The 129,449-nt window shown below is 43.6% G+C and overlaps 1 protein-coding gene and 1 long non-coding RNA gene across 6 annotated transcripts; one reads left to right on the plus strand and one right to left on the minus strand.

Annotated features, from left to right (window-relative positions):
- The first annotated feature begins 12,636 nt into the window (after window positions 1-12,636).
- Window positions 12,637-14,288, plus strand: LOC146337232 (uncharacterized). The gene is made up of 2 exons (XR_014785406.1): window positions 12,637-13,594; window positions 13,818-14,288. It is a non-coding gene; the product is annotated as an uncharacterized LOC146337232 (long non-coding RNA).
- Window positions 14,289-25,660: 11,372 nt separating this feature from the next.
- LRRC28 (leucine rich repeat containing 28) lies at window positions 25,661-95,908 on the minus strand. Of its 5 annotated transcripts, none has more exons than XM_084817392.1 (10): window positions 95,795-95,908; window positions 92,973-93,199; window positions 82,604-82,644; window positions 77,253-77,290; window positions 76,487-76,624; window positions 42,740-42,946; window positions 35,380-35,482; window positions 31,081-31,256; window positions 29,045-29,204; window positions 25,661-26,651 (listed from the first exon to the last, which is right to left on the minus strand). In XM_084817392.1, exons 2-10 carry the CDS (start codon window positions 93,162-93,164, stop codon window positions 26,573-26,575), a joined length of 1,134 nt encoding a protein of 377 aa, XP_084673518.1. In that variant the 5' UTR covers window positions 93,165-93,199; window positions 95,795-95,908; the 3' UTR covers window positions 25,661-26,572. The 5 variants fall into 5 exon arrangements, with proteins under 5 accessions (XP_084673518.1, XP_084673517.1, XP_084673520.1 ...); XM_084817391.1 differs by having other exon boundaries at window positions 25,747-26,651; window positions 42,740-42,944; window positions 76,482-76,624; XM_084817394.1 differs by lacking the exon at window positions 29,045-29,204 and having other exon boundaries at window positions 25,948-26,651.
- Between the last annotated feature and the right edge of the window lie 33,541 nt (window positions 95,909-129,449).

Here is a 129,449-nt window from a genome sequence, read left to right on the forward strand (position 1 = left end):
ATTTGTTTTAAAAATGAATGAAAAATGAAACAAGGGCCACCATTTGTTCCTTTTCATAGTTTAAATGAATACACATTTAACACATCAAAACAAATTCATTCATTCATCACTGCTTTGCACCAAAGGGCATTGTATTTCATTGACATAATAGGCTTGAATTCCATATGAAGTTTGCAGAAAGTTTATTTATTTATTTACAATATTGGTATACCACTCCATATCTAAAACAGATTTTGGAGTGGTGAACACAAAAGATAAAACAGTGAAAGAATAAGTTCGCAGGGAGGAAGGAGAGGAAGAGAGCAAATGAACAGGTGCTGTGAAACTTACACTGCGGAAATCTCTATTAGACAGCAGCTTGTCTAATAAAGGTTTGTGCACCTTTTAAAATTGTCCATAAAATGGGGCCTTTTGTCCTAACTATCTGAAATTTGGCAGATGTAATGCCCGGCAGTGGACGGTAGAAAGCCTGAAAATGTTACCAGGGCTCACCAACCTTTCTGGGGTGGTCATTCAGAACTGGATCGGTCATTGGCTCAACCTTTTTGGGGAGGTCATTCAGAATTTTGAATGTGTTGTGGGTGCTCTCACAAAATGGCTGCCAGGGCAGGGGGGGCTTGGCCATTCACAAAATGGCTGCCACGGTGCACATGGCCGTTCACAACATTCTCATTTCTCAGAAGGCAACCTGGGGAGACGATAAGAAAAGTAATTTGCCCAAGAACCAAAGTACAAGGCAGAGGTGGTGTCTGAGCTCCAAAACACAAAACTATGCTTTTGATCCAAATCAAGATGTTGCTGAAGATGTTGCAGCAAGCCAGTGACCCAGTTACAAAAATATTATTTTTAAAATCTTAAAAAAATAAAAATCAGGAAGGGTAGGGAGCCTGGCGGGCAACGAGAGAGTGTCTACAAGCACATAGGTGCCCATGGGCGCCATGTTGAAGATCCCAGCGTTATGACAGTAGGAACACACACTGAGAACTTGCGTGCAGGAAGAATGCAGCTGGGTCTGCCACTGAAAGCAGTGGGACCACTCTTTCATTTCATTTATTACATTTCTATACTGCTCAATAGCTGAAGCACTTTGGGCAGTTTACCAAGATTAAACACTACTAAAAATGCATTGTACAAAGCGTAAAAACCATTCACCAACAGACATATAAGCAGACAGTACAGACACAAATCTCCCTAAAACCATTTGAAGCGATCAACAATAAGAAAAGTGCAGGACCTGATTAAAACTTCATTAGGTCCAATAAGGGGTGCAATTATAGGATATACACCCCTTTTTAATTACCTATAAAATGGGGAATCTTTATTCTACCTAAAACTTGGCACAGCTGATGCCCTTGTGGGGGAATAGAACATGTGTAGATTTCATTCCATTTGGATGGAAAATACCAAATCTTTCCCCTCAAACCCATTCTCCCATTTCTCCTCCGCAATGCCTCATCTTCCACTTGATCATGCGGTTTGCTTCTCCAAACCCAGTACTGCCTCCAGGCCCTCATGAGATAAAAAAGGGGTGGCCAGAAGGTGGACTGGGATCTACTGGCAGTAGATCCGCAAGAGTTTCGGACTCCCAATGCTTTAAACAGCAGCAGCACCATGAAAAATTCCCCCTGCCTCAATTCAGCTGCTCAAATGGATAAAGTGTGGCTGGTTAGGGAAACCCAGAGGTGGACATTTATGTGAAAGGTTGTGTGTTCAGTTCAGTTCTAGTGCTGAAAAGCCAAGTTCCTAGGCTGAGAATGTGCACAGAGGCACCCTGATCTTTAATTTTAAAGATCAGGGTATGTATGTCTTTTCCTCTGGCAAAAGTAAATCCGACAAGCCTGAAGTCTGCCCACCCCTGAGAACACTCCCTCTCCCTGGCTCACACTGGAAGCTTTGGGTAGTGCTGAGAAAAGTTTGCCACCCATATAGTTTGTCCCACACAATGCAGGAACTACTGTGGTACTTTGGTATTGGAAAGCTGGGTAAACTCCTCATCACCCCATGGCTGCATCATTCTGACTAATGGTTGGGCTGGCCCTGGCTGGATGACCATCCAAAATCAATCCAAAGGAAGAGTTGTTAGTTCATTTATTGAGGAGGAAATAGAGGGAAAGTTTTGATTTAAGAACACAAGACTGTGGTGGGTGAAGAAAATGCCAAGGTCTATTGTTCTAGTATATGAAAGGGGCACTAATGAGCTCACAGCTCACAGGCTGACCTCTCTTCATTTCAAAATCTGGCCTGGCCTTTTGCGTGAAGGACACAGGATGACAGGCAGGCAAAAGAACAGACAGAAGGAACCGCCTCCCTTAAGCAGTTATTTTTAACATGAAAATCATTACGAAGCTCCAATATTCTGCCCTACTTTAAGCCCGGAATAAAATCAGGTGAAACGTTTCCTCCCCTCCATTGACGAAACTCAGTTGCAATGTTTATCCTCAAAAATCTCTTATTAGCCATTTGGAGCTTCTCTCCTTTTCATGTTCCTAGACACGCTTGGAGTAGGACTTTAAAAAAACCCTTTTTACATGTTTGAGCCTTCTCTCTCTGATCTATTAGGAGGAAACACTGGTCTTTTTCTGTCTTTAGCTCAAACATACAGGTATCTTTTAGGATTTTACCAAGTTTAATCCTGAACAAATAAAAAGAATTTCCAACACTACCACAACCAACGTTCTTATATCACAACATGGGTTCAACTCCTCCTCCATGCCCTGTCTGAACACCTCATTGGACACTAAGAAGAGTGTGTGTGCTTTCGTTGGCCAAAATAAGGGGGTTTCAAAACATTCTTCCCTGAGACATCATTTTCCATGTCAGTTTGTCGAATAAGAAACCCCCTGAATATCTGCATGCAATTCCTGTGCATTCCAGAGTATCCTGGGTAATCACTCCCTCTGTTAGTGAACTCAGGTGGTGAGTGACAGCAGAAATGAGCCAAAATGGGGCAATGAGCAAATGGGAGGGGGGTATCAGCATATTTGGGGAATCCTAAGGCTTGGAGAAGTAAAATGAAAAGGAAAAAAAACTATGACAGCAATCCTATATTCCCTGGGAGAGATTCCCAGGGACCATAGGATTGCTCGGAAAAATGCTTCCAAGGTCAGAGACAGTGCTGCAACCTCCAAAGGGTAAGCTGGAGATCCAACCCCCTGACCCTGACCTCTTGCAACTGGTGTAGAAAGAACTGTGCTGGTTGCCCTCCAAAGTCAAAAAAGCAACCTCAGAGGAGGAGGAAAGGGGTCATTCCAATTGGTGGGGAGGGTCAGGGGGAGATTGGACAGGCCAGGACATGATTTATCCTGAGACTCTTCCAATCTCCTTCTCGTAGTGATTGTGCAAGGAAGGAACCCTAAAATAAACAACTCATCTCCTACATTTTGTGTAGAATGATTACTTCCAAGGGTCCTTGGATACACCACTTCCCTCCCCCTCCAAAGCACCCTTGGTAGATGGGCTGAAAAGCCCACAGGGCAGGAGGAGTGACTGAAAAGCCCATCTAGCAAAAATGGCCAAAGACGGAGGACAGGGAGAGGAAGATCTCCTTCGCCACTCCTCCTGCCCTGTGGGCGTCAGCCCAGCAGGCCATAGGAATCTTGGAAGCCTCCTAGTTTGGAGGCTTCCAAGCAGCAAGGGTGCAATCAATAGTACTGCGCCCCAAGTAACCTCCCCCCACCCAAACCAGCCCAGTGAAGACTGAGAATGCTCAGTAGCCATCGAATGTTGTGTGCCGCTGGAAAAGAAAGAGCAGGAGTGGAGAGCGGAGTGAAATGACCGGGGAGGGAACGGCTGGCTGGAACCCTGAATGGGAGGCTGGAATCTCCATTAACAGCAGTGGTGCTGCTAGGGATGGACCTCCGGGCCGAAGTCCAGGGTCCCTCAGAGAGCAGCAAACAGGCCCAGCATCAGCAGCTGAGCCATCATGGAAATGTTGGAGGCTGTAAGTTGCTGCAGCTTCCTTCCTGCCTTCCTTCCTTCCTTCCTTCCTTCCAAAAGCCACATTTTTTAATGTCTACTACTTTTATACTGCGGAGGGAGCAATCCTATACAGCTCAACTGTTGCCTCCAACCCCAGGGGCGACTGCCTATCCAGTGCGGGATGGGAGGAGTGGTGAGGAGTGGATCTCCTCCTCACTCCCCCTGCCCGGCTTTCGCGGCTAGACAGCTGATTTCAGCTGTCTAGCTGCGGGACCTTGGAGCATGGGAAGGGGCAGCCGGACAACACATAGAATTTGTCGTACCTGCACTTCCAACCTCCCCACCCCGGCCTGCCCCCAGGAATGCCCCATTTCCCCTGCTCCGCGCTGCTCTTCCGAGCATGGAGCACAGGGCCGAGCCGCACTGCCTACAAGGTGGCGCGGGAGGGGGTGGAGGTTGGTTCTCCAGGAACCAACCTATCCTATGGCTGACTAGTGCCCATAGGATTGCGCCCTTAATATCCTAAGATCTCTAACTGGTCTACAACACATATATTATTTATTTTTATGTATTTAATAGATTTATATAGCATTAAAATGCATGCTATACATTAAAATACATAATTACTAAAACATTTATATAAAACATTTATTAAAAAAACATTAGAACTAATTTAAAACCATTACAACACATAATTACAAACAAATGGATTGGGCAGTAGAATTCAGTCAGGAAAGGCTTCAGTCAAGAAATGGCACCTAAAACATGTTACAGTTGGTGCCTCTGAGATACCAGGGGGGAGATCGTCCCATAAATTGGGTGCCACCACAGAGAAGGCCCGCTTCCCGATCACTGCGAGATGGTAGTCTGCAGGTCATGGTACAGCCAGCAAGACCTCCTCTGATGATCTTAACGATCGCACAGGTCTGTATCAGGAAGGCGATCTGCCATGTAACCAATATAGTCAAGGAGCGGCCAGCCAGGTATGTACATGGTTACAAATGCTCATTTCATTATTTTTACTTTAAATATATATTATCCTTTTCTACAATATGGTGCTTATTCCCAAACAAATTGGTTTTGCTGTCCTGATGCTAAACACAATTCCATTTTCTTCCTGGGCCGATCTACATTGTGCCCGCCATCACAATGAATTCAGTGTCCCGTCAGGTTAAATGCTCTCGCATTAAAACGTGGTTATTCACACTCACCCATTTTCCCTGTTGCAGTGCTTCATCGAATGTGCAAGCTCGGTTCACACTCGAGCGCTGTGCTGTTTTCCTGTGCGTGCTTGTCTGATCTCAGATGCTAAGCAGGGTCGGCCCTGGCCAGTAGTTGGATGGGCGACCGCCTGGGAATCAGGCTTCCTGCGTTGAGCAGGGGGTTGTTCTATCCCTTCAAATGAGACTAAGTTTTACCCACTCCTATCCCCCGCTCTGGATGTGTGTTTTTTTAATTAAGGCGTTATCCTCACAGAATCGGGGCTTCTCCGTGTTGTTGTTTTTTTCTAATTCAGGCATGATCTTTAAAGATTCAAAGTTGTGAAGCTTCACAACTCGGTCTTAACGGAAGCAGCAAACGTGCAAGTGGCACAGTATCACTTCAGGCTGCAGGTGTGGATTACTTGATAAATGCTCCGACATACGTGTGTGTGTGTGTGTGTGTGTGTGTGTATATGTAAGATTCCCTGCAAATAGAAAGCATGTAATGGAGAAGGCTACACTAGAATCCTTTCCCTGACATGCTAGATTTCCATATGCTAGATTTCCCCCCTCAAATGGAGGAACCTTCAGTTACGCAAGCCCTCACCTGCAGGCCAAAATATTACCATCTTGCATCAGTTTCCGGAGTTTTGCATCTCTCTTCCCTCTGACAAAACTGAGAGCAGCATCCAGCAGGGCTGCTGTGCACCTGCTGATTCCATTATGCCAGTGGGACCCATGGCCAGCGCAGCGGGAAGCCAGTGGTTTTAAAAACAACCCCGGAAAGGAGGGGAAAGGCTGGTTTCTGGATCGGGACACGTCAGCAGAGCTCCCTTCTGCAAACCACTCCGCTGATCTGCCTCATTTTGGAAATGAGCATTTCCGCTCGTTTCAGATTATCTTTGGAACCACCAGCTCCCCGTTGTGATAGGTTCATGGGCAGCACAAGATGATGCCCCCTGTTTACACACACACACACTCTAGCATCTGCCAGTTTGAGGTTAACACTTCATGCCCCTGATGCAGTAGACAGTCTACAAAAGCTTATGCCAAAATACACTGGCTGGTCTTTAAGGTGCCACCAGACTTCATGGCTTTGTCTATACACAGGTTACCAGCTCAGTCAGAACGGGGCATACTTTGGAGCGACTTCACAGATCAGTGTCACCGTTGCCGGGTTGTTTGTATGTTTATTACATTTCTATATTGCCCAGTGGCTGAAAGCTCTCTGGCCAGTTCACAAAACAAAACTTAAACCCATAAAGTGCAATAGCACAATAACACAAAACATAAAACATAAAACATTAAATCATTTAATCATTTAATACAGAATAAAACTAGAGTAAAAAAATTAAAAAGGTAAAAGCCAACAGGATCTTAACACATCCTAACACTTCTTTAAAACTAAAAAAGTTAGGTGGGCATTGACACGAGAGAGGGCCTTTTCTGCAGTGGCCCCACACCTCTGGAAGAAGTTGCCATTGGGGATCTGCCAGGCCCCACCATTGCAGGCTTTTTAAAAAGCCTTGAAAACTTACTACTTTACTCTGGCCTTCCCCTGATTATGCCTTATCTGGGCTGGGTTGTAGCTCTGGTTATCTGTCATAAGTTTTATTTTATGCTGGTGTTGGATGGTTTTTAGAATGTTTGCTCTGTTCCTGTTCTTATTGTATTTTTACTGTTTTATTGCATTTTACAGTTTTTATTACCAGATTGGGTTTTATTATGTATTTTATTTTGTACGCTGCCACGGGAGGGCTCCTACCCTGAAAGGTGGCCAATAAATAAATATAAAATATTTAAAAATTATGTGTGTGTGTGTGTGTGTGTGTATAGAGAAAGAGAGAGAGAGAGAGTGACTCAAAATCAAAGACTAAAATGGCTTGGAGAATAAAAAGGTCTTAACTTGGCACCAAAGAGACCACAGACCAGGCACCAGGCAAGCCTCTCTGGGGAGGACGTTCCGAAAGTGGGGTGCCACCACTGGAAAGGCCTTCTTCTTCGTGACAATTAGGCTCACATTTTGGCTGCTGCACTGAGACCATTTGGCTGCTCTTTGAAGCCAATCTTGATGTGGATCACATTTGCTCCCATGCTGGAGAGAGCTTCCCGCAAAGAAGGAGGGGTGGACTGAATTGGAGCTCCTGCCCACATCAGACCAGCTACCTGCTGTATCAGAGACAGGCCAGCTCCAGATGTTTTAGAGTACAGCTCCCATCAGCTCCAGCTAGCATGGCTCACAATCAGGAATGATGGGGTATTGTAGTCCAAGACATTTGGAGGGCACCAAGTCATCTGTCCCTGTGCTAGATGAACAAGCAGAGTTTTTGCTGGCTGGCTGGCGAAGCAAGGAAAACACTGAACATCCCCATCAGCTTCTAACCTGCCATGGCCACAAAGGGTACAGTCAGCTCCTTAAACTCCAGCTGGCAAATCATCCTGGGTGAGAGCAAGATCACAAAACACAGGCAGAACATGTTCCTTGCTGGAGGCAAGTGCTTCAGTGAGTGGGTGGCTGCAACACAGCTCTGCCAATGAAGCCCCAGGGCATGGGGTTTCGGGGGAGGGGGGGGGAGGACGCACACATGCTGGGCCTATTATTCAATTTGAGCCACAAAAGCAGCACAGGCACTCATAATAGCAGGAAGGCCTCACCCACTGACTTAGGAGCATTTAAAGATGCAGGCACATGGTCCAGGTAAGGATCTGGAAAAAGGGCCCTGGCTCAGTGGCAGGGCACCAATTTTGTATGTGGAAGGTCCCAGGTTCGATCCCCAGCATCTCCAAATAAGGCCAGGGAAAGCTCCTGCCTGAAACCCCAGAGAGCCACTACCAGACAGAGTACACCAGCCTTCTCCAACCTGGCAGCCTCCCGCCGTGGGAGTTGCAGTTCCAACACATCTGGAGGCCACTGGCTTGGGAAAGGCTTGTGTAGACAGTACTGAGTTAAATGGACCAATGGGTCTGCCTCGATAAGGTGGCTTCCTGCATCCTGATAAATCTACCAGCCCAGGGGGCGTTACTCAAAGTATTAGAAGCAGTAACAAATAGACTGAAGCACCAGCCATCTTGCTACTGTGGAGAAAAAAGGTAGCCGCACCAAAAGGAAATGCAGCAGTAGCAGGCCAAAGAAAGCTTTGACCTCGTGAATGGCTATCGATGGACAAACAACTGGAGATTCTACTCCAGGGAACAGTGAGTAATGTGAGAGAAATAAACACTGGGGCAATCAGTTGTTCCAGACCCCTTGGCTGTTCCTGAGTTAGTAGAACATTTCAGGAGGTTTGCTGTTCTCCAGTGTTAACAGAGTTTAAATCAAATAGAAGCACCTCCAAATTGCAGGGTGTCCTTCTGTGGTCATTGTTGGCAAGATGCGACCAGTTTCCTGTAAAAGCCTAGTTTTTAAGTCTCCGCAAAGTTGTAAATCTCACACAGGAGCACAAGCCAGCTGGTACCAAGGCACATAAACATGGACTCAGGCTCAGGAAAATCGAGCAGGAATAGAAGACAGATGAGGTGGGGAGAGGCAGGCTTGTAAAAGTTTACGCAAGATGGAGGCCATATGGTATTCATGCATTGGGATGGTCGCCAGATCTTTGCCTTCTTTATTTTCTGACTCTCCAAAAGGCTTCCGATGTCATTTCCAAATTTCTGTATGTCAGCTGCACATTTATGAAATAAAGGTAATGCTTCCTTTGGCATGATTTGGGGGTCTTTCATAATAATATTCCAAAGCCACTATTTCATAAGAACATAAGAAAAGCCCTGCTGGATCAAACCAAGGGTCCATCTAGTCCAGCATTCTGTTAACACAGTGGCCAACCAGCTGCCCAGGGGAAACCCACAAGCAGGACAAGAGTGCAACAGCACCCATGTTCCCCAGAAACTGGTGTACATAGGCATACTGCCTCTGGTACTGGAGGTAGCACATAGCCATCAGGACTAGTAGCCACTGATAGCCTTCTCCTCCAGGAATTTCTCCAACCCCCTTTTAAAGCCATCCAAATTAGTGGCCATCACTACATCCCGTGGTAGCGAATTCCATAGTTTAACTCTGCGCTGTGTGAAGAAGTCCTTTCTTCTCCTTCAGACGTTCTACCTCCAGGTAAGTCTGCATCTGTTCTGGTTAGCTGTGGAATCCCTAAGTGTTGCAGAGGACTGCAGGTGCACCTTCTCTGTTTAAGCAGGACATCCGCCAAGCATGCTGGGCCTCCCAATGAATTGAGAGTCTGTTCTAGAACATACCCCAAACTTCCCTGCAGCTGTTTGTCTCCAGTGCTAGCAAGTGTTGATTTGCCAATGCCCTGAACTGTATTCATTTGCTACGAGGAAAAGCAAGGTAAACTCCTCAAGAACTGAACTGCAATATCAAAGTAGAACACTTTGCATGAACGTAACTCCTTGGCAAAGTAATTTAGGTTGTGCTCCTTCCCGTGAGCAAACCCCACTGCGCTCAGCGGGGCTCACATCTGAGTGAACACGCTTAGGGCTGCACTGCAAGAGAAGCAAGTCTTGGCGAGAGAGCAGCTACAATTCAATTAAGGTTAGCATGTACACAAAAAAGGGAGAGAGGCATTAAGGCTGTAATCCTATGCCCATTTACCTGGGAGCCATTCCCATTGAACTCAACAGGGCTTCTTTCTGAGTAGACATATGTAAGATGGCACTCTCTGTCTACTTTTTCAAATCCCCCAATACACAAAAGCAGTAGAAGGGTTTTCTTTTATAAAGGTTGGTTTTAGGTTTATGAATTGAAGCCAGTGCAAATACTATAGCCAGAATAGCGTCAGATTTACTTTCCAGGATGGAACAGAGGATGGGGAATCTGGGCCCGGATGAGGGCGACGGCCCCTAAACCTTTACAAGTTGCACAGAATGAAATCTGCAGTCACGTGTGGCTTCTGGCACTGTGATGGGGAAGCTGTACCTAGCAAAATTCTTCCTCTTGTACAACTCAACGAAGGATAGGAATTCTTGCATAGTTGAGGACCTGAAAACACTAAGGAGAAATGGGTGGGAGGTACCCAGGTGGAGAGATGCCAATGAACAGAAAGAAGGCTGGACTCAAAAGAGAGGCAGGCAGACATCCATCCACTGACAAGCAGGGTAGGGACAAGCAGGTATTTCACTGCATAGGGGCATATTTCTTTGTGACACTGCCCAAACTGTGGGGCTTCCCATCCTGTGAAATTCATCTGGCCCTCTTCCATTTCCATCACCTTTTAATGATCTGTTTAGTTTATTATTGTATTATATTTAGGAAGGCGTTTCAGCTTGGTGAGATGAGTGTTTTCATTACTTGTCGGATTTTTGCTCTGTGAGCTGTCCCCTTTAAATTAATTATTTGATGCACTGTATTGTTTGCCTTATCTTTGCAAGTCACTTTGAGTGCTGTATATAGTGGAAAGGCAGTATATACATCGTCTTATAAATAATATACATAAATAAAATACAGTAAATGCAGAAAAGGAGATAATTGTTTACTCAGTGCATTTCTGAACTCTTTTCCTCCATGCATCTTAACAACACAGAAATGGTGGAATGTTTAACAAGGTTTATCCAATGCATGACAATGGTTTCTTCTCTAAACCCAGTCTGTCCTAACAAAACTGGGGTAGCTGGCAAGCGTACCTCTCACAGGTTCCAACTCTGATGCCGTTTCTTCTGAAAATAGTATCCCAATTGGTCATTCTCAAAGCTCAAGGGAGAGGGAAAAATAGAAGCTCAGCTGCCTAAAAAAAAATAGACATTTCTCTTTATGTCCTTTGGTCTCCTTTAATTGTGGTTATCAAGAATTAGCTCCTTGCACAGCAGGCTAGTTATGAAAAGCTGTTTTTTTTAATTAAAAAAAAAGCAGAAAGGTTGATGAGGAACAGAACCCAGCAGTATAATTCCCTTGTTTTGGCATGGCATCCATCCTTCAAAGCCATTTTCTGGGTGTGAATGCACCTCCAGCCTCTTCTGGAGGAGGCCTGGCCCCACCACTGCGATGTGCGCTCTCTCAACTAGAAAACTGGCGAGGGGCATGTCATGTGGTATCTCACCATCTCTGCGATTCTCATTAAGTTTTCCATCCACCCATCTACGGGAAGAAACAGACCCGGCTTGTTACCGCCTCGCCTTTTGGAGCCTGTCCTTCTGTGCTGAGTGCCAAGGTGCAAACACCCAGCTCGGCAGCCAAGCTCTCGGCTCAGCAAGAAGAACTGGTGGAAACCAGCACAGCCAGAAGTGTTGACAGCTCATGTGAAGTCAAAATGTCTAGAAACACACATTTTGCTCTTTGCTTGTTTAAAGAAGCCTGGAACGGGCAGGTTGCAAAACAAGGGCTTTTGGGTCTCTGGAGAATTTAATTCACTTACCTGAAACATTTATATGCTGCTTTCCGGTACGATCATAGAAGCGTAACAGTGGATAAAATACCATGCAAAACAACAAGATAAAAGTCGAAGAGAGGAATCCTATGCCCCCTAGACAGCATCTGGGGGACATAGGATTCTTCAGTTTCCTGGCTATGGGGTCGGAGACGGTGCTCCAGTCTTGAAGCCAGGAAACCGTGCTCCCCTCCCTCTCCCCACCAACACGGAAAGAACAGCGCTGGGTACCCTCTCTGTGCTAGGTAAACAGAGCATGGAGACAGGGGAAAGGGGGCATTCCTGGGGGCGGGGAGGGGAGGAGACAAGGGCAGCTGGCTTACACCTTTTCCTATCGCTGCCCCAGCCTTCTTCCTTCCTTCCCCCCTCCCCAAAGCCTCCACTAGTTGGCCGAAATCGCCTGTCTAGCTTAAACAAAGCCCAGGAGGAGCAAGGCACCTCTCACGCTGCATAGGATATTCGTAAGCCTCCATGTTTGGGGGCTTATGAGTACCCAGGGTGCAACCCATAGGATTCTGCCCTAAAGCAGGGGTGCCAGATTGGCTGAGGTCTGAATTTGTTTTGGCCCCTGCCCAAGCCTCTTCCCTCCCTGAGTTCATCCAGTCCTGCTCCCACCCATTTTGTGCAGAGCTCCGTGCCTCCCTGCATGGACAAAAGGATGTTGCTGAACACTGGGCGAATTGCTGGCTTCCCACACTGCTCGTTGTCCCAGTTGGGATGATGAGTGGTGCAAAGCTGAAATCCCACTGTGAATCCCTGTGGTGCGCTAAGGCCAATCTTCACTGTTATCTCCAATCAGTGGTTGGAGATAACGGGGGGGGGGGATTTCAGAGAGCAGTGCTTGGAGGCCACTCCAAAGGGCTCTGCAGGCCAGATGGGGAACCTCTGTGGGCCCGAGTTTCCCCATCCCTGGTTTAAGACAACAACAACACAAGACAAGACTACTTTGAAACAGACAAACAGCAACAGACTTCTGACTCTTGTCACCCCAAAGCCCTAACCAAACACACTAAAAGCCAGCCAGATTAGGAACATTTTTCTTGCAAACCTTTGTAAAGGTAGCTCAAGTATACTTTGATAGTGGGGGTAGTGGCCAACACTGTAAAGGCCTTGCCCACAGCATTTCTTCATTCCTTTTCTATTCTGCCCTTTGTTCTTGCCCCCCACCAAGGTTGGCTCCAGTTAATTTAAACACCGCCAAGGCAAACAATGCCAAATACCAGGTCACCTGACAAATTGTCTTCCCCAAAAAAGACCTGCAAGATCGTTAGCCTTGCTGGCTGTACCATGACCTGCAGACTGCCATCTTGCAGCAACCTGGAAGCCAGCCTTCTCTGTGGTGGCACCGAATTTATGGAATGAACTCCCCCTTGGTATTCGGGAGGTGCCAACTGTAGCAGGCTTGAGCCACCAATCAAAGGCCCATCTCTTCAATGCCTTTCCTGAGTATGCTGCTCAGTTTGTTAATTATGGTGTCGTATTGATTTGAATGTTTTTATCAATGTTTTCTATAAATGTTTCGGCAATTATTATATATTTTAATTGTACTTTAATGTATATTACAATGTATTTTAATGTATTTAAATACTCTAGTCAACCGTTTATAGATATATTTTTTAAAATACGGTAAGCAATATATAAATCTATTAAATAGCAATAATACATAAAAGTCAAACTCGTAATCAAGAATGTACCTTTTAAGTATCAGGCCTCCATAAGATGGGCACCCCGGGGAAAGAATTCATTATTGTTCTTTCTGTTCCTTGGATAATAACGTAATTTGCAATGATAAATGAGTCTAGAGCAGCCAGGGCCTCTCCAAAAGACCGCAGTGTATGGGGAAGTTTGTACAGGAAGATGCACTCGGGTATCCTGAAGCAATGCCATACCTGCCTGCAACATTTTACCACCTGAAGTGAAAAGCCAAAGAGCTACCCCTTTTCTGTTCATGTTTTTCAATGACACACAAAAGATGATATCCCTCCTGGAGCTTGCTACACAAAACAACAGCATGGTGATGCTTCACAGTAAGGTGAGGGCCTTGGCCAAGAACAGCAAGCCTGGATTTCTCTTTGCCTCAGTGCTAAAGGCCAGTGGAGGCTGGTGGTTCCGATGTCAGTGGGGTGGTGAATCCGCTCTGGGTTTCAGTCAGAACTCTAAAGGAGCTATCCAAGGTGCTGAAACCTAGACTGGATTCACCACCCCGCTGACCATGGAGCACCTTGGATAGCTGGTTTAGAGATCTGACTGGTTCTGACCGAAACCTGGAGTGGATTCACTGCCCCACTGACATTGGAGCCACCAGCCTCCACTGCTAAAGGCACAGGTAGAAAACTCTGCAACATTCCTATGAGACGGCTCGATGGGCAACTTGCCTCCTGAGATTGGGCAGGCCCATGCTTATGTGGCCGGAATTGCTGACTGGAGTCAGGAAGCTATTCTTGGACCGGCTGTCCTGGCCGGCATCACCAACGGCTGCTGCAGCCTGAGAGACAGACAGGCTCCCAGCACAGGCCTTGACCCAAGCCACAACTAAATCAAACAAACATGCAAGGGAGCCCGCAACTTTATCGGGACTTCAAGAGAACATGCAATAGGGAAATGCTATACAGCATCTTGTACTGCCCTCTTCCTTAATATGAGTATGGGTAAGCACGCTTGTCCCATGTTACATAACAGCACAAGTAGGCTAAAGTCAGGCCCACGGCCCACCTGTTTCCATGGATCTAGTACAGGAGTGAACTTCTTTCAGCCAAGGGCCAAATCCCACTTCAGAGAACCTCTTGGGGACTGCATTCCAGTGGTGCAAAAATGGTGGGCGGCACACCAAAAATACCAGCGTATTTTATCTTGAAGCTTTTAGTGCCAAAAACTAAGACATCGGAGAGGCATGTCAACTTTTTAGAATGGAAAAAACATCAGATGATCATTGGCTGGGGGAAAGAGGGTGAACCTCAGGGGGCAGAAAAGTATCCCAGCTGGGATAGATTCGGCCCACAGGGCCTGAAGTTCTACACCCCTAGTCTAGTGCCTAGTCTAGCCCACTAAAGAATGATGGAGACCTCCACTTCAACACGTACATCTTTCCTGTGGACCTTGCAACCAGCACCAGCAAGTTATCAAGAAAGCCAGCCTTTCCTATGACAAACCAACATCGCAAAGGAACTCCTGGCTAGCCTGGGACACATCTTGACCATCCCAATCATGTGGCAGATGAATCATAAGCGAGCCGGACGGACGTTCTTTGCTGATCATGCTCCTGTCCCTTACTCTACTCAAAGGGCAGGTCAATAGGCCCTTAAAAGTTCAAGAGAGCTTAGGCTCCGGTGCTTCTCCTATGACCCGCCAATTCAGCTCATTGTGGGATTGCTGCCAGACCGGTGCTTCATCCTCCCTCTACCACACCCATGGTTTGCTAAGCTACATACCTAAACAGCTTGGTCCAGAGGCAAGGCTGCATGCGGCTAGCCTGCCCTTCCAAACTGAACTCAAAGGGCCAACATATGCAAGCACATCATTCTTCGCTGCACAACATCAAGTGACCATCTGTATATGCGAATGCGGCATCATAGGCATTAACACCATGGGCAGAACTTTGAATATGTGATGTCGCATCAAATGCAGTGGAGTTAGCTCAGCTCACTCAGCAGCTGAAGTGCTGAGTAACCAAGTGGGGGGGGGGGACACGCATGGTGTGAATTCTCAGGAAGCACTTTGTTAACATGGCTGGCTATTCTTGGACCATCTTAACCTCGTCTAACTGCTTCCTGTCACTGACCTATTCGCTGCAAAATTCTTAATCTAACTCTCCTTCCCTGTTTTGTCATACATACATTGGGAGCCTTTTTGGGCAGCAAAGAAATACGTTTTCATACCACACCTAACACATGCCATCTTTGCTGGAGAAAGGTTAACAGCAGTTGCAGCATTTCTATAGGGCAGGGGCATACCTGGCAGGATCATGCCGTTCTGAAAAATGTAGGGAAGGTTTTATGACCACAAAGCAATGACTTAAATCGCAATTCATTTATTAATTTCTATACTGCCCAATAGCTGAAGCTCTCCTCTGCCCACCCACAGGAGGAGTGTTCTGCCCTTGCCTCTGCCTCAGCATTTTGCCAGAAGGGAAAATATTGGTGTGCGTGTGTGTGTGTGTGTGGGGGGGGGAAACAAAAACAAAAGGCAAGGCAAGGCAAGGCAAGAAAACTGAGAGCTCTCTTCAATATGTCCTGCAGCTTTAGTGTACCTGAAGGGCAAACCCAGCTTTGGGTCATTTGACCCCCCCTTTAAGCTGCTTAGGTCTTCCATTAGCACTGATTTGAACTTCCAAGAAAGTATTAAATGATAATGAGTTTGCTGCAGGCACTTCACATTGCTCACACCTTTGCCATGAAGATACCAGCATTTTAAGGTGTCATTACCTGGATTTGAAGGGGGCTCCTTTAAGGGATGCATAACAGTGAGGAGTCCAGGAGGAGTGGTTTTGCCTGTAATGGATTAAACCCATTGAATGCCTTTACACCATCTTATCAACGTCAGGTTTAGGTTAGCTGTGGATCAATGTCTCTTTACTATTCTTTTGTTTTTGACCTGGGAATTTTGACCTAGGTTAATTTGGAGGGTAAATTAAAGATCTGTAATTTACTAGAATCTCAAAAGAATCAAACAAAAAAGTATTGTTTTTTTAAAAACTACATATAGGCTAGAATTTTCAAGGCCCAACATCTGCAAAGAAAAATGGGCATTTATTTCTGCATTGACTTACCATTTAATGAGCTCTGTTGCAATTCAGCCTGTAACCAAAATGTAGTACTGTCCATTCCACCTACAGTATGTGCTTATTATAAATAGGAAACAGTAACACCCAGTGGCAACACTTAAAAGCCTCATGTCTTAATTCAGTCACAGCTGTGAGCAATGAGGAATCAAGTACATGGCATGTGAGTCAATCCTGAGGCTAAAACTTTAGGCTGGTATACTAACTATGCCCTTATCTGGACAGAGATAGCCTAGCTAGTTATCCATGCTCTGACAAATTCTTGTCTGGATTACTGCAATGTGTTATACATGGGGGTCCCTTTCAAAATGGTCCAGAAGCTTCAGCTAGTCCAAAATAGGGCAGCAAGATTGTTAACAGGGACTGGCCAACAAGATCACATTATGTCAGTACTTTTCCAGCTGCACTGGCTTCCAGTCCGTTCCTGGGCCCGGTTCAAAGTGCTGGTATTAACATTTAAAGCCCTTTAACGGCTTGGGGCCAAGTTATCTAAGGATCGCCTCCTTCCATATGTGCCTGCCCAGACCCTAAGATCATCCTCAGCAGTCCTACTCCATGAGCCCCTACTAAAGGAAGTGAGGTGGGTGGCTACCAGGAAGAGTGCCTTTTCTGCTGTGGCACCCCGGCTGTGGAATGAGCTCCCTAGAGAAATTCACCTGGCACCTATATTGTATTCCTTCCGGCACCAGCGAAGACCTTTTTATTCTCCCAAGCATTTTAGCTTCCTAGTCTTTTAGCTTGGTGTTTTAAATCTGTATTTCAGATTTCTGCATTGCTGCTAGGTTTTATTCTGGTTGTATTGTTATATTGTGGCTTTAATGCTTTTATATTTTGTATTGTTTTATCCTACACTTTTTGGTTTTAATTTTTGTGAACTGCCCAGAGAGCTTTGGTTGTTGGGTGGTATTGAAATGAAATAAATGTCTCACGTGATCTAGGATGAAATGAATTTGCATTGGTGTGGTCAGCAACAGCACTGAGTTGCTACAGGAATATTACACTCTAATGGAGCAAGCAGCATTTTATTAGTGCTTAATCTCTCATTAAAGGGAGTGATAGTTTTGCCATTTTGTTTAGGTGAATCTAATACAATTTGGCTAAACTCGATCTGTCTTGCAGGAGCAGTATCTATTGACTTTGTTGCCCACTTATTGGTTTGTTTTTTTTTAAGCAGCCTATTGAACAGGCTTGAAAGTACAGGGAGCAGAAATCAAACACGCAAGTTGCTTCTGTTTGGTTTTATTCTGGGGTGGGTGCATTTAGAAAGAATTGCAGTTAATGCCAAGCTTTGAATTTGGGCTTATTACCTTCCCTTTAAAAGTAGTAAAGCAGTTGCCTGTGGAGCTGAAGACAGGCTTCACATCACAGTTGCTCACAGAGGAAGTTGTGTATTTAGCAACGTGGAGGCCTCCCTCCCTCCCATTACTATCCCAACATGTTGATATGGCTGCAGTGGTCTGAAGGGCAGTGTCAGCCTTGTCTTTCTCTGCCCTCCCAAGGAGGAGAGCAAGCTATGGGCAAATCAAAATGCAGGAATAACTCCTTGCTTGCAGAAAAGAATTGCAGTTTGAGAATAAACTGCTCCTCTCCCACTAAACCCCAGAAGTTTAATAAAAAACAATCTTGCATGCTTAAAAAAATCAAGACGAGGGTGATTCCTTGCTTTGTACAAGAAGCTATTCCTCGCTCCTTTGGTTTGCCCAGAGCTCTCCCCTTCGTGTAAGAGCAGAAAGAGGCAAAGGATGAGCCAGAGATTCAAGCCACTATATCTTTCCCTGCCTGTTGGAATAGTTATGGATTCTCAACAGAAGTTCAGGTTTCTACAACAGCTTCCCAGGGGAGCAGCTGTGATGGGCAGCCTGGCTCTTAAAAGCTGACTGAGAGGGTAGAACTTTGCCCCCGTATAAACAAGCTATCCCCATGTACATCAGGGGAGAAGGTTCCATGCTTCTCTAATGTGCTAATTGACAGTGTTCAGGGATTTTCTTCACATTGGAGAAGCAAGAAAAAACGTGGAGCCCCAGCTACACTCAGAGAATTTCCCCACCTCATTCTTCATAATATGTAGAATAATTAAGACACTCTTAATTGAGTGTCTATGAATTGCCCTCTTTGTTTAAGGAAAGCATTCATGAAGAGTATCCATGATGGAAGGTATTATAGTAGAACTGTGTTAACCTTCTGTTCACAAATTCAAGGGTTAAGTGTAGCACACATACAGACTGTTCTAACTGTTCAGATATTTTAACATTAGCATGAGCTTTTATGGGTTACAACCCACTTCATCAGTGGGTGTTCCACTTAGTATCTGATGAAGTGGGTTGTAGCCCACAAAAGCTTATGATGGAAAAGGTATAGTTCTTTTGTTACTTCTAATACATTAGAGTTGCCCGAAATGGTGGCCATTCTGTTCATATCTGTTCTTGCCCATACCACTATTGTACAGTCAGGGCCAGAAATATTGGAGCAAGGATAACTGTTTTGGCAGTTGGCCTCTGTACACCACAACATTGAAGTTGAAAGGAAACACACCCAGATGGGAGCGAAGTCAGGACTTCCAGCTGTAATTCAAGGGGTGTGACAAAAGCAGGGCACTAACCATTCAGGAAGGACAGCCAGTGGCAGACACACACCCATCATTGGTGGCGCATAAGTAATGGAACAAACCAACATAATTTCAAACTTAAGGATCGCCTTTAATACATGGATGAAAATCCTTTGCAGTCAGTGACTGCCTGAAGTCTGGAACCCATGGACATGACCACATGCTGAGTTTCCTCCCTCGAGATGCTTTGCCAGGCCTGTACTGCAGCTGCCTTCAGCTGCTGCATGTTTGTGGGTCTTTCTGCCTTCAGTCTTGTCTTCAGTAAGAGAAAAGCATGCTCTATTGGGTTGAGATCAGGTGACTGACTTGGCCACAGAAGAACATCCCACTTCTTTGCCTGGAGAAACTCTTGGGTAGCTTTTGCTGTATGTTTTGGGTCATTATCCATCTGCAATATGAAGCGGCGTCCTATCAGTTTGGCAGCATTCGGCTGAATCTGAGCAGAAAGTAAAGCCCTATACGCTTCAGAATTCACTTTGTATTTGTGGAAATATAAAGCTGAGCTGGGGGCAAGTGGGGTGCTGACATGTGTAGGAGTAAGTTGCACTGAACTCAGTAAGACTTACTTCTGAGTAGACATGCACAGAGTTGGTTCTCCTCTCCATTTTAGCCTCACAATGTCACCAACAAGGCTGGATGTGGAAATAGAAACCCTAGCAGGGGGAATAATACTTGTGCAGGGCTCCAGACCAGCATGGTCACTTTAAAAGGTTTTTTCTTTCTTTCAAACAGCGTTGCTTTAAACAAAGAGTGCATCGCTCAGGCACACCTAGGGCAGCTTTGTTTTGGGAAGCCACAAGGAGGAAGTGTTTTGGCTGAAAGTAAACGGAAACGGAGGATTTCAATTGAAAAAGAACACCCACAAACAAGGCGGTGAGCACAACTCATTTTTTTTTAAAAAAACCCTTATTTGTCAAAATATACTACCTTGCATTTTTATTTACAAAAATTTCGCGACTCTGTGCGGATGACAAAAAAAAGCTGCATGACTGCAGGACCTCATGGTGCCGTTACTCAGAGGATTCCGTTGCACAGACTGAAGGGAATTCGATCCCATTTCAGTCCGTGGCGGAATTCTCTGACATCCCTAGTTCCTCTTCACCATGAGCAGCATTCTGCGGTCATCCACTTTAGTTGTCTTCTGTGGTCTGCCAGGCCTTTTGCTGTTGCTGAGCTTGCCAGTTGATTCCTTCTTTTTCAGGATGTTCCAGACTGTTGTATTGGCCACTCCCACTGTTTTTGCTATCTTACTGATGGGTTTATGTTGTTTCCTCAGCCTAATGATGGCCTCCTTCACTCGCATGGACACCTCTTTGGACCTCATGTTGGGAGTTCCACTGAACAGCTACCAGATGTACATGTAATACTCAGAACCACCTCCGGGTCTTTTATCTACTTGATTGGTCATGGGGTACCCGGGAAACAGGCCACACTTGGCCATGCAGCTGCTTGTCAGCCATTCATTCCATTACTTATGAGCCACCAACGATGGGTGTGTGTGTATGCCACTGGCTGTCCTTCCTGAATGGTTAGTGCCCCACTTCTGTCAAGCTCCTTGAATTACAGCTGACAGTCCTGACTTCGCTCCCATCTGGGTGTGTTTCCTTTCAACTTCAATGTGGTGGTGTGCAGAGGCCAACTGCCAAAACAGTTATCCTTGTTCCAATATCTCTGGCCCTGACTGTATTTGTCCCCCTAATACATCTGAAAGTGTTCTCCATCATGCCTTGTCTGTTTCCCGCCTCTGTTCTCTGTTTCCAGCCTTGTCTGTTTCCCGCCTCCCAGCTGAGCAGAGCAGAGCAGAGCAAGCTGCTCCAGGGACTACAGAGGCAGGCAAGCTCCCAGAGAGCGAGCGAACACAGCGAGCGGACAGGGGGAGCAAAAAGGAGTTGGCCAGGGGAGTTTGGCAGGGGAGGTCAAGGGGGAGGCCCCTAACACTTTTTTTATTTTTATTTTTTTAACTAACTTTTTTCCATTTCTTTGTCTTGTAACACACACTTTCACACCAGTGGGACTCTGCTTTTAACCTCTACTGAGTAGAGGAGCAGGCACAGGCTAGTCTAGAACAATCACAAAGCTAGACACAAAAAGGGAAAAGAGGCTATGGAAGGACAAGACTCTCCAGTGGTGGTGACCTGCAAGGTGTGTGCATTGTTTGTTTTCTTGCCTGAGAACAACGTGGCCTACACCTGCAACAAGTGCAAGTTGATCACGCTGCTGGAAGAAAAAGTAAGTGGACTGGAGCGGCGACTGTCGATCCTCCAGGGAATAAGAGGACACAAAGAGTTCTTGGACAGAATGGGGGAACTACAGCAGCAAAGGGAAGACCAGAAGCTTGAACAGCAACAGCAAGATGAGGCAGAAGTGGGAAATGCTGAGGTGAAGAAAAATGGAGTAGAGGATACTCCTTGGAAAAGGGTGACAGTTAGGAGAAGAAGAACTAGACGCCACTCTGCACCAGTGGAAGCAGTGGAGCTGTGGAACCGATTCCAGGGACTTGCGGATGAGACTGGAGGACAGCCTGCAGAGGAAGAATCACAGGGGAACCTGCATGAGAGTGAGCAAGAGGCTGAAGGTCAGTCAAACAGGGGCGATGAAACCCAGGCCTACAAGAAGAAGAAGAGTGGTAGTAGTGGGAGACTCCTTGCTGCGTGGGATCGAGACCCAAGTATGTCGCAAAGACCCATGGACTCGCCAGGTATGTTGTCTCCCAGGAGGACAGATTAGAGACGTGACTGAAAGGTTGCCTGCACTCATAAAGCCCACTTCCCTTTCTTCTCATCCATGCGGGAACAAATGATACCACCAAGCGGAGCTACGAAGAGATCACGTCAGACTTTGAAGCTTTGGGAAGGAAACTCGAGAACTTTGGGGCCCAGACAGTTTTCTCATCCATCCTTCCAGTAGTTAGAAGAGGGATAGAAAGGGAACGAAAAATACTCCGGGTGAATGACTGGCTACGAAGGTGGTGCCGACGAGAGAGATTTGGATTCTGGGACCATGGGCTATACTTCCTGGAAGATGGGCTGTTGGCTAGGGATGGGTTGCACCTCACAAAGGATGGGAAGAATGTGTTTGGCCACAGCATGAAGAACTTCATCAGGAGGGCTTTAAACTGAATCCTACGGGGAAGGGAGATGTAATGTTGGGGGTAACAATGGACGAAGGCGGATGCACTGCAACGGAGAGAACAGCTCTGATAGCACCCAATAATAGTCTTCAGACACATGTAGGAAGAAAGCCAGACTATGAAGCACATGGTCTTCGATGTCTATATACTAATGCCCAGAGTATGGGAAACAAACAGAACGAACTTGAACTCTTAATACAAGAGGGAAATTATGACCTGATAGGTATAACTGAGACTTGGTGGGATGACTCTCATGACTGGAATACAGCAACTGAAGGATATAACTTGTTCAAAAAGAACAGAAAGGGTTGCACTGTATGTGAAAAATACATATCTCTGCACAGAAATACAGGAGGAGGAGCTTGGTAGCCCCATCAAGAGCATCTGGGTTGAAAAGGAACCTGGTGGTCGGAGTCTACTACCAGCCACCCAATCAAGGAGAAGACAAGGATGAAACTTTTGAAAAGCAAATAGCCAATGTTTTAAGGAAGCATGATGTAGTAGTAATGGGGGACTTCAATTTCCCCGATATTTGTTGGGAGACAAATTCTGCAAAACATGGTCCCTCCAGGAAATTCCTGACTTGTGTGGCGGATAACTTCCTCCTACAGAAAGTAGAGGAAGGAACTAGAGGATCGGCTATCCTTGACTTGATCCTAACCAACAGAGATGACTTAGTGGATAAAGTAGCAGTTACAGGAACTCTGGGGGAAAGCAACCATGTTGTACTTGAGTTCTTGGTTCTAAGGGAAGCAAAAGCTGAGTGTAGTCAAACGCGTACCCTGGATTTTAGGAAAGCTGATTTTAATCAACTCAGAACAATGATCAGTAAGGTCCCATGGCAAGCGACGCTAATGAGAAAAGGAGTCCAAGATGGGTGGGAGCTTTTAAAAAAGGAAATTCTCAAGGCACAAACACAAACAAGTCCAACAAGAAGAAAAGGTGGAAGACAACAGAAGAAGCCAAGGTGGCTTCACAAAAAGCTTAGGGATGACCTGAAAACAAAAAAGGACACATATAGGAAGTGGAAAGAAGGCCAAGTAACAAAGGAAGAGTACAGGCAGATAGCACAGAATTGCAGGGATGGCATCAGGAAGGCTAAAGCTGAGAAGAGCTGAGGTTAGCAAGGGATGCTAAAAGCAACAAAAAGGCTTTCTTCAGATACATGCATAGTAAAAGACAGAGGAAAGAAATGGTGGTTCAGCTATTAAATAAGGATGGCAAAATGATAACAGATGACAAAGAAAAGGCAGAGGTGCTCAATTCCTACTTTGGCTCGGTCTTCTCCCAAGAGGGTCTATGACCCCCCTGGCAAAGATGAAGTACAGGCTGAAGGGGCAGGATTGCAGCTTGAGATCGATAGGCATATGGTCAAGGAACACCTAATGACTTTGAATGAGTTCAAATCTCCAGGGCCAGATGAACTGCACCTTGAGTAATAAAGGAACTGGCAGAAGAACTCTCAGAACCACTGTCTATTCTCTTTGAGAAATCATGGAGGAAGGGTGAAGTGCCAGATGGCTGGAGGAGGGCTAACGTTGTCCCTATCTTCAAAAAGGGTAAAAAGGAGGAACCTGGGAACTACAGACCAGTCAGTCTGACATCAATCTCTGGGAAAATTCTGGAGCAGATCATAAAGCAATCCATCTGGAAGCACCTTGACAACAATGCCGTGATTACTCGAAGCCAACATGGATTTGTCAAAAACAAGTCCTGCTAGACAAATCTGATCTCATTTTTTGATCAAGTAACCTCCCTTGTAGACCGTGGGAATGCTGTAGACATCATATACGACTTCAGCAAAGCTTTCGACAAAGTGCCCCATGATATCCTGATGAGCAAACTAGCTCAAAGTGGGCTAGATGAAACAACGATCCGGTGGATCCACAGTAAGGATGGACGAAAGTCCCTTACCTGGTCCCGCAGCTTGCTTCGCGGTGGGGGGGAGGCGCTTCGGTTCTCCCCCCGAAGTTCTTGGTGGGGGGGAGGCGCCCTGCCCCTCCCGGCCGAAATTCAGACCGGGGGGGAGGCGCCCCATCCCTCACCACCAAAATTCAGGCCGGGGGGGAGCGCCCCGTCTCCCCGGCTGCAAAATAAAAAAAGTAAAGTAAAAACAAACAAACATGTGATAGGCTACGTAACGATTTACGTAGCCTATCACGGCTAGATTTTCAAAGTCAGCCGTGATAGGCTACGTAAATCTTTACGTAGCCTATCACGGCTGACTTTGAAAAAAAAAAAGCGCGTAAGCAAATGGCGGTGCCCATGGGCGCCGCCATTTGCGTTCCTTATTTGGGCACGGGTAGTCTACATAAAGATTTACGTAGACTACGGCGAAAATAAGGGCAACGCAAAATACTTTGGAAGACAGAAACAAAATTCAAAGTGATCTGGATAGACTGGCGCACTGAGCAGAAAACAGAATGACATTTAATAGGGATAAATGCCAAGTTCTGCACCTAGGAAAAAGAAACCAAATGCACAGTTACAAGATGGGGAATACGTGGCTCAACCACACCACAAGCGAGAAGGATCTTGGAATTGTTGTCGATCACAAGCTGAATATGAGCCAACAATGTGATGTGGCTGCAAAAAAGGCAAATGCTCTTTTGGGCTGCATTAACAGAAGTATAGCTTCCAAATCCCGTGAAGTACTAGTTCCCCTCTACTCAGCACTGGTTAGGCCTCATCTGGAGTACTGTGTCCAGTTCTGGGCACCACACTTCAAGAAGGATGCAGACAAACTGGAGAGGGTTCAGAGGAGGGCAACAAAGATGATCAGGGGACCGGAAACAAAGCCCTGTGAGGAGAGACTGAAAGAACTGGGCATGTTTAGCCTTGAGAAGAGAAGACTGAGGGGAGAGATGATAGCATTCTTCAAGTACTTAAAAGGTTGTCACAGAGAGGAAGGCCAGCATCTTTTCTCCATCATCCCAGAGTGCAGGACATGGAATCATGGGCTCAAGTTACAGGAAGCCAGATTCTGGCTGAACATCAGGAAAAACTTCCTGACTGCTAGAGCAACACGACAGTGGAACCAGTTTCCTAGGGAGGTAGTGGGCTCTCCCACACTGGAGGCCTTCAAGACGAGGCTGGACAGCCATCTGTCAGGGATGCTCTGACTTGGATTCCTGCACTGAGCAGGGGGTTGGACTCGATGGCCTTGTAGGCCCCTTCCAACCCTACTATTCTATGATTCTATGCTGCTTTAAAGATTATTCTGACCTGTCACACTGCTAACTGCTTAAAAGGCAAAAAAATAACTAATCTTGTCAAAACGTGCAACCAATTGGTGGGTAATGACATTAACAGTAATGCATTAATGAAAATAAATATTTGTAAACCATCTAAGTGGGACTGTGTTCTGCTTCTCTTTTTGTTTCAAAACCTAATTGTAAGTTACGCCCACATTCTCAGCTTCCTGCTGGCTTTTGTGCTGTAAGTGCAATCAAAGATTCCAAGAAAGAATCCTCAGGGCAGTAATAATATTTGTGAGGTACTTTTGAGCACAAGCACGTTAAAATGCTATCATAGCCCTTTAAACCTAGCATTAGGAAAAAGTGAGTTAGTTTCACTCTCCCTTTTGTGGCCTCTCCTGATGTCAGACTGACTGAAGCTAAAGTATTGAAACCACTCTCATGTAGACCATACCATTTTACACCTTAGAGCAAGCTGTATTGGCATTCACATTACTTTTAAAGTTTTTTTTAAGTGCACAGCAAGAGAAGTAGACAATCTTTTTACTCAGCCTACCTATCGTCATTTTTAAACCTTTATTGACTCTGCAACAACACAGGATGGAAGGTTATTTGAAAAGAGTCACCAACAAGTGAGATACCATTTTCTGTGGCTTCCTGTGTTGTCCCTTGAAAGCTTCAACCTCACAAGCAGGGTAAAGCTTTTCTCTACCACCCACTTGTAGGCAGAATGCAGCAAATGGTATTCAGAAATAATACTTTTTCACAGATAGGTTTATTAGTCTCACCAATTGTCTAAGAGTACGTTGGGGAAAAAGAACATATCTGATCCGGAATGGAAAAATAGAGGGGTGGGGGAATCTCACCAGCACAAATAAACTGTTACCTTAAATGTCTGCCCTTAAAAGGGCAGGTAGCACATGGCCAGGTAGGGAAGCAGTGAAAGAAATTACAAGCATTGCAAATACGTTGTTAAAAAAACCCCATGAGTTTATGTCATCCAAGTGACTGAAACTGCTCTGAATGAAGATGTGTATGAATGCGACTAGAATCATGCGTGCAAGACATGAGAGTGTCCCGGAAGTTCATTTGCTTGCATGTTTGGCTGGTTTACATTCTGCCTGGGGAAAAACAGGAAGGTGTTAACATTTTCTAAAGCTGGATCATGAAAACGCTTCCAAGAGAGTTTCTGTCTTTCATCCAAATTTGATAGGGTTGCAGGATTCAAGTGGTTCTCAGTGTTCCCAGCTGGGCACTCCTCCTGCTGCTTTGGCACAGACACACACACACTCGCAGTATTCCAGCACCATCAGGAGACACAGTCTAATGCAGATTTAAGCTGGCTATGCTCCTGAACAGCTTTAAGTATTTATCAACTCAATAGGTCAAAAGTCTGCAGACACTGGGTGGAGCAGCAGTATGCCACAAAACTAACAGTTGTCCTCCTGGAACTGAAAAATTAAAAAAGGAGAGAAAGACAGCGGTTGTCAGCTCAAGATTAAAACACTGGTTCTTCTCCACAACACACAACTTTTCTGGATACTTAAAAAGCAAACAAACCAGGAGGGAGGATTAAGCCCTGGTAAAGTAAGTACACAAAATATTTGAGTTTGCAAAAATAGCAACAGGTTTTTCCTCTGTCAACATACAAAAATGTTCAACTAAATACTACTGCAGGTTTCGTAGCTATGAAGAAAACATCTGGAGAATTTCTAGATTCCTTTAAGGTGGGGGAAGGTACAAATTCCAAAAAATCATGTCATCCCCCCACCCCCCAGGTTCTTTGGGGAACAGAAATCTTCCATGTGACCTCCTGATTAAATTGCATGAGCTCTGCACTGTATTCTGTGATATGCCACCTGTTCTGTTTAGCATTCCACTTCCATGTTCCTTCATGGAACAGTTCATACCTCTTTACAGGGGCACAGATCTCTGTACCTGGTGTGAAAAGGGGTCTTGTATGGTTGCTCCTCCCAGGCATGGTGCCACCAACTCCACCCTTAGTACCAGATGTCTCTCCCTTCCCTATATTGGTGAATACGTGCCAATGAATGAACCACTGTGCCCATATGCTCCTGTACCTAAGACACCTTATTTATTACATTTCTATACTGCTCAATAGCCGAACCTTTCTAATATTCCTTTAAAGGAGTAACTACAGTGGGTATTTCAGGGCCCACAAACACAACTTGATAATCCTGTCTCAAGGCTTTGTGCCTCCCTTTTTCTCCAGCACACATCTAATTTAGTTTATAGACATAAAAGCACAAGTAATAACTGTGACATGCATTTCGAGTAGATTTCCCAAAAAGATGCCGACAGTCAGAATGACAAAGTCCACAGTGGACAATGAGCGCTTTGCTGAACTTGCGTAGCCATCTGGGGAGCCTTTGGAGGCCTAGACTGGGAGCCCAGGCAGGATGGATTTGGCCCTGGGCCCTGAGATTCTGCACTCCTGTTCTCGGCCACCAATTGAACAAATACATAAATAATTTTTAGAAATTGTAACTTAAGCAGGATGCCAGCTGTGCAGGCTTCATGCCCTATGCTTATATATTTATGTTACTATCACAACCACTTGTATTACGGGACAGGAGACTAGCGTGGTCTGACTGGGGATAGAGGATGTGAGGGTAGAGTATCACTGCTGAAGTTCCTGTCTCTTAGCAGCAGCTTTTCCTTTTCCTGCTCACATTTAAAAATATCATCTCTGAAGAAAAGTTTCAAACAGTTCTTTTCGGAAGGAAGAGAACTTGGCTCTTGAGCTGAGGCACTCAACAAGAACAAAAAAGTTTACACTTTTCTTTTAGCAAAACTAGAGTAGGCAAGATTAAGAGGCAAGTTGCAGAAAGCCAGGCTTCTTGATATTCCTCTCTCTTTTGAGTTTTCATAAAAAAGGACTCAAGAATATAAGTGGGCAAACTTTCTTTTCATGCAAAGAGGAAAGTCTCGTTGTAGAAAGGGCTGCTGTTTCATCAAATTTCTAGCTTTGAAAGGCAGCCACCAGTTGCCATAAGGCTTTGCTAATTACCAGTGTCATGATGTCAGAGTTACAAAGGAGTATCCAGGCTACTCCTCTTCCTCCTCCTCAGTTCTGACTTGAGAAGATGAATCAAATATATAGTCAATATTTTCCTGTTCACTTAAGCACACCAATAAATACAGGCTACTTGTTAGTATAGAAAAGTTTGATTATCAGGGAACAAAATTACATGACACACGTTTTCAGCCACTGATAGCTTCTTTTGGTTTTCAAAAATATCATGTCTTTAAGAAGGCAGAGACGCTCTCATGACTTTGAAGAAAAAAAACTGAAAATGTGTGGGCACTGTGTTAAAAGCACAGGAAATCCGGATGCCAAGGATGTCTGAATTCTGCATATCTTCCTCTCCCTTCCCCATACCTTAAAATTTTGATTCTCTGCCTATTGCTCCCAAACAGGAGGGCAGGAGCATATGAATCCCCAAATTGCGCTGCTACTTCCCTTCCTAGCCAAAAGTGGAAGATAAACTGCAAGAAATATGTATGCAAATTAAGTCACTATAGACCAGCGTGAAAATGTATCCTTTTGAAAAAAGGGGACGGTTTATAGCTCTCATTTTGAAAGAGAGGGAGGGTGTACAATGAGCTGTACAGCTGTGGTGTGCAAGCACCACAGATATTCGAGTCTTATGAATGAAGTGAAAGATGTTACTTCTTCCTTTTTTTGAGAGGAGACTTTTGATATCAACAGACTAAAAACGCATCAGAAAAGCACAACGGCAGCCCTATGTAGATGCCTTTCCATCTAACTGAAGCCCTTATGTAAGATCTGAAGCCCTAATGTAATTTTCCCTATAATTACCCCTGATGCAATCCAGCCATTGGTGTCTCTCTCAAGGGAAAGAGCTTTGGATAGACAATAGTAAACATGGGCTGGCTGCAACGGTGGCAATGTCCCAGAGGGCAATGCAGCAATTCCAAGAGACTTCTGGGTAAAGTGATTGGAGTCAGGAACTTCAGATCTAGATGGGGGAAAAAACAGAGCATAACTTTAACAAAATATATTCATAGTTGTCTTAACCAAGATGAACACACCCCAAGATGTATTTTAAGAGCTCTGTACACACTTGACAAAAAGGAAAAACTGCCACCATTCCAATGGTAGCCCAGAATGAAGCACAGCAACACAGTAGGCATGCAGAGTAGTTCAGTTTACTAAGACTTGGGCTGCTGCTTGCACAAGCTCTGCTCCTCTCTACCAAACTCCTTTCCAGTTTAAGATGCGTACTATGAAGTGTCCCTTGGTCTATGTGTTGGTTATGTTTGGAATGAGAGTCATTCTATTCTCTATGGCAGTTTTATTGTGCTACTATGCAATCATCCCTGAGGCTTGGACAAAATCAAGATCTTCTTTAAAATAAACAGATTTTAAGGGCCTAGTAGTCCACCCTTTTAACACTAGGTTTCTGGCCTCACATCCCAAGAACTCCTTGCAATGCTAGCAAAATGCAGTGATAAAACTTGCACTGTTTCTAAAATAATTCAGTTTCAGGTAATAACTAATTAAACAACCTGTGATCTTCCCTTAAATGGCCAAAATTACAAGGGCATGAGATTACTAATCACAAGGTCTCTTCCCAAAGATTAGTGCCAAATTCCCTACAATGTGGTGCACAGTTCTGGGCCAATGTTCCAGCTCTGGCCTAAATAAAAATAACTGCTGCAAAGAGATATGGAGTACCAGAATGCTGGCTTTTATTTTGTACAATTTTCTTGGCACATGGATTCATTTGCTAACTCGCATCCAATCCGATTATTCTTATCCAGTCTCCCCTACCCTGCCCAATTGGAGAGTCCATGAACTCCCAAAGACGTTGAGATAGCTCAATATTCAAGTTTCTGTCAAAACCTGAGGCCCCATGTGGCAGCACGATGCAAAATACAGACAAGCCACAGGCCAGTTTTCAACAAAAAGCCTGAATTGGGGCAGAACTAAAGCAGCTCAGCTGTCACGTTGCACCACAATGGCCAACGGGCTGCAAGCAGTTTGTCTGCCTCAAGCTGAACAAGCTTGCCAGCTTTGGAGCTGGCTGCCTGGGAAGGAGCTGCATTGTTGGAGGATGCATTTCCTCTTGCCTCAGGAGTAGGGTTATTTCTGTTTCTCCACTCCTCCATTAGAAGGCAGTTGCATCTCTGCTGTAGCCTGTGAAAAGACTTCAGCATTTTCCATGGTGTGCACTAGAAAAGGCTCCTAAATGCCTTTTACCTCTGAAGCATAACACTTCGCTGTCTTTTGGCCTCTGCACTTCTATTGTAAATGTAACTTGGGATACCATTTGATTGGAGTTTTGAAAACTTTGACAAATTGTACAGCACACTTAAAGGCTACAAGCTTCAAGTACCATGCTGGTCTTTGAGCACTTGCTGTAAGCTTCTTCTCTTCAACATAAGCTTCTTTGCTGAATTGTTGAGTGTCCTAAATCTTTATATCTCTCTATGCTCCTCCTCGTTTTCTTTCTTCTGTCACCTCCAATATGCTTCTTGAACTTCATGTTTTTGTTTTCAACCTTTTCCCATCTCTATTTCCCATCAAAGGAATCCCCCCAATATTCACCTTGCCTTTCCCATTTACCCACTTTCAAAACCAAGTTGATCAAATCGCAACTTCTTTACAACGCGTTTTCCAATTCATCTCTTTTCTACTATCTTTTGGACAGGCATCTCATTTCCTGGTTTTATTCTTTTTCTTTCTCTCTGTCCCCAGTTTTCTTATGTGTCCTATCTGCTTAGACTCTGAGGGTTCAGACAGAGATCATATCCACTTACAGTTGTTTCTTTACAGCGTCTAGTTATTTGGGTGCTTGATAAACTTAAGTATTGCAGCCACAGTTCAGCTACCTTTCAAAAGCCTGCAGTATGTATTATACAGTGTCCGCATGGCCATCTCTTGCAAGGGCAGCACATGGTCCGACTCTGTCCCTATCGACTTCACCTCTGCTGGGAGGAAAACTGTCAATCGTCCCGACGAAAAGGAGAGAAGCTTCACCTCTGACTTGAGAACAGGAGAACCACAGCTGGAGAGATATTTAGGGAAGGGGAAGATTTGTTTAAGTGGCGTGAAATGTCATGGAAAGTCAATATCCAAGCCACCTAAAGACTGTGTTACTACCTTCTGTCAGACCATGCTTTCCAAAAACAGAGGCTCTCTGTTAGGCATCATCTCACTGAGGTGGCAAACCTGAGTCTGGATTGTAGCACTTCAGACTGCAGCTGGGACCTTAGTGCTCTTCTATAAAAATGGGGTCCCTACCATACACAAGACAAGATGCAGCTTCCTCCCTGACATGCTGGGGGTTTTGTGTGTGCAGGCTATCTTTTTTATATGGCGGAGCTTTTAGTCATGTGTTTCCCCACCTGCAATCTGTAGTAGTACAGCCTAGACACAGGTTTACTGCATCAGTTAGAACTAGGCCTATGCACACAACACCAAAAAGTCCACCTGCAGAAAACAATGAATACAAATTGTGTGTGAGCACAAACGTTTTCTCTCACACAAGAAAGTATTGTTTTAATGAGTCTTTAAACAGGATATGCTTCTATTGGACTGCACACCTCTGATGCAAAAAACGAGGCCCCACATAGGTTTTTATGGGCCAAACACTGCTTCACATTTATTTAAGTGAAAAAACAGAACTAAGGAACGCAAATTACACACTTTGTCCTTTCATTGGAGGGCCATTTTACACATCATACACTGGGGTTTGCTGCATGTACCTTCAGCAAGGAATCAGTCAATCCCAAACACTCTGAAGAGTGTAGTTCTTCGATACACTGTTTTCAAAGATGTGCCTGCTGCATTCACACTTGCCATTTTTATGAGGACACTTAAACATCTTTTGTGTATGCCTTAAAAGCGTAATGCACAAAGTGGCCTTGCCAAATTCTATAAGACTTATTGTTACAAGGCAATTCCAAGATAGGCATGTTTCTTACCTTTATGTGCCTAGGATCAAACAGCTTACAGCAATCACAGATTTCCCACCCAACAACATGTCAGGCAAAATAAAACTAATTGCTTTAGAGCTATTAAGCACTACTGAATTGCTATCTAGTTGTGCAGTACGTTCCTCTTCCTAGAGTGCGTTCCTGAAACAAGACTTTCCTGGGGTTCCTGAAAAAGGAAACCATGGAATCAGATATGCTTGCCACTACAACTCAGGAAAGATGGAGGGTTTCTTGGATTAAAGTAGCCAGGTTGGGAAGAACACTCCGTCTGCAGGGTTCTCACACACACAAAAGCTGCCCAGCACCATGCATCAAAAATGGGAGGCAATAGTAATAGGCTACGGAATCTCTAAGAACACGCTATATTTTCTGGGTCCACACAGAAGCATGCTAAGACTTTCCAGCATGACAGAGTTTATCAACTTCCATTAGCCTCATAAGATGTCAGACAGCTATACACAAAGCTTTCTTCAAAGTCTACTAATATGGTGGCTTATCCGGAAGGCCAGGATGAACACTATCAACTCTAAGGCCACAAATTATTTAAGCAAAAGTGGCAGTATACAAGAGGAAATGTATACAAAGAGATCATAGTCGAGAGAGTGAGGCAGTATCTGAGCTGGGAATTGAGAATGACATGCCCAAATGTGAATTTTCTAGAGTTTGATGCACACCACCAAATGACTATAAAAGAATTCCAAATTCAAAGAATTCAGTGGCATACATGAGAAGCGAAGCTGAGCACTGGGGCTCTGTGTTCCTGAAAATATAGCTTTCAGCTGGGTATGGGAGACTGAGGTACAGTCATGAAGCTCATTAAATAACCCTGGGCAAGCCACTCTGTCTGTCTCTGGCAAGGATAAATTATATGGTATAAGTTTTCCTGCGGCCTCAGGATTGAGCATGAAAGAAATCCAAATCATCTAGGTCAGTGTTTCTCAAAGGGCAGGTCAGGACCACATGTGGGCCACAAAGTCCCCAGCGACCCCCAGCCTATCCCTCCTCGCAGCCAAAGGAGAAGCCACAGGTGTCATTTGCGCACCAGGCATCAAGTGAGGCAGAACTGAAGAAGGAACACTCGTGTTCTGGGATGATGTGGACAGACATGGAGGAGGACACTGGGCTAACAAAGGAAGGGGGGAGGAGCTAGTGGGTTCCACGTTAAAATTTCCCAACATCTATGAAAGTAGTGGTGCCCTATTATTACTGGCCACTGAGGATGTAATTTTATTTATTTATTATTGTAAAACGGCCTGGAGAAATTTATTTTATGCATCATTTAATACATACAAAATGTTGTGCAATTGACTTTTAAACATAGAATAATGTCATTATTTATTTTCTAGAAAGGTAGCCATGTTAGTTTGTTGTAGACAAAACAGCAAAGACCTGTGGCACCTTAAAGGCTTAATAGGCATCTGATGACGCATGCTCTAGCCCTCCCCTTGACCAGTAGCAGTCAAACACTAATGGTGTGGAGGGAGCAGCCACCCTGGCAGAAGAAGTAGAGAGACGCAAGGTGCATGGCCAGAGAAGAGGAAGGAGGCATTCACCCCCAAAGCAGCAACTATGAGGCTTGCGGGGGGGGGGTTGTTCCCCAGATCCTTTTTGACTCAGCTCTTGCACCACCACGGCCAAACACACAGGGTGTACCTCCTGCCTAACTCCAATGCTGGCAAGAATAGCAGAGTCATACCATGTTGTCAAGGCACCAGAGGCAATAGGCACAGCAGTCAGCTGCAGCGGAGGGAGAAGAGAAACATTCATTCCAAAGGCATGTGAAATAGAAAGACTGAGAAATAGTGAATGGTTGATGGTCATCCAGTGACCCTGCAGGACTGTGAGCATTGGTGATGCCATGTAGGCCACCATTTTCTGCTCCATAATGCCACTTGAAAAGAATGGCATTATGCATTAACCATGCTATGATGAGTTCCTTCCCACCACCATTTTGCAAGTGGCTCTGCTCCCACCTGCTGCCATTTATGACTGGTTCCGCCCTGTAGCACTGCCAGTTTGTAACTGGCTCCACCCACATGCCATCATGTTAATGGTGGGTCTCAGAAATTATTAGCTCTCTCAGTAAGCTGGCCACAAGATTTACATGCCAAAAGTATTACTTAACCAACAGAATTCATTCTAAATCTTCAAAGACGCTGCTTTGCATCAGGAAAGGAAGGCATGCATTTAGCTTCATGATCCACAGAGACAAAGGAAAAGAAGCAAGCACTTGCTTCAAGTTTTGCTGTTCCCACTACATGAACAGTAAAGAACTTTGGCAGTCATTAATTCAGAGAACTTGCAATGTTTCAGCCAACAGCACTTAGCATAAGTTCACCTTTCGTGGGTTCGCTACACTATGGTTTCAACAAGGCTATGGAGTTCACTTCTGTGGCTGCTACTTACAAATATCCACCTCTTTTATCAGATATAATCTCTCTTTGTCCAACAGAAGAAGAGTGTACAGTACCCATAGATCTATTTACATAGCCACCTGACAGGAGGCAACTCAGACCTACAGGGGGTTATACCTGCAATTGCCATTTTCTTTAACGTGCATACTTTCAAGTGTTGCCAACGGTGCCTAAGGCACATAGAGAGATGCTTTTTAAAGTATGAATTAATCCAAATTAAACAGAGACATGCTATTCTGTTTGCTAAGGGAATATGTTTCGCCACAAAATTACTGTCTTAATATGAAAAGTAAGTAAATAAGATCCAACACACTGTCCCATAGAGCATGAATAGTTTAGCAAAATACAGGTAGGAGGAAAGCTGGTCTACATTATACTTTGAGGTATTTGGTCTTGAAAAATCCACATAACAGTAGGCGTCAACACACACTGATAGAGCATTATCATAAAATATTTATAAAATCTGCATTTTCAGTCAAGACTTTTATTCCGTTGGCGCCAAGCTTCATGTTGAACTTTCATCACCTGAAATGTCCTAAAACATCAGGAAACAGCCAGCCAATAAAGGGCTAAGCACTAGCAGTATTCGATACTCAGAAAATTAATGCGGGAGATTTAGCATAATTGGAGGGAGCTGGCAGTCAAAATAATCTCTTCAAAGCAACGTAAGGTGATGAGTTAAAATAACCCAAAGTAAAGTTTCACTCAAAAGAGACAGCCTGTATTTGTGAAAAGTCTTACACGATAAGGTATACAGCAACTTAATTCATATACTTACCCGCTACAGCCAATCACTTTATTATAAAGGTAAGAGGGGAGCCCTTTCAGATGAACATTGTTATCCACATAAACATACTGCAGTTCTCGAGAACGACCTAAATCTGGATTTGAGACAAAAAGAAAATGAAGGAATCACATTCCTGGCAGAGATATTTGAAATAATTAACAGCCTTCACTGGGCTCTGTGTCAGTGAACGCTCATATCATCAATGGTGTTTGACTAAAAACCTCCTATTACCAAAATAGGTGAAAGTTGGGCAAAATAAGACAAGAGTTATCCAATGAAAACTAGCCCTCAAGTCAACCCCCTTTCCACATTTCTGTCTGGAAAGCTATGATGCAGACATGCTCTTTATACTTTATAGGAGTCATATGAAATGGTGGGAAAACGAAGGCTGCAAAGCAGTTCCAGTTTTCCTAAGGGATTCTTTTAAGGGAGCTGCCTCTTTCACGAAGTAAGATTATTTGCTTCCAACACAAACAATTACACTACTAGAGATAAAAGAAAATTTCTCTTGTTGTGTGAATAATAACAACAACAACAACAACAACAATAATAGAAAAAAGAAGATATTCATCAGTCTGACAGGGTCATCATGCCAAGACTGTGAAACCTAGACAACTGAAACTTGGCATGCGTACTAAGGGGGCTATGGGGTGTGTACCTCAGGGTTATTTTGCTTTTAAAACACATTAATTTAAATTTAAATCCATGTGTTTGAAGCCTGCAGTATCATCGTCATTTACTAAGTGGCAGACTTCCCTAACCAGCACAGTCGATACAACTTGAAGTCAGGAGAGAGTAGCCCGAGTGATAATTATATGCCTGCCCCCTCTGAGGACTGGGGTGTGCAGACCGCCTCCCTCAGAGAGTTATCGGGGTGCACCATGGCAGGGGCTATGCCTATCAGTGCCAGCAAGCATGACTTCTTTTGGACAGGCACCATGTGTCCAACTCTGACAGTTGCGTAAGAACACAGGAAGAGCCGTGCTGGATCAGACCAACGGTCCACCTAGTCCAGCATTCTGTCCACACAGTGGCCAACCAGCTGCCCACGGGAAACCCACAAGCAGACACGAGTGCAACAGCACCCTCCTGCCCATGCTCCTCAGCATTCTGCCTCTGATACTAGTGGTAGCACTTAGCCATCAGGACTAGTTAACAGCCTTCTCCTCCAGGAATTTGTCTAACCCCCTTTTTAAAGCCATCCAAATTGGTGGCCATCACTACATCTTATGGTAGCAAATTCCACAGTTTATGTGTTGTGAGAAGTACTGCCTTTTATCTGTCCTGAATCTCCCACCAATCAGCCTCATGGGATGACCACAGGTTCTAATATTATATGAGAGGGAGAAAAATGTCTCCCTATCCACATTCTCTACACCATGCATAATTGTGTACACCTCTATCATGTCTCCCCTTACCCTCCTCTTTTCCAAGCTAAACAACCCCAGCTGTTGTAACCTTCCCTCATAGGGGAGATGCTCCAGCCCCTTGATCATTTTAGTTGCCATTTTCTGCACTTTTTCCAGCTCTACAATATCCCTTTTAGGTGTGGTGACCAGAACTGCACACAGTATTCCAAGTGTGGTTGCACCATAGATTTGAATATAGGCAGTACAATATTGGCAGTTTTATTTTCAATTCCCTTCCCGATTATGCCTAACATGGAATTAGCCTTTTTTACAGCGGCTGCACACTGGGTTGACATTTTCATCAAGCTGTCCAGCACAAACCCAAGATCTCTTTCTTGGTGGGTCACCAGTAGCTCAGATCCCATCAGGTTACACTTGAAGTTGGGATTTTTTGCCCCAACATGCATCACTGTACACTTGCTTACACTGAACCGCATGTCATTTGCATGCCCATTCTCCCAGTTTGGAGAGATTCTTTTGGAGCGCCTCACAAAACCACCCTAAATAATTTGGTGTCATCAGCAAACTTGGCCACTTCACTGCTCATTCTTAATTCCAGATCATTTATGAACAACCTGAAAAGCACTGGTCCCGATATAGATCCTTGTGGGACCCCACTATTTACTTCCCTCTATTGGGAGAATTTACCATTTATTTGTACAGGTTTTGCTGGGGCTATTCCAACCCATGCGAGGATAAAATCGTTGTTGTGAGGATAAAATCGGATGGGGTGAGATGAACCATGTATGCTGCCCTTAACTCCTTGGAGGAAGGCCAGGATAAAAATGCAATAAATGTATCTGAAGAACCACCCCATAGGTACCTGAATGTGAATTAATATTTACGGCAGATGGACAGCTTTGGGTGCTGGGTCTTCAGAGATGGCCAATGGTCAAGCGGGCTGGGGATGATGTGAATTGTAGTCCATTGCATCTGGAAGGCACCAGGGCTGCGTTAGAGGGACCCCAACCTTATCTTTCTGGCACCTGGTGATTTTTTAAAAAAATATTCTTCTAGTATTTTAATGTATATTTTCCCTACTGGCTTTAGTTTATTGCTGATTTTATGTTTAGTTTTAGCTGTTTTTATTGTTGATGTAAATTTAATTGTGGTATTAAATCACTTATTGTAAAGCTTTTGTTTTGTAAGACACCTTGGCAGCGTCAGCTAAAAGGAAGCCTAGAGATCCTTTAAATAACTGGTTAAAGACAAGACCCATTTTTGAGTCTTATAGAATAACCCTCACATTCTATGCCACTGAAGAGACTTTGCAGATACAAGCCCTAATGCAGCGAAGGAGCATGTGTATACATACACGCAACATCAGTGCACTTGTTGCATTAGTTCTTGCTACTTTCCCATCTGAACTTCTCAAAAAGAGTAAAAGCAGTGCCAAGCCAAACCACAAAAGGTTTTCTAAATGCTTTGCAGTTGCTGCTCTAAGTGGCTCTTACCACCCCCTGATGCCATTAAGTTTTAAGCATCTGATCATGTAATAAACATTGCAAAATGCTCTTTGCTGAACACATTCCTTCTGGGCTTCGTAGAGTAAGGAAGCTGTCCAGCTGAAGCTACAAAGGATGTTTTCAGATGGCTTTTTAAAGCAGTTTGTCTAAAACATTTCCACTTTCCTCTAGCAGAGTAAAGATCAAAGCCTTTCTACTAGAACTGACCAAATGGTATGAGTCCTGAACAAACCCCAATTCAAGTTATTAGTCTTTTTTTTTTTAACCTCAAGGCACTAGCATATGCATTCCACATGGCTGAAGAGGGAACAAAAGGTCTTATGTGTCTGCACTGAAGTTCTTTAACCCTACTGTGAAAGCAGACAGACAGGAGAACTATAAACTGTTTATCACACTTTGAGGGTACTAAGCCCACTTTAACTACACTAAAGTCCTATCAACCCTGAATAAAGTAGTAATATAAAAAGGTTTCAACTATAATAAATAACCAACACTACACTCAAAATGTCATGCTTCACTACAGCCTGCTACTCTTTGACTATACTAACAGTTTAATTTCTTATAACATATCCCACCTTTCATCAAAGCAGTGCCAAGGTGGATTAAAATAAAACAAAAAACAAGTAAATATAGACAAGTAAATAAAAACAGCAGAGCCAGCACATCCAACAGGGTCTACAATTCTTGGTCGGCTTTGCTGGCCAAGGCAAAAATTGTGATCACCAGCCCCCCTTCTCCCACGCAAGCCTCCCCCTTCATAGGCTTCCCAAGGGCAGGACTGGTTGGGGGCATGCTAGGCTGGGCACTGTTAATTGAATCACCCAAGCATCTTCAAGCAGTCATGCCCATCGTGGCCTCCGCCCCCCAGCCAGTGGGGGAGTGGTTGACTGGGCCATGCTGCTTGAAGGCACGCAAAGCCCTTTTAGGCAGTGGCATTCAACCCTACCCTGACTGCCTTTCCTGCTTTGTAACACGAAAGATGAGATGGTTTGGGCTCTTTTAGCCAGTTTAGTCCAGCATGTCCAAGGCTCTTCAGAGGCCTTGGTCACGTAGCTGCCAAACAACCCCCAGCATCCCTCCCAACTCTGGAGCTGGCAGGGATTGCCATGAACCTGCTGGGACTATCTTCACTCATCTCTGCAGTTTCAAAGTTGGGAGGAAGGCTGGTCGCTCATCACGTGGTACACTTGTCAGGCCTCAGCAATTCTACTTGGCATGACATTAAAACCCTCTAAGTAAAATTCACTACAAAAAGCAATTAGGAGCATCTCCAGATGCCATAAAAAGCTATCAATGGTTTGAAAGAACAGGATGGCACCTAAAGGGCAGCACAGAGAGCATCAGGCAAACACATCTGGGGAGAGAGTTCCATAATTCAAGCACCACCACAGAAGAGGCCCTCTCTCTGGCAGCCACCCACCCACCTGATCTCTGAAAGTGGGGGCACCTGGAGAAGGGCCGCTGACGATCTAAACTGGCAGGCAGGTTCATATGGATGAAAGCAGTTCTTCAGATTTTATTTGTTATGTTTATATCCCACATTTTCTCCAAGGAGCTTATAACATTTATTGCAATTGATGATTGTGGTATTTGCCATAGGCATTTCTATTCAACTTTGCATCCCTTTCCCACAGAGTGGTCAGTTAAAGAAATCTTTTGTCAATTAATTGCATGAGGTTCAAATCAGTTGAATAAATCTGCATATCAATGGCAGGAGTTTTGAAGAAAAAAGCATGCTTCATAGATAATGAAAGTATGTGTTGCAGCATTCCCACTTCTCTCACAGGTGGGAACACCTCTCCTAAAATGGTGCTTATCATCTGCAATGCTTTATTATAAAAATAATTAGCTTAAAATAGCATGTTGCCCAGTCAAGTGTACCTTTTTGCTTGATTAAAAGGTATTCAAACTGACTAACCAACTACATTTTGCACCCCTAGAAGAGCTATACAGAGAAAACTGTAGCCTTCTGCCATTTCTTCATATAGCTATGTCTGGTTCTTTATTCTACAAGAGTATCCCCAATGCTGCTTCTTGGAACTTAGTGGCAAACTGTGTGTGATCTACAGCTACAAGGAAAAAGATGTGTAAGTAATGTCAGAGGCACTCCCTTGCTCTCTTCTATTTATTCCAGCTTTGATGACACACACTGACTCTCAACAAACTAATATTCAGGGAGATCCCTGTGTACAGTGTGGTTTTATATTCTTTCCTGAATACCCTCCCCACATGCCTTATCTGTAGCTGCTTTTCAAAATCTTCCCCTTCAAACAGCACCTTGGAATGCAATACAGAGGGGGTGACTATTCTAGGTTTTTATGAAAACAGATGAATTACAAAGACAACAACATTCCTCCCCCACCCTGTACTGCAATTTCACCTGTAATGCAAATGGAATCACTTCCCACAGGATCTAAAACTGATAAAGTGACTGATGTTTTATTGAGCAATATGATAGCTGCAAAATACCAGGAGGGGTCAACAATGGCTAAGGCAGACAATAGGGAGTGGCTTGGGAATGGCTTCATTTCCCATGGTGCACAGATGCACATACTCTCTGCCATCACCACCATCTCTGTTCAGAGACAATACAAAACACTATTTATGAGAGGGTGAAAGTGGGATATGAACAGGCCATGAGCAGCAGTCCCACTTTCAAACCACCTTGATTTAAAGCCTGCCTCCAACTTATTAATACCCAGTGCGTTTTCAGCATAGCTACAATAACTTACAATGTCATAAGAAAAGCCATGCTGGATCAGACCAAAGGCCTATCAAGTCCAGTATTCTGTTCACACAGCGGCCAAACAAATACCACTGAGAAGCCCACAAGCAAGACATGAGTGCTCATGTTCACCAGCTACTAGTATAAAGAGAGATGTTGCCTGTGATACTGAAGGTAATATTTAGCCATCTTGACTAGTAACCACTGATAGCCTTATCCTCCATAAATCTGTCTAATCCCCCTTTAAAGCCATCTAAATTGATAGCCATCACTAAGCGAATTCCATAGTTTAACGATGTGCTGTGTGAAGAAGTACTTCCTTTTATCTGTCCTGAATTTCCCACCAATCAGCTTCAGTTAATGATCCCGAGTTTTAGTATTATGAGGATAAGTTTGTCAAATGCCAACAGAATTAATGATATTTCTAAAATCATTTCTATAACAAGAGATGCTGTGAACAGTCAAACTAATAAACGGTGTGGCTGTAACATATATAATTTTGCCAGTCTAAATATATGAATTCATTTATTCAACTCAATCAGCATATTATTACACATCCAGAAACCACCAAATCTAATTTTAAAGCATTTTTTTCCTTTTAGCATGTGGGTTAATTTTTTTTAATGCTTTCAGTAGACATAATTGCAACCAGCCTGTGGAACTTATAAACTAGAACTGCAAACATGTGGAAAGACAACTTGTGTGTGTACCTGTGACCATTTAAACCAAACTATGGTAAAAGCCCTCTGTGAAGAAGTCACAGGGGCAAGAAAGGAGGGCTTTCATGGACATCAGTTACCAGACTAGAAACCTTTTCATGTATGTATAGCTCTTAAACCCAAGCTCACAGTCTGAATTTATTTTCTGAGACATAACCAGCCCCTTCAGAGAACGCTCACCTTGAGGCTTCAGTATTTATTCCAAAATTCAAAAATGGGGTTGCCAGATTGTTTCCAGTACAGCAATTTTTAGGACATTACAATTATGCCTCTGTCAGTGCAACCCGAAAGAAGGTAAAGTGGCCCTATAACAGGCACAAAATCATCTTAACTTCCTTTGCATTTAATGACAGTTTAAGTAGTTCCAACAATTTAGTTTCAGTCACCTCAACTAAACAAGAGATAGTTCAAATAAGAGCATTATAGGTTAAGAATATCATTGCTAACAGGGATTTAGAAATGTTTATTGTTGAAAGGAAGTAAACCCTGGAACAATATTGGGGCAAAAAAAATTATCCTAAAGTGAAAAGATGACTGTCTTTTGTTCATCCTTGGCCTGTTGATTAAAGCAGATGATCACTCTTTTTATGATTATCAAAACAATAATAATGTAGGCAGAACATTGGAAGGCAAAAACAAAACTTAACGAAGTAGAATGGCTCAGTTATGTCAAGAACTATAAACTTGGGTGAAGCTGACAGTTCATCAAAGCTCAGCTAATCAGTATTAATCAGGGTCTACAAACTGGAGAGTTGTGTTTAAGTATATATCTGATGCCTTTTGGGTTTCTAATACAAAAGGATGGGTATTTGCATCTGACATGATCAATAACTGAAATAATTGTGGATAGATTAGATAGATAATTGGTGCCTAACTTAGAGGTTGTTTCCCCACCACCACCTTTCTTTCCCCCCCCCCATTATGTCTTGTTAACTTAATCATTTAATTAAAATTGTGTGTGCGTGTGTGTGAGAGGGGGGAGGAGGGAGGGGGGAGGAGGGAGTGGGGGAGGGAGAGGGGGGGTTCACTCACCAAGTGGCAGGAAGGCAAGACAGTTTCCAGCCATGGACAATTCATTGAGACTGGGAAGCTGGCAGAGATGGCGAGGAACATACCACAAATGGTTCCGGTCAGCAGTCAGGTACTGAAGAGAGAGGCACAGGTGCAGCCGTTCAGGCAAAGTGATCAAATTATTGGTTGAGATGTCCAGTGTCTGTAGCTCTTTAAGATCCCCAACCTCTACAAACAAAACAACAAATTATATTCCACACTATTTAAAGCTTAATGAAAAGCAACGCAAGGAGGAAAACTAAGCTTATATATTTTACCCATTGCAGCATCCATCATACTTGTCACCCAGTAGTATTCCTGACACTCATCATACCCAAGATAAAAGTAGCCGCCATAGAGGGGCAGTGTATTGTGTTTTGTTAGATGGGATACAACCTGTGCAGGACTGACACTATCATAAACATGGCAGGTTCTGAATTATTTGAAAAGGATCTGGTCATTTTTATTATTTATGGAGTAGAGTCCATCAGGCTACTGGAGATGCTTTAGGAGGATAAGCACGACAGTATTAAACTTAACAGAGATTCCTTTGTAGCTTAGATACTTCCTTTGCACTGGCATCTAAGGACTCTGTTCTCAAAGCTGTGCCAACTCCTTTTATGACAGCTTTCCCCTAACAAATAAACAAACAGCTATGTTAATTTGAAGCTCCATTAGACACAATGGAGAAAGAGATAGGTGTAGGGGAAGCTACATATCCCTAAATGGGGAAACGACTCATGAACCAATATGAAAATGTTCTTGTCAATTCTCATGAGTTTTCTGAAAGCCTTGCAATAAAAATCACAACCATCACTTCTTAATTAAAGTAGGGTTGTTTCTAGTGTCCAGGGTAGGAAGGAAAGTGAGACTCCAAAACACACAAAAAGCTAAAAAGAAAATCCTTCAAAAAAGTTAGGGTTCATATTTTGCACCTCCTTCAAGGTACTGAGAGATTAAAAAAATGAAACAGAAGCTGTAATGCAATAATCCCAGACAGAGACATCACCGCTGGGCTGTCTGCAAATGTAGGAGAAGAAGGAACCAAGGGATGAAATTGTGGGTTATTCAGATGCAGCAGATATTGGCTGGATTCTAACCTACAACATAAAGAGAACTGAAAGGAACCAGGTGGGAAGACTGGGCAGGTATAGAGACTGGCACATGGGCAGATATATAATGAGGAGCGGAAGAACTGGAGAACGGGAAAGAGGCTGATGAGTGGACCTCCCAACTAGTTTAATAAAGAGGTGGGGATATCAAGGGGACCCTAAAGTGCACCAAATCAGGATCCCTAGTTGAGATAGCCTTCTGCCGTTCACCTCCCACTCACTCAACCTGAAGGCAGGCTTAGTTATTCCAAGACATGGAGCAGTATGGGAGCTGGAAGGGGAGGGAGGGAAAAGGACCCTAACGGTTTTTCTTTTCAAATTTATCAGAAAAGGAGCAGAATGGCAAAACAGGTTTTTGAGCTCAAGAAATACATCAGAAGGAGAGAGTTCTAATGTGATATCCATAAAACCCAGAGTAAACCAACAAACAATACAGGCAACTGATCTCAACTATTATTTATTTATTGAAAACATTTGTATCCCGCCCTATATCATTAAAATCACACGGCGGCATACGGATAAAATCAATTTAAACAGTATAAAACAATAAATAATTTAAACAGCTAAAGCATATCAAACCATTAAGTAAGCTAATGCCAATCAGAAAACCTAAAACAATACAACAGTTGAAGCAGTGTGCAACTTTAGGGAATTCAATTAGCCCTCAAAGGCTTTGGTAAAAAGACATGTCTTAACTTGGTGCAGAAATTAAACCAATGTATGCACCAATCGGGCCTCCAGGGGAGGGCATTCCACAACTGGGGTGCCACAGCAGAGAAGGCCCTCTCCCGTGTTCCACCATAGTGTATGTCTTGCAGTGGAGGAACGCAGAGGAGAGCTGCTCCAACAGATCTCAGTCCCTGGGCAGGCGACGCTCCCTCAAATATCGAGGTCCCAAGCCACTTAGGGCTTTAAATGTCATCATCAGCACCTTGAATTCCAACTGGATCTGTATTGGCAGCCAGTCCAATTCCTTTAAAACTGGTGTTATATGTCCTTTATGAGATGTTCCGACCAACAGTCTAGCTACTGCATTTTACACTAGCTGCAACTTCCGAGTCATCTTCAAGGGCAGCCCCACGTAAAGTGCACTGCAGTAGTCTAATCGGGAAGTTACCAGCACATGCACTACCGTGGCTAGGTTATCCCTGTCCAGGAACGGCTGTAGCTGGTGGATCAGCCAAACCTGGCCCCAAGTACTCTGGGCCACAGTGTCCACCTGGGGCTTCAGTGACAGGAGTGGATGTAGGTGTATTCCCAAGCTACACACCTACTCCTTCAGGGAAAGTACAACGCCATCCAGGACAGCTCGCTTACCCAGTTCCCGGACTCAAGAACCACCAATCCACAGAGCTTCCATCTTGTCAGGATTTAGCTTCAGTTTATTGGCCCTCATCCAGCCCATTACAGCCTCCAGGCACTGGTCCAGCACCTTCACCGCCCCAGCTGACTCTGACGACAAGGAGAAGTAGAGCTAGGCATCATCAGCGTACTGGTGACACCCCACCCCAAAACTCCTAATGACCTCACCCAACAACTTCATATAGATGTTGAACAGCATAGAGGATAGAATAGAACCCTGTGGCACCCCACAGCTCAATAGCCATGGGGTGGAACAGGAATCCCACAATACTACTCTCTGGAATAGGCCTTGCAGGTAGGGCCCCCCAACTCCCATCCTGCAGAGCTGATCCAGTAAGATGCCATGACCAATGGTATCAAAAGCCGGTGAGAGATCCAGGAAGATCAACAGGGTAGCACTCCCCCCTGTCCTTCACCCGGAGTAGGTCATCAGTCAGAGCAACCAAGGCTGTTTCAGTGCCATACCCTGGCCTGAAACCAGACGGAAATCGGTCCAGATAATCAGTTTTCTCCAAGAAGGTCTGAAGCTGCCCGACCACCACACGCTCAAGTACTTTGCCCCCGAAGGGGATATTAGCGATGGGCTGATAGTTCTCACATACCTCTGGGTCCAGGGAGGCTCCTTCAGGAGAGGGTGTACTACAGCCTCTTTCAAGGTGGCAGGCACTACCCCGACAGAGTGAAGCATTCACCACCCCCTGGACCTACCCAATCAATCTACCCCTGCTAGATCGTATTAACCAAGATGGGCAAGGGTCAAGCTTATATGTGGTGGGACAGTCTGATTCAAGCGTCTTGTCCACATAATCAGGCTGCAACAACTGCAAATGATCCCAGGAAACACAACCAGACAGAACGCTGGACACTTCCGCAGACTCTGCGATAACTGTGATATCAAGTTCTGAGAGAATACAAGCAAGTTTCTCCTCAAAATGACTAGCAAATTTATTACAGCAAATGACCAAGGGTTCCAATCCCAATTTCTCTGAGCCCAAATCAGATCCCAACAGGCTCTTCACCACTTGGAACAATTCTGCTGAGTGACATTTTGAGGATGAGACAATAAAGGTGTAATAAGATCTCTTTGCCATCCTCACTGCCACGTAATAGGCGCAACGAAGAGTCTTTGCTAATCTTTGACCGTATTCACTCCGAGACCTGCGCCATCTGCATTCTAGCTGTTGTCTGGCCTGTTTCATTGCCCGTAGATCTTCTGTAAACCAAGGTGAATTAAACGGCACCGGAGTGGGCGCCTGGGAGTGATTGTATCGATCGCCTTTCCCATCTCACCATTCCATAGTGAGACCAAGGCCTCGACCAAATCGCCAGCCCTATCAGCCAGAGCATTCAGGAATCTATTTGATTCCATAAGTTTCTGGGGGGATACCATCTTAATCAGTCCCCCACTCCTGCAGGAAGGATTTGCTACCACCAAACCAAACTTCATAAGGAGATGATCTGACCATGACAATGGGGTTGCTGGGGGGAAAAAACTCCCCCAAACCAGGTCATCCTTCATCCGCCTGACAGCAAAAACCAGGTCCAGAGTTTGTCCTGCCACATGTGTTGGGCTAGTGATGTACTGCGACACCACCATGGTTGTCATGGTTGCCATGAAGTCCTGAGGGGGCCCTGTCAGGACAGCCTTGGCATGGATGTTCACAACATTACTTCACAACATCCCTTTACAAAACACTACATTCAGCATGAGGAGACGCCATAGGGGAAAAGATTATGTTTGAGGTTGTCAAGACTTGGCAACTGGGATAGGAAAATGTTTGAGCCTTGCAAAGAGTAAACAAGACAAAACAAAGATGGCATGGCTGAGGGTAGGCAATTACTCTTGTCTTTCTACAACTGCAAGGGTATGAAAGGAGAAGGAGGGAATAGGGCCAGTTAGTTAAGCATGGATATTTTTTGAAGGAAGAAAAAGAAACCAGTACAAAAAGCAGAGAAGGGGCAAAACAGGAGGCATGCACAGCCATGTTAGCTGATATTGTACTTACAAGAAAGAGGCGGGTGAAGATTCTACCCTCTGAACCATACAACAAGACTGTGATACAAGAGCAGCTTAATAGACTTGTTTATGTGCAAAGTGCAGCCAGTAGTAGGAAGAAAGCTTCCTATACCATGCCAAAACCACTGAATGGCAAGTAAAAGGCCTAGCTATTTTCAAACACAGCCCCTCCTCTGCTACTAAAAATAGTCTTGCACTTTGTTGTTGTTGTTCAGTTGTTAAGTTGTGTCTGACTCTTTGTGACCCCCCCATAGACCACAGCACGCCAGGCCCGCCTGTCCTCCGCTCTCTCCCAGAGTGTGCTCAGGTTCATATTCATTGTATCGGTGATGCTATCTAGCCATCTCATCCTCTGCCGTCCCCTTCTCCTTTTGCCTTCAATCTTTCCTAGCATCAGGGTCTTTTCCAGGGAGTTTTCTCTTCGCATTAGGTAGCCAAAATATTTCAGCTTCAGCTTCAGTATCTGTCCTTCCAATGAGCACTCAGGGTTGATTTCCTTTAGGATGGACTGATTTGACCTCCTTGCAGTCCAGGGGACTCGTAAGAGTCTTCTCCAGCACCACAGTTCGAAAGCATCAATTCTTCGGTGCTCAGCCTTCCTTATAGTCCAGCTCTCACAGCCATACGTTACTACTGGGAAAACCATAGCTTTGATTAGACAGACCTTTGTTGGCAAGGTGATGTCTCTGCTTCTTACTATGCTGTCTAGGTTTGCCATAGCTTTCCTCCCAGGGAGCGTCTTTTAATTTCATGGCTACAGTCACCATCTGCGGTGATCTTGGAGCCCAAGAAAGTAAAATCTGTCACTGCTTCCATTTCTTCCCCTTCTATCTGCCAGGAAGTGATGGGGCCAGATGCCATGATCTTCGTTTTGTTAATGTTGAGTTTCAAACCAGCTTTTGCACTCTCCACTTTCACCCTCAACAAAAGGCGCTTTAGATCTTCTTCGCTTTCTGCCATTAGGGTGGTATCGTCTGCGTATCTGAGGTTGTTGATAATTCTCCCAGCAATCTTAATTCCGACCTCTGATTCATCCAACCCGGCATTTCTCATGATGTACTCTGCATATAAGTTAAATAAGCAGGGCAACAATATGCAGCCTTGTCGTACTCCTTTCCCAATTTTGAACCAATTGGTTGTTCCATGGCTGGTTCTTACTGTTGCTTCTTGGCCCTCGTACAGGTTTCTCAGGAGACAGGTAAGGTGGTCTGGTACTCCCATCTCTTTAAGAATTTGCCAGAGTTTGTTGTGATCCACACAATTAAAGGCTTTAGCGTAGTCAATGAAGCAGAAATAGACGTTTTTCTGGAATTCTCTTGCTTTCTCCATGATCCAGCGAATGTTGGCGATTTGATCTCTAGTTCCTCTGCCTCTTCAAAACCCAGCTTGTACTTCCGGTAGTTCTCGGTTCGCATACTGCTGAAGCCTAGCTTGTAGGATTCTGAGCATCACCTTGCTGGCATGCGAAATGAACGCAATTGTGTGGTAGTTTGAACACTCTTTGGTGTTGCCCTTCTTTGGAATTGGAATGTAAACTGACCTTTTCCAGTCTTGTGGCCACTGTTGAGTGTTTCAAATTTGTTGGCATATTGAGTGCAGTACTTTAACAGCATCATCTTTTAGGATTTTAAATAGCTCAGCTGGAAGACTGTCATCTCCGCTAGCTTTGTTGTTACTAATGCTTCCTAAGGCCCACTTGACTTCACTCTCGAGGATGTCCAGCTCAAGTGACCGCACTATCAAGGCTATCGGGGACATTCAGATCTTTCCTGTATAGTTCTTCTGTGTATTCTTTCCACCTCTTCTTAATCTCATCTGCTTCTGTTAGGTCCCTGCCTTTTTTGTCCTTTATCATGCCCGTCTTTGCACAAAACGTTCCCTTGGGATCTCCGATTTTCTTGAAGAGATCTCTAGTCTTTCCCATTCTGTTGTTTTCCTCGATTTCTTTGCATTGTTCATTTAAGAAGGCCTTCTTGTCTCTCCTTGCTATTCTCTGGAACTCTGCATTCAGTTGGATATATCTTCCTCTTTCTCCCTTGCTTTTCGCTTCCCTTCTTTCCTCAACTACTTGTAAAGCCTCATCAGGCAGCCACTTTGCTTTCTTGCATTTCTTTTTCTTTGGGATGGATTTCGTTGCTGTCTCCTGAACAATGTTACAGACCTCCGTCCATAGTTCCTCAGGCACTCTATCAGGTCTAATCCCTTAAGTCTATTCATCACCTCCACTGTATATTCATAAGGGATACGACTGAGGTCATACCTGAATGGTTTAGTGGTTTTCCCTACGTTCTTCAATTTAAGCCGAAATTTTGCATGAAGCAGCTCATAATCTGAGCCACAGTCAGCTCCAGGTCTTTTTACTGACTGTATAGAGCTTCTCCATCTTTGGCTGCAAAGTACATAATCAATCTGATTTTGATATTGACCATCTGGTAATGTCCATGTGTAGAGTTGCCTCTTGTGCTGTTGGAAAAGAGTGTTTGCTATGATCAACGTGTTCACCTGACTTCCTACTTTGGCATTCCAATCCCCTATGATGAAAAGGACATCTTTTTTTGGTGTTAGTTCTAGAAGGTGTTGTAGGTCTTCATAGAACCGATCAACCTCAGCTTCTTCGCCATCAGTGGTTGGGGCGTAGACTTGAATTACTGTGATGTTGAATGGTTTGCCTTGGATTCGTACTGAGATCATTCTATCATTTTTGAGATTGTACCCCAATACTGCTTTTCCCACCCTTTTATTGACGATGAGTGCTACTCCATTTCTTCTAAGGGATTCTTGCCCACAGTAGTACATATAATGGTCACCTGAATTAAATTCGCCCATGCCTGTCCATTTTAGTTCGCTGATTCCCAAGATGTCAATGTTCAATCCTGCCATCTCATGTTTGACCACCTCCAGCTTACCTTGATTCATTGATCTTACATTCCAGGTTCCTAAACAATATTGTTCTTTACAGCATCGGATTTTCTTTTCACCACCAGACACATCCACAGCTGAGTGTCCTTTCGGCTTTGGCCCAGCCGCTTCGCTCTTTCTGGCCCTACTTGGAAATACCCTCTGCTCCTCCCCAGTAGTATATTGGACACCTTCCGACCTGAGGGGCCATTCTTCCGGCATCATCTCTTTCAGCCTTGTGATACGTTCCATGGGGTTTTCTTGGCAAGAATACTGGAGTGGGTTGCCATTTCCTTCTCCAGTGGACCACATTTTGTCAGAACTCTCCACCATGACCTGTCCGTCTTGGGTGGCCCTGCACGGCATAGCTTATGGCTTCACTGAGTTACGCAAGCCCCTTTGCCACAACAAGGCAGTGATCCATGAAGGGGTTGCAAAGACTACCCAGGTCCAAAACCTTCAAATCTACAGTTGGCAAATTGGCAAGAATCCAGACACAGCACAGGCCAAGGTATTTTTCCAAATTTTAGAATCAGATAATCTATTTCTCATCTTTGCTGTCTATCCAGCAAAACATTCATCCAAATATCCCATCTTCTTCTCATCCTTCGAACACCATATGTTAGACACATATATAGCAAGAGCAATCAATGCAATTCTACATCTCATTACAATAGCTGGATTAGGACTGGATCAGTACCAAATCCACTCATGCTGGCGGAACAAAATTTTACAACACAGTGAATTTACACTGGTATAGCAGCATTGCATTGGCAGAACTCTATCAGTAGGGGTTGGTCATAATCTTATCCTGAGAGGCTGGCCCTGCACCCAACATCATAATGTTACATCTACAAAATAGGTAGCGTAAGTAAAGACACTTCTACTGAAGTCAACAGAGAGTCCCGAAAGGTATCAGCTCTACAGCCAAGATTCTGACTAACTCCAAAACCAAGTAACGTCAGCACTGTTCCAAGAATATAAACTCCAGCAAGGAAACAGAGCTATCAAAACTTCACAGCAAGGGACTATGTCACTCTGCCCTAGCATTTACAAAACTATGAGCACACAAGTGGGGGCTTTGTGTTAAGTACCCTATTACCAAAGGGAGCATTTTGCACAAGCACTAGCCAAGGCTAACAATATAGAAAGGGCAAATGAACAGCACTTTCTGATGCCATATAGGTACTTTGCTTATATATAAGCACACATCAGAAACTTCACTTCCCCTGCTGCAATAAGAAGAGTAAAAACAAGGAAGGAACGAAGGAAGGAGAGGTAACTCACAAGAAGGAAGAGCTCAGGGCTCAAAGCAGGTCCCCTGAAGATCCTCCATCTCCCCCACCCCATCTAAGCCCTTGTTCAGAGCACTCAGACACCCATGGCAACAGAGTGTCCCCCTCCCCTCTGCACTATCAAGAAACTGTGCACTAGCGTAACATCCCTTACCAGGCTGCAAGATGTTTCTTCTCGTAGGACACAAGGTAAGTATGCCGTTTGGATGAAAGCAGACTCTGTAGGACCCAACTCTCCAAAGGCATGTGTGCACCATGCGTCGGGGAGGGGAGTAAGTGGCACAACCACTTTTCTTGGTGAACACTACCTATTGCTGGTGCTGGCCAAACTCATAATATATGCTTCCTTGCACAAAGCCAGGGCACACAGTGGCAGAACAGTAACAGGTGATAATGGTTCCAGTGCAACTCTTAATTTCAACACCAACTCCTCCCAGAAATGCGCCCTCAAACACAGTACACATCCATTGGGAGAATGGGGAGCCTGACTGTGGCAAGCGAAACAAAAGAGCACCTGACAAAGGCACCCTCTCTCAGAAACTCACTCGCAATGGTACACAATTCACAGGCTGTGACCTGGTTCACACATAACAACAATCTAGAGTACAGAGTGAGGATGGGTTGTCATTGAATCATGAGTTGTTGCTGAATCGTGGGTTGTCATTACATGTGAATCCTGCACTATTGGTTGAACTATGGGTTGTTACCACAAACCACTCAGAGTGCACAGCCCAACAATAAACCACTGGTTCTCTTTTGGGTTATTTGTGGTTAACAACGAACAGTTAAGTGCCGGGTTTGCACATAACGACAACCCATAATTCAACATCAACCCATACTCAGGGTTCTCCTAACATCAGAACCAGGCCAATGTCTGTTGCTACCCATCACGCCTCTCAACCCTCATGTTCCTCTTCCCTCTCCACAGACAACCACGCAGACACCAATGTGCACACAGCAGCAGGCATTCTCCCCCTCCTTTAGGATATTAGGCAGATAACAAGCAAGTCCTACTGCACCAACAGTGACCAGCAGCAACCAGCTGTTCATATGTGGGGTTCCCACCATTTTCCTCCCAGGGCTCCTGTACCTTTGGAATGTACTTGACAGATGGAAATGTAACAGGTGTAGCCACACCTGGCATAGGGATGTGGTGATGGGGAAAACTGCACCTGTTACTCTTGTCTGTTGTGCAGGTTTCAAAAGCGCAGAGAAAATAAGGTTGGCAATCCCATTCCTCTGTGATACTGCCAGAATTCCCTCCACCACTGATATTGTTTAATTAAAGCTGTGACTTTTTCAGCCATTCTTATGATGGCTAACAGGTAGGGAGCTGCAGTTTTGCATCTTGCAAATAGCTTTTGCAAGAGCACCAACAAAAGAGGCAGGGTCCAACAGCTCAAGTGTTCTCCAGCCTCTCCCTCCCCTAGTTACTGCTGGTATGATAAATCAAGAAGCAATGCTGCCATTATATGGGGAGATAAATATTGATAACAGGATCTACTGGGGAAATAACCAGCAAACACTGGCAATCAGCCAAATAAATGCTAGGAGGTATTGCTAGATCAAATTATAGTTGAGGCAAAAATGAAAGCCTTCTGTGGTATAAATGAGTCCAACTGTTACCTCAATTAGGCTATTGGTCCTTGTGCAAGTATTCCGTGTGCCAATAATCTCTGACTGAAAGCAGGAGCAGCAATATTTAAGGCCTGGGGAACTGACATTTTCCATCATCATCCCCCTTCTTAAGCCACCATTGCCTTTAAAAAGAATGTGTTAGTATGTATTCATTTTTCACTTATTGTAAGCTGCCTTAGAAGCCTGTTATCAGGGCAAAAGAGAGGATATAAACATCATAAATATGTAAGACTGTCTACACCAGCCTTTCCAGATGTGTGGGTGACAAGTCCCATAATCCCAGTATAACGGAAACTGTAGTCTAGCACATCTGGAGGGCACCAGGCTGGGAAAGCATGGTCTATACCTCTCAGGGAGGGAGGGAGGGGTGTGTGTGTGTGTGTGTGTGTGTGTACACTCTCCTTTTCCAGCCCTTCCTTCCAAGAGTCTGTAGCCAGGGATCAAGCCTGGTACTTCTTGTACAGTATGTCTGTGCTGTTCCAACTGTCTATAGCTCCACACAGACCCCTTCAACTGGTGGCAGGAGAAGACCAACATATCATGAGCTAGGCCCTTAGGAGACAACAAGAGGATTGTATGGCTCTCCTTTCTATATGCTTCTGTGCTTGTATGGGCCAAAGTGCTGTTCTCTGGAACAGGAGCCTCACTACCTCTTTTCCACCTAAGATTATGGCTGTTGGTAGGACAGAAAAAAAAGGTAGTCAGGAGCATCGTGACTATGTTACATCAATGTTATACAGACTAGTGGCTGGTTGGTATAGCAGGCACATGAGACTGGCCTGCCTTGTTCCCAGAAAGCCAAACAAGCCAGGCTGTGAGGTTAGATTTACTCCAAGTGGCTACTAAAAAGTACTGAAGCCATACTCAAAAACTTTCTACCAATAAGAACCAACTGCTTTTACCCTATTGCCAGGATGCTCCCATAATCATACTAAAATGCATTTACTGAATGATGTTATTGGAAGATCAGCAATCAAAACATTTAATATATGTGGGGGAAATCAAGAATAAACTCAACACATTGATGCTGGAGTCTGGTACTGAAGTGCACGTACAATATGGTTTGAAGTGCATAGAGAACAAGCCTTCCATATTGCCCTAGGAAACTGATTAATCATGATGAAGACTTAAGAGAGATTCGGGCTGCAAATAACTTACATAAAGTGGCAGCGGCTAAGCTCTCTTGAAAATTAAGTTATCACAGCATACATTAAATTTAACAAGAACTGCTGCTGTGGTCATTAGGCTTACATCATTTTAGTAACAATTACCAGAGGGGTAGCAGTGTCAGTCTGTTGCAGCAAAACCAAGTCTTATGGCACCTTAAAGACAAACAAATGTATTCAGCCATAAGCTTATATGGACACTGTCCACTTAAGCAAGTACATGAAGTGTTAACCTCAAATTAGCAGATTTATATATACATGCTGCCAGGGGTGGGGGGAGAAGTAAACTGTGTTGTCAGAGAGAACTGAAATGCAAAAAGTGTCAACAATGATAATTACCTTAACTGTTACCATTCACAAAATGTTGTGTGATAACGCAGACATCATTGCAATAGTGAGCACATTAACATATGTAGTGTGATTTTAAAAAAGCTGTGTCCTTATGGGAGGTTGATGAGACCCATACTGGTTTCTGAACACTGCCATTCCTGATGTCAGACTTGTCTCCATGTATACTTCTATATGGAGACTGGCCTGTTTGTCTTACGTAGAAGGCAGTAGTGCATTGATGGCAAGTACCTCCATGAACCTAATTTGTTGTAATTCACAAGACCCAAGACACAACTAAACCACTGGAAAACACTTTTTAGATTTGTTATATATTAAACTCTTTCAAGCTAGGCTTGAAAGAGTTTGTTAAACCCTGCCTGGCAAAATATGACCATCAATTTAATATCTTAAAAAACAGCATTAGTTGTCCAATTCCACACTTGGATAGCGCATGCAGCAGAGAAATACTACACACCCCATAAAACTTTTTACAGTTATTCACTTTGCTTACATCTGATGGGATGAGGTGTGGAAGAATATATTGCTTTTATTCACACCATTTTTGTACCAATAAAATGGAGCTGAAAATCTACATGATTTTCCAATATGGCTAACAACGTCGGATGAAGGGAAGATGAAAATATTCGCTACATTATGTAGCACAGCAAACACTACTAATGTTTCAAAACAACAGTAGTCCAGTTTTCAAAACAATTATGGCCACCGATAAATTGCATTTACCTAATCCAGTCATAAAAGCCAACAGCCCATTGATAAAGCTAATGATCATATACTATGCTTGGAAGGAAAAACTGAAGAAACCTACCTGCCTTCATGCATCAGCTAGAGACTAAGGAGTTTTTAAAAATCAATTGCTTTGCATTTCCTAGGAACTGGTGGAGTGTGCAGACACAAAACCAGGTTTTCTAGGTTTCCCTTTCTTCAGAAAATTAGGTAAGCCCTCTTCATGCAGCAAGATGAGAACTGTCTGATCTCATGTTTGTCTCACGTTTCTATCACCCTGCATCAGTTTTTTCTCCTCCACTACCCTCTCCATTTGCCTTGCATCACTGGCCGACTATTCTGACATTACAGCACGTCTTACTTCCACCAGCAAGTCAATTGCCTAGCGCTAGACATGCCTGCTGTGATATCAGACTGCCTAGTCGGTCTGCTTAGCTGTCATGGCTCCTCTGGCTCTCTTGCGAGGTTTGGCCAGATAGCTGGAGTGTCTGTGGCAACTGGAAAACCTTCAATTGTGAAAACAAGCAGCAACATTGGACTAGACAGCACTGAGATGTATTTATCCCAAGGGGCATTTAAATCACACCTTGCTAGAGCAGATTGGAGCAGTCTCAAAAGACTTTTACCAGAAATAGATTGTAGCCTTCCTCCTCCCTTGGGAGGAGCTGGTTGGGTGCCCCAAGCTCCCTTTTCCCATTGAGGTGAACCAAGGAAGGGATTTCACATCTTTACAGGCTGTTTGCAGTATGTTCAGAGCCCAGTGGCTCCTACTCCAGTAAGCCCATGCACAATGTTGGGTGTGTGCAAACTTAAGTGAAAGAAACCCTGGCTCACTCTCCCCTGATTCTTTGGCCAGCATGTTCATGGGGCCAAGAGTCTCTAACAGCCTCCCCTGTTGCCATTCTGGCAGCTTCATTCCTATCTTGGCTGCAAGCACAGGGAGTCTCTTATGATCTGCTGGAGGAACTGGGCAGTTCACACAAGGTACCCACAGCATTAGGGGCCCTCTGGTCTCGCCATATGAACATCCAGCTACCCAAGCTGGTCTCAGAGCTGCAAGAAAGCTTGATGAGGTATGGCTCCTGACCATTTGTAATTTAGTAGAGAGGACAATGTTTGTGAATGTATATGAAAACAAAAGCAAATAATGCTCAATTTTCAAGTACAAACTTGTTCTGCCTCATTTCTACATCAGTTTGTGGAAGTGTTTTTAGAAAGGTCTGCATGAAAATTTGTATGCATATGTGTGCACATGAAAATGCATTTTCATACGCAATTTTCCCCAATGTATGTTTTTGCAGACACTCTCCCCCGATGTATGCCGTTTTGTATACAACGTCCATATGCTTGATAATTTTAACTTTAACGCTTTCTACCAATTTATCCGGAACAGACATTAAGCTAGCAGGCCTGTAATTTCCTGGATTCCTTTAAAAACTGGCACTACCCTGGCTGCTTTCCAGTCATCTGCTACAGAAGATCATCTGACAAGAGTTAAGCACATTCAGCTCTGGCACCTGTACTGAGTGTGCAGCTGGACTGGGACACCAGTTTTTAAGTAGAAATACGAAATAGTAGCCAAAGATCACACCACAGGAGATTAAGTTATCTTTTTGCTTTGTGCAAAATTTGAAGATAATGTTTATTCCCATTTAAGGAATGTAACTGTGAAGCCAACTACCACCAATTCCCACATAGCGTTGGCATCAGTTGCAGAGGGAGATCTTTTTGTTCTCTCGCTTGTATATAGCATCTTGCAGGCTGTTATCAGAAAAAGGACTGAGGAAGTTTTTGGAGAGAGTTATCTTCACTTGAGGAAGAACACACTACTGAAGCGTACCAAAAATTACTGAAGAACCATATTTAATACTGTTTGCACACTCTTTCATTCCTTTCTCCACTTGGAATTGTAGTGTTCATTGAGAAACAAACCCCCCTCCCCTCGATCCCTCTCTCTCTCAATTCTGTCTCAGGACATTCCAGCATGGCCTAAGACTCCATCTGGCATCTAAAACAAGATGGAATATGCCTTATATTCTCAAACTGCCTTAAGAGTTAAATGAAGGAAACAAACTCCAGATTGCGCCCAAGGAGTCTCCATAGAATAATGCACACCCACCACCCACTGAGGAGGGTGCAGGGAACTCAGAAGAGAAGTGTGCACTTTGGAAGAGAAAGACAGGCCCCTGACGCTACTACGGATCTTTCCTTGTCATTCCTTTGGCATTTTGCAAGATATAAAAAAAAAGAGGGCAAGGATACAGTTTAAATGAACTATCATTATTATGTTAACTATGACTTATGGTACTGTCTTTTCATTCTAAAGCAGCAATAGGTAGATCTTTCTTCTTCTCTGTGGGCAAGCTTTTACAAGGGGGATAAGGGGAACATTTTGACAGCTGCAGAATGATTTCTGGACAGTAATAAAATTTTGGGAAGAAAAATATCCATTCCCCATCCCTTGCTTCTGCAAAAGAAGCTATTTTTGCACTTACAGAAGAAAGCCCAGATCTGCCAGATTAAATACAGAGCTTCATTCTCAGCTACATTCCACCCCTGACAGTGTTCTAAGGCTGCAATGGCAAGACCACTCACTTGGACCTCAAGGTGATTTACTCCCCGGCAAAATGCTGAGAATCCTACAGTGTTGTAGGATCTTGTTTAGCAGCAAGGGGATTCATCCCCTGGAAGTCTCTTTGCCACATCTGCGCTCCTGCCTCTTATTCAGTTGAATGAGGATTGTACTGGAGATATTCCCCACAGCCTGTTGTCCAAAGACAACACATTTTGTACACCTGACCTATCCTGAGAATTCAGAGTGGTTAACAGTGTTGCATGGATAACTGAGTCCAAATCTCATAAAGGGCTCAAGAGAAACATATAAAGTAAGCTGATTCAGAGAGTGGGAGAGCCAGAAGGATGAACTGAACAGGGAAAAATTGAACTTAGATACTGGTCTTAAAACAGAGAATTAATTATTCTGAATGTGGAAGAAGAGGCAACAGTAGGGCTTATTCCCAGTTAATTCAGCAGCAGATGTGAACAGTTCCTCAGGTTTGCAAAAACTCCCAGGGAAACCCCAACGAATGTGCAGTTGTTTTCACAGCTGCTGTGGAAGGTTTCCTGCATTGGAAGAGGCTTGTCAAGTGTCACACACGGCTGCATGGTTTGATGCAGAAGCCCTGCTCTAGAGGATCCAAAGTGTGTAATACTTTACCATGACTATGTACTGAAGCATAAAACGACAAGCCATGTTGAATCTAACCATTTTCTCAACTGTATATTGGTTTATACACATTTAGATTTATGTATTTATTTTATTACGTTTGTATACTGCCCAGTAGCTTAAGCTTTCTGGGCAGGTCACAAAAATTATAACCCCAAAATACAGCATGATAAAACATAAAACCTTTAAAAGTTTAAAACAGAATAAAACTTACAGTTCTATTTAGAGCATTTTTATTGGGCTCTTCAGCTAAAAAGGCCCCCAGAGCAGGTGACAAAAATAAAGACAGTCCCTGCTCCCAGGCTTACAATCTAAAAGACACAACACAGAAGGAAAGGATGAGGAGGAAGGAGAAGGAAAACCGCAAATGAAGGCATTCCTTCTTAGTTACAAAGGTCTTGTAACAACCAGTTGGAATGGATAGGAGAAGCCAAAACGCTGCCGGCTTCTCAACAGAGTTCATGGTGTAGCCCTGTCTTTCCCTCTCCTTCAGTCTGATAGAATGGTTGCTGGATGAACAGATAAGGGAGAGGAAAAGCCTGATGGAGCTGGCTTATTATAAAACACACTTAAAAAAAAATACCATCACTGTATAAAACCACATGTGACCTTCACTTTTAGGCACATATGCCATGCCTAATCAATTCTCACTAGCAGATTCATTTTTCGAAAGGCTCTGTTGAAGTGCATATAGCTACATTAAAACAAAAACACCACTTGTGCATTTTTTTGATGCTGCAGCCTGGAGCTCTTTATTTGAATTTTATCACAGTGATCTCAGAGAATGATCAAAGCAGCCATGACAACTAACTTTCCTTTAGAGTTAAGTATCACTATATAACTTCCCCTCTGGTCCTTTGGCTCAATTTACTATTGGAAATATCGGAGGTCAGGAGACTCAAAATCATCCACCCCACCCCAGAAAGACAGCTACAAAGAAGAGTAATGTCTGAAGAGAGGGAGGTTAAACCATTTAACTTTACAATGTGAAACAGAAAAACTTAGTGTTCTTTTAAGATAAATGTTTTTAATGTTTACTACTACTTGCAAAGGAACATAGTTGATGTTCTTGCCTTGATAAGCAGCTGCTATAAGTCCTAAATCCAAGTAAAATAAAAGTCATCATCACTATATTCTGGAATTAGCAATTAAATTTTCATGCATTTTAGATTCAACATGCACTTGTGCAGATAAAAATTAAAAATATAGGGAATAAAACATAAGAATTAAGGGGAAGAAGAAACTTGTTGAATCCAAAACTTCTGCACAGCTCCTTCAGACACTCTTTCTTCTGCAAATAAGCTTTGTATATGGAGGCCTTGAAGCTTAATCCTAAACCCATTAGTAAATTACAATGGTTGATTATGAAATATATTTAGGATTGGGGGGAGCTAGTCTAAAAGATTCAAGGCTGACCACAGAGCATTTTGAAACTCCCCAATGCGGTAATCTTCAGATGTTACAAACCTCAACTCCCAGCATTTCTGACCACTGGTTATGCTGGCTGTGGCTCATGGGAGTTGAAGTCCCAAAAAATCTGGAGGGCACCAGGTTGGGGAAGGAAAGGTTGAATGAAGTTTCTCTACTGAAACAGAAATAAAATAGCTTTGGATTTTTATGTAATTTCTGCCACACATATTGAAGACAGATGCAGCTCCATTTAGATGTAAAAACAAACACAGTCAGCATAAAAATGCTTTCTACGAACACAAAAATGTTTGTGTTCGTAGAAAGCATTAAACCATTTCAGACTTTATAGCTACAAAAAAGTATTACGGTTTCTACAGCTAGTGTATGGCGGAATTATGGATATTTTACTGCACACTATATGACATGAACAAAAGAGGTTTTCAAAAGCTCCTCAAACGCAAGAAATAACAGTGCTATGGAAAGAAAACAAGAAGTATCATCAAGCAAACTGAACACAACAGCTCCATACATGTAGAAAAAAGTCTTCTATTTTGGAGTAACCAACTAACATTTGTCAGTATTTCTACTTTATTCATTATTTTCTGTCTACCACCCAAATTAACAGTATGGTCTGTTTTGTCAGTGATTTTCCTTAAAAGCAGATAAACTTGAAACCCAAAACCAAAGTGGCTTATTTTACAACACAGTTCTAAGCATTTTATTTGAAAGACCTACTGACTACAGCAGAAATTGCTTCTATTAGCGTACTTATTGGCTGTAAATCTGGGGAAACCCATAGTGCTAGCAAACGCTATTGGTGTTGCACTGTACGTCACTTACGCTAGCACAACGTAATTTATGTTACTGGCAGTGTAGAGCCTGATACTGCCCTATAAGTTTTACTACTGCACTAGCAACATCTGCCATGTTATACTAGTCTTGCAAACCAAACATTATGACAGATGCTTGCCATAAGATCGGCTGGCATTCCTGAACTGGCAAAAGCCACTATCATGAGCAAAGAACAGAATCACACAAACTGATGTGAGACAGAGAACTGGGTAGAGAAGGGGTGCAGCAGATGGATATTGAGGCCATTACAAGGAGAGGAAGCAGCCATCAGACACCCCTCCATTGAGCTTGGATGCAGCTCCAGCTAAGTCCCCCGCCCTCCTGTTATCAACTGCTGCTGCTGAGGCCATCAGAGGAAGAGGAAGCAGCAGCAGCCTTTCCACTGTGCCCATGGCCTGCTGAACTTTGAAACTAAGAATCTAGTGCCAATTTTGTTCCTCCTCCCCGCAATCCCCTTTCCTTTCATTCATGCCTCTTAGATTGTACGCCTATGGGCATGGGCTGTCTTATTTCTTATCTTTGTAAGCTGCCATGGGAGCCTTTTTGGTTAAATGGAGGGATAATATGCTATAAATAAAACATAATAATCCCTTACATAGCACCCAAATGACATTCCAGACCTCATAATCAGCCATGTCAGCATAACCCCCCAAAATTGGATATGTGGTACCAGACGTGTATACTGGGTTTGTAAATGACAGGTAACATAGCAGAACAGATATGGTACTTGCCAGGTTTTTGAAGCACAACCAGCATAAGTTGCTCTGTATGCTATGACAGTCATTATACTTTGGAGCATTGCACATTTTCCTTAGATCTAGTCTCTCTACAGAGGGATTGGGATGAAACTACACCGATATATAATCCTTGTTGTTGTTGTTGTTCAGTCGTTCAGTCGTGTCCGACTCTTCGTGACCCCATGGACCATAGCACGCCAGGCCTTCCTGTCCTGTGCTCTCTCCCGGAGCGCGCTCAAGTTCATATTCATTGCATCCGTGATGCTATCTAGCCATCTCATCCTCTGCCGTCCCCTTCTCCTTTTGCCTTCAGTCTTTCCCAGCATCAGGGTCTTTTCCAGGGAGTTTTCTCTTTGCATTAGGTGGCCAAAATATTGGAGCTTCAGCTTCATTATCTGTCCTTCCAATGAGCACTCAGGGTTGATTTCCTTTAGGATGGACTGATTTGACCTCCTTGCAGTCCAGGGGACTCGTAAGAGTCTTCTCCAGCACCACAGTTCGAAAGCATCAATTCTTCGGTGCTCAGCCTTCCTTATAGTCCAGCTCTCACAGCCATACATTACTACTGGGAAAACCGTAGCTTTGATTAGACGGACCTATGTCGGCAAGGTGATGTCTCTGCTTCTTACTATGCTGTCTAGGTTGGCCATAGCTTTCCTCCCAAGGAGCAAGCGTCTTTTAATTTCATGGCTACAGTCACCGTCTGCGGTGATCTTGGAGCCCAAGAAAGTAAAATCTGTCACTGCTTCCATTTCTTCCCCTTCTATATGCCAGGAAGTGATGGGGCCAGATGCCATGATCTTCGTTTTTTTAATGTTGAGTTTCAAACCAGCTTTTGCACTCTCCTCTTTCACCCTCAACAAGAGGCTCTTTAGATCCTCTTCGCTTTCTGCCATTAGGGTGGTATCGTCTGCATATCGGAGGTTGTTGATAATTCTCCCAGCAATCTTAATTCCGACCTCTGATTCATCCAACCCGGCATTTCTCATGATGTACTCTGCATATAAGTTAAATAAGCAGGGTGACAATATGCAGCCTTGTCGTTCTCCTTTCCCAATTTTGAACCAATCGGTTGTTCCATGTCTGGTTCTTACTGTTGCTTCTTGACCCTCGTACAGGTTTCTCAGGAGACAGGTAAGGTGGTCTGGTACTCCCATCACTTTAAGAATTTGCCACAGTTTGTTGTGATCCACACAATTAAAGGCTTTAGCGTAGTCAATGAAGCAGAAATAGACGTTTTTCTGGAATTCTCTTGCTTTCTCCATGATGCAGTGAATGTTGGCGATTTGATCTCTAGTTCCTCTGCCTCTTCTAAACCCAGCTTGTACTTCCGGTAGTTCTCGGTTCGCATACTGCTGAAGCCTAGCTTGTAGGATTTTGAGCATCACCTTGCTGGCATGTGAAATGAGCGCAATTGTGCGGTAGTTTGAACACTCTTTGGCGTTGCCCTTCTTTGGAATTAGAATGTAAACTGACCTTTTCCAGTCTTGTGGCCACTGTTGAGTGTTCCAGATTTGTTGGCATATTGAATGCAGCACTTTAACAGCATCATCTTTTAGGATTTTAAATAGCTCGGCTGGAATACTGTCATCTCCGCTAGCTTTGTTGTTACTAATGCTTCCTAAGGCCCACTTGACTTCACTCTCTAGGATGTCCGGCTCAAGTTCAGTGACCGCACTATCATGGCTATCAGGGACATTCAGGTCTTTCCTGTATAGTTCTTCTGTGTATTCTTGCCACCTCTTCTTAATCTCATCTGCTTCTGTTAGGTCCCTGCCTTCTTTGTCCTTTATCATGCCAGTCTTTGCACAAAACGTTCCCTTGAGATCTCCAATTTTCTTGAAGAGATCTCTAGTCTTTCCCATTCTGTTGTTTTCCTCGATTTCTTTGCATTGTTCATTTAAGAAGGCCTTCTTGTCTCTCCTTGCTATTCTCTGGAACTCTGCATTCAGTTGGGTATATCTTCCCCTTTCTCCCTTGCTTTTCGCTTCCCTTCTTTCGTGAGCTACTTGTAAAGCCTCATCAGACAGCCACTTTGCTTTCTTGCATTTCTTTTTCTTTGAGATGGATTGAGTTGCTGCCTCCTGAACAATGTTACGGACTGCCGTCCATAGTTCCTCAGGCACTCTGTCTATCAGGTCTAATCCCTGAAATCTATTCCTCACCTCCACTGTATATTCATCAGGGATATGATTTAGGTCATACCTGAACGGTTTAGTGGTTTTCCCGACGTTCTTCAATTTAAGCCGAAATTTTGCAAGAAGCAGCTCATGATCTGAACCACAGTCAGCTCCAGGTCTTGTTTTTACTGACTGTATGGAGCTTCTCCATCTTTGGTTGCAAAGGACATAATCAATCTGATTTCGATATTGACCATCTGGTGACGTCCATGTGTAGAGTCGCCTCTTGTGCTGTTGGAAAAGAGTGTTTGCTATGATCAGCATGTTCTCTTGGCAAAACTCTATTAGCTTTTGTCCTGCTTTATTTTGTACACCAAGGCCATGCCTGCCTGTTATCCCGGTGATTTCTTGACTTCCTACTTTAGCATTCCAATCCCCTATGATGAAGAGGACATCTTTTTTTGGTGTTAGTTCTAGAAGGTGTTGTAGGTCTTCATAGAACCGATCAACCTCAGCTTCTTCGGCCTCAGTGGTTGGGGCACAGACTTGAATTACTGTGATGTTGAATGGTTTGCCTTGGATTCGTACTGAGATCATTCTATCATTTTTAAGATTGTACCCCAGTACTGCTTTTCCCACCCTTTTGTTGACTATGAGTGCTACTCCATTTCTTCTAAGGGATTCTTGCCCACAGTAGTAGATATAATGGTCACCTGAATTAAATTCACCCATGCTTGTCCATTTTAGTTCGCTGATTCCCAAGATGTCAATGTTCAATCTTGCCATCTCATGTTTGACCACCTCCAGCTTACCTTGATTCATTGATCTTACATTCCAGGTTCCTAAACGATATTGTTCTTTACAGCATCGGATTTTCTTTTCACCACCAGACACATCCACAGCTGAGTGTCCTTTCGGGTTTGGCCCAGCCGCTTCACTCTTTCTGGCGCTACTTGGAAATACCTTCTGCTCTTCCCCAGTAGTATATTGGACACCTTCCGACCTGAGGGGCTCATCTTCCGGCGTCATATCTTTTAGCCTTGTGATACATTCCATGGGGTTTTCTTGGCAAGAATACTGGAGTGGGTTGCCATTTCCTTCTCCAGTGGACCACATTTTGTCAGAACTCTCCGCCACGACCTGTCCGTCTTGGGTGGCCCTGCACGGCATAGCTTATGGCTTCACTGAGTTACGCAAGCCCCTTCGCCACAACAAGGCAGTGATCCATGAAGGGGATCCTAAAGTAGGATATAATCCTACTTTACCATTAATCTTTGCTATTCATATGCATCCATCTCAAACAGGATTTCAAGAACCTGCTTTCATGCCATTACTTCTATAAACCTTAAAAAAGTCAACTGGCCATGAATTCATATGAAGGCCCGAACTGCAATCACTGGCAATTTACCATCACTGGCATTTATGTGTACAGCTGCCAGCTAAATTACAAGGAAACACGAAGCTAAGGCTACAATCACTTTTCCAGATGCTGCATTGAACTCAACAAAACCTATTTCTGAAAAGATGTGTAGGATTGCTTTGTAAGGCTGCATTCCTATGGACACTTGCTTGAGAGTAACTCCAGTTGAACTCAGTGAGACTTATGAGAAAACATGGTTAGGATCATGCTGCAGAATGGTAAATAATCGCAGTTTCTGGAGAACAGACATGTCAGCGGACATGAGAAACTGAACATTTTAGAGTAAAAATGTTTTCATGGGCAACTTCTCTGAAGGAAAATAGACACTTACAACCAAAACACACAAACTGTTTCTTTGTAGTTTTTTGTACAAAATATACTGAACAGCATAAATTATAATTCAAGTATTGCATGTAGCAGTTTTAGAATTCCCTTACATCAGTGAAAGTTAAAAAAGGGGGGGGGGGAATTCTGTGTTAGAAGCCATGCCAATCCATATTTGATGCAATGAATATGAACTTGAGCACGCTCTGGGAGAGAGCGCAGGACAGGAAGGCCTGGCGTGCTATGGTCCATGGGGTCACGAAGAGTCGGACACGACTGAACAACAACAACAACAATGTGAATCAAAGTGTGTAATTTTTCTATATCAGCAAGATAAGCAGCAATTTCCCCCTGGTTTCTGTAACAGTTGAAAACAAATACCATAGAAGTTGAAAACAAGTACCACAGAAGCATTCTTTCATTCAGGTGCTTTCCTGGCCACATTAATTTGTAAAAAATTAATGTACTACTAATTAGATGCTGTTCTTTGAAAGCAAGCACTCATACTTAAAACAACCTCCTTTATTTAGACTGCAGCGTTCCTTTAAACATTGCAAGGGAGTGGCAAAAGGTAACTTGATTTAACATTTTCCTCAAAATCCCCAGAAGTCTCCACTTAGAAACACCATACTCCTGGAAATGTGCCTGACATACCAAACCTGTCCTGTTGCACATATTTTTATGCCCGTTACTAAATTAGGAAGCAGAATGGACTGTGCCAACTGTGAAACAGAAAGGGTTAGCATAATTGGTTTCATCTTGTCTTTTTGACAGACTCCTACTAAGATATATAATCTTTATTGGTCCAAGCAACTATATTGAAATACAATGATACATACAAAAGAACAAAATTAAAGGCATATAAACAAATTTATAACCTAGATATTTCCCTCCTAGGGCCAAACTAAATCACGCTATTGAAACCACATATTTAAACTACAGATTACTGCATTATTTAACTGTCCAATGCCAGAACTGGAATATAAAAACTGTGATGCTATACTCTTTAAAAAGCACTGGAATGTGTGTATGTGTTTAGTTTAGCCAAGAAAAGGGAAAAGGATTTTAAGCACCACTCCTTCATGACAACACTGCTGCAATACTTAATACTTAGCTCTCTCCAGAAATAAGTAGGGCATTGAGGAATTTTAGAACAGAAAAAAACCCTGTGAAGCATTTTAGAAAGATCTTCGTCTGCATGAATACCAAACACATACGTTGTATTTCTTGGCAACTTGGGGGGGAGGTCTGAAGGGGGAGGGGAAGGAAAGGGGAAAGAATACAACTTTTCTGTCCCAATGCATTAAATGGACCCAAAGTAGCAATGCAAATTGCTAAGCAAAACAGATTTGGTGTTAATCAATTATACTAAGTTATTTGATAAATGCTCACAGTGATGAAAGAGGTACAACATAATTTATATGGTTAATGGTAGGAGGAGGGATGAACCTATTTAACCACTAGAGTCTATATTTAGAAGTCCTCCAGTTCTTAGGTCTATAAAATATGCTGTTCTGAAATTAAGAATCATCTACTCATTTAGCCAACTGGATAAGTAAAGTACTGGCAAATTGGAAAAAGAACAATTCACCTTCACAGCCACACTCAACACAGAGGCTTCCTGTGGATGGCTTTTAAGACAATTTAGTCTTCATTTCAGGGGAAAGTAAAAGACTAAGTCATTATAGCATAGGCAAAGTAAGATTTTTAAGAAAAACCATCAGTGAAGCACCTTGCATTTTAATGGTAACTCACAACATGGTGAGTAAGGTCTCATGCGTTTAACATTAAATACAATGTTCTACTGCTCAAAGGAAAAAAAAAAAAACCCTCCAAAACCCCATTGGGCATGCTCAAGACTTTGGGTACACCTAAAGTAGCTCTTTGGATCCTGGCCAATATTAAATTTAGCTGCAAAGTTAGTCTGTAACACAAGGTACATAGAATTTCTCCCACCTTCAAAACATGGTAAGACCTGATGAAGATACTTGATGGGGATAACGAGCCAGTTGGTTGACTCTTCTTAGTTTTGAAGACAAGCATGGCAAAAAAATATGCTTCCCATATGGATTGATTTAAAGTATTTTTATCTCACTCCTCAGTCAAAAAAAGGCTCCCAGAGTAGCTTACAATCAATCAGTAAAATAAGACAGTCCATGCCCGCAAGGTTTACAATCTAAAAAGATACAAGACACAAGGAAAAGGGAATGGGAAGGGAAAAGGAAAAAATTAAGTGGATTTTTAGCAGGGCTGGTGGAATGGCCCTGCTTTCCCTTTCATCCGCAGGGGGTAGGGGGCAGTCCTACTGGAGCAAGCCTTGATATTCCCTTGGCCTCCTCCTGTCTTCCTGATTACTCCTCCTTCCCCACAGGGCAGCTGATGTTAGTTAACCCGGGGGGGGGGGGGGGAGTCCAAATGCAGCAGACCCAAATCAGGCCTGGCCTAATGATCACTGCTGCCTCAAGCGAGGTGGCGCTGCCACTCGCTCAGCCAGTCACTTCCTCACTCACTCCCTTCCTCCCCTGTTGCAGCCCCCCATCCCGGGTCCCCTCACCCTGCTTGTGTGTGCCTGCCTGGGCGGTTGACACAAGAAGCACTGGCAAGGTGCCCTTGTGTGTGCTGGGCAGGAGCTGGGCTGCCCTGGAGCTGGGGCTGCCCTTGTGTAGCACCTCCATTCCTGTTGCTGGCCGGGGGGAAGGGGTGAGCTCTCGCAGGAGCCCTGTGTCTGGGGCACAATGCGAGAGCAGCCAGGCAGGCAGGAGCACGTGTGGGAGGCCAAGGAAGTGACCAGGCAGGCGGTGGAAGCTGTGGCCGCAGCTGAGGCAGCAGGGAAGCAGCAGTGGGCCCTCCTGGCAGGGGGCGGGGAAGAGCGGCGCAATTCAGTGCTCTTCCTGCTCTGCTGCCTGATGTGGGCGTATAACCCCATGTAATGGTACCACCGGCCTGGCCCTGATGTTCCCTCAGCCAGCTCTTGTTTCCCTCGCTCCTTCACAGTATATATTTTGATGGCTGTTAAACGCACAATTGCTAGCATGACCAAAGAAAGCCATTTCAGTATTTAAGGGGCAGTGGGCTGAAAAGGTTTGTTACTTTCTTGACCCAGAGGAAAAAACCCAACCAGAATAGAATGTGTTGAAATCAAGCTAGCCCAGTGGACTTTGTTAACCTGGGTATTTTGTCTTAATTCTTTGATAACCTCAGCCCATAAATAAGGCATATTCTAATCTATGTAAATATACAACAAAACATTTGTATTAGTCTAGCTCAGTGATTGGCAAGTGTTGAGACTGATATAAATTGCTGTGGCAATAAAAAGGGCATGAAATTGCATTAATAGGTGGGGGGGATTAGTATTTAAATGCCAAATGCTTAAAAGGTTTTTAAGGAAGAAGAAAGTGAAAGTAGTGCCATGTAATTTATTTAAGCAGCTGGAATGCCAAACTGTGAGCCAGGGCTTATATGGATACTTTTGTCCATGATTAGGCTCTGCCCACACAATCTGCGCAGCCCTTTTGGGGAGGCAGGGTGGCCAGTATGTGTAAGAATGGGCACAAGGCCCAACTGTGTGTTATTGTGCCCCACACCATGTCTAGAATGTACACAACAAGGCTATGTGCAAACTAGCTCTTGGGATATGTGCCGTTCTCTGTAGGCATAAACTCTTTGGGTTTATGTACAACCATGGACAGCTCAATTCAAGTTCACTGCATCTAACCGTAACCAGTCAGGCTAAAGGCATTTACTCTAAAGACAGATACAGAAGCTGAAGCTCAAATACTTTGGCCACCTAATGTGAAGAGAAAACTCAATGGAAAAGACCCTGATGCTGGGAAAGATTGAAGGCAAAAGGAGAAGGGGACAGCAGAGGATGAGATGGCTAGATAGCATCACCGATGCAATGAATATGAACTTGAGCACACTTCGGGAGAGAGCGGAGGACAGAAAGGCCTGGCGTGCTCTGGTCCATGGGGTCACGAAAAGTCGGACACAACTGAACGACTGAACAACAACAAGCCTAGCTGAAATCCGGTGCATGCAACATCAGGATTGTTTTCCAAGTCCTATTTTCTTACGGCAGCAATACAAATAGTATTTTGAAAGGGAGCTTTACTATAGAATGGGTTGGGAACACAAGTCGTTGCCAACTCAGTTTAATTAATTCACTTACCATGAAAGTTGGCAAAACATGAAGCGTTTCACTTAGTAATCTGTAATTGGTAATATTTGCTGAGTGAACATAACCTTGTTTTTAATTAAATCTTACAGCAAGACGGTACAATCTGAAATTTTTATAAGCAACATGCATCTGATGCAAAAAATTAAGAACTCCGTACCTTGTCAGACATTAAAAAATTAACTAACTTTTATTGTGCTTATAAAGCGAATGGGCATATGTTAATAAGACCTAGTTGCCAGGACATGGTTCCAAAGATAAAAACCGAGATAAAGAACTTTGAGACTAAAGCATTTTTCACCTGTAAAAAGATGAAATCTTGACAGGAGCATTGCTTGCAACGATGAAGCATAAAAACAACAATGCAAAATTATGGTTGAAGCAACTATCTCTTTCATACATTTAAGGGTTGTACAGATTAAAATGTGAAGGAATGACCCTTATTACAAGGCCATTAAATAGTAATTGTAAACACACTGGACTAGAGCCAGGATCTCCATGGGTGGAACTCCACTCATGGGTCACTCCTGTCAGAAGAAGGGAGGAGGCAATTTTTTGCAATTCTTCCCTCTTCCTGCGGCCCCGTGTACCTCCCAAAAATCTGCTGTGGAGGAGTGTATGAGGCTGCAAAGTGGGAATCAATGAAAACTGGCCTTAAACCCCCACACTTGTCAAGCAAGGAGGTTCCACAGGATAAGCTAAATCAGGGGTCCCCAACCTTTTTGGGTCGGTGGGCACATTAGGAATTTTGAGAGTGTTGTGGGCCCTCTCACAAAATAGCTGCCATGGAAGGGGGCTTGACCATTCAAAAAATGGCTGCCACTGGGGGGCATGGCTAGTCACAAGACTCATCTTCCAGAAGGCAATTTCATGAAATTAAAGGAAAAGTAACTGGTCCAAGGACCTAAGTACAAAGCAGAGATGGGGTCTGAGCACCAAAACACAAAAACAGTCTTTTGAACCCAAGTAACGATGGTGCTGGAGGACAGCACTTCACTTTGCAGCATGTCAGCCTCTCGTGTGTATGTGTGTGTGTGTGTATGTGTGTATATATATATGTGTGTGTGTGTGTGTGTGTGTGTGAAAAGTATCTTAAATAAAATAGAAATCAGGAGGTGCAGGGATCCTGGCAGGCACCAAGAGAGGTCTCTGCAGGCATATTGTTGCCCATGGACACCATGCTGAAGACTCCACAGCTAAATTTATAGATAGAGCCTAATACAGACAGGAATTGCAAGCGTCTATGTATTTCAGTACTGAGATTTTAATATCTTCACACACTGCTCTGGGAACAGGACTTGAAAAGTGATGTAAAAACTTTGTAAATAAAGGTGTTTGTTAAGGATATGTTGTTAACAGGTGAAGGCTTAGGATGGGCAAAGCATCCTAAAATGGTAGAACCATTATTTATGAACTGACAAGAGTTGAAGGTAGCTGTTCACGCCATATCCAAAAGCAATAGTAGCTTAATGCCTTTTGTTATGACAAACTAAAATGTCACAAAATAGCAAACACAGTCAAAAGCATTTTTGCCACTTTGTGACGTTTTAGTAGGTCCTAATTATTTTAAAGAAGGCATTACATTAATTATGTGAAGGTCACAAACTGGGCCCTGAACTGGCCAAGGGTTGTTTGTGTCATATGCAAATTCAACTCACAAGAAGAATTAGGCCATGGTCAGGTTCACTACCTAGTTGCCTCTTACCCAGCATTTGCAGAAATCACATTCCATCATATCAGCCACAGAGGCCACTATATTTGGTTAAACTCTTACCTGTGCATGTTATCGACAGTGGTACTTTTCAATAAGAGTTGGGTTGCTCCACCTAAACTAATTTAAAAACTAATAAATAATCCACTGTGTGCCATTACGGGACTTCTGCGGCACTCAGAGAATTTGGGAGAAGAACAGCATAGTTCATGGAAACGAAGTACAATCCATAATGTTTAATGAAATTTGGAGAAAGCCAGGGGGAAAAATTCTTTAAGGTACTAAGTTTTCAGCATTGTAATCAAGAGCCATTTGATCCTACATACCAATTTACAGCCAGGGAGCTTTATAAATATTCCTATTTTTTTTTAAAAAAAACTGCCTAGCATGATCAACTCCTTCACTGTGAATGCTCCATGGTTTCCAAGTAATAGTTTGTGTGTGGAGAGAGAATCCCAAAGTCTTCTGGTTGATTTTAATGGGCCAATGAAACTACCGTCTCTGCAAGCAGTATATTCAAAAACAGGGGGAAAATTGTTGTGTTCCAAAGTTTTTCTTTCCCTCTCAAGTATACAGAGGTATTTAATCAGTGTGTTTTAATTTTGGCCAGCTTTATATCCCTTTCGCCTTCCAACTACTGAACTTAATGGTTTGGAATTCTTAAGATTTAATTTGCAGGCTATATAAAGTTCATGTAACATTTTAAAGATGGGTAAAGAGAGGCCACACAATGAACAGCAGGCCATGGAATTAACTTAGTATACCTGATGCCAAATCATATGATCTAATCACTGGCTGTCTTCATATTTATCAAATGGAAGATTTATGTTGCAAGTGTGCCAAAACGTGGTACGAGTTTTCTAAACAAAGACGTGGTCCATCTCCTAAATAGAGCAGTTCACCTCTTTAATAGCCTTTTAATTAAAACTTCTGTGTGTCAATGAACTAATGCTTTACTTTATTTGGCAGATTTGCTTGAGAGCCAGAAGTCTGTGTTTTCCCATAAGCTTATGTGAGAAATTGTGGTTTACTAGACCATTGCAGATGACTAATTTATGGTCTAAACACATTTGGTGTCTGCTATGAGCATTTTCATATTTATTTACTTTAGAGATGCATTAAGCTGTTCGTTTTTATTTTTTGTAGCTATAAAAAGTTGTTACATCTGTTAAGTGTTTGTTTAATCTATTTATTAATTTATTATACGTATATTCCAACTTGATTGTTGATTTTTGTTTTATTTAGAGTCTATATAAAGAGTAACTAAACCAGCAGTAAACCAATGGGAGATTTTTTATCTACAGCTCAGTACTTGTTAAACTTCCAACTCTGATACTAAAAATGTGGTGGTGAAGAGAGAACATTGCTAAGAATGTGAATGATATTTTAATACCTACAAAACATCATCCATGCATTACAACTTCATTAAGATATAGCATGGTGCAGAATACTGGCTTAGGGCGAATGCTTGGAGTTTCAGGCTTTTTTCTGTCAAAACATGCATAGGACTATGCTCTAAGCAACTAATCTATGAATCAGGAAATCCTTGGTTCAAATCTTACCTCCATCAAGAGCTCACTAGGAGACTTTATACAAGCAACTCTGCCTCAGAACCCATTATCTCCAATATGGAGATAATAGTATGGATCTGTTTTTACAGGACTCTTGTAAACATTACAAGATACTGCGTTAGATCAAAAGGTGTCCTTCTCCTGACAGATGAGCTGTTTTACTTCTCACATTAGAGCATGGATGGAGAACCTCTCACCCACAAGCCAGATTTGGCCTGTGAGGACTCGCAGCTGGACACACCCTGTCCTCCAACACATGCATTTTTGTTTTTACTTTGCTTTTGGGTTTTCTTCAATCTGCACACTGCCAGAATTCTATCTGTACTCTTCCAAAGCATTCCAGGTTCTTCCAGTCCTCTTCCTTACCTTTCTAGGGATACCTCTGTCGGTTTCAGAAGTCTTCGTTCCTTTCCACTGCTCTTCAGAGCCCTTTGCTGCTTTCTACCTGTCCAGAAAGACTTGGAGCTCTTCATTAGTTTCCAGAGCTACTTCAGCTTGATGTGTCTAGCTCAGTCATGGCTCAGGTTTCAGAACTCTTTTCTCCCTGCTCAGAGCCCCACTCAGTGTCACTAAAATTTGGGAAACTTCCAAAATACAATATGAGCAATTTTGAGTTTGCATTGCAAGCTTTGAAACTGGGCTCCATGATTTCTATTAACTGGGGTGGGTGGGGGTGGAGATGGGCTTGCTCCAGAGACCACAATATGCAACGTCAATTATTATTTGCTGGATCTGATGTTGGGATGCTTTTATGCACTGTGGTCGGCTGGGTTCTTCATGTATGCTAATACAAGAGAACTTGAAGGCTGCAACCTTTTGCACACTTGCTTGGGAGTATGATCCACTGAATTTAATGGGACTTACTTCTGAGTAGGCATGCAAAGGATTATGCTGTCAGTTGATTTTCAAATGGAGTCTGACATGCGTTGGTCTTCCTACTTTACCTTTGGCCTTTCCCACTACTTCAATTCAGCTCCATAGACTTTCTACACATTAGAATTCAGCCCTTCAGCTGAAAAAACTTCTCCACCTATGCACTACAATGAGCAAGAAAATAAATAAACTCATATATGATTTTCTGCTTGCACAAGCAGAAGCATGAGAATTGTTGCAGAACCTACCAATACCACACCTTCTTGCACAAGTGTTTGCAGATCAATGCTAGTGACAGTTTTCTATTTGCCCATGGTTCTTCTAATCTAATTCCATATACATGAAACAATTATATACATTCCAGCTTAATGCTAACAGAGGGAAACAAATTAATGCTCCTAAGTTACTGAGGTGTTTCCACAAGTATAAGAGGCATCCAGCTGCAAAAGAGTGCAACAATGGGCCACTCTTTGTGCAGTGAATCTTCTATTTAGGACTGTACACACCACCACAATTCCATACCAACTAACCTCTCCCCCTCCCATGCCACCAGAAAGAAATCCCACCACAAGTCTAGGTCGAAGGAAAATCCCACCACTGGCAAAGGTGGAACGCTACTGAGAGTGCTACATAGCGCTACTGTGGCTGCCTCCCAAAATAATCCAGGACTGGTGTGCAGAGCTAATGCAGGGAACACCTTTTGGCAGCAGCCATAACTTCAGAGTTCTCTATGCTGGACACTGTACCCCACCAAGGTATAAAAACAGATACAACCTAAATCCTACAGCAGCTATCATTTCACAAGATCAGGATTCTTGCTCAAGGAGGTGTAGCCAACGCTGCAATGATAAGCTTCATCTTATTAATGCTGTAGGTATACTGTACTGTAAAGCCCACTACAAGCCCCTTGCTAGAATGGATCTTCCAACCTATTTAGGAAAGCTGCCTCATTACCAACCATCCTACTCATGATCTTGATAAAAAAAAAAAAAAGAGAGATGCTCCCTAAGAGAGATTACCAGCCAAATACTTGCAGGCTTTCCAACTATGAAAGGAAACCTGTTTGAAAATAATGACAGAAAATGCTACACATTAAAAAAAACATTCAGTGAAACAGATAGTAGAGCCAATTTCCTAGTAGAAATGGAAGATTATCATAGGCTGGGGAAGATTAATACATACTGTGCAAAATGCAATACTGACAGCATTTGGGGAAAAGTAAAGAACTGGTTAGATGCCCTGAGACAAGCTGACTCTGCACCAGCACCTCAATATACCGGACCTTTTTGCTACACCCGCTGATGGTTAATAACTGGTGATATTTTTAGCTGCAAGGAATGTTCAAATAACTAAAGCTTTGAACACATGGGAGGAAGAGGTCTAATGTCCCATATTTCATATAAATGGAGGAGGAAATAAATGCAGCTTCCTTGTACAGTAAAGGCCATTTCCTAAGCAAATTTAGTAGACATGCAGTCAATCATTCTCCACTGTAAATTATCCTTTTTGAAACCCCCTTTTTGGAAATCTGTTAAAGCCATGTGTTAAGTTCTTTCAAAAATGTCAGCTTCTCTTTGAACAAACCTTGCTTTTACAGTGTGGGAACCCAGTATAAATTTTAAGAAGTTCAACATCATCCAGACATTCTTTTGAATTAGCTGTTTCTGAAACAATTAAAATTGTTGGCAGCTTTCAGTCAGAAAATATTTCTGGAATGTACAGAATTTCATATATTTTAATTACTGCCACCAGACATTTTCTCTGTTATAATGAAAGGTTAATAGAAATGGCCAACTCAGTTTCTGCAGTTCCATCTTTACAAAAGAATGCAGAAAAACCCCGAACAGCAACAGACTTACTGTGCAGTCTTAAGCGCACTGAGGGATAAAACCCATTGAGTTTAATGTCGCTAACTTCCAAGCAAAATATGCTTAGGATTGCACTACTGATTTTTAACCTTTTGGCTGGAAGTAAATCAAAACAATCCTAGTGTGTGGTGACCAAATAAATCTCCCTAAAATTACCATCTTAAAGTACAGTTAGACAGCAACCCTATGGCCCCCCAGACAGTGTCTGGGGGGCCATAGGATTTTTCGGATTCCTGGATCCAAGGCTGGAGACAGCACTCCAGCCTCAGAGCCAGGAATCTGAGCTACCCCACCCCCCTCCCCCTTGGAGAAAACCACGCTGGCTGCCTCTACAAGCTCACAAACGTGAGCTCAGAGAGGAGGGAAAGGGGGCATGCTGGTGCGTGGGGAGGGACCTGGGGAAATGAGGATATGAGCTATCACCAGCCTTCCCCAGTCTCTGTCCCTCCCCCTTGCTTCAGCTAGATGGGCAAAAAAGCCACATCTCGCTGAACCGCAGAGCGGAAGGTACAGTGCCCCTCCCACTCTGCTTTGGATATTCAGGGTGGATCCAACAAGACTGCTCCTTGAATGTGTTACCCAATGTAACAGAGAATGTGGTACAAGCACATGGTAAGTTTGCTTCAGAAAAGAACGAAGTCTTTGCATGCTCAAGGATTATCATGACGTACGTTTTGCCATGAGGCATTATGTTTTTAGTAAGTCAAGGCATTTAAGTTTAATCCCTTATTCACTTTTCAGAATAGAAAACACTGAATGAAGTTGATCAACATTTTGTAACGTGCCATAACAATTTATCTATGATCAGAATTGAAATACATCCCGCAGATCGACTGAAATAATCCCCATTTCCATGAGCTGTAAAGCTTCTCGTACCTTACCTGCTGGCAAGTATTTCAGCTGATTATTAGCCAATCGAAGGTGGCGTAAAGATCTCAGGTGGCCAATCTCTGGGCATACGATTTCAAGAGCATTGTCACTCAAGTCCAGAAACTGCAGCTTAATCAGGGAGCCAATTGCTTCAGGGAGGAAAAAGGGAATTTGACTTGAGAATTAAAACCTTAATAGAAGAATGAAACAGACTTCCACAACTGTGTCAATCCTAGATGTTGACGAAATTATGTGGTAGCGAAATCATGTAATCACTGAACATAATGGCTTTTAATTAGTGTTTTGGTAGATTAAAAAAGCAACATTTGAGAGTTACTTTTTTAATCCTTCTCTGAAGGGGAACAGTAGAAGCCTACCTCACAGGGTCCATGTTTGTTTATACATCATATTAAGCTCAAGGCAAGGGGGAAAAAAGCAATTTATACAGCGAAGGGTAGTTATGAAAATAAATGAAATGGAAACATACATGCTTTATTAACGATAATGAGGTTTAAAATCATCCATCAAGTTGAAGCTAAACGCAATGGATGTAGCCAATGTCTCACTCAGGAGTATTGTTTTACTGATAAATGCCACTTCTGCTTTTACAACCCTTTCACTGGAAGCAAAACACACAGTATTTAGGCATATCTGAGTTTACACATTTTCATTTATGTATAGTCTGCAGTGTGTTTCATGGGAATTCAACCAGAATTCATCCTTTAAACTTGATGTCAGAAACTAAAAATATTATTTTGAACCTAGGACGGCACTTACCTTCAGGTACAACAACGATATTGTTTGAATGGAGATACCTGGGAAAAAGCAGAACATACCAGTTGTTACTCAAGGGCTGAGTAGTAAAGCCAGCTGGCAAAATATACACTATATAGTATGTGAAACTTCAGAGAAAGCAGCAGAGAGAACTTTCCCCTTAATTTTCCTCATACCGCAAACTGACTCGGATACTGCCATGAGTTTTTGATCACTCTGCTTAAGACAGGACTTGCACTTTCAAACTCTTTCCTGAATCAGACTGTCAGGAGCGCCCTAGCTGCCTCTTGCAGTCTCCACCAATAGCCAACTCAGGACACAGACGACGAGGAATTCTTTCCGAGACTTTATTCCTTTATGACTCTTTCAGATACTAATCACTAGCGACAAAGCAAAGAACTTCACTGGGGTAGATCGCAGAGTAGCCTAAGCTCCAGGTAAGGCAGTTGGTCCCCGTTTGAAGGAGAATCATGGGAAGACCCTGAACGTATGGGCTAGGGAGAGATCCTCCCTCTTTCCCTTGGGTCCTTGGGATGCGACCGTTGTTTACGCGCCAAATGAGCGCTACGCCTCCTTTCTGCGCCCTCCATCTGTCGTCGCTCCCTGCGTCTGCGCCGAGCGTCCAGCAAGCCCCCCTCCAGCGCTCTCTCACTGCCAGGGTCACTATCTATTCCAGGAATGCTGGCAGGAGGAATCTCTGCCAGCTGCTGTGCTTGTGAGAGATGAGTGAGCTCCTCTCCCATAGATTGCTGTTCCTCCTCAGAATCAGAACTGCTCTGGGGCTCTATTGGCTCAGTTTCCACCCTGACACAGACTTCCTCTTCCATTCTACAGAGATTAGATCAATAATTTCACATTTGTTAACAGGATGCTCTGTAAAGAATGTAACTACCAACCTTTATTGTATACTATATACTGCTCTGTAAGAAAGAACCCAGGAGAGAGGGAGGCAGGCAAAGACATCACACAGATTCATGTATTTTGTTTTAATATTATGTACACCACCCTGGGATCTCTTGTGGATGAAGGGCAGTTTACTATAGCGATTTCTCAAATTTATAATCTACTAAACATGCACTTTAGAAATGGCTTTATAAAAGAGTTGCAACAAGCTCATTACTTGTTTCCCTAATACTTCCATTGCCAACACAGATTATGGACTTACAGTTACTTACTTAAAGTTTTAAGTAAGTCATGCCAAATAGCTATAGTGTGTGGTTAAAATAAAGTAGCCTTAGGTGAACATGTTTGTGCTGAATCTCTGCTCTAAACCAAACCAAGGTCAGTGTGCACTGTACACAGAAGCTTCTGGGCAGTCACCTCATGGTAAGGACCAGTTAGGAACTTTGTAACTGGCCTAGAACTAGGAAATATGATGGAGCTCCTGGTGAGCCCATTCACAAAGAGGTTGCATTAAAAAATAATCATGGAATAAGCCCCAACTGTCTTTTAACACGTTATTTTAGCCAAACTTAAAAAATATAATCACTGAAGTCAGAAGTGCTGATATCCTCCTATTCTTTCATATTCTGCAACAGATACTTAAATGCTTTTACAGGAAAAGTAATTTCAGGCTTACTTCAGTATTCAGCACATTCTAATGTCACCATTCATTGATATAGGGTGCAAATGGTGCTTTTGTTTAAATAAAAAACAGGACTTTAATATTATTTCATAAAGAGGATCTTGAAGCCCAAGTTTACTGACAAGCCCAGATAAGTTAATGACAGGATGCAAAGAACTACTCTAGGTGTGTCCAACAGCTTGTGTGTGCCCCATTCCATCATACAATCAGCTTTTGAACATCCCTTTACTTTGAAAAGTGTTTTGCCATGTAGTATGGGAGGTTGGCCTTTGAGAAACAGAAACCCAAAGTTTAGTAGCGTGTTTGGATCCTGACCTATATTTATTATCACAGAGAATGATAAAATTTTATCTAGTGCTCTCTGGTGGGGAACACCTGAAATTACTGCTATTTAAGAACATCTGTGTGAATTCCCTTCAAATGGAACTTTGCTACAAGTCTCAGGGCTGTTAAGACTTCTCATCACCCCTGAAAACTGTTTTTCTCAATCTAAAGAGATATAGGGCATGAATTCTTTGATTTCCAGATGAATTCTTGCTTCAGCATAACTCAGACTTGAAAGTCTTTATGTCAGAGGACAGGGCTATAGTCAGGATTACCAAGTCAAGATTTTTTAAAATAGGAATCCTCTGGGTCTTTGCTGTATATTCTGGAGAACGCTATGGAGTTTGAAAATTAGGGAGATCTTTTTTCTATAAATATATCATATTGAAATTAAATGTCACATTCATTCACAAACTAAGAGCTATGCGTCTCAGTAGAGTAGGACAAGCAAAGTTCTCAGATGTTCTTGGCCAGGATCCAAAGAACTACACTAGGAAAGGTCTTGCACATGCCCAGTGTGTGGGGGTTGTATTTCTCTTTGGAAAACAGTACCCCCAGAGCCATATTAAACTGTGAAATTGATGGGTTTCAAATGCAGATTACCATAAAGTATGAGAGTGCTGCTGTCTGAGAAATACCAGTTCAGAGCCCCAGTGGGCATGCAGAAGTAGCTGTGCAGTTATTTGGATTTGGCCTCTGAATGTCAACTTTTAAAACTTGGGACATTCCTAGATACTAGGACAGAAAGAGAAATAGCCACAAAGAGAAAGATGTATATACATTATAATAAAAGGCTCCATTGTGTTAAGTGCTTCTAATTTCTAGAGTTGTCTTCTCTTATGAAAAATATTTTAAATTCCAGCATCAGTTTTTTTTAGGTACCCAGATGATCTGACACCTTGGGTTTTCCAGCCCACTCATTTCAACATCTGATGTACTCAAGGTGTCCATCAATAACTGCTACCAGTACTGTAGTTCTACTTAAACTTGAAGTGGTCCATATAAGATGCCAGTATTGCTATTTAGTTTATTACAATGTAGCAACAAAGAAAACCAGCCAAAATTTGGAGATCTACTGTTTTCAAGTTGAAAAGTGTACCAACAGCATGCACTTTAAAATCTCGATAAATAAAACTGGAGCAACATTTTCCAAGAGGCTTGCTAGGGAAATCAGACCTCTGGCTAATGGTGCAAAATTTATGAGCCAATTGTGAAGTAATTGTATAGCAAGAAGAGTATCATCGTACTGACAACTCGTTTAATTTTTTCCCCACTGCTCTTCAATTAGGTTTTACTATCTGATAAACATTAACAAGATTACTACTATTACGATTCATTCTGCACACAGATCCCAACCATCTACAATCCACGAAAAGACACAGGAAAAAAGGTTGGAGGGCATGAAATAATTAAGACAAGAACATTTAATATGAATTAAACAAGCTCTCTCTGCTTATCAGAGTTTCTAAAAATGACCCTCCCTCTAAACATTAATTTCAGGCAGGGTTTTCTTGTGGTTTCATCACATTAATTTTTTTACGTGCCTCGTGGCAAAACATGAAATACACCATGATAAATAGAAGCAGGAAGAGACAAGATGAGGCAAGATAGTTTCTTGAGCAAGCTACAGACTGCAGTGACCTGTAAGAACTATTAATTGAACTGCAGAATACACAAACTAATAAGGTGCAGCTCTCCAAGGTACAAAATGAAGTTTACATTTCTTGGTTACCTGGGATCAGCTCATATGGCCTAAAGAGCCTCCATACAATGCAGCCCAAAATAGTGCGAGCTGTGCACATGCTGGTGATTGCATGGTGGACATAAAATATGACCCAATGGAGTCCCAGCTACAGGCACAACTCCCACTTGGCTATTTACATAATCACAGAGACACATTCTCAATTTGCTATGCTAACAGGTATTGCTGCCAAGAACCTGCGGCTGAAGAAATTCTTCATCTACTAATGGCGATATCACTGTTATGTTCTTATGTTGTATTTATTTATAAACTGCTGTGGAATTATCAGAAGAGAGATATAGAAATGCCTAAATAAATAAAACTCAATAAATTTATTGCTTTCCAACAAAGATTAGCTCACAATGCAGTTTACATCTGAAACGTACAATGGGGTACACTATATTAGAGATACATGTAGGTGTTTATTGCAGTCTCTTCTGTCACTGGCAGTTAATGTCACAGTTCAGATTCCAGACTTTTCCCTTCAGAAAGAAGAGGGAAAAGAAGCTGCGAATAGATTCAAAGTTTGGCTGCTGGTAAAAATGCCAACCTACAGAAGCAGTCCATCCAACAAGCTGTAGAGTCTTCTTGCCTTGCAGTGAAAGGCATTCATAATTCTTACAAAATGTGCTACAAGTTGATTAATGGCTATCAGATATGATAGCTAAGTGGAACTTCTGTGTACAAAGGCAGCAGACCTCTGAGCACCAGATATGAGTAACAGACAGCAAGGGATGGCTCTCATCTTCAAGCCTTGCTTGTGAACTTCCTAGATGCATCAACATAGTCACTGCTGGAAACAAAATGTGTACTTGGAACATTGTATTCCAACAGGGTTTACAAGAGGGTTCTTTAAATATTAATACACGCTATTTAAATGCAAAATGCCACTCTAGCTCCTTCTAGAAGAACGGGATATAAAGAATATTAGGGTGAACATTTCAGTTACCTGCAATGAAGTACATTTGCAAGTTCTTTGAGCAAATGACATAGTTGCTACAGATTGAATGTGGTCACATAGCAAATGTGTAGCATGGTGGTGCCTCCACATTGTCATTTAGGTTAAGAACCACTGAGACAGCATATGAACGAAGTTAGGTCATGGAAAGAAACACCAATATGGACTAGGCCAGAGCAGACCAGCTCTTTAGCAAAAAGGGAAAAAACCTGGTTCACAATACACTACTCTGAATATTTTAAGATATTCACTTATAAAAACTCAGCATTTTCAAGAAATAGTCACTGCTTAGTTTAGGGCGCAATCCTATGGCCGCTAGTCAGTGGCTAGATGGCCAAAGGATAGGTTGGTTTCCGGGAACCAACCTCAGAGCCCATACTCTGAGGTCGGTTCCCTGAGAACCGACCTTCACCCCCTCCCGTGCTGCCTCATAGGCAGCGCGGAACGGCCCTGTGGCGTTCTTGGGGGCATGCTAGGGTGGGGAAGTCAGAAATCCCAGTACTACACATACTATGTATCGTCCAGCTGCTGCTTCCCATGTTCTGCGGTCCCACAGCTAGACAGCCGAAATCGGCTGTCTAGCCGTGAAAGGTGGGCAGGGGAAGCGAGGAGGAGATCTGCTCCTCACCACTCCGCCTGGCCTGCACTGGATAGGTGGTCGCCCTTGGGCTCAGAGACATCCGTCGACCCAGATGTGATTGCTCCTTCCATGTATTACTATAAATAACAAAGTATCACACACTCACAGTTCCACAAGGTTTGGAAGCTTCTGGGCAAGGTTCTCTGGCTAAAAAAGAAAAACGATAAAGTTTTCATTTAGTTTCTAAAAAATAAAAACTCAACATCAAACTAGCAAACCAGTTTGCTGGATTTAAAATGCAGGTATGTGCGTCAGAAGTTCAAAGAAGGGTACAAAACTGCTTTACATGTCCTACCACCCCATCTGGCACTGATAATGTAACTTGGCCTAGACTGGGTAACAACCACTGTTGAACTGGAAAGATGCATGGATGTCAGTGTGTCTGTCAAGAAGGCCTGAAGGTATCAAAGGGAAGAACTAGCTTCCAATTTGAGGTGGAGAACTCTAGAACAGTGGACATGATCCATCAAGGTAGCAAAATATGAACAAAGGTGATGACACACAAAGTAACTCACATATCCAAGTTCAACATACACTGATAACTCATAGTTTATAATATACTTTAGTACATAATAGATTAGAAATACTTGCTGAAAATTCAAGTTACCATACAATGGGCAAGTTCACATGTCATGCTAAACCACTCTGAGAATAAGCCATGGGTTGGTTGTTCACTAATCCGACAGATGATTGGGCGCTCTGTGGCTTTCTGTGGCTTGTTTCCCCTCTCAGTCCTTCCACTGGCTCCCGGTATGCACCCAGGCACCTTTGCGGCAGAACTTCTCATTTCCTCAGTCTCTACATCAGCACTCTTTCTGCAATTGGTCTGCTGGAGTTGCCATCTACTAAGGGGAACTCCCCCCACACACATACACGAGATCAGCAAATGGAATTAATTCTGCGCCAGCACATGAGATCAGCAAATGGAATCGACTGAGCAGTGATGTGTTTGCAAACTTTTGTGGGTGGGGTCTTGCATAGGTGCGCAAGACTGCCTGTCTGCTATTCAGCCCCAGTATACAGATATCCCCCTCTTGTCAATGCACTTGTTAATTTAATTCTCTCCTTCAGTACTTTCAGAGCAAAACTCCCCCCACCTCCTGCATCAGATCGTAAAAAGGAAATAATTTTCAGACTCTTATGAACACAGCTCCATGTTCACAAACTTTTGTTTTTCAGGGTCTTGCGTACTTGCCTGTCTACTATTTAGACCAGCATACCAATAACCCCCCTTTTCACTGTCTCTTTAAATAGCATTTTCTGTTTTGGTGCTCCCTTGCTTGTGAACAGGGTTTTTCTTAAGGCTGCTTCACCTACTCCCAAAGTAATTACACTCTGTCTTTTCTTCTTGATTTTTAGGAACACGGGCAGACAGCACTGAAAAGGGATGAGGGAGGATGGCGGCAGCCCTACTGAGATCATGAGGAGCAGCAGGGGTTTTCACTCCTCTCGCTGGGCAGCTCTCTAACTGTTCCCGACAACCCATGATGAAGTCACTGTGCTGGGTTTGGATGTCACACAAGCCAGCCTGAACAAGCCAACAACAAGCCATGGGCTCTCAGGGTGGCTTGTTCATGAAAAATAAGCCACCCTGCAGACTCCACACTGAATTCAGACATCACAACAACCCACTATGAGTAACCACCCATGGTGGGTTGTCTTATAATGAAAACCAGGTCAATAACTTACAGTAGATAAATCACTTTAGTCTACAGAATTTAGCCATATTGGCTACTTTAATGGTAAGCCACTTTACTAACATTTTTCAATTACCGTAAGAGTCTTGTGATGCCATACAGACTAACATCTATTATGGCATACGCTATTGTGGACTAGAGTTCATGACATAATACATTTGCTACTCTAAAGTGCCTCAAGACACTTTGTTGTTTTTGTTGCAAGAAACTAACATGGCTATCTCTTTGGAAACAATTATTATAATACATTCTCCACACAGCCAGAAGTCTCCTAAACATGGAGATCTTCTAAAGCAAGATTTTACAAGAGATCATGTTACAGTACCCCTTCATGGATCACTGCCTTGTTGTGGCGAAGGGGCTTGCGTAACTCAGTGAAGCCATAAGCTATGCCGTGCAGGGCCACCCAAGACAGACAGGTCATGGCAGAGAGTTCTGACAAAATGTGGTCCACTGGAGAAGGAAATGGCAACCCACTCCAGTATTCTTGCCAAGAAAACCCCATGGAACGTATCACAAGGCTAAAAGATATGACGCCGGAAGATGAGCCCCTCAGGTCGGAAGGTGTCCAATATGCTACTGGGGAAGAGCAGAGGGTATTTCCAAGTAGCGCCAGAAAGAGTGAAGCGGCTGGGCCAAACCCGAAAGGACACTCAGCTGTGGATGTGTCTGGTGGTGAAAAGAAAATCCGATGCTGTAAAGAACAATATTGTTTAGGAACCTGGAATGTAAGGTCAATGAATCAAGGTAAGCTGGAGGTGGTCAAACATGAGATGGCAAGATTGAACATCGACATCTTGGGAATCAGCCAACTAAAATGGACAGGCATGGGCGAATTTAATTCAGGTGACCATCATATCTACTATTGTGGGCAAGAATCCCTTAGAAGAAATGGAGTAGCACTCATAGTCAACAAAAGGGTGGGAAAAGCAGTACTGGGGTACAATCTTAAAAATGATAGAATGATCTCAGTACGAATCCAAGGCAAACCATTCAACATCACAGTAATTCAAGTCTATGCCCCAACCACTGAGGCTGAAGAAGTTGAGGTTGATCGGTTCTATGAAGACCTACAACACCTTCTAGAACTAACACCAAAAAAAGATGTCCTCTTCATCATAGGGGATTGGAATGCTAAAGTAGGAAGTCAAGAAATCACCGGGATAACAGGCAGGCATGGCCTTGGTGTACAAAATGAAGCAGGACAAAAGCTAATAGAGTTTAGCCAAGAGAACACGCTGATCATAGCAAACACTCTTTTCCAACAGCACAAGAGGCGACTCTACACATGGACGTCACCAGATGGTCAATATCGAAATCAGATTGATTATGTCCTTTGCAGCCAAAGATGGAGAAGCTCCATACAGTCAGTAAAAACAAGACCTGGAGCTGACTGTGGCTCAGATCATGAGCTGCTTCTTGCAAAATTTCGGCTTAAATTGAAGAACGTCGGGAAAACCACTAAACCGTTCAGGTATGACCTAAGTCATATCCCTGATGAATATACAGTGGAGGTGAGGAATAGATTTCAGGGATTAGACCTGATAGACAGAGTGCCTGAGGAACTATGGACGGAGGTCCGTAACATTGTTCAGGAGGCAGCAACTCAATCCATCCCAAAGAAAAAGAAATGCAAGAAAGCAAAGTGGCTGTCTGATGAGGCTTTACAAGTAGCTCACGAAAGAAGGGAAGCGAAAAGCAAGGGAGAAAGGGGAAGATATACCCAACTGAATGCAGAGTTCCAGAGAATAGCAAGGAGAGACAAGAAGGCCTTCTTAAATGAACAATGCAAAGAAATCGAGGAAAACAACAGAATGGGAAAGACTAGAGATCTCTTCAAGAAAATTGGAGATCTCAAGGGAACGTTTTGTGCAAAGACGGGCATGATAAAGGACAAAGAAGGCAGGGACCTAACAGAAGCAGATGAGATTAAGAAGAGGTGGCAAGAATACACAGAAGAACTATACAGGAAAGATCTGAATGTCCCTGATAGCCATGATAGTGCGGTCACTGAACTTGAGCCGGACATCCTAGAGAGTGAAGTCAAGTGGGCCTTAGGAAGCATTAGTAACAACAACGCTAGCGGAGATGACAGTATTCCAGCTGAGCTATTTAAAATCCTAAAAGATGATGCTGTTAAAGTGCTGCATTCAATATGCCAACAAATCTGGAACACTCAACAGTGGCCACAAGACTGGAAAAGGTCAGTTTACATTCCAATTCCAAAGAAGGGCAACGCCAAAGAGTGTTCAAACTACCGCACAATTGCGCTCATTTCACATGCCAGCAAGGTGATGCTCAAAATCCTACAAGCTAGGCTTCAGCAGTATGTGAACCGAGAACTACCGGAAGTACAAGCTGGGTTTAGAAGAGGCAGAGGAACTAGAGATCAAATCGCCAACATTCACTGCATCATGGAGAAAGCAAGAGAATTCCAGAAAAACGTCTATTTCTGCTTCATTGACTACGCTAAAGCCTTTGATTGTGTGGATCACAACAAACTGTGGCAAATTCTTAAAGTGATGGGAGTACCAGACCACCTTACCTGTCTCCTGAGAAACCTGTACGAGGGTCAAGAAGCAACAGTAAGAACCAGACATGGAACAACCGATTGGTTCAAAATTGGGAAAGGAGTACGACAAGGCTGCATACTGTCACCCTGCTTATTTAACTTATATGCAGAGTACACCATGAGAAATGCCGGGTTGGATGAATCAGAGGTCGGAATTAAGATTGCTGGGAGAATTATCAACAACCTCCGATATGCAGACGATACCACCCTAATGGCAGAAAGCGAAGAGGATCTAAAGAGCCTCTTGTTGAGGGTGAAAGAGGAGAGTGCAAAAGCTGGTTTGAAACTCAACATTAAAAAAACGAAGATCATGGCATCTGGCCCCATCACTTCCTGGCATATAGAAGGGGAAGAAATGGAAGCAGTGACAGATTTTACTTTCTTGGGCTCCAAGATCACCGCAGACGGTGACTGTAGCCATGAAATTAAAAGACGCTTGCTCCTTGGGAGGAAAGCTATGGCAAACCTAGACAGCATAGTAAGAAGCAGAGACATCACCTTGCCGACAAAGGTCCATCTAATCAAAGCTATGGTTTTCCCAGTAGTAATGTATGGCTGTGAGAGCTGGACTATAAGGAAGGCTGAGCGCCGAAGAATTGATGCTTTCGAACTGCGGTGCTGGAGAAGACTCTTACGAGTCCCCTGGACTGCAAGGAGGTCAAATCAGTCCATCCTAAAGGAAATCAACCCTGAGTGCTCATTGGAAGGACAGATACTGAAGCTGAAGCTCCAATATTTTGGCCACCTAACGCGAAGAGAAAACTCCCTGGAAAAGACCCTGATGCTGGGAAAGACTGAAGGCAAAAGGAGAAGGGGACGGCAGAGGATGAGATGGCTAGATAGCATCACGGATGCAATGAATATGAACTTGAGCACGCTCCGGGAGAGAGCACAGGACAGGAAGGCCTGGCGTGCTATGGTCCATGGGGTCACGAAGAGTCGGACACGACTGAACGACTGAACAACAACAACAACAATGTTACAGTAGCCATGTCACATGATTTCCGTGTGAAGCTCCTGGTGTTAGTTTCACCTTGCAAAACGCTTCATGGGTCCTATTTCACAACCTGATTGATTGCCACCTTATTACTGACAACCAGATACTCCCCCCCCCCCTTGCAGTGCTGGAGCTTTATTCCAGGATAGATTAGGAAGGCCTTGAAGATCAAGTCTGCTGGGGAAGGACAGCAAGTCCAACCTGTGTGCCTCTCACACCCAGATTTATTCATGACAGTGTGCAGCTTCTTCCTACATAGATGTCCATGTTGGAAAAAGCTCACAGACAAAGTGACTCTATATTACACCACATTTAGCTTGGATGTTTAACTTAGCTAGGGTAGGACAGATATTGGCAGACCATTTCAATACTCAAGGGTCTGTAGCCCTTCTCTGTATGGTCCTTTTTGACCATTATTTCCTTGGTGTTTTTGAACTGCACTACTTAGCGCATGGGCAGCACTGTTCATAGCCAGAAGTGCTATCTTAATTCTTCTGTTTGTTTTCTATGAGACTGCCATGCTGCAGGAATCTTTAGCTTTGGTTTCCACCTACTGGAGAGTTTATGCTAAACACATTTATTTTCTTCCAAACCACTTTTGTAGTATCACAGGCATCTGATATCCTTAAATTGCCTTGCAACCAAGTCTGAATAGGTTCTAATGATCTCTTAACATAAAGACCAGGTTTGCATAATCAAAATAAGCCACGTTGGCTGCAGGAGTCCTTTTCGTAGGAGTCGGCTAATGTGTCAGGATTGCAAAAACCATCTTGAAACAACCATCATGTTTATATGATATACTTTCGTGGTATGGGCAGATAAAGAATATAGAATCTGCATAGTTAAGATTCACTGGTTCCATTTTGAAAATCTAATCTCCTGAAATGAGTGTTGTACTAAAGTCTATAATTATAGCTTATTATTTGTTTTCCCACTGATGAAGACAAGTCAGGTCAAAATGCATTTGGTTTTGGATATTATATATTAGTATATATATTTTTGGAAACCAGTATTGTTACTACGTATGCATGAAAATTGTTGAACTGCTAATACATTGCTTTACAAAAAAAATAAAGTTTATACGACATATTAGTTACGATATATTTATACGATATACGTTTATACAATATGTTTTTAAAGTTTATACGATATATTATTTAATATATCGTATAAACTTTAAAAATAAAGTTCATACGATATATTAAAAATTGCAATATATTCTTTAAATTTTCCTTTTACCTATTTTGCTTCACCATTTTAAGGACAGAACTATTATTGGAAATTGTTGTTTTCAATCCCTGGCATCGCCAGGTAGGGCTAGGAAAGAATCCTGCCTGAAGCCCCAGAAAGCTGCTGCCAAGTAACATCAAAAATACTAGGCTAGATGGACCAAAGGTCTGACTCAATATCAGGCAGAATTGTTTGATCTCAGCATTTATTCTACACAGATTAAGAACTGTTATTGCTTAATGGATAAGAGAGAGAGCTACAAATCAGGGTGTCCCTGGTTCAAACTGCACCTCTAATATGAGGCTTAAATAAGCCTCTGTCTGAAATATGGGCATGATACTGTTGACATATTATAACAGCCTTGTAAGGTACCAAAATTAATGTGAAAAACGTTGAACATTCTGAAGTGATATAAAGATGCTAAGACCAGATTGGAAGAAATAATGAGAACAAAGAAAAGTAGCTGTCCCAGATTTATTGGATCAGCCTTTACCAATCTGCTAAATATAATGAAATAAATTACTCTTCTAGCATCTCATAATATTGTGAACAGAGCTTAATCGATAACTTGATGGTTCTCACCCAAGGTGATTTTGTAGTGCTACATGTTAAGACTTTATGCATGAATGTTTGAGAAAGGGGAAAGAACAGGTCTACATATAATATTCAACGATTTGGATCACAGGATCAAAATAAGCCATGGTGGCTTATAACCCTACATTGGGTTATTGGGTTATTGGAGAGTTGCTCCCCCCTCCAATAAGCCATACGACCCAGGTTTGGACAGCACAACAAGCCATGCCTGGGCAGTGATTATGGAAATTACACCCAGCACGTGCCATGATTTAAATAACCCATCGTGGCTTATTTTGATCGTTTGAACAGGCCCAGTATTTACAGACTGTCCAAATGAAAGTTGTTTGTTGTACTCAGTAGCTTGTTTAGCTGAATTTTAAGTCAACCAACTGACTCAACTCCCTCTGAAAATTCTGAGATGAACAGTGTTAAAGTCGATATCAATTTCTAATGACAAGTCCTCTAATCCATGTGTCTGCTATTAGAAGCTGAACAGACTATGATACAAGTGTTGCTGCCTGCCCCTTCTCTATTAGCATAAACCTGTGGCAAGTGAACATCTACTCAAACTTTATTTGATACCTTTGGCTCTATCAAAGCCCAAAGGTTGCAATGACCCTTCAAGGAATCTTAGGAAGAGGCCAATAACTTTGCGATCCCTGAAGTAGCTGCTGAAATCCTACAGTAGTGTTCATTTGAGGAGGAAGTTTCCAAGGACTGGTCTCAGGTCCAAAATGCAAACACCAGGCCAACTTCAGAAAACTTTAATTGCTATTTAATACCAGCTAACTAAGCTTGTGCCTGCTTCACCGGCATCTGTTTCCAAAAAAGATGAACTGTTTTGATGGACATTCCTTCACTATCTAGGATAAGGGTCCACAACCTTTTTGGACCTGTGAGAACATTTGGGAATTTGAGAAACTGTTGTTGGCACTACCACAAAATAGCTCCCATGGAGGATGTGGCTAGTCACATAATGGCTGCTGTGAGAGCCTGGCTAGTCAAAAAAAGTGGGCAGTGGGGAGGGAGGGCAGAAAGAAATACCAAGGCTAGAGGCTGGGAGGCAGGTGGAAATAGCAAGGCTTGAATGGAGACAAAGAACAAGGTTAGGAGGCGGAGAAACAGCAAGGTGAAGTGGTTGGGGGAGAAAGCGCAAAACTGGAGGCTGGGAATGAAGAGATAGAAAGAGAGCAAAGGGGAAAGGTCTGTGAGGATGGAAGAAGATTGGCTTGGGCCAGGAAGCAACTCTTTCTTTCTCTTCCTGACGGCTGAACAGCCTATCAACAGCAGGTCCAGGAACAGGAAGGAGAACCTAATGCCCTAATGTTTTTCAAGATTTTCATTAAAAATAACTTTTTGAAGGGGGTAGGGAGTGGAGAGCTTTGCAGGTGCTGTTGGAGTTCCCTGCAGGCGCTGTGTTAGGAGCCCCTGGTCTAGAAAGTCCTTGTGTGTCATTTCTACTAACAGCACTGCATATACATTTCATGTAGGAAGAGAAGGAGGAAATGGTAGCTCATCTCTATCTCCCTTTTCTCACGTGTAAAAGTAAATCGTAAAAAGTAGAAGACTGGGAGAATGTCCAGGAAAGCCTACTCCCTTTTCCCTCCATAGCGGCTTAAAGAAGCAAACTTCCCCACTGATATACTTAATACAAGATGCCTTCCTGACAATGACACTTACCTAACCCCACAGTTTGATGACATCTATAGAAGAGGCGGTGCAAAGTAGGTGGCAAACAAGAAAACATGCAGCGAAGAGGCAGTGTAACCTCGCTTCTACTGGCTTGGTTCAGATATGCACAAGCCTCCTCCACCCAAATCGCTGGTGTGCAGCCCTTTCACTCCTCCCTTTACATAAGCCTCAATTAAACCAGCAAGTGTCCAATTAACTATAGTTGCCTGTTTCATCTGCACAAGAAATCTATGTTTACCCAGCTTTAGAAAAAGCCAGGATGTTAAACCAACCAAGCCATGGATTAACATCCTGGTTTATTTCAAATATGGATTTCCTGGTTTAATTGCTGCTTGTGCAAATTGTGGAGTGAAGGGGCTGTGTGTGCAGGCAAACAGTCTGCACGTAGCTCAGCTTGTCAGGCCAAGATATGAACGTCTGAAAGGAGCCACTAGGAGCTATAGAAAATCCAGAAAGAAACCCAAGAAAGTTGACAAAAGTTGAACACTCAAATATAGCCTGTCAACCTTCTTCAAAGGATATCCTGCTGAAACATCAATGTGCATGCCTCAAACATGTACCACAATGTACTTTCTGCCAGTTAGCTATAAGCCTTACCCAGGATCACTGTTGGTTGATCCTTCAGGGTTATTTACTTACAAGTAAATAACCCTGAAGGAGGAAGAGGTACCTAAGAGAAACACCTACATTGAGATAAGTTCCCTTACCTCAGTCAATTAATATTTCCTTCACATTTGACACGAAGCCCCCACAAGGCTTGGGGTCAGAACCATGACCTCTTTCTTCACTGGGCCCTCTTTGTCCTGGTTCACACCAAGTGGTAAACTTGTGTCTGGGCTGTACCAGTTCTGACTGGGACTCACACAATCAAATGGTCCTCCCTACAAAATAATTCCTTCCACACAGAAAACTAGCATCCAAAAGAAAGGAGTTTCAGTCTAGCCCTCTACCTGGCATGCTAGTTTTTTAATGTGCAAAATTCTCCCTCCGCCCCCCATGAGGGAACCTTTATTCATGTGAGTTTCTACCTGCAGTCTGAAGTGGTACAGCCCAGACATAGGCCTAATATCTTACTCAAAACTAGGCCTTTGATGGAAACATTTCCTTAGCTCATTTCAGGATTAGCAAAGGAAATGGCTTCTGTAGATCCATAGCTGTGACAAGCAATCACCAGCGTCACATTTAAAATCTTACAATTTGAAGTTTTTCTTTCTTTCTGTGAAATCTGCATTTGCCACAGTTTCCTTCACAAGAACAGGTTTGGATCAGTAGAAGAGCATTTTGCAAGATCATACTTTCTAAACTGAATATCCAAATCAATACGAACATAATATCAACATAAAAGCCAGTTCTCAGTGTTCTGTCCCAGTCTCCCAAAACTCTGTTACAACCTGATGTGATCAAGTAACAGAACTTCGGAAAGGGCTATGCAGGTAATAGGAGATTTGATTAACTATCTAGAGTCACAACAGAACTTTGACTATTGGGAGGTATAGAAATGTAATAAACAAAGGAGAAGGAAGAGGTTAAACCCCTACCATAACTGTCTCCCTGGGGCCCCCTTTTACTGTCTCCATATAAGCGAATAGCTGCCATTCATTTCTATGAGTGGCAAAAAAAGTTAAATACTGCACTCAAGGACAGTATCCTCCACACAAACCCTGCCCATCACAATGGCGAGCATTTTGCTAGTTATACAAAGAAGACATACCAAGGTGGTTAATGAATTTCTTTTCATGTAGAGTCTCTCCAAGTATTGCAGACCTTCATCCTTCAGCAGTTCTAAAGGAAAGTGATGCAGATTTCGGTAGTTTAAAAATAAGTTCTTGTGTCTTTCTAGCTTTGCCTCCGATATTGTTTTACTGAGTTCTGATGCCATGGCAGATACTGGCCCAGCCACCATATTTGAACGTTACATATTGCAGAAGTTGATCATTTCTAGAATAGAAAGTAAAAGACAAACCATGTTTTAACAAGGCTCTCAGCTTGCTATTTTCCAGAAGCATTGTTTTTCTGGAACACACTTATTTGTTCATTTTAAAACATTTCTACACTGCCTATTTTACAAAAACATTCAAGGCAGCTAACGAAAGTAAAAATCAAATACAGATGAAATCCAAGAGACAGAGGCAAACACCACAGAAAACTAATACAATTAATACAGCACAAGATCTTAAATCTAAAACCAACACACAGACAAAACCCAAGCAGCATCAGATTCAGGCCAATTTATCTGATTTTATCTAGTGTATACTTGTAAATCTACTTGCAGGAAAGGCAGATGGATATCTGATAAGTTCGCAAGTAGCTCTTTCCAATTTATGAACTTCTAGTACCCAACAGTAACATGGCTCTTATGTCTGGGAAAGTAACACAAGGCTGGGATAGATCAGGGGTTCTTTTTGAAGAGAATTAAAGACTGTATGAGAAGCTTCACTTCCATGAAATGTACATAAAGATAAACATATACTTATTTTGTCTCCCTGTTGCCTCTGAACAAACATGTTGTGCAGGTTTTCAAGACAATGCAAAAGTCTGTTTACAAGAAGCAAAACCGAGATAAGTGTACAGACCATGAGAAGCAATTCATCTTTCAAACTACCTTAAACTCTCAGAGAGATATAGGCCAGCTCCAGAATATATTACACTGCTCAAACATACAAAGCCATTCTAAGGCTGCTAACTGGTACACAGTATTAGGACCATATTACATTTGTCCTGAAAAACCTACACTGGTTGCCAATGGCTTTCTGGGCTCAATGCAAGGTGTTGGTCTTAACCTTTAAAGCCTTAAACGGCTTAGGACCTGGTTATCTAAGGTGCCACCTGTCTCGCTATGAACCTGCCCTAGTCCTAAGATCTGCAGGAGAGGCCCTTTTGAGGGCACCATTAGCCTGTAGAGGCCTGTTTCTCAGGTAGACATGAAAGGGCTTTCTCCCGGGTTGCCACCAAACTATGGAATGCAGTCCCTCAAGATAGGCCCCCACTGCCTTGGCTTTTAGAAAGGGTGTAAAGACACATCTTTTCAATGTAGCTTAAAAAAAGCTTTTACTATTTTGTTTTTATTGTTGCACAGTTCTGTTTTAAATTGTTGTATATCACCTTGATGGCTTTAGCAGATAAGGCGGTATCTACATCAATCATTATCATCACAACAAATAAATATAAGTCGAACTACAGCACAGTAAAGACTTTAGACTTAAACATATATTCCTTTAAACAAACTCATGCATTTCAGGAATATTAGAAATTTAAGTCAGGCAAAAAAAAAGTCAACATATCCTGCTTCTTTCTAGAACAGATACAGGGATACAGGAGGCTTCTACATGTGGCAACATTCGTAACATGTCTGGAGAGTGCTCAATAATTTTGGAGAACAAAAAATGATAGTGAAGGTGGGTGGAAAAGAATTCCCATTGGTTATGGTTGGTTCAAGACCTTTTACCACTCTTATTACAGGGTGACTCCCTTTAATGTCTTTCTGGATACTGGGGCATTTTCAGTTTCTGCAGATAACAATGCCTATGTACAGCAGTTGCTGGGGAACACAGGCAGGAGGGTGCTGATGCACTCCTGTCCTGCTTGTGGATTTCCTGTGGGCAGCTGGTTGGCCACTGTGGGAACAGAATGCTGGGCTAGATGGACCCTTGGTTTGATCCAGCAGGGCTTTTCTGATGTTCTTAACAAGCATAACTAAAGCAGCTCAAGAACAGAGATGTGCATCCTGCTCCTGGCTTAGCAGGCATCCTCGGAACACTGTCACCTTAAGCAGTTGCCTAACCTGTCCTTCACAGCTGAGCTGACCCTGTTACTCGCTAAATTAAGACCACTCTAGGCAAAGCAAGATGTAACTTTCCTGTAGAAAGACTAATGCACACATGTCTTTTTCAGCCGTTACATACACGGCAGGACACTGCCACTGTGTCACAGCTTCTTACGCAGCCTATGTGCAGCACAGCAAACGCACATGCCTAAGGAGAGACCATTACTAAGAGGAAGAGTATTCCCTCTTCCCAAGGTCACAGGTTCAATCCCAAACTCCTCCAGATAACATGTGATGGGGAAACCCTCTCCCTAAGACCCTGGGGAGCCACTTCCTTCCTCAACCTGGTGCTGTCCAGATGTTTTGGGGTCCAATTCCCATCACCCCCATCCAGCCTGGCCAATGGTCAGGGGTGATGGAGGGTGCCGTCCGAAACACCTACAGGGCACCAGGTCAGGGGAAGGCTGAAGTTTACAATACTGAGCTAGATGGCCAAATCACCTGGCCTGATACAAGAAAGCTTCCACTATGCGTGATATACAGGTGGGGTTTCCACACAGGTGGCAACCTCTTAGGGCGCAGTCCTATGCATGTTTAGACGGAGAACACATGGGGCACGCTGGGCGCCGCAGGCCCTTCCCCCGCCTGGGGCACGCCGGGCGCCGCAGGCCTCTTCTCCACGCATAGGATTGCGCCCTCAGTTTTCCCAACCGCCGGCCAAGAATTCGCCCGCCCCAGGGGAGCTGGGAAGGAAAGGGCGTCGCACTCACCTGCGTTTCTACGCTGAGGCGAGCGAGAAGGGTCCGAAGGGGGAACAAGACTCGCTCAGCGCAAGGGGAGAAACCCCACCAAGAAACGTCAACATCCGGCTAACCGGGGTGGGCGGGGCGGGGCGGGGCGGAGGGAGAGAGAGAGAGAGAGAGAGAGAGAGCCCGGAACGCTGATTGGCCGAGAGAGGGACAAGAAGTCGCGCGAGAGTCCAGCTGTTTTTTTTAAATCTACGCCGGCGCGCGCGCCCGCCTCCGCCTCCCCCTCCGAGATTTCTGAAGGCCGAGCCTCAACCGACAAACAACCCCGACGGGAGGGAGGCAGGGAGGCTGTCCGGGCCCCGCCCCCTTCCCCACTCCAATTGTTGTTGCTCAGTCGTTCAGTCGTGTCCGACTCTTCGCGACCCCATGGACCATAGCACGCCAGGCCTTCCTGTCCTGTGCTCTCTCCCGGAGCGTGAGCAAGTCCATATTCATTGCATCCGTGATGCTATCTAGCCATCTCATCGTCTGCCGTCCCCTTCTCCTTTTGCCTTCAGTCTTTCCCAGCATCAGGGTCTTTTCCAGGGAGTTTTCTCTTCGCGTTAGGTGGCCAAAATATTGGAGCTTCAGCTTCATTATCTGTCCTTCCAATGAGCACTCAGGGCTGATTTCCTTTAGGATGGACTGATTTGACCTCCTTGCAGTCCAGGGCACTCGTAAGAGTCTTCTCCAGCACCACAGTTCGAAAGCGTCAATTCTTCGGCGCTCAGCCTTCCTTATAGTCCAGCTCTCACAGCCATACATTACTACTGGGAAAACCATAGCTTTGATTAGACGGACCTTTGTCGGCAAGGTGATGTCTCTGCTTCTTACTATGCTGTCTAGGTTTGCCATAGCTTTCCTCCCAAGGAGCAAGCGTCTTTTAATTTCATGGCTACAGTCACCGTCTGCGGTGATCTTGGAGCCCAAGAAAGTAAAATCTGTCACTGCTTCCATTTCTTCCCCTTCTATATGCCAGGAAGTGATAGGGCCAGATGACATGATCTTAGTTTTTTTAATGTTGAGTTTCAAACCAGCTTTTGCACTCTCCTCTTTCACCCTCAACAAGAGGCTCTTGAGATCCTCTTCCCTTTCTGCCATTAGGGTGGTATCGTCTGCATATCGGAGGTTGTTGATAATTCTCCCGGCAATCTTAATTCCGACCTCTGATTCATCCAACCCGGCATTTCTCATGATGTACTCTGCATATAAGTTAAATAAGCAGGGTGACAATATGCAGCCTTGTCGTACTCCTTTCCCAATTTTGAACCAATCGGTTGTTCCATGTCTGGTTCTGACTGTTGCTTCTTGACCCTCGTACAGGTTTCTCAGGAGACAGGTAAGGTGGTCTGGTACTCCCATCACTTTAAGAATTTGCCAGAGTTTGTTGTGATCCACACAATCAAAGGCTTTAGCGTAGTCAATGAAGCAGAAATAGACGTTTTTCTGGAATTCTCTTGCTTTCTCCATGATGCAGCGAATGTTGGCGATTTGATCTCTAGTTCCTCTGCCTCTTCTAAACCCAGCTTGTACTTCCGGTAGTTCTCGGTTCGCATACTGCTGAAGCCTAGCTTGTAGGATTTTGAGCATCGCCTTGCTGGCATGTGAAATGAGCGCAATGGTGCGGTAGTTTGAACACTCTTTGGCGTTGCCCTTCTTTGGAATTGGAATGTAAACTGACCTTTTCCAGTCTTGTGGCCACTGTTGAGTGTTCCAAATTTGTTGGCATATTGAATGCAGCACTTTAACAGCATCATCTTTTAGGATTTTAAATAGCTCGGCTGGAATACTGTCATCTCCGCTAGCTTTATTGTTACTAATGCTTCCTATGGCCCACTTGACTTCACTCTCTAGGATGTCCGGCTCAAGTTCAGTGACCGCACTATCATGGCTATCAGGGACATTCAGATCTTTCCTGTATAGTTCTTCTGTGTATTCTTGCCACCTCTTCTTAATCTCATCTGCTTCTGTTAGGTCCCTGCCTTCTTTGTCCTTTATCATGCCCGTCTTTGCACAAAACGTTCCCTTGAGATCTCCAATTTTCTTGAAGAGATCTCTAGTCTTTCCCATTCTGTTGTTTTCCTCGATTTCTTTGCATTGTTCATTTAAGAAGGCCTTCTTGTCTCTCCTTGCTATTCTCTGGAACTCTGCATTCAGTTGGGTATATCTTCCCCTTTCTCCTTTGCTTTTCGCTTCCCTTCTTTCGTGAGCTACTTGTAAAGCCTCATCAGACAGCCACTTGGCTTTCTTGCATTTCTTTTTCTTTGGGACGGATTTCGTTGCTGCCTCCTGAACAATGTTACGGACCTCCATCCATAGTTCCTCAGGCACTCTGTCTATCAGGTCTAATCCCTGAAATCTATTCCTCACCTCCACTGTATATTCATCAGGGATATGATTTAGGTCATACCTGAAAGGTTTAGTGGCTTTCCCTACGTTCTTCAATTTAAGCCGAAATTTTGCAAGAAGCAGCTCATGATCTGAGCCACAGTCAGCTCCAGGTCTTGTTTTTACTGACTGTATGGAGCTTCTCCATCTTTGGCTGCAAAGGACATAATCAATCTGATTTCGATATTGACCATCTGGTGACGTCCATGTGTAGAGTCGCCTCTTGTGCTGTTGGAAAAGAGTGTTTGCTATGATCAGCGTGTTCTCTTGGCAAAACTCTATTAGCTTTTGCCCTGCTTCATTTTGTACACCAAGGCCATGCCTGCCTGTTATCCCGGTGATTTCTTGACTTCCTACTTTAGCATTCCAATCCCCTATGATGAAGAGGACATCTTTTTTTGGTGTTAGTTCTAGAAGGTGTTGTAGGTCTTCATAGAACCGATCAACCTCAGCTTCTTCGGCCTCAGTGGTTGGGGCATAGACTTGAATTACTGTGATGTTGAATGGTTTGCCTTGGATTCGTACTGAGATCATTCTATCATTTTTAAGATTGTACCCCAGTACTGCTTTTCCCACCCTTTTGTTGACTATGAATGCTACTCCATTTCTTCTAAGGGATTCTTGCCCACAATAGTAGATATGATGGTCACCTGAATTAAATTCGCCCATGCCTGTCCATTTGAGTTCGCTGATTCCCAAGATGTCGATGTTCAATCTTGCCATCTCATGTTTGACCACCTCCAGCTTACCTTGATTCATTGATCTGACATTCCAGGCTCCTAAACAATATTGTTCTTTACAGCATCGGATTTTCTTTTCACCGCCAGACACATCCACAGCTGAGTGTCCTTTCGGGTTTGTCCCAGCCGCTTCACTCTTTCTGGCGCTACTTGGAAATACCCTCTGCTCTTCCCCAGTAGCATATTGGACACCTTCTGACCTGAGGGGCTCATCTTCCGGCGTCATCTCTTTTAGCCTTGTGATACGTTCCATGGGGTTTTCTTGGCAAGAATACTGGAGTGGGTTGCCATTTCCTTCTCCAGTGGACCACATTTTGTCAGAACTCTCTGCCATGACCTGTCCGTCTTGGGTGGCCCTGCACGGCATAGCTTATGGCTTCACTGAGTTACGCAAGCCCCTTCGCCACAACAAGGCAGTGATCCATGAAGGGGCCCCACTCCAATACCGTTCCACAGATTACCCCGCCCACCTCCACGGTGGCGCGTTTCCCGCCTTCGGGAGAGGGCGCGCGCTGGGCCACGCCCATATTCGCCCCTTCAAGTGGACAGCCCGTTCCCCTCAGCCCGCCCGCGTCGCCTCAGGGGCGCCTGAGGGAGTGGAAGCGCTTTGTTCGCGCCACTGGGTCGTCCGTCCCCCCCCCCCGGCCCCATATTGTTGTCTTAATATGTTTCCCCTCCTGACTTGGGATGCGTTTTTGTGGCCGCCTTTTAGTTAAAAACACACTGCGAGAATCCTAACGAATATAAACAGCGACGATAGTCATTCGATTATTACATTTCAGTTGTTGTTGTTGCTTATTCGTTCAGTCGCCACCCCCAGCTCCCCCAAGGGCGAGTCCGTCACCTCCAGAATGGCATCCACCCACCTTGCCCTTGGTCAGCCCCTCTTCATTCATTCATTCATTCATTTCTATCCCGCTTTTTTCTTCTTCCAAGGAACCCAAGGCGGCATACGTAATCCTCTTCCTCCATTTTACCCTCACAACAACAACCCTGTGAGGTGGGTTGGGCTGAGAGTCTGCGACTGGCCCAAAGCCACCCAGTGAGCTTCCATGGCCGAGTGGGGACTCGAACCCGGATCTCCCGGCTCCCAGTCCAGCACTCTCGCCGCTACGCCACACTGGCTCTCTGAACTGTAGACAGAACTGTACAACTGCAACTGTACACAGTATTCTAAATATGGCTACACCATAGATTTATATGATGGCATTATGATACCTGGCAATTTAATTTACTGCAGCACCCAAATTTAAAGAGAAGGTTTATATTTGTATTATTCCTACAATTTGAGACCTACAACAAATTGTTGTGGCGTAACCCCGGTAGGGATGCTTCAGGAATTTGTTCTTTGCGTAACCCCATACAAAATGTTCTCATCTTGGAGCAACATGCATATCAGAACTTAGCTATCCAAAAGATTTCACACTTCTTCAAATGTTGCAATGCAGTTTTCAGTCTGTGAGTCTGTGACTGGCCCAAAGTCACCCAGTGAGCTTCCATGGCTGAGTGGGGACTAGAACCCAGATCTCCCGGCTCCCAGTCCAACACTCTAGCCACTACGCCACACTGGCTCTTCCTTTTGCCTTCCACTTTCCCTGGCATCAGCATCTTCTCCAGGGCATCCTGTCTTCTCATTATGTGGCCAAGGTACTCCAGTTTTGCCTTTAATATCCTTCCCTCAAGTGAGCAGTCTGGCTTTATTTCCTGGAGTACGGACTGGTTTGATCTTCTTGCAGTCCAAGGCACTCTCAGAATTTCCCTCCAGCACCACAGTTCAAAAGCATCTATCTTCCTTCGCTCAGCCTTCCTTACGGTCCAGCTCTCGCAGCCATAAGTTACTACGGGGAAGACCATTGCTTTAACTATGCGGAGCTTTGTTGTCAGTCTGATGTCTCTGCTCTTCACTATTGTATCAAGATTTGTCATTGCTCTCCTCCCAAGCAGTAAACGTCTTCTGATTTCCTGGCTGCAGTCAGCGTCTGCAGTAATCTTTGCGCCCAGAAAGACAAAGTCTGTCACTGCCTCCACGTTTTCTCCCTCTATTTGCCAGTTATCAGTCAAGCTGGTTGCCATAATCTTGGTTTTTTTTAGGTTTAACTGCAACCCAGTTGCAGTTAAACCTTCCTCCAAAGGTGTGGCAAAGAACCCTTCCGATGCTTTTGTCTTAAAATGCACCAATACCACCCAATAGCCAAAACTCTGGGTGGTTTACAAAGGTTTAGGGTGCAATCCTACTGAGATAGTTGGCAGCCTCTGAAGTTGGAGTTTGCCGAGTATCCAATACAAGGGGGCTGTAGCATAGAGGCGATCCTCGCCTGCGTGCTCCGGCCACCCTGCATTTTTGGCTAGATGGCCATTTTTGGCTGTTTGGCCCTGGCTTCGGGAGAGGAGGCTGCATGACGCATAGGAAGCTGCATAATACAGCTTCCAAGGTGTCCTCCCTTCCCTGTCCCCAGGACCTCCCCCTTTTCCCCGTCTCAGCACTCTGTTTCCGAGTGCAGAGATGTAGCTGGCATGGAGAGAACCATGATAGCCGCAGGGCGGGGAGCATGATTTCTGGGAACCACTTTCGGACCCCGGCCCCAACCTCACTTCCCAGGAACTGAAAAATCCTATGGCCCTCTAGACAGTGGGCATTTCTTTTGTTGTTGTTCAGTCGGTAAGTTGTGTCCGACTCTTGGTGATGCCATGGACCATAGCACACCAGATGATCCTTTCTGCTTTCGTTTTAAATGCAGGATCACCACTGACTCCCTTTACATGCACTTCCTGAGTCTTCCATTATCTTTCATTGATCTCGCTCCTCTTCTTGCGCTTTAAGTCTTTTCAGGGAGGAAACTGAAGCAGAAGAACACAATGGGTTAATTTGATAACTCATTGTCTGCGATCTATTTAAAAACGGAACAAAGGGCATTTAGTGCAGGAGGGTCACGGCATCATGGAAAGAGCCCCCAAACTTCCGTGAAGGAGCAATCTCTGTCGTAGGATAAAAGCTCCATGTGATGAAGCCCAGTGTCTAGTGGCCATGGGATTGCTCCCTCCACATGCAATGCTATCCACGTTTAGACAGAAAAAAGTCCTACAGCTCCCATACTGGCTGGGGAATGCTGGGGGTTGTAGGGCTTTTTTCTGTCTAAACATTCATAGGATTGCTCCTTAAGGTTGTTAAGGCCATCTGAAAGTCACAAAGTAATAAGCTAGCTTTTGGATTTCTCAGAACTCTTCCGCAGCCTTGATGGTAAACCAAATAAAGCAAGGGGTGGGGGCAGATGTTGCTGCAGAAGGAAACGGTGGAGGCCTCTTTGCAAAATGTGAATCTTAAGATGGTGACAGGAGTTTCTTAACACACTGATCCTATGTATTAATTCTTGGAAGTAAGTCCCGGAGAATAGGACTTACTTCCAGGTAAGTAGGTATAGGACTACAGCCTAAATAATGTACTTCATGGCAAGTGCAAAAAAGCATCCCTGGTTGGTTAAAGCATCCTGAGATAAAGAAGCTAGGGGTTTTTTCTCATTGAAAATTTCTTTTTCTGGAAGCAGTACAATGTTCTAGTCAGAAGCACTCTATCCATTTGTTTTAGTAAATCAAGGGAAACGTGTATAATTATTGTTACTAGGCTCATCTCTTTCAGAAATCATGAGCCCCATCTCACCCACGGCAAAGTGTTTTCCAGACTTCCAGTTCTTTGAGATACACACTCACATGCATATTTATCATATGTGTATGCCAGTGCCACCTTCCTCAGAGCATCCATGGCAGTTACCCAACTTTTTCCCTCACAAAGGAAAGGGACAAAACGGATGATTTTCCTGTTTATGTATATGAAGAGAGCCAGTGTGGTGTAATGGTTAGAATGTTGGACTGGGACTCGGGAGATCTGGGTTCTAGGCCCCACTTGGCCATGAAGCTCACTTGGTGACTTTGGGCCAGCCACTCACTCTCAGCCTCACCTATCTCACAGGGTTTGTTGTGAGGATAAAATGGGGAGGAGGACTTCCCGTGATTTGAAATGGGAAACTGGGCAGGAGAAAGTGGTATGTACCCCTCTCCTTTCACATGTCGAAATTCCCCCTCCCAAAGTTGCTTAGTGTTTAAAAAATGGCATCAGAGCTCTAAAACATGTTTGCACGCAACATATGGTTAGTGCCTAAAGGGAGAAGGTGGATTTGAACCCAGGTTTTCCTGGTCTGAATCTGATATTCTGGCTTACTTCTCACCAACAGCAAATGAGATGATAGACCGGTGTTTGGCCTGAACCACTTTTCAGACTGCAGGTAGAAACTCATATGACTGAATACACCTCCATACCAAAACTAAAAATAAAAAATCCATTCACAGAGAAAACAGCTCTGGCCTTCTACAGAGAATAAATGTATTCATTTACATTTATTTCTTTTATTACATTTCTATACTTCCCAGTAACCAAAGCTCTCTGTGGGGTTTACAAGGATCAAAACCATAAGAATACAGTATAATAACATAATATAAACTGTGATATAATATAAAACTACATGGCAGCTTTCCACGTGTAAGGATGAGTTTTTGTGGTGGAGCATTCTAATATGTGAGCCCTTGACTGCGGTCTGACCTCATTTGCTCTTGGTGAGAATTAGGCATGTATTCACTCCAACCATACACGATATATTTTCCAATTGCTTCTGCAATTATCAGTGCTGAAATCTTCTCTGATTTGCCTGCTCCCCAAGATAAAAGAGACATTCCTTATAGATATTTTGATACAGAAGAAGGCAATTCATTTCATTGGACCAACTCTATTCCTCTGACTCCCAGTGCCAGACCAGAGACAGCTCATGAACCTTTAAGATAAGTGTAGAAAATAATAATTTCTCATATCGCTATCACACTAGTGGAGAATGTAGTGAGTTGTGTGAGTTGCGCAAAAAGTAAACCCAGGGGTTGCAACAGAGTGTACGTTGCACCTGTACATTTTATGTTGGTGCAAAGCTGTATCTGTGGACAGCGCTGCTGTGAAAGAAGGGATGTGGTCCTTACAAGTAGGATAGAATGCTAACACCTACAAGCGTTAACACCACTTTTCTGGTACGTTTAAGGCACAATCCTATGCATGTTTAGACAGAAAAAATATCCTACAGTTCCCAGCATTCCCCAGCCAGCATGGCTGGCTGGGCGATGTTGGGAGTTGTAGGACTGGGCTTTAACAACTACACAGCACAAGTTTCTTGCACTGGCACATTGTAGGCACAGTATAATTGTGATTAACTGTGTTGCATGAACACAAGAATGCTTACATACATTTGATAGCTCGTTATCTGTGATCTATCCTGGCTGATGGGAGAAAAATCCTTCCTCAAGCTACCATGCTTCTGGTTTTTGTTTTTAACAGGTAAATTCTTCATTTAATATTCTCAGTTACAGACATTGCACATCCCATACAACTTTTGTGCCACAGGGTGTTCAACTAAGCCAAACACAAGGACGGAGCTGGAGTGAAGGAAACAGTGGCTTGTTCTTCATCCCCACAAGGAAAGGCTCTTGCTACTGTGTACAATGTGGCCTGGGGATTACAGAAGTGTTCTGTGAGCAGGCAGAACCACAGCATCCAGCCTACAGTCCACTTGGTACTAAGGGAAGGTTCAGTTTTGCAGAGATAAACCAATCCAGTTCTGCTTGTGTGTAGCATGGGAAAGAGAGCCACATACCAGGTGGCTCAAAAGTAGGTATACAGTTGTTCAGAATGTTGATGGGAGGGGGAGAGAATGTGTGAGTAGAAGATGTGTGGGTGGAGTCGGGAAGACTGAGTGACAGGGGGTGACAGTTAAATCAGTTAAGTGTAGAGAGTGAGGGGAATGAGGCCCTTAAGTAGGTATACAGTTGTTTAGTTACTTTTTTTACTGATATTGTGAATGATGGCAGCGAACTTGAGTCAAGAACAAAGGAAGTGGATTCTAAAGCAGTAATGGAAGACTGAAAAGGCCGAGTGGGTGCGCACAGCATGGCAAGAGGCATCTGACACTCCTCCACCAACACGACTGACAGTTTATCATCTTAGAGATAAATTTGAAGCAACAGGTGCAGTGGCTAATGCACCGAAATCTGGACGTCCTAGGATGTCTATGACAGAGGAAAATGAGATGAGAGTCGCTCTGACATTTGTGAACAGTCCAAAAAAGTCCACATGATGTGCGTCTAAGCAGCTATCCATACCTAGAACGTCCTTGCAACGCTTAATGTGTAAATTGAAATTGAAGCTGTACTGTCCAAGACTGTTACATGGTCTTCTGGAGGACAACCCAGACCGTCGGTTGCAATTCTGTGAGATGATGTGTAACCAAATCTCTAACGAACCAGACCTTCTTGATAAGATCATCTGGTCAGATGAGGCTTCTTTCAAGTTGTCAGGCCATGTGAACAGGCATAACTGTGTGTATTGGGCAGATGAAAATCCTCATTTGACTATCACATCTCAACTGAACCAGCCAGGCGTCACAGTGTGGGGTGCACTGTCCAGTGAAGGTGTTGTAGGACCAGTTTTCTTTGATACAACTGTGGATAGCAACAATTACCTAAACATGTTACGTGACATGGTAATGCCACAACTCAGAACCAGGGCTAACTTCGCTGAACTGCTCTTCCAACAAGATGGGGCACCTCCTCATTATGCTTTTGCAGTAAGGGACTATCTTGACAACACCTTCCCACAGCATTGGATTGGACGACGTGGCAACATTGAATGGCTGCCATGTTCACCCGACTTAACACCAATGGACTTCTTTTGGGGGGCGCGTAGTAAAGAATAAGGTTTTTGAGAGGAATCCCTGGACAGTGGACGAATTAAAAGAGTTCATCTCGAAAGCATTTATGGACATTGATGTGGACCGGAATTTGTGTCGTACTGTGTGTCAGTGTTCTGGACAGGTTCGAGGAATGTTGCAACATTGATGGAATACATTTCAAGCACTTACGAGATTAACCAGTGTTAAACAAATGTAAATGTAATAAAATGCAAATAAACTATACTGTATACCTACTTTTGGGCCACTCTGCATACTAGGAGGCAGCGAGGAAGAGGGAACTTCATAAGGCAAACCTAGGAGCAGCTACAATAAGGTGGGAGCCTCCGTGCTGTAGCCCATCAAAGTACTAGGGGAGGGGAGGTGAAGAGAAGAGATGGGGGCCAAGGGAAGGGAAAGGAGGTGACCAGAGGGGGAAAGAATCAGGAGACCAAGGCATTATCAAGCTTCACCTCCAAGGGTAGAGGGACTGAGTGCCAGAATTCTAACAGTGGCTCCTTGCCCGTCTTCTGTCCCTCTCTTCACATGGAGCTTTTATCCTGCGACTGAAATTGCTCTGGAAGTTTGCGGGCTCTTTACATGACACCGTGATCATCCAGGGTGTCTCCTGCACTAAACGCCCTTTTTAAAATTTTTAAATAGATTGTAGATAATGAGCTATCAAATTACCCTGTTGAGTTCCGCTTGAGTTCCCTCCATGAAAAGTGGAAATGTGGCAAGAAGAGGAGTGAGATCAATGAAAGATAATGGAAGACTCAGGTACGGGGAGAGGGGGGGAAGGGGAGGAGGGAAAGGAAGCGGGTGAAAAAGGGAGTCGTTGTGATCCTGCATTTAAAACAGAAGCAGAAATCCTCATTTTAAATGCAGGATTTTAGGCTGGTGTAGAGATGCCCACAGCCATAGCTAGGACATGGCTCCCTGCCACATGCTCACACTCCTGTGCCATGAGAGGGATTCTATTCTTTTCTTGAAGTTAAATCTTCCTGTGTTGAACTCTTTCTTCTGGGGAGAAGGCCAGTCCTTTTAGGGAACAATGTAGATTTTCTTACTCGTGGCTGGTGAATAGAAATCAAAACAGGGATTGTCATAAGCTGAGACTCAGAATTGTTCAATGGAAACTTTTAAATTGAGGATATAGTACTGAACATACACAGACACAGAAGAAGACTATTCAAGCCATGTCTGTCTCCCATCAACGTTCAGTTTAATACTGTTTCTTGATGCAGACACCAGCCATGCTGCAGCTTGCTAAAAGGCAGAAGAGTTGCTATGGAGTTCTGGGACATATTCCACTCATTTTCTGCCAGTCAAGAAAATAAACCTGGAGCAGGCATGGATTTTAGGTTCTCACCTTCAAATCTTTTTGTCAGAAGACAAGCCCCACTCTCTTGCTTTCTGAATGATCTGATGAGGCTCAGTTCCTAATTCCTTATTTTCGTTAGCATGGATGTAAGATTTAGCATGACCCACAGCTGATTTTGCAGTTTCAAAGCTGTTAATACCCAGTTCCTTATTTGAAGGTCAATGGAATGTCTGGGAGCACTATGCTTGAAAACACTTTGCACCAAAATGGATATGTTGGTAGGGCACATCATAGATGACTATCAACCAGGACATGTGACTAAAGCTTATGGTGCAGAGCTGTTCAAATTAAAACTGGATCCACAGTTTTGCCCAAAATTCTCCACCCTGTTTGTGGGCAGTGAAACTGAGGTCGGACAAATTTCACTGAATATTCTCCTAGGGATGGACTGAAAAATTTCAACAGATCAGGAGGAGCCTGAAAAATAAAATTCTAGACGTTTTATCAGAAAATTATTTTTTGAGAAATTTCAGCTAATACTGAATTGAGCTATATTTGTATTTCATACTGGTGGATGAAAGAAGCAATTGGCCAAGAAAGGTAGGCTGGAAGGAGTAGGGGTCAAGGCTATCACTTTCTGTAACAATATTAAGTGTGCAATCCTGTGCATGTGTAGACAGAAAAAGTTTTACAACTCCATGCATTCACCAGCTAGCATAGGACTTTTTTTTTCTGTCTAAACATGCATAGGGTTGCATCCTAAAATAATATTGAACCATATTAAAACAGTTGCACACAAAATACCCAACAAATTCATGGGTTTTGAAATTAGGGGGAGGTGCATTTTACTGAATATCTCCCAGTGGAAGTAGGGTGAAATTAGTTATCCAATAATTCAGGGGGAGCCTGAAAAAGAGAATTCTCAGAACAAGTATCAGAAAATTATTTTCTGAGAAATTTCATCCCAGTTCTAGTTCAAATCCCGGTTCCTCAACCAGGCTATATTTGCACTCCTGAACTGAATAAGGAACCTGAAATTTCAAATAAGGAATTCAGAACCAACTTCATCCTTTTAAAAGTTTGGTATTCTTTCTTCAAGACTTTAGTCTGGGACAGATGTGAGGAATATACACCATGAAATATAACTTTTGGGGCAGAAGGTTCTCCACTGCACCCATAATTTTCTTTCATTCTAAATTCTTTCCCATCTGTTATTTTGGACAGAGTCGTTACATTGCTAAAAGATGATATTAACATTTTCTTTCTTGTTTTGAGATAATTTGTTCTATAAGACTGCCTCACCAAGCACTGTCTTTAAGGGCTTCATCACACAGAGCTTTTATCCTGCAATTGAGATTGCTCATTCACTGAAGTTTGCGGGCTCTTTACATGACGCCGTGACCCTCCTGCACTAAATGCAGATTAAATAGATCGCAGATAATGATCTGTGATGGATAATGATCCATTATCCATCAATGGATAATGGTCCATCAATGGATCAATGAATCAATCATCAGTCATCAATAATCCATCAATGGATAATGATCCATTGTGTTCTTCTGCTTCAGTTTCCTCCCTGAAAAGACTTAAAGTGGCAAGAAGAGGAGCGAGATAAATGAAAGATAATAGAAGACTCAGGAAGTGCATGTAAAGGGAGTCAGTGGTGATCCTGCATTTAAAACGGAAGCAGAAAGCACCATTTTAAATGCAGGATTTTAGGCTAGTGTAGAAATGCCCTAAGTCACCCACAATAGTTACACCAGAGAACTTGATTCAGCTTTGCCTTATATACATAAACTATGTGTAAGACTGAGTAGTGGGAAATCTGAGCTTGCAAGTACAAAGTGGATGAGGGGTTATTTCTGTCTAGCAGCTGGAGAGAAGCCATATGCAGACCTAATGCTAAGTATGCCATCATCTGCTCTACAGAAACTCTGTTTATTCTGAGCTCTGAAGAACAAGGAGAACTAGGGGAGCTTGAGCCTTCTCATTGAAAAGTTACTGTTTTCATACTTATTTATGGCCCCACATCACAACTAGTTCATATCTGCAATAAAACTCAGCAGTTTTCAATGATGAAACAAATAATGGCTTTAATTTCTGCCAGTCAGAAGTCAAGCTGTGCTTCTATACTTCAAGAAAGTTAACATTCAACCAGTAGTATAAATGACATTCACTGATTTCATTGGAACTGCATCTATTTATACCTAAGATAACTAGGGGCTGATCTACATTGCGCCCGCCATCACAATGAATTCGGTGTCCCGTCGGGTTAAACGCTCTTGCATTAAAACGTGATTATTCACACTCACCCATTTTCCCCGTTGCAGTGCTTCATTGAATGTGCAAGCTCGGTTCACACTCAAGCGCTGTGCTGTTTTCCTGCTGTTTTCCTGTGCGTGCTTGTCTGATCTCAGATGCTAAGCGGGGTTGGGCCCGGTCAGTAGTTGGATGGGCGACCGCCTGGGAATCAGGCTTCCTGCATTGAGCAGGGGGTTGTTGTATCCCCTCAAATGAGACTAAGTTTTACCCCCTCCTCTCCCCTGCTCTGGATGTTTTTTTTTAAATTCAGGCATTATCCTCGCAGAATCGGGGCTTCTCCACGATGGTTTTTTTTCTAATTGAGGCAAGCTCTTGGAAGCTTCGAAGTTGCACAACTTCGAAGCTTCGAAGATCATGCCTCAATTAGAAAAAAAACATCGCGGAGAAGCCCCGATTCTGCGAGGATAATGCCTGAATTTAAAAAACAACAACATCCAGAGCGCGGGAGAGGAGGCGGTAAAACTTACTCTCATTTGAAGGGATACAATAACCCCCTGCTCAGTGCAGGAAGCCTGATTCCCAGGCGGTCTCCCATCCAAGCACTGATGGGGACCAACCCTGCTTAGCTTCCGAGATCAGACAAGTGCGCGCGCATCCAGCCCTTTGCTTGTTGCTAAGGAGACAGGGGCTGCTGAGGAAGCTATGCGATCGGTAGCCGGAAGAAGACATGGGGCCAGCGAGAGCTGTGATTGGGCAGGAGGGAAATGCAAACACCGCCGCATATGGACAGACGGGGGTGGGGACTACGACCGGATACGGTAGCGAAGGCGGAAAATCAGAGCACATTAAGGGGAAATACCGGGATATTAGGGTATTGAAAGCGGGAGCACGGAAGTGGGAAATTCCGGTTCCAATTTGAGGCGGCTAGTGTGTAGTGTGAAAGGCAGGCAGTGAAACCTCATTGGAAGTGAAAAAAGGTGGTAAGTGTAGATCCAGTCTAGGTTACCTGTACGTCTGTAATTAAGAAATGGTGAGAAAAGTTGAAATGCTTGGAAATATAGGAAGCTGCCTTATCCTGAGTCAGACCTTTGGTCCATTTAGCCCAGTATTGTCGACACAGACCGGTAGCGGCTCTTTCCAACATCTATTGTCCTACCTGGAAATGGCAGGAATCAAACTCTGGATCTTCTGCATGCAACGCATGTGCTCTACCATGTTTATAATAAGCTGTATTTTATAGTCGTTATTCACTGTCTTACTCCAAAAAGTGCAAACAGAAACAAAACTATTGGGCAGTACAGAAATTAAAACAACAACAACACAGAACTGTTAAGTCCATAATGCATGGTATTAGATTACACCTTCAATTCCACAGATGCAGGTAATTAAAATGTATCACCTAAACATCTAGCTAGGTTCAGAGTTGAATCCTAATATATCAAATGACTTGGAAAGAACAGTGTTGGGAAAGTCCTAGACATCCCAGGTGCCTAGAAAGGTTATGCTGGCACTGAGAGGCACCAAAACATATGTGTTTTCTGTTCATAGAAACAATACTATCACCTAAATATTTTAAATGTTTTCCACTCATTGGGAATCATGGCACAACATTTTCTTTCCGTGCTGGAGTTTCTCTGTTCCCAAGATTATGTTGTATGTCTAGATTTGGTAGATTGGATTCTGTAAATTTGATTGTTATTTTTGCAATGTTCACCAAGGGGAGTGAAATTGTGTTTGATCCAGCTGGATCGAAACTTGACTAAAATGTAAAAAAAGAAAATAATTGCAAAGCAATGTTAAACATGTGTATTCCGAAGTGTGTCCCATTGTGTTCAGTGGGCCAAACTTCCTAATAAGTACGCTTAGGATTGTAGCCCTTGGCTCCTTCCCGACAGAGGGCTCTTAGCGGTACCGCTCAGAAGGCATTGTGGAGCTATTCAATCTTTTTCTCTGTAATGGATTTTTGGCAGTAAAGAAAAAGATGGAAGAAGCTGTGGGAAAACATGGGAGGGTTATGACTAGGAGACATCATCTGGACCCCCTATAAAATTCATCATCTGGACCCCCTATAAAATTCAGTGAATGAGGTAGAGCAATTGCACAGCACAAGCTTTGTCTGGAAGCACCCTTATAGGGTGCAATCCTATTCACATAAGTCCTACAACTCTCAGCATGCCTCAGCCAGCCATGCTGGCTGGGGCATGCTGGGAGTTGTAAGAGTTTTTTTCTGTCTAAACATGCATAAGATTGTGCCCTTAGTCTCTCATTTACTAACAAATAACTAAACCAGTGGTTTCCAGTGGTGGTAGTGAAACCATGATGTGTGCGCCCATCACCTGACCAGGAACCATGAGGCGCCATGTCGTTCCCGTAACCACCCCCCTCTGCAATTACCATAACCATCCTCCTTCCACTGCCGCCAGTGATCCCAGCAGCCCTTGCTCCATGAAAATACATGCGCCAGTGGCCATAGACAAAGTCCGAGCCGGCTAGAGCGTCGCCAGAAGTGCAGGGCATCCTAGGCTGCCATCTCTATGGTTGCATCCTAGAAACACCCAAAGCCTGTTTTAACCACCCAGGAGCCTGCACTGTGTAACAGTAAACCACCCTAGGTCCCCTTAACCCTGCTGCAGGGAGGTAGTTAGCCGGGGTGGTTTCAGAACGGTGGTTAGCAGCTTTTCCTCCCCTCGGACAACACATTAAGCCACTGTGATTGCACAAAGCACCATCATGATTTCACGTTACGTGTGAGCAGGGCCACTGCATCCTGACCTTACAATGTGCAATGGATTACAATGCAATGTACAATGGATTCAACCAGTACCTGCTGTGAGTTGTGTGTACCCTAAATAGACCTCAGAATCCTTTGCCATTTGCAAGGATTCCTGGACAAACTGAGTATGTAAAGGGCTCACTAGAAGTAGAAAGTCTGAAAACTGCTGAACTAAACAGTCACTGCAGCAGATGCAAGCAGAAAACCTGGCCAGCAAATGTTGAATGTTACTCTTTTCCATACTGTAGTCTTCAATCAGCTATAGTCTTCAAACAGCTTCCTCCATCTATTTAGTCTGTCTCATCATATATAATGCCAAATACATATTACTTTTCCATCATTACTTTTCCATCAGTAATTAATGTTGTGGTTATGAAGGAAGGAAGGAAGAGCGGAAGGAGATCATTATATTTTAGATCAGCGAGGGGAAATGAATGTTTCCCCTTAGCAAATATTCCTTACTCTTAAAACATGGCTTCATTATGGAAACACCTGATTACCTCTTCCATAAGTTTTATGATCTGTATTTTGGAAGCATCTGTATTTTAAAAGGACTTACTAAAAGTTGAGCACATGGTTACAGCATGTGATTACTGAATCAATCTGTGTAGGATTGGTTCCAACAAATCTGTGGCACTTTCAAAATCTCGTATTACAACTCTACATACTATTGTATTAAAAAAAAAAAGATGCCTGTTAGAAACAGAGTAAGAGCAAGTGGACAGGAAATTAGACTCACTATCTTATTTCTTAACATATTGTGCTTTCATCTTTTTCAAACAGTGTTGATAATTTTTAAACAAAAAAACAGAAAAGGGCTAAGGTCAAAAGTTCTTCTGCAGTAGCATGTGGTGTTTTCCATGATCTCATCCAGTATGAGCTTAAATTTAGTGTAGTAAATGTTTCCCTGACTTCTCTTTGATGCTATTCTGCAGTTCAAGACTGTCATAATTAGGAAGTTTTAACTTCTCAACTCTTGTTTAATTTCTTTTCCCAAGTTTTCCTACATCCAGTTAACATTGTTCCATGATGATGATGACACCTGTCCTCTTTTTGCATGTGTTCTCTCCCTCGTACCGCCAATAAATTATAGATCAATAAAGTAGAATGCCCCACAGAACAAGCCCCACAGAACAATTGGTTCCCATTTCATCTTTGTACTGGAGTTAAGGTGCCCAGTTCCTTTTTCTAATATGTTTTTGTAGACTAACACATTGTATTATTACTGTAATTTTTCAGGTAGATAAAAGTGCTTGTTGATTTATTTACCTTCGTGTTGTTCAGATAATGTTGTTAATAAATTCTGTTGATACAGCATTGAGCATTAAAAAAACAATGAATAATCAGTGTAGCTTACATCAGTTTTACATCTGCACTTTAAACGGTTGTTGTTGTTCAGTCGTTAAGTTGTGTCCAACTCTTCGTGACCCCCATGGACCATAGCACGCCAGGCCTTCCTGTCCTCCGCTCTCTCCTGGAGTGTGCTCAAGTTCATACTTTGAACGGTACTCTACACTGAAGTGCAGATGGCGCTCTTGCATATTCAGTGGCCAATGTTCAGTCAGTGTTTGGAGTTTCAGTTTGAAGAGAAGCAACATCATAGCACAGCCTTCCCCAATTGGGTGCCCTCTAGATGTACTACTTCATGATTATTGTTCCAAACCAGCATGTAGCTAATCTGAATTGTGTTATGCACATAAATATCAAAAGAAGGAATGAGTAATATTAAAGGCCTTTTATATTCAGTCAACACTGCAGAGAATATTCAGTCCTTGGGAGGAAAGCTATGGCAAACCTAGACAGCATAGTAAGAAGCAGAGACATCACCTTGCTGACAAAGGTCCTATAATCAAAGCTATGGTTTTCCCAGTAGTAACGTATGGCTGTGAGAGCTGGACTATAAGGAAGGCTGAGCTCCGAAGAATTGATGCCTTCAAACTGTGGTGCTGGAGAAGACTCTTACGAGTCCCCTGGACTGCAAGGAGGTCAAATCAGTCCATCCTAAAGGAAATCAACCCTGACTGCTCATTGGAAGGACAGATACTGAAGCTCAAATATTTTGGCCACCTAATGCAAAGAGAAAACTCCCTGGAAAAGACCCTGATGCTGGGAAAGATTGAAGGCAAAATGAGATGGGGACGGCAGAGGATGAGATGGCTAGATAGCATCACCGATGCAATGAATATAAACTTGAGCACATTCTGGGAGAGAGCGGAGGACAGGAAGGCCTGGCGTGCTCTGGTCCATGGGGTCACGAAGAGTCGGACACGACTTAATGACTGAACAACAACCTACATTGGGATGGCCAGCTAGGGGTCCATGGAGAAACTTTATCCAGCTCCTAGTGGCCCTATGAAATATTAAGCAAGGTGTGGTAAAACCAGTCCCTCTGCCAATAGATTTCATACTATTTATGTGCTCTGCCTGTCTAAAATCCTTCCCACCAGGTAATGCCAACTTAATTAAAGAACCTGACCATCCACAAAGGAAGCAGATGGTCCTTGTCCAAGACTAGTATCTGGAGAATAGAAAGGTGATCAAGAACAGAACATTCTTGAACAAGAGAAGAAAGAACAACACTGAAGTGTGTGTGTCCTAAAGTTTTAAAAATTATCCAAGGTCAAACCACAACACTCTAAATACAAAGAAACAATAATGTTAATTTTCTGCAGGAATGTTTATTGCTAACAGTGCAATGACTCCAAATCCTGACTGTCTTTTACAAGCAGATCAATTATGCAGAGTATGAAACATGGGTCTGATAATATTTCCAAAGAGAAATATGGATCTCTCTGTAGTTTATAATGTGCCATAGTTGATACACTTCTAAGGTTACATACCTGAATTTCCAAGTGCATTGCTTCTCATGTTTTGTTTCTGCAGTTCCAAGAATTGTACGTTCTTAAAGACATACAGTTGAAAACTTACCCAAACATCTGGATTTTTTAATCATTCTTTTGGTGATAATTTATTACTCTCTGTTCTACATGGCACTTTTAAAAAAAGCTATGCCAATTCCATACAAACCTATGACAGAGAAAGCTACATAACAGGGATTTAGAGATAAATTTTCTATCTGTGTCAGACTTCCCCAACCTGGTGCCCTCCAGATGTGTGTTGGACTGCAACTGCCAGCATTTCTAGCCAGCATTTTCTTTCCAGCCAATGACTATGCTGGCTGGGAATCATGGGACTTGCAGTCTATCGTATCTGGAGGGCACCAGGTTAGAGAAGGCTGGTCAATGTTACACATGTATATATTTGCATCTTTAAAGAAAGGTGCTAAAGCTGCCATCCTGTGCAGTGTTTCCTAGGAGTAAACTCCACTGACCTCAGTAAAACCTACTTTTGAATCAACTTGCATAGGATTGCACTGCAGGGGTCCATCTCCAATTACTTCCAACTAAACTTTGTTGCAGTATAAAAATAATCTAAACTTGGCAAGCCTGAAAGGACAACCACTGTTAAACTTTGTACAAACACTTCTTGCCGGAAAAGAAAAAGCATCCAAGACATTTCACTTTTGTTTACAGATTTTACATAAATGAGATTCAGACAGAATCTCTGTAAACCTTTAAAGGCCAACTTGTAAAACAGAGGTGAAGATGGGCAGCCTTGTTAGGAATTGTTTCACTCACTGGAGTCCACTGCTGTGCCTTTTCAAGGCTGTATGCTTTTAAAAGTAGTCAGATGTGAACTCTGCATGTCACACAGCAGACATTGGAAAGACCTTTACTTAGCTACCTGTTCCTACCACAGTTAGCAGGAGCTACAACAGAGCTTAGGGGGAAGGCAATATTTTTTAAAGTGTTATTTATTAGAGGCACATAAATCCTTGTCTTACTTTGCACCTGGTATTTTTCTATGCTTTCTTTTTAAACCATACAACAAAAAGAAGATGATGGTGGTGCCACTGATGCTTCCTGGGTATGGTCAGGAAATGACCCACTTGTATGTTCTGATATACTAGTTGAAAATCAATGGTCGAAGAAAAAGTTTGTAAAAATTAACTTCAGAGTTTAGAGATTATCCCATCCCACCCAAATTTTCTGCTTAGGCCTTGTGAAGGAAAACACTGGTATATTCTGCATTCTAATATAATTTACCTACAGAATGGTCATTCAGGTATTAAATGGATAATTAACACCATACTTAATTAATTTGGGGGTGGGAACAGGTGTTAGGGCACCTGCTTTGGCTATGTGAGGTCCCAGCTCTGGGAATTATCCAGGCTAACTTGCCGGAAACCCTAAAGAGCGAAATTTGAGACATGTTGATTGGACTGCACTGTAGCTCTGACTCAGTCCAACATAAATCCTTATATAAGATCTTGGCATGGAAGGTATTGAAGTGACCATTTCATTTTCAGTGGTCCTGATCTAGAAAGTCATGTGGTAGAAGGCTATGTGCACTTCATAACAGTCTGACACAGTGGATGGAGAAGTGCTTTCCCATTTACATTTCAAGACAGAATGTGGATGCCTGTTTCCCTCCATAAAATTTGACTGAGGTGGAGATCACATTGTATGACTCACGTCTGGATGGCCTTCTACATACACTTTGCGTGTGCAGTCCCTGGCTTGATCCAGAGAATCTATGTACAGAAGCCCGTGTCTGTGTGCTGAACTCCCCTGCTGGACAGGGCTGACAGTTTTAAAAAGTTTTTTTTTTAAGTTTATATTGAGTTACAGAGAATACTTTAAAAACTACGTATATTTAACTAATGAAGGATAACTGCAACTAAAGAGATAGATCAACTGATTCTATTTATAATCCCACCATACATATGACACACGCTGAAGCAGGCTTACATAGTCATTTCTTATTCTCACAACCACCCTGTGAGGTATTTCAGGAGGAGTAGAAAGCTATCTCGTGAGCTTCGTTGGCAATTTGAACCTCCTGGCCACCACCATCCCTCACTGGCTCTCCATATGAATTCTTATGTCAGGTTCTTGGGACAAAGAAGGAGAGACAATCTACATGAATAGACTGCAAGCAGGGCCCAAGCACTGAGTCTGAAGGGGTAGCTGTTTTACAGCATTTCTGCTCAAGACTTTTATTGCACGCTCGTGATTGGTCACTCATAGAAATTTGTGGGTGACATCATCAACCTCCAGGGCATCTCCTGCACTTTCTGGCCTTTATCTGGGTTCTTAAAAGATCGAAGATAATGTGGTAATAAATGTTAATCCCCTTTAATGGCTGTGAAATTGCACAGTTCCACTATACCACAGCACCATTTAGTGGCTGTATAATGAAATATGTAGAACTTGCAGACAAAGGAAGTCCCGGAGAAAAAGCCCGTGTCAGCCCGTGTAAGGAGCTGATCTTAATCCCACAAAGAATCTGGAAGCAGAAGTCCTCGTAAGTTGTGGGCTAAAAAGCCTAGTGTGGAGAAAACCTTTGTCTGTTGCAGCAAAATCAATAAAGATCCTTGTGGTGCCTTAGAGCACAATCCTCTGCGTGTTTAGATAGAAAAAAGACTTACAACACCAATGCAGGGAGTTGTGGGACTTCTTTCTTTCTGAATATGAATAGGATTGCGGCCTTAAAGACTTAACACGTTTATTATGGCATATGATTTTGTGGACTACAGTCCAATTCATCAGATGCATGAAGTGTAATGCTCCATTGGCATTGCTGGCAAGGTTCAGAGATCCAAAATTTATGTCGGTAAATGTCTAGTTCATACATATAAGAATGCATGTGCATTCACAGCCTCTCTGCCCCCCCACCCCCAATAATGCCATATTTGAGGCACAGTAGAACAGCCTCTGTGTGGCCCATGATATAATTTCAGAATTAAAATAGAAGCTTTTCTCTCATGACTGATGGTATGTTTGGGACGGGATCCTGGTATCTGTGTAGGAGGGTCCCTTGTTACAAGTCTGTACTGCCCCTCCCCACAACAATGCTTGTTTCCTGAACGCAAGGGAAAGATCCTTGGATCTCCACAGATATGACACATACAACGCATGTGCAAGTTTGATGGTCCAGAGCTGTGGTTGGACCATGGCAGGTAGTGCACCATGTATGCCTGCGCCAGTAGAGTCCTACTTTGAGGACTGAACTGTCGGTTTGTTATTAAATGGAATAGTTTGCCTGTACTTTATGAGATGTGATAATTGTCCTTGCCTGGATCGTTCAGATACTAAATTAACCTGTGACCTTTAGAGAAGCTCTGGGACAACAGATACAAGCTGCTTAAATGAAACAGCCTCAAGGACCAGGACCAAGCCCAGCGCTCATTTCACACTGATCCACAAGCTGAAGATGATAACTCAATGGATTAGATTAAATCAACATTAAGCTGTGGTTTGCAGAATTAAGGGAGTCCTGGTGAACTGCAGGTCCTGAATCGACCATTCCCATTCCTGCACCAGTACTCTAGTATTGGAGTACCGAGAGCCAGTCTGGTGTAGTGGACAGGGGGTCCCCAACCTTTTTGGGTTGGTGGGCATATTTGGAATTTTTAACTGTGTGGGTGTTGTCACAAAATGGCTCCCATGGCAGGTTGCAGGGAGGGTCTTGCCCATTCTTAAAATGGTTGCCATGGTGGGCATGGCTGGTAACATTCCATGTTTCCATGGCTGGAAACATTCATTCCCAGGAGGCAAATGGTGAGACTAAAAAAGAAAGAAAGAGTAACTTGCCCAAGAGCCTATGTGCAAAGCAGAGGTGGGTTCTGAGCTCCAAAACACAAAATCACTCATTTTAACCCAAATAAAGATGGTGCTGGAGAGCTTTGCTTTGCAGCATGTCAGCCTCCCAGATTACTACTACTACATAAATCTTAAGAAAAAAAGAAATATCAGGAGAGGCAGGGACCCTGCACCACGGTGGGCCCCCTGGGTTAGAATGCTAGACATGGCCTGGGGAGACCCAAGTTCAAATCCTCACTTTGCAACAAAGCTTCCTGGACTTCCTTGGGCCAGTACGTTTCCTGCACCCTAACCTACTCCACAGAGTTGTGCGGATAAAGAAGGTACCAGTTATGCCACCCTGAGCTCTCTGGAGAAAGGGTAGGGTAAAATATAGCGATAGCATTGAGCCATGGGGCTGCATAGTTGGCTGAGTTGTTGAGCCAGGATCTTGGCACATTTCGGGATGAATACTGGCTGTTCCCTAAGGAGGAATTGTTTCCAGTCTACTGCTTAAAAACAAATGGAGACTGTTATAAATGGCTTAAACAGCTGGGGGTTTTAGGCCCCTGTTTCTACCTTTTTGGGTCCTGCACTCTTCACAGAGAATTGTATAAATGCTGAAGGAGGCACTGGACACAAAAACGTTGGTGTTAAGGGACTTCAGCCCTGAAGCGGCAGAGACATACTGGCTCCAGGCAGGAGGAGAGGGAGCTGGCAGAGAGACACATATTTGGCATTCAAGACATTTAAGAACTTAAATGCTCCATGCGATTAACAACAGAGCTGGGCAGAAGCCACTAAACTCCCAAGGTGTTGCAAATGGGAACATTTAAACACACTGCTACTGAAATGCTACTGAAATTCCGTTTTCTTCCCCCTACCACTGTGTTTATCACTTGAGTCATCTGAAACAGGGAAATCTATGTACCAGCTGTTTTAATAATAATAATAACAACAACAACAACAATTTTATGCGTGTTCCTGAACCACCCATAAGTAGCTCATTTAGTCTGCTGCATATCAGCCCAATTCTGTATCTGGTCCCAGGTTTCTTCATCTGAAAGTTATTACCTCTTTAACAGAGCAGTCCTACACATGTCTACTCAGAATTAAGACCCACTGAGTTCAATAGGACTTACTCCCAAATAAGTGTGCATAGGATTGCAACCTAAAATTACTAACCTTCAGCTGCAGCATGACTCATCTTTATCGGCACAAACATCACAGAACTCTTTGACCTAGTCTTTCTCCCAGTATTCCTCTCCCACTGAAGGACATACCTTCTTAATTTTTTTTAAATACATATACACCTGTGCAGAAATCCAGTACACTCTTTGTTTCTTTTTTAAATTTTATTGTTGTTGGTTAGTTGTTTCTGACATGTGTAAAATTTTCAGCTTCTTTGCCAACTGATGGAGACGTTGCAAGGTCCCTTTTATTCATTCACACATGGTTTGGTGGGACACACAGGCAGCTGTTCAGAACTTCTTTTTTCACCCTTTAATTTAGCAAGAAACACTCATATTCTGAGATAAGGCAGTTCATAGCTACAGGAAACACCCAAAGAGGAACTCCAGTACTTCAAGAGACAATGAGGAATAGCCATGGCTCAGTGGCCATGCTCAGTTCATCTCCAGATAGGGCTGGAAAAAATCATGCTGAAACTCTGGCTGTTCTAGATGGCTTCACTGTATCAAATGAATATTTGATATTTGCTCTGACTCAATATAAGGGCACTTCCTATGTTCCTAATGAGAGGTAAAGTAGTGTTTAGACTCCCAATGAAGATCACCCAATCGACTGTCTCCTTTCTTTGGTCCTCTCATTCTTTACCATGCCACTCAAATAACAGGGCTGGCAACTGATTAAAGGGGATTTCGTTGATCAATACGCTGCCTTATTTGAATTTAAATAAAGTTGCATTTCACCAAAACCACAATAAAGGCAATTTTGAGATAGCATGATGTCTTATGGTATGCAAAACATCAGTATTGCTGAAGCTGACCTGGTCTGGCAAATGCCTGGAAGGGAGGCTGCCCGGGAACCCTGTGTACTCTGCTGTAAGCTTCTTGGAGGGAAAACAGGTTATAAATGTATTGAATTAAATAACTATGGAAGGAAGTATGAGATAATTTAGGACTGAATTAATGAAGGCTGCCCCTCACTGCTAGAATATTTTCTTTTTTCATTCTCTACTAGCAAACAACTCTTCATTTGATACAGTGAAGCCTTCAAGCACAGTTACGCAGCTGTCAGAGTTGGACACTTTGTGCCCAGCCTGTCTGAGTGGAAGGGCGCCCGATGACACCCCTAGGCATGGCCGCTGCTATAGTGCACCCCTACAGCCCCCTGAGAGGGGATCTACCCACTCCATTCTCCTGAAGTGGGGCTTCCCCACAGCACGGAGGAGAGGACAGTAGCATAACTTTGTCCCTTGGACTACTCCCACCCCCACAGCTTCAAAGTGGGGTGACTGCAAATCTATGTGCTGGTTAGTCTCCCACCTAGTGACTGAAGATGGTACTGCAGGCTTCAAATACAGGCACTGGGGGGAGCAATCCTTTGGCCCCATAGGATATGTGGTTTTCTGGGATCTGACCTCGGAGTGGCCAAAACAGGGCATTCTGGGGGCGCTGTGGGGCAAGGAAGGTGGAAATGCCGGTACGGCACACCCTATGTGTCGTCTGGCAGCCTCTTCCCCCGCTCCGCCTTCCCACGGCTAGACAGCCAAAATCGGCTGTCTAGCCACAAATGCAGGGCAAGAGAAGCACGGAAGGAATGATCCCCTCCGTGCTTCTCCTGCCCTGCACTGGATAGGTGGTCGCCTCTGAGTTCGGAGGCGGCCGCCTATCCCCATAGGACTGTGCCCTAAATTAATTAAAATTAATTACTGCATTTTAACAACCAAATAACCCCAAGGTAAACACCCCTCAGTATGCATGCCATGTTTGAGGTGTCTAGTTTTCACGGTGTTGGCACTATAGCCCTGGCACATCCTCTTTTATTATTATAGATTACACACCAGAACCAAAATAGCCTTAAAAAATAGTGGGTCCTTAACTCATAGCCCCAATCATTAAAATTGGCTCCAATTAAAACTAAACCTCAAATTTGTTCATCTTTCAATTAAAGCTTGCAGTCTTTATCAAATAGAAAGCCCTTAAAAAAATTATCATCAGTTCCCATATGCATGAATTAACTGTGAGTTACACCCACTACAAGGAGGATGTCATTCCACTGGTGTTTTCTGAAGATTGGCCTTTCAGCTATTCAGTAAATCAGAAATTATATGCTGCATTGCTCTCTAAATTACTTCTCATGACAAAAGAGAGCGTGGAGCTCACACGGCAGTTTGCCCAAAGCAGAGTAAACTCTCTTGCCCATGAAGCCTTTTTAAGTATTACAGCTGTCCCTGGAACTCCCTGTCAAAGTTTGTTGTTCTGCAGCTAGTGTGCCTATTTTTATATTCTCCTCCTGGGCTCACATCCTGAAAACCCTGAAATATACTGAAGTCCATGGGAATCATTAGTTGCATTTGCATTTTCAGGGTAAGAACCTTATGCACAGCAAAGAGGAGTGGATGAACTTGTTAAAAAGCCGTTACAATTTTACAAGGGCATTGGCACAACTACATTCGTCTCCCCCTCCTGTTTCCTTCTCATCTCTTTGTTCAAAGGAAACCCGAGAGGAAGGTAAAAGAATTGGTTTATCGTGACTTTGGGAAGTAGTTGGGAATCTGTGATTTCCAATGAGATACCTATCAGAACTTGGGGAATGTCACACACATACACAGCTAAGGGGACGCAGGTGAAAAAGAAGCAGTTTGGAAGGTAGAGGCAGTGCCAGTATCTGATATATGAGGTCAGAGCTCAGCCAGCTCCTGGAAGCACCATCTGAGTGCTCAGCTCAGCTGGCTTCGGTCCTCCTTTGCCTTCCCTTCGTGGTGAAGATGTAGGAGTGGAGCACGCTGGGCCAGCACTTCTGGAGTCAGCTGAGCCCCAGCCTCAAGACTTATCTTGAGTTTATCACATGGAGGCAGAAATCTGCATCAGTACTGGGGCTTTCTCCATCCATTTCACCTGAATCCCGCCCCTGCAGGCACTGGTTTCCAAGCAAATGGCTGGAATGCTGCCATGCCAGCATGCTGGGCATTCTGTGTTGCAAAGTAAGCAGCCGAAGTCAGGAGCAAAAGCTGGTGCATTGCATTTAGTCATGTCATGGCGGCAAGCTGGCAGGTCAGTATACAGAGAGCCAGTGTGGTGTAGTGGCAAGAGTGCTGGACTGGGAGCCGGGAGATCCGGGTTCTAGTCCCCACTCGGCCATGGAAGCTCACTGGGTGACTCTGGGCCAGTCACAGACTCTCAGCCCAACCCACCTCACAGGGTTGTTGTTGTGAGGATAAAATGGAGAGGAGGAGGAGAATGTAAGCTGCCTTGGGTGCCTTGCGAGAGGGAAAAAAGGCGGGGTATAAATGCAATAATAAATGAATAAACACACTGACATGCCCACCACCCTGACGTCACTGCTGTCTTCATCATGACTGCGTTCCCAAACAACCCCAAAGAAGGCGGGTTTTGTGCACTATGGGAGAAGTACATGGGCAGGCCATGGTGCTCCTGTGGCGCAGGATGAAAAGACACTGCCTTTTTTTCCATTTGGGGATAACATGGGATAGGCAGCAGGAAATGGTGGGAGAATCACTGGAAGGCTACGATGTCGTTTAATGGACCCACAAACTTCCAATCATAAATGCGATAAACTACAGGTGTAGAGATGCCCTCAGCCTTCTTCCTGACTGCAAAGTGACTGAGAATTCAGTTGCTCCTGATCCCCTTCGAGGAGGCTTTGGGGAGGAGCTTCCCCCGTGGGCTGGGTAGGGTGGCCCAGCGGGCCAAATTTAGTCCACAGGCTGGCGGTTCCCTATTCCTGTGATAAGGCATAGCAAATCTGCTGTCTTGAAGAGTTGCCTCTTTCCCTTCACTTTAGTTTAAAACAATAGAAGAGCATAACCCAACAGCAGTGTGTCACTTGACAGTCTCTTCTGAAGTCCCTTCCTGCAGCACGAACACTTCATGGATTTTAATGCCAGCTTCAAGCTGGTCAAGGGAACTGCCTTTCAGCAGTGCAAAAAGGGCAGATGCTAAAATAGAACGCTTGAAAAAATATTATTGGCATCCCTTGTTAGTACCGTCGAACATTTCTTGAAGGAATTTACAAGCAGCCCTATTTTTAAAAGCCATTCTATATTATCCTCATTACAGATGAAGCTGTTAGAACATTTCTGAGGAGAACTTTGATTGGACAAAGGAGCAGGAGGTTCGCAACACACTCCTCTTGGATATCTCAGGATTTTCAGCTCTTAAATATTTGGCTCTTATGCACCTCAGGCATTATCGCTGGAGAAAGGAACATTCTTTCTCTATTACATTGCTTTGTGGAAAGGTGATATGCTCAGATTTGCTTATGCAAAGTTTATTTTCACAGTGTGCCTTGTTATTTAACTAGCAAAATACCCATCACTGAAACAGGTGAGCTGGTGGGGGTGAGGGCAGTGGTGCAACAAGGGCCCCATCTACATGGCACCACTTTCACCCTCCACTCCGTCGCAACTGCGCAGCATTGCAGCTTCCCATTAGCTTCTGCTGGGATACACTCGCGATTTACTACAGGCTTCCCTAACAGACTCCACCGTGCCTTTTTTTTTGCCATTATACTTAAATGTACAGCTGCTGTCAAGGGCTCCTTGGAGGCCTCTCTCAGTCTAATCCAGTAGCCAAGTCCAGACACAGACAAAGGGGTTCTTTTCAAAGCTTTATTCCTCTTTTACAACTTAAAAACTCTACTGTTAGCAACTAGCTATGAGCAGCAGAGTACCTATGCCCTCAGTTGGAACAGTTGGTCCCCATTTGAAAGGGAATCACTGGCAGACCCCTGAACTTAAGGACTAGGGAGAGTCCCTCCCCTTTTCCCTTGGATCCTCTGGGCGCAGCCGTTGTTTGCGCGCCAACTGGGCACTACGCCTCCTTTCCGCGCCCTCCATTTGGCAGCACTCCCTGCGTCGGCGTCGTGCGTCCATCAAGTCTGCTTCCCGCGCTTTGTCACTCCCAGGACTGCTATCTAAGCTAGGAATGCTGGTGGGAGGAATCTCCGTCAGCTGTTGGCCCTGGGAAAGAGGAGCGCACTCCTCTCCCAGGAGCGACTCCTCTTCCTCAGAATCAGAGCTACTCTAGGATTCTATGGGCTCAGTGTCCACCCTGACAGCTGTGCAGTCCCGTGAGTGTGGGGGTGCAACAATTCAGTGGCTTTTGTATTTTAGGGGATCTGCTGTGTCTTTCTGTCCCTTGTTAGGTAAAAAATGAGTGTTTTGTGTTCCTTCATTTCCGTGCCATCTGTTTGTCAGTTCCCCAGCCTGAGACTCTCCCGATGGTTCGCACTTACAAGCGTGAGCGGTACGGGTCTACCCATCACTCCGAAATGGTGGCTGGAGTGATGTTGGTCCTCCCCCAAGACCGCCCCACCCCTTGGGCACTGAGTCCAAAAGCAACCACTGCGAAGATACGAAGCTGCAAAACTGTGCAACAGTGTGATTAAATAGGTGAAAAAGACCTCTCTGTGCCTCTGTAACTGCGCAGCTGCGAAGGGATGGGGGGAGTAAACGGGCATCACAGAGTGATGCAAGCACTATGCATGCCTACAACACACCCGCCGCAAAATGCGAAGTCAATTTGGGGAAGGGACAGACGGCTCACAACCCCAGGAAACCCGCAGCAAACCAAAAACATTGCAGCAAAACGCCTCCTTGGAAATCTGCAATTTCCAGGAGAAAACCACAGATGGCTGCGAAGCGGCAACTGCGTTGTCTAATCAAAAGGTCCTCAACTTGCACCTTCCCCAGAGTGAAAGGCTCATGTAGATGGCCCCTAGGTAATTTTAGACCCGATGGTTTTATGGGCTGTGTGTGTGCATGTGCGAGGGTGGGTGGGTTTTAGATAGCCATGTATACTGTTTGTGAAGCACGCATCTCTCCCTCCCTACTGCCATTCTGGCTTTACACAACTGCTTCTACGTTCCTGATATAATACAGCAAAACAAAACAAAACCTGTTTACCAACGCCCGTTATTTTTTTTCCAAAAAAAGAAAAGCTCTGAGCATATGCACCCTCACATTGTAAACTCACTTAAGCCATAGCACCATCATGTCTACAGGAATAAAATGGAAGTTTGTTTCTACTGTCCTGATGCTAAGCGTATTTGGGAATAGGCACTCTTTTGTTGTAGGAAAGGATAATACTGTTGAAAGACCAAACTAATAACCAGAGCTTCTGTACCTGCACCTGCCCAGCTGGCTGCCCCCCGACTAAAAAATGTTTTAGAAATGAAATTACATCGAGCCTGTTTGCCGCTGCCCCCATTACCTGCTGCTCTCCCGGTAGCCATGGGCGGGGGGGAGGCTGAGCTGTGGAGCCTTGAACTTTGGCCCCAAGGACCAGCTCTACTGCATCCCTGGGTGAGGGGCCTGCCCATTACAGCCAGGGCTGGCTGCAGGATTAAGGGGGCCCAGCCACCCCCAGCTGTAGCATTTCTTCACTTTCCCCCATAAGCTGAATGGCAGCTATTCACAGACATGGGAGAAATGTAAAGGGAGTATATCGCTACACCACAGGGGTACAAGACTAAACCTATCCTTGGACTGGCCGGGCCAGTGTTTATCCCTCCCCTACTAGACTTGGCCATTGTGGTTCATTTACTTTGTCCCATTGGATTTAAGGGAAGCCCTTGAGAGTTCAACATGCTTCTATCTGAACAATCCCATTCCCACCCATTCATCCGCACTATAGCCTGCTTTTGTTGCCTCAAGCATTCTGTTGACTTCATTGGGGGTTCCGTATGTGTAGAGGAGTAGGCAACTTGTGCTCTCCATATGACTTAACTTCTGTTTTGCCCTGCAGATAACATAATTAACAGCAGAGACCACTAATGTGCCCTTTCATCCAGGCCTCTCTCTACAGCTGACCTTGTTATTTTAATATGCATGTCCCCTAGCAAACGTTCTGTAGGCAGCGTATGTCACAAAATGCCTCCTGTGGAATACAGATGAGTCATAATCTTGAACAGATCCCAAGGTCATTAGTCTATACAGTAGCACAAACACCAAGACTTTGGGGACTTTTGTCCTTTGAGACTTTTGTCCTTCTCCAGCCATGACCCTCATACCTCCCTGACCCAACTCCTACAGGATGATGCTTAAGACACACCATGCACAACATTAGACTTGGCATTGCATTACCAAAAAAGGTGTTTCTTGCAGAAATGTGTGACACAATGAAATGGGACTCGGTTGGCTTTACTAAACAACAAGCTGTCAGAGACAATCAACCAGCTTACTCCACAAACCCCAAGTCTCCTTAAAAGGGAAAGGAAGGCAAGATGAAGAGAACTGTGACCTTCTGTTATCTCCTCTTCTGCTACGTTAGACTTCGCATTGGCAATTTTAAACCACTATCCCATTACAAGAGCAGGACCATAGCAAAAGCTCAGTGGTAAGAGTGCATTTCTTGCATGCATTAAGTTTCAAGCTCAGTCCTGAGCAGCTGCAGTTACATCTCAGGTAGCAGGGCAGCAAAAGAGGTCCCAAGAGCCACTGTTAGTCAGTGTAGAGCATCCTTCCCCAAGCTGGTTCCCCCCAGATTTGCTGGACTACAGTTCCCAGCATCCCCCAGCCAGGAAGGCACCAACTTGGGCAAGGCTGATGTAGATGATATTGGGCAAGGTCAAATAATGGTCTTAGTAAAAGATAAGATGCATGTGTTCCAAGGGTCATGTGTCCTATTTTTGCAGTTCTACAAGATCATGCATCCAATCCTATGGCAAGATGCATGTCATGTGCTTCTACTATGGGAACAGAGCGTAAATCTCCCACTAGGGGGATGGGATGGGAACACTTTTCAAGTGTTACAGAACAAGCGGGAAAGCAAGGAAGGACACAACCCATTTGTGCTTCATCTGTTGTTACTTGTGATGACATCTAGAGCTCCAAATCCTCTCCATAAAAATATTTTGTTATCTGCCAGCTTTCCTCTTTAGGTGGAACATACATCAGGATACAACCTAAATGAAAAGGTATGAAAAAAAAATTAAGTCTCAAGACAGTATATGGAAAAATGCTTCTCTTGTGTATATAGATTTGTTCATAAATGATCTGGAATTAGGAGTGAGCATTGAAGTGGCCACGTTTGCCGATGACACCAAATTAGAGTGGTTAAAACAAAAAGGGATTGTGAGGAGCTCCACAAGGATCTCTCCAAATTGAGAGAATGGGTATCCAAATGGCAAATGCGGTTCAGCGTAAGCAAGTGTACGGTGATGCACGTTGGGGCAAAAAATCCCAACTTCAAGTATAACCTGATGGGGTCTGAGCTAGCAGTGACAGACCAAGAAAGTGAACTTGTTGGGGTTGTAGTGGACAGCTCGATGAAAATGTCTACCCAGTGTGCGGCCGCTGTAAGAAAAGGCTAACTCCATGTTAGGCATAATTAGAAAAGGAATTGAAAATAAAACTGCCAATATCATACTGCCCTTACACAAATCTATGGTGTGACCACACTTGGAATACTGTGTACAGTTCTGGTCACCACACCTAAAAAAGGATATTGTAGAGCTGGAAAAAGTGCAGAAAAGGGCAACTAAAATGATCAAGGGGCTGTGGCATCTCCCCTATGAGGGAAGGCTACAACAGTTTGTTTGTTTATTTAATAAACAGTTGGGATTGTTTAGCTTGGAAAGGAGGGTAAGAGGAGACATGACAGAGGTGTACAAAATTATTGTGTGGTAAATGTGGACAGGGAGACATTTTTCTCCCTCTTACATAATACTAGAACCCAAGGTCATCCCATTAAGCTGATTGGTGGAAGATTCAGGACAAATAAGGACTTCTTCACACAGCGCATATTTAAACTATAGAATTCGTGAACAAGATGTAGTGATGGCCACCAACTTGGATGGCTTTAAAAGGGGGTTAGACAAATTCCTGGAGAAGTCTATCAATGGCTACTAGGCTTGAGGGCCATGTGCTACCTCCAGTATCAGAGGCAGGATGCCTATGTACACCAGTTGCTGGGGAACATGGGCGGGAGGTTGATGTTGCACTCCTGCTTGTGGGTTTCCTGTGGGCAGCTGGTTGGCCACTGTGTGAACAGAATGCTGGATGAGATGTACCCTTGGTCTGATCCAGCAGGGCTCTTCTTCTGTTCTTATATGTCTTGAGCACCAAGGGAAGGCTGCCAGTGGTGAACTGGTCAAAGCACAGGTGTTGAACCTCAGGCCCACTGTGGTTCCAATCTGGGAACCATCACCAGGGCTCCACACCCCCTCCCCCTGGCCCCACTCACCAATCATTTGGTGGTTTCCCAAATTTTGTACATTTTTTTCCCATTCTAAAAGGTTGGAATGCTTCTCCTAAGGCTAAATTTCTGACAGTAAGAGCTTTAAGCTAAAATATACTGGTATGTTTGGTATTTTGACATCCCTTTTGCCTTTGGTCCTGTCCACCACTGGAATACAGCCTCTGAGTGCTTCTCCAAAACTGAATTTGGCCTTCAGGATGGAAGAGGTTCAACACCCCGGGTTAGAGTATCAGACTAGAATCGGGGAGACCCAGATTCAAATCCTCAGTCACAAAGCTTAATTGGTGATGTTGGACCATGCACTGCCTCTCAGACTAGCCTACTTCACAGGTAAGGTGGCCAGGT

The sequence above is a fragment of the Heloderma suspectum genome, chromosome 11, assembly GCF_057233095.1.
Source record: "Heloderma suspectum isolate Gila_16-S chromosome 11, 16-S_ref, whole genome shotgun sequence".
In the NCBI taxonomy this organism is placed as follows: Eukaryota; Metazoa; Chordata; class Lepidosauria; order Squamata; family Helodermatidae; genus Heloderma; species Heloderma suspectum.

What these genes read in the sequence shown, in the direction of transcription:
- LRRC28 (XM_084817391.1), bottom strand. Translation starts at nt 93,164, where the DNA reads ATGGTGGCTGGGCCAGTATCTGCCATGGCATCAGAACTCAGTAAAACA. An exon ending in GAAATTCATTAACCACCTTG is followed by an intron (nt 82,645 to 92,972) that starts GTATGTCTTCTT and finishes TTTCTTTTTTAG; the next exon opens with CCAGAGAACCTTGCCCAGAA. An exon ending in AATACTTGCCAGCAGGTAAG is followed by an intron (nt 42,945 to 76,481) that starts GTACGAGAAGCT and finishes TTGTTTGTAGAG; the next exon opens with GTTGGGGATCTTAAAGAGCT.